Source organism: Micropterus salmoides, unplaced genomic scaffold (assembly GCF_014851395.1).
Source record: "Micropterus salmoides isolate LMB-PRFRI ecotype aquatic unplaced genomic scaffold, ASM1485139v1 Ms_hic_scaffold_2, whole genome shotgun sequence".
Classification (NCBI taxonomy): domain Eukaryota; kingdom Metazoa; phylum Chordata; class Actinopteri; order Centrarchiformes; family Centrarchidae; genus Micropterus; species Micropterus salmoides.
The window spans coordinates 28,662,776-28,805,830 of NW_024041150.1; the positions used below are offsets into that span (position 1 = coordinate 28,662,776).

General features: G+C 40.1%; 5 protein-coding genes, 1 long non-coding RNA gene and 3 other non-coding genes across 10 annotated transcripts; 6 read left to right on the plus strand and 3 right to left on the minus strand.

Annotated features, from left to right (window-relative positions):
* Nucleotides 1-2,106: 2,106 nt before the first annotated feature.
* Nucleotides 2,107-40,583, plus strand: cunh20orf27 (chromosome unknown C20orf27 homolog). The gene is made up of 6 exons (XM_038731635.1): nucleotides 2,107-2,411; nucleotides 7,407-7,510; nucleotides 18,053-18,192; nucleotides 27,483-27,621; nucleotides 29,838-29,963; nucleotides 38,144-40,583. The coding sequence occupies exons 2-6, from the start codon at nucleotides 7,492-7,494 to the stop codon at nucleotides 38,242-38,244; spliced, it is 525 nt and encodes a 174-aa protein (XP_038587563.1). The 5' UTR covers nucleotides 2,107-2,411; nucleotides 7,407-7,491; the 3' UTR covers nucleotides 38,245-40,583.
* trnal-cag lies at nucleotides 13,032-13,114 on the plus strand. The gene has a single exon. It is a non-coding gene; the product is annotated as a tRNA-Leu (tRNA).
* trnag-gcc lies at nucleotides 33,292-33,362 on the minus strand. Its single transcript has one exon. It is a non-coding gene; the product is annotated as a tRNA-Gly (tRNA).
* Nucleotides 37,388-37,458, minus strand: trnag-gcc. The gene has a single exon. It is a non-coding gene; the product is annotated as a tRNA-Gly (tRNA).
* Nucleotides 40,584-45,861: 5,278 nt separating the features above from the next.
* On the plus strand, nucleotides 45,862-71,922 carry vax2 (ventral anterior homeobox 2). The gene is made up of 3 exons (XM_038732409.1): nucleotides 45,862-48,036; nucleotides 52,444-52,631; nucleotides 68,391-71,922. The coding sequence occupies exons 1-3, from the start codon at nucleotides 47,802-47,804 to the stop codon at nucleotides 68,886-68,888; spliced, it is 921 nt and encodes a 306-aa protein (XP_038588337.1). The 5' UTR covers nucleotides 45,862-47,801; the 3' UTR covers nucleotides 68,889-71,922.
* Nucleotides 71,923-102,914: 30,992 nt separating this feature from the next.
* shtn2 (shootin 2) lies at nucleotides 102,915-114,542 on the plus strand. Of its 2 annotated transcripts, XM_038732543.1 has the most exons (18): nucleotides 102,915-103,069; nucleotides 104,527-104,576; nucleotides 105,032-105,092; nucleotides 105,430-105,524; nucleotides 105,792-105,984; nucleotides 106,490-106,587; nucleotides 106,699-106,780; nucleotides 107,344-107,438; nucleotides 109,571-109,705; nucleotides 109,794-109,947; nucleotides 110,622-110,801; nucleotides 111,180-111,312; nucleotides 111,509-111,567; nucleotides 113,089-113,186; nucleotides 113,366-113,386; nucleotides 113,493-113,546; nucleotides 113,648-113,798; nucleotides 114,247-114,542. In XM_038732543.1, exons 1-18 carry the CDS (start codon nucleotides 103,036-103,038, stop codon nucleotides 114,378-114,380), a joined length of 1,827 nt encoding a protein of 608 aa, XP_038588471.1. In that variant the 5' UTR covers nucleotides 102,915-103,035; the 3' UTR covers nucleotides 114,381-114,542. The 2 variants fall into 2 exon arrangements, with proteins under 2 accessions (XP_038588471.1, XP_038588472.1); XM_038732544.1 differs by lacking the exon at nucleotides 110,622-110,801.
* A 3,557-nt stretch (nucleotides 114,543-118,099) lies between these two features.
* On the plus strand, nucleotides 118,100-124,156 carry tex261 (testis expressed 261). Its single transcript, XM_038731536.1, has 6 exons — nucleotides 118,100-118,285; nucleotides 121,060-121,139; nucleotides 121,262-121,415; nucleotides 121,661-121,728; nucleotides 121,844-121,946; nucleotides 122,815-124,156. Exons 1-6 carry the CDS (start codon nucleotides 118,216-118,218, stop codon nucleotides 122,928-122,930), a joined length of 591 nt encoding a protein of 196 aa, XP_038587464.1. The 5' UTR covers nucleotides 118,100-118,215; the 3' UTR covers nucleotides 122,931-124,156.
* ankrd53 (ankyrin repeat domain 53) lies at nucleotides 123,881-128,332 on the minus strand. Its single transcript, XM_038731535.1, has 6 exons — nucleotides 128,130-128,332; nucleotides 127,781-127,872; nucleotides 127,029-127,228; nucleotides 126,556-126,720; nucleotides 126,355-126,475; nucleotides 123,881-125,518 (listed from the first exon to the last, which is right to left on the minus strand). The coding sequence occupies exons 1-6, from the start codon at nucleotides 128,188-128,190 to the stop codon at nucleotides 124,961-124,963; spliced, it is 1,197 nt and encodes a 398-aa protein (XP_038587463.1). The 5' UTR covers nucleotides 128,191-128,332; the 3' UTR covers nucleotides 123,881-124,960.
* On the plus strand, nucleotides 127,494-129,772 carry LOC119912371. Its single transcript, XR_005446142.1, has 4 exons — nucleotides 127,494-127,615; nucleotides 127,805-127,863; nucleotides 128,473-128,585; nucleotides 129,044-129,772. It is a non-coding gene; the product is annotated as an uncharacterized LOC119912371 (long non-coding RNA).
* Nucleotides 129,773-143,055: the final 13,283 nt, after the last annotated feature.

The window sequence follows — 143,055 nt, forward strand, 5'->3', positions numbered from 1 at the left end:
TTTTGTGCGTCTGGACAAGATACACGTACCACAGAAAATTCGTGCACGTAGGTAAAACGTGCGGCGGGGGCTGCTTCGTTAAAATTCACTTCCTGTTGCCAGCAGGTGGCGCTATGACTGGGGTGAATGTCAGCATGTACATGTGTTCAGGGCGGGACTCTCATCCTACATGTACAGTTTGGTCCAGATGTGAGCATGTACACTGAAGTTACGACAACTTCCGTGTCATGGCGAAGAGCTGATCTTTGACGCCACGCCACGGACACGCCCATTGACGAAAACTTGCAAATAGCACAACTTTTCATCTTCAATGCCTTTAGAAGGCACAGCACAAATTTGAGGTCGGTCGGACTAAATCCCTAGGAGGAGTTCGTTAAAGTACGAAGTGTGTAAATCATCCAAAATTTGACGTAAAATTCAAAATGGCCGACTTCCTGTTGGGTTTAGGCTATGGCTCCAAGAGACTTTTTTGTGCGTCTGGACAAGATACACGTACCACAGAAAATTCGTGCACGTAGGTGAAACGTGCGGCGGGGGCTGCTTCGTTAAAGGTCACTTTCTGTTGCCAGCAGGTGGCGCTATGACTGTGGGTGAATGTCGGCATGTACATGTGTTCAGGGCGGGACTCTCATCCTACATGTACAGTTTGGTCCGGATGTGAGCATGTACACTGAAGTTACAACAACTTCCTTTCATTGCGAATCATCGACGCCACGGACACGCCCATTGACGAAAACGCGCAAATAGCACAACTTTTCATCGTCAATGCCTTTAGAAGGCACAGCAGAAATTTGAGGTCGATCCGACTAAATCCCTAGGAGGAGTTCGTTAAAGTACGAAGTATGTAAATCATCCAAAAATGGCCATAAAATTCAAAATGGCCGACTTCCTGTTGACTTTAGGCTATGGGTTCTTGAGGCTTTTTTGTGCGTCTTGATACGATACATGTCCCCAGAAAATTTCGTACATGTAGGTTGAACGTGAACGAGGGGCTAATCATTTCCAATTTTCTAGGTGGCGCTAGCGAGTCATTTTGCCACGCCCATGTGCGAAACTTGTAGAATACGAAATTTTTCACCGGTTCTGACATGTTTGCAAATTTTGGTGAGTTTTCGAGTATGTTTAGGCCATGTCATTTGGGCCTACTTTGCAGAAAAAAAAAAAAAAAAAAAAAAAAAAAAAAAAAAAAAAATAATAATCCGAGCAATTTCAATAGGGACCTCGCACGGTCGTGCTCGGGCCCTAATTATCATGTTGCTGTCATGTGTTTGTAGGAGGTTTAGATTAGATTTGATGAACTTTAGTGTCTCCAAGGAGAACGTTTGATTGGGCCCATTGTGCACATTTCAGCTTCGCGGACAAGAAATACATTCACAGATAAAACCACGCGTCAGCCCAGATAGGTGCTAACCAAAGCAAATACAGCAGTAAATAATACCAGAGAAGAAAATGTGTAACAGTCGACCATGAATGTTAAAAAATTCAATGCTACAAATAAGTAAGATCATGTATAAATACGCACGTTTCCGTTATAAATTAAAACAGCTGTTAACAGTAAGTAAGCTAAAGTATTTTTAAAAACTGCAGTCATCCAAGAGTTAGATAGCGTTGTTGTAGATAGCATCTACTGATCATGTTAATCGACAAATTAACTTCTATGCTGTCAGATAAATGCAGTGGGCTAAAAGTACAATGTTTCCCTCTGAAGTAGCGCACAAGTATAAAGTATCAGAAAGTTACATTGCACCATTTGGGTGTTTTATCACAAAAGGAAGAGAAATTAAATAAGTACAACAGAAAAAAAAAAAAACACAGAGTCAAATGTATGTAGCCTCTGTCTGAAGAAAGTTTGGCCTCATAACCAGGACAGGGTTTAAATACAAACAGTGCTTCGAAGCCTGAGTGATCGATCACAGTCACGATCAGAAATTCTTTATTGATCCCCGAGGGTTTGTAAAATTTCACCCGTCCCATGCGCACATATCACCACTAGATGGCGCCACTGCACCACAGTAAAGCCCCGGTGGCTGCAGATGGACAGAGAGACCAAGTGCTGCACTACACCCAGCGATCATCTCCACCTCTCAGCCAAACACAGAGTGGAGACGATCGGCTCAGATGTCTCGGGTTTCGAGACCCTATTACATTTAACCATCAGTGAAACACCGGCTTGTAAGCAGCACACGAGCCGCCGCGACCAAACCCACGTGATCAAATGCGGAAATTGTCTGCTAGTGTAGCGGAGTAAAGAGGGGATTGGAGGTTTTGGTGTGTGTTTGTATTTTGACCTGCTGGTGCTGGTCGGAGCAGTAGTCGCTGGAGTCCCTGGACCGAGCAACACTTCCACTTGAGGGGACAACGAAGCTCTCGGGTCGCCGTACGAGTTTCCTCCGTCGTGAACAAAAAGCAAGGTAAGATGGAAAACATAACAAAAAGAGATTTAACGTTACGTGTGATAGTTGGTGCTAACGCGAAACTTTTTTACTAACACAGAGCAAAGACGGAGTCATCTGTCAGGACGGCTAGCTAACATGTGGGTTTATGTTTCGGTGACACCAGGTTTAAATGTTTATGTCAGTTAATTGCGCATTATTAATGTTACCACCAAAGTCCCTTTTAGTGTATTTATACCTCAGTCAGAGTGTTGACATGTTGTTATGTGTTGTTTTGTGCTGCGTTAAAGATTCAAACGTGATTTTGAATTCATTGTAACACTGTAATTATTTTATTTCATGCACAATGAACAGCGTCAAAAAGTAGAATTACATGCCTTTTGGAAAGTTTAAATTGATGCAAATTAAATACATTAGCACAAGGAGGCATTATAATATGTAACTAAGTACTAATGATGATATTGATAATGGTGATAGCACACTCACACTGCAAGTCTAGACTGCCTACCCTTACTTATAACCGAGGACAAAATATTAGAAACACATCTCAGTATAAAAAGACACAGTTGTTCAATGTGTCTCTAAATCAGCTTTAACAAAACTTGAAGACTACAGCCTTCATTAGGATTTATTTTAAGATGGTTTTAACTAGCTGTAAGCAGAGGGTCAAACGACGTAAAAAGACATAAAAACTAATGATATACTTTATATATAATGTCATGCAGACTGTATGGTTTTGTGTGGGATTAAAGAAAGATGTTGAGGGTGCCAGTGCATTTTTGTTGCTCAAACAGGATTAAATCATTGATTGATTGATGGAATTGTTCAATTATTATCGCTGAATTGGCTAATTGTTGAAGACCCTGTAACAGAGAGTCCCCAACTTATAGACCGGTTCAATAAAGAACAAAGGTAAAGTGAGGTAAGGTCACAGTGTCTGTTTTGTTTCCTGTCACTCCCAGCCTGCGCCTGTTTCACATGGAGGAGCTCAAATTTCAAAGCAGGAGATGCATACCTGCTCTCTGTGGCATCTGTGATTTAAATTAGTCGATTCTGGCACAGAGCTGAGACAGAGCTGTCTCCGTGACCAAGCTTGGTTGGGCTTTAGAGAAGGTGGTCATGCATGTAAAATTAAGTTCAATGCTCACACCCTTCGAAGGTTCCTGTAGAGTCTGTACAATGCAGCAGTTAACACATGAAGATGTTACCAGTAATGTGTATTAGGTAATTAACAACTATTTTATACAAATATCTGTCTGGTAGAGCATGTCTAAACTCACAAACCTTCACATTTGTTTGTTTTTTGGGTCTGACCTGTCCTGGTAGACATTGCCAATACATCCTGTACATCACAATATGTTTGTTTGTTCACATCAAAATCAAAACAGCCCAGTCGCACCACTCTGCACTGTCTAGTCATTTTAGTCTTCCACATTGCTACCTTCAACAACTCTGTGTTTGAGCTGTCGCTGCTGCAGGGGGAACTTGGAAAGAATCATACAACTGGGCTAATATTTTTGTAGGTTGGACAAAAGTATTCCTATGGATTATGGTAACATTAAACTCACCAAAGCATTGTAGAGATCTGGGGGCACTGCGACAGGGAGGGAACCCTCCTCTATGGCGCTTCATGAAGTTTCCTCCATTTTTTCCCCTGTTAAAAGTTATTTGTTTGTCAAGGGTCTGAGGACAGAGGGGGTATTATGCTGTACAGATTGTAAAGCCCCTTGAGGCAAATTTCTGATATTGGGCTATATAAATAAAACTGACTTGACCTAACTTGACTTGACAATCCATCAGGGGCAAGAAACTCAAGCAGTCAGATTATTTGACAGGTTGTAAACAAGCCAACAGTGAAGCAAATTATGTGTGTATTCAGGGAATTAAATTAGCACCTGCCACCTGCCAAAGACAGGGTAAATGTTGACTGTGGCAGGTAAACATGTCATGTCACCTGCCACTATGCCAGGTAGGGTTTTCTTATATTAATAGACATTCTTTTTAAAAGGCTATTCTTAAATTAGGAATAATCAGGGATTAAGGTTACGTGATTCCACATTTTTCAAGATTTCAGAAGTTGCAGACAAAAAAGTGGCTGGTAGAAATGTTCAGCGACCTGCCTCAATCTTAATTTTAGACCAGGTGCAATCCCTCATTGCACAAGAAAACTATGCACATTTACTGTCCAAGTTGAAACAGGTAGTCGTTGTGATGGGTGTTTAAAACGTTTTTGGTTAATAACTTTACCCTTTGCCTTTGGGTTAGGGTTAGGGGGTTAGGGTTAGGGTTTTCTCTTCCTAGTGAGTTTAGCTAACCTGGGGTTTTGTTTATAACCTGTCTGATTGTCTGACTGTTTCTTGCCCTGTTGGATGTCTTTTTTAATGATGTTTCTGCATTCCCAGTTCTCAGCAATAAACAGCGTGAGTACAATACAAGTGTTACTGAAAGCGAGGGTGGCTACAGTGACTACAAAAATAAGACCCAATATGTAGTAAAAAGGAGTTACCGTTTAGCAAGCTGTTTACAGTGGTAGTGGTCAGAGAAGAACTTTAATTCATATATTTGATGTGACCACAGTACCTAAAGCATTTCTGTAAACATCTTTAAGCTCGTGAATCAGACATATTTACGTGTCACCCTGCTGCTCTCACAGCTGTAGGTGTGTACATTTGAATCTCATCTGTTTTTCTAATCATAGCGACCCATTTAGCGCCCAAAACAGCCCTGATATTTCTGTTGAAAGTGGATCAGCCTCTGATTCCAGACGATTCTCAGTGGACTTGACATTCTAAGTTTTTCTATTCCACGATGTGACACCCTTCCCCTCCCGTGTAGGAGCATGAAAATGAAAGACTCATTCCCATGTTTGCAACATTACAAGAAGGAAGTGCAAACCACAAGGAGTTCTTGGGGTCATTGGTCTCACAGATGTGTGCAGTTCCTGTTAGAAAATGTGTAAAAGCAACAATTAATCGGAAATACCGCTCACTAAAAGGAATCGCAGAATTCAAAGAACAAGGTCAGACTTTGCATGGTTGGTATTTTTGAACAACATTCCCAAGGCTGTTTTTAGGCCATCTGATTTTTGTCCACAGTGGAATGCCTTTATCAAGCCTGGACAAAAAGAAACGTATGTAACGTGGCTGCATACATCTGTCAAACTATCTGCGCTGAGATCAGGTATTATCTTGACACAAAGGGTGAGAGAAAGCATCTCCAGTTGCTGGCTGCTTTGGTTCTGAATTAATAACAAGGCTCAAAAGTCACCACAGTTCAGACACTGTATATTCACCAAACAGCAACTAGCACAGCTGTGTGAGGAGGCCAGTGCAAAAGATTGCCCTCTAGATGTTTGCTTGTTGAGAAAACAAAGACAGTTTTGAACTCTAAGAAGAAAAGCCCTCCAAAGTCAATAAATCTTGACCATGATGTGCAAAGATTTGTGTGTGTGTTTGTGTTTGGGAGTGTGAAGCTGTATGCTGCGTTCCATTTACCTCGGAAGTCGGAGGTCGGAGCTGGGAATGACGTCACACCCGAGTTGACGGTGTTCCAGTTACCAAGTCGGAAAACCTCGCTTGGCCAGCTGTTTGTTTACAACTAGTCAGGTTAGCTATTGATACGACGGTTGATTAAAAAAACGCATTGTGTGGTATTTACTCACACTAAACACTGTAGCAACACGTCCACAGACAGCTGTTGGACAGCACTTTGTGTACGAACATTTATATGAGTCACAAGTACACAGAAGTGCTAAGAAACAGTATAAACTACAGCTTTCACCAACTGTTGATACCCCGACAGCCATCTTGGATCGGGGTAGTGCGCTTCACCCGACTTCCTGAGTTGGAAATCCGACTTCAGGGGGCGTTCCAGTTTAAAGTTCCAACTGGGAACTCTGAAATTCCGACTTCCCATGTCAAATGTAACGCACCATTAGTCTCTCTTATAGGGCTAACAAATCAAATGCGTAGAAGCAATGAAAACACAAAAACAGTGCTAGTTTAGCGGTTGTTTTTTTTTTTTTTTTTTTATCTGGCACTTCCAAAACGTGCATGACAAGTTTTGGTATGTTGGTGTTTACTGGTTAGTGCTGTCCGTGTTGCCTGATAGGCTGAAGAAGCCCTTCAAGATGATTTTCACAAAGCGCTAGTAGGCATGCGTTTGTACTAACAATAGCATTAGCTGCTGCCCCAACCTGTGTGGTGACTGTGTAAGGATTCAGCAAACTATCTTGTTTTTCTCATCCGTCACTACTGCAAACACTACCGCTACATTTACTAGTATTTCACTCATAACATTAGGGGAGCTTGTGTAATGATGTAATGAGTTATTAGTAGTCAGGTTAAACCTTTCACCTGTTTTTTTTATATTATGTAAAATCACAGCTTTGGGGAAACTTGTCATGCTGTTGGTTACCGTTGTATAACAGCAGTAGTGCCTGAAAATAAGGCTGCTCTAGTGAATATTATTGTAGCATTAGATTAAATAGATGTGCCATCTATCTCTTTCACTTATGTGCTGCTGTTACATTGTTATTATGCACTATAGTGTGTCCAAATATACTTTGTTTTTTCTTCATTTCCATATTTATATGAAGCGCCTCCCAGAGATGTAATGAACCTTTTCCATCTGTGCGATGCCCATGAACAGCAGCTTCAGCCCCACGCTAATCCTCTTAGATTGTTTTGTTGTTTTCCTTTAATTGAACTCTCTCTCGGGAGTCTCTGCTACTCCTGGCTTGTCTAGTACACCCCAACTGTGCTCTCGGCTGAAATACAGCCTAACCTGGGGTTTTGGATTTAAAAAGAAGGGAAGAAAAACTGTGGCGATCTGTTATTTCCCCCGTTTTATTTCTCTCTCATGTACAACCTTTAATTTCCTCCTTATCTTCCCTGTGCTCCTCTGCTGATCTAATCACTGCCAATTGTTTTCTGTTTCTTTCTCGCTCCCGCTCTCTATATATTGCTAAATGCTTCTCTCTCATTGTCTTCTCTGTCCTACCTTGTTTTGCAGGGTCGTTCTGAGGTCACACTGTTGAGATGACAAGGCTGTGACAGTGTGTGTCCAATTGTGTCTGTGCTGGACCGATTCCTGTGACATGGCTACTGCTAAGAAGAGTGAGTTTCTATTATTGTATTAATTGCCGGCTCTAATTACTGTGATGTTTGTTAACTTTTCTTATTTAAAGGTACTTCTCCTAAGTCTCTCAGTAGTGCTAAGTCCTGTAGTGATTTTCTACAACTTTGGGAAGCTGTGGAAACCATTAAAAATTATAAATATAAATTATAGGTAGTGCTTTGAGTCAGACAGGGTGAGCAGTAGTTAATATTAAAGATGTAGGCAGCCCAGGCTCACCCGCTGTCTCAGGATCAAGACTTATGGTTTTGTTTTTGTTGAATAAATCAATTGAATGGCAACAGGCTGCAAAAGTAATAGCCTACGTTTATTTAAGGGGATGTGAGGGAGGTCAAAGTCCCAGCCTGCCAAGTTTGGTGACAGAAAGAAAACCAACCTACTCTTCCTAAATCTAGATTTCCCATATGCCTTATTCTGCATTGTTCCATCTCTGCTGTTTGACAGTAGACAGTAGATTTTAATGTCTGAATCTGAATCAATTCACAGTTGTAATTTATTTTGATAACAATGATTAACTAAATGCGTATTGTACAGGAACTCACATCTTTGTTAAAGAGGTGGTATTATGGTTTTTGGCTTTTTCCCTCTCCTTTATTGAGTTTATACCTTTTTTGTGCATGTAATAGGTTTGCAAAGTGAAAAAGCCCAAAGTCCACACCAAAGGGTTTTCCCACAGAAAACTCTGAACTGCCTGAAAACAGCTCGTTTGTAGTCCAGCTGCTTCCCTTTCATCACTGTGATGTCACAGAAAAATGCGCGTCATAATGCTCGCCAAGCGGCTAGTCCGACACTGAAAAACACAGAGCTGCAGCACACACCTCTCCTCTCCCTTCCAAACACCAGCTACCCTCCAGGCAGTCCATGGACATAAAGTTGTTACAGTGATGTAGAGACAGAGCTCAGTTAAAACTGTATGGATGAAAAATACTTTTGTTACAGATTAATAACTCACCACTCTGAAACTCTTGGGCTCCAGCCCATATTGATAAGCTGAACCAAAGCTGTGTTTACCAGCTTCTCACGACCCACCATACTCTGCTTCTGACTGGCTAGTAGTCCTTAACTAGGAACTGTGCATGTGCAACTCCCAACAAAGATCACGTAGAGGCTAGATGCATCACTCCAGAGCTAAAACGAAGCCTTCAACACAGGGTGAAAAGAGGAGCTGCAGCAATGTGCAGTATGGGGGAAAAAAAGAAGGTGTTTTTTGAAAATGAAACCTGTTCTGGTACAACCCCTAAATAAAATGAGCAACCTGAAAATGAGCATAATATGACCTGTTTAAGCGACATTGTAATACCTACACAGGATGGATATATTCCTGGATGTATATTAAGCCCTTTTACTCAGCCAGGAAATTATCATAAAGCTTGAAGCTGTATCCTAATCGGCTGGAGCTGAATTTATTAATCTTTCCCCTGCATTGAAAGTTTTTAACCAACCAGCTGGTTGCAATAAAACCAGATGAAGAAAAAAAACAGGCTGACAGATTCTTCAATATAAGTTATTGTGATTAAAAAATCCCAAATAGATTTTTTCACCAGTGAGACAGCCTGGGGGCATTCCAGGAAGGTTAATCAACTGCATTTAAATTCGCAATTGATTTGTCCTTTCTGTTGGGTTTTTTGGAGAAAAGGGTGTGGTGACACTGTCAAGTCATTGTCAGCAGCTTTACGACATATTTTTGTGAAGGCAAGCAAATTTATTTCCTCAAAAGCAGGAAGGGCTCCAAAAGGAAAAAAAACACTGGATGAGAACAAGACTTGTTAGAGAGCTGTAAATGACTCATCACGTTTTTATTACTACCATGAATATGCTCCATCTCCTCCCCAGTGGAGTATGAGTACTTGCTGTCTTCAAGGACCACTCAGCAGGGCTTTGTTCTCTGATAAGGTCACTGTATGAAGGGCAGTGCAAAAGGAGTCTCTGTATTGACTTTCTGTTGGCGGCATTTTACAAAATGTATTTTTCATGTGTCTGAAATGTCACCGGAAAAGAATTTGTTGCCTTTTTTACAGGTAGAGGAATGTGTTGCCACCTTGGTGAGAGCAAAATTATTTTAAAAATAGGAGCTCTGACGCTTTTGTTGTGTAGTCTTTGGTATTGTTTCCTTTCAACAATAGGCAAGGATCTCTGGCGTACCACGAGTTTATTACCCAAGTGGATAAGTTGAAAAGCTCGTCATTACTTTGAGTGCAAACAGAAATAGAATATTAGAATATATATAAAACACTGATTTTGTTGTCAGCTCCCTATCTCTTTGAACTTTTTCGTATAATTTATTTTTAATTATAATATAGCTGTTGAACAAATGACTGGCTATGAAGAAGCAGTGGCAAGGAGAGATGCAAAACGAGAAGGGTAGACCGAGATGCATTTGTGCAATCTAACTAAGGCTGGCATGCAGTGTACTTAAAACATAATTAAATTTGTGAACTAATGTCCTCACCAGCTGGAAGAGCTTGTGGTTTACAATTGGAGGAGGGCAACTTTTGTTTATCAAAAGCTTTTTGGAAAAACCAATCGCGTGACACGGCTGATCGATTGCAGGCAATGGCTTTTTGGTGAGGAGTAAACAAGTTCAGCTGTCCAGCGTGCAAATGCTGCATTGATCAAAGCCAAATGTGCTTCTCCTCGGTCCTAAATTCAGTTTTTTTCCCTGTACCAACATGATATTTTGAGTTTATTTGGAGCATACTGACACTTTGGTGAAAGAGTTCGGAGAAGAAGGCTTACAGGCCAACAGGGCACTGTAATATTCAGCAGAGCAGAAGCAGATATACTGACAGACAGATTAGTGGAGGGACAGAAGTAGATTAATCTGAAATAAGCCAGTTCGGTGGGACGTGCACGTGTGCATATTAATGTGAGTGTGCACATGCATCTGTGTGTTTATGGGTCTGCTACTACAGAGATGGTAAATGTGGTTGTGTATCACTGGTCTGGCTTTGAATGAGATTATCTGGCCCATCATAAAGGCCAAAGATCTCAGTACTGTGATAATGAGCCAGACACGGGGGGTTGGCCCAGAGCGCTCCCACTGTTTTGATGCTGTTTGTGCAAATACATCAGCCATAAATTAAAAAGACAAAAGTCAGAGTGGAAAGAGGAAAACATTCGGTAATGTAGTAAAATGGTGTGACAGATTGTTTTTCCTACACAATCAAGGTAGCAGCCAGCTGCCCCACAATTTATTTACCATATTGATGACAATGGAGATGAGACCTGTAGTGGCAGGAAGGCTCAAAGTGAGGCAGATGATGTTGCACACAACTTGTTGGCCTTTTGGGAATAAGTATCATTTTCATGCGCCAAAGGGTTGATCACTCAAACATTATGCAGTAGTCCAAAGAAGGTTAAAGTCAAGGGCAACTGGACTATGGTTAAAGATACTAGAAGACGTTTCGTCCCTCATTCAAGAGACTTCTTCAGTTCTGACTATTAGGGATACTCAGCTATTTAAACCAGGTTAATTATTTGGTTCTAACGACCATAACGACTATCGTTACAACAGCCAGGAGCACTAACAAACAAGCGGTATCAATGATCCTGGCAAACGACCCCAAATTAGGTTAAATAGTTTCCCTACTAGTCAGTCAGTACTCTTGTATGAGAGATGAAACGTCTTCTAGTATCTTCTTTGGATGTACAGTGTTCTGGAGGTAAAAGTTTCATCATTTTCTGAAGAAAATGTAAGACGATTGACAGTTGTAGCACTTCAGAGGCTTGGATGGGCTCTTTGGGTTTAATCATCAAAACAAAACATCTCAGAATGTACAAAGGCACAAGCCTGTGTACATAAAACTGAGACAAAAACTCAGTTATTTGTGCCAATAACAATAAGCCTTAGTTGAGGACTGCACATTTTCCAAAACAAATAACACACATAATGTGCAGCTTCTGTTAATTATCTTTTTGATTTTGGTTCAATTTTAGATGATTTTTAAATTTGCTATCTCGCTGATTCATGCCTTGGAAGTGAAGGGGACTGATTGCCCTATATTATTTAGAGTGTTTCTCTCATAGTGTTTCTGTGTTGAGGAGCATTGAGCACATCAGTAACTTTGAAAGGGGGAGTTTACAAATAAATAAACTTGCATCCACAACCAGCTGTTTTGTTTTTTTTTGCAACTCTGAAACAGTATTAATGATATAAAAAGACACAGTAAGCTATTATAAAGGGAATTGCTATAAAACAGGGTCACTACATTCTGCTGCAGCGTTAACACTGCCATACATTTGAAAATAAATAACTAAAAAGGACATTAAAAGTGGAACAGCCAAAACAACTTTGAGGAATCCTTATTAGTAATATTTAGTTAGTATAATAAGAAGGATAATATTAACATTAAGTGATGTTTCCACTGTGAAAGAACATTATAGTTCAATATAGACATACTGCTTTTGAAATAATTTCAGAAAATGAATGTACACTTAATTGTATCAAGGTGTCAAAATAAGAGAATTATTATCAGAAGTCAGCAGACCAGCGACACCCAAAAACATCACGGCTGGTCTGCACAATACATTTAACTATTGTGCGGTTCTATAGTATGCTTTGAGGCGTGTTTGATTGCAGTGCTTGTTCTGTAGATACACACACGTAACATCACTGCCATCTGTCAGTTTATGAGGCCCTTCTCCCTTTTAAGGAAACCCAATATTGAGTCTTACATTCATTCTGATGGTTTTGTCCTAATAGCTCCCATTAAAATGATTTTTAATGCTCGTGACATTTTGAGTGCACCTCTGATAACTTAGCAATAAAAATCCTTTTAACTGGAGCTATTTGATGTGTGGATCTATTTGTTTTCAACTCTGCTAGATTCTATGTTTGATCCAGCACCCATCCTGTTGGGCGCTGGGATGTGCCTGTGTTTTTTTATGGTTTCATATTGCCTTAACTATCACTCTTGAATGGATCATTTCTCACTTTGGAGAGAAAGTTGATTAAAGTCATTGCAAATGAAAGCCCACCCTCTCTTTATACAGGCCAAACTCCAAAAGGTATATCATGAAGTCTGAACTGCTGATAGACTAGCTTACAGTATGAATGCACGCGATTATTAAGCTTAGTGTGTCAATGTAAATCCAGTCAGGGAGCCCTGTTGTATGAACTAATATGCAAAAAGCCTCTTATAGCAGGAGTCAAACCTTAAATAACAGATCCTGTCATGTGATTTGCCGATGAACTTACAGGTTAAGTCTTGGTCTCATGATCAGATATGTCTTTCTTCTCTAGAAAAATACCCCCCCTGCATATTCTTAGTAAACACTTTCATTGGTGTGCGATGGTGAAAGCATGCCAGGAGATGTTCTTTTGGATGATAAATGTTTTAAATTTTTGGTATAGCCACTGTGTCACAGTTTGCCTCAAAGCAAAACCAAAAAGAGATTATAAACACACAACGGGCCACATGTTAAAGAGTAGAAAATAGACAATAGTAGCAGTTTTGACATGAAGTCCAGCTTTATTATCTCTTCCTTGTTGGGCATGTGTATGTCAGGATGGCCGAGCGGTCTAAGGCGCTGCGTTCAGGTCGCAGTCTCCTCTGGAGGCGTGGGTTCGAATCCCACTTCTGACAGAAGCCTTTTTCCTTTTAATAAGCACATACTGTATCTCCCACACTGTTTACGTACGTCATTACAGCCACTACTGTTAAGTACTTCCAATGCTGCTAATATATATATATATATATATATATATATATATGTATAGACTTTAGATATGGGTTGCACTATGCTGCACTATGCACTTTAAAATGCTCCAGTTACACCATGCGCACTCCGTCTTACAGAAATAGATCAGCTCTGTCTCGTCTAGTGTTACTTAGTCACTGTGTTAAGTTGTATTATTGTGACTTTTCTTTTAGCATCTTGGACCATGAGAAATGCCATTTCGTTCAGCATTTTTCAACTTTAAGTATCTTTTGGCAACCAAATTGTTCACCTTGCTGAAATCACAGCATTTCATGGTGTGTGAATTAGAGGCTTTTAAATTTGATCCCTTCATCTTGGAGCTGCTACAGTATTGATTTTTGTGGATGCTGCTTTTATTTTGATCGTGTCATTAATCATATGTGAGGCTCACTGAAGGCATTGGACTTTTCAGAAAATAGTAACATCAGTGGTACTTCTGACTGAGACAACGCTAAGCACTTTCCTTACCTGTGTGGAAAGCACCAAGTCACCTAATGAAAGGGTGCCCAGTCAAAAGTGAGTAGTTCTGTGCTTTTAGATCTGATGTTTCTGAAGTGTAGTGTAAGAGTTGTTGTATAATGTTTGTAATTAGAGCCTTGTCTCACACATACTTAACTTTGGTGGTGCCAAACTGCTGCAAGAAAGATTCCTCTTTGAGCTGTAGCAACGATTTTCCAGCATAGATGACAAAAATGCTTCACACTGTATAACTTGTAATATTTTTACATTTTAGAGCTGTAAATAACAATTATTTTCATTAGCATTTTTTATTTGATCATTTCATTGATAAGTCAATTAATCCTTCAGTCTATAAAATGTCAGAAAATAGTGCAGATAACCCAGAGCTTCAGACTATTTGGTTGGTGCAATGGAGAGTTAAAAATCTAAAGATATAAAACAGAGAAAAGCTATTTGAAATACTTAAACTGAAGAAATTGTTTGGTAGAGTAGTCAACTAATTATTTCACCAAAAGTACATTTCACGATTGTTTGTTGTTAAAACATAATACATAACATAATAATAAACCAACTAAATGAAAGGCATATTAGTTTAACACTATTTAACAGATTACTGCCAACACTACTACTACGATACAGACAGATTTTTAGGCTTTCTTTCATCATTTATGCATTTGGGGAAAACGTTAGCATTTAAACTGTCACCAAATTTATACATTATACAAAGAATAATTAAATGTTAAATACTAAAATACCCCAAACACTACACTACTAAATTTCTGCCATCACATTCATGGGTTTATATACTTGTTTTTATCAGTGTGATCTTACTAGATGTCATTTCTTGAAAATGGTGGAAATCCCATTAATGTTTTTTTTTTTTTACTTTAATATATGAATTTTCCCATGAAGAAGCATAGTCAGATAAGAAAACCCATTTTCAGATATAAGTCTCCCCTGACTCTCGCTTTATCTGGATTTGGGAGAGACTCGGTGATTGCCCTGTGGAGGATCACAGGAATATCTTGGATCAGAAATATGGCATATTGTTAACATTGCGAGGTGTTATGTTTCATTTGTTTATTCTTCATATTTCATCTTTAATATATTTCATCTTGTGAAGATCCAGCTTCAGATATTAAACAAAATTTTGATGTAACACCCCTCCCCGCTCCTCGTTAATACTTTCCATTTCAACACAGAGATCCTGCACATATGGATCATGATGTAACTCCTGAACTCATTATTGTGACCCAGATTTCTTATCTCTGGGTCTGTGTAAAAGGTTAATGGAACTGAGCCCAAGTGGGAAAGTAATGGCCCGTGCTTCATTGTCGTCACACGACTTCAATTAAATGCATCGGATTAATTACACAGCGTAGAAGTGGTATGAACTAAAATACATTTGAAATTTCAGACATTGAGGCATGATCAACTTTGTGTCCCCTCACATCGCATCTGAGTCAGAGTAAGGCAGGATTGTTCAAGCGATGTGTACTTTAATCAAAATGTCCAGCCCTCATGTGCTGGTTTTTTGGAATAAGAAATTAATTATGTTGCTATCGTTTTGATCTTCGGTATAAATGTTGCACTATTACCAGCCTCTGCTCTGTTATCTTAATAATTCATACAGATGGCACCATTTTCACCTGATGTTGGTTTGTCATTGCCTGGCAGAGAAATTATCCTCTTTTGACAAAAAGTTTGATTTAAAGGAACATTTCTGGTCCAATATGAAGGGGAAGAAATGCCTCTATCAATAAATTTTTGTAAAAGAGACGCATATCCCAACTTAAAACTTTTTTTGAAGAAGAAGAAGAGGACATAAAAAATAATTAAATCCCCTCAGCTGTCAGGTTGGCGATGACCTGATTAAAGTTCAAATTGGAAGTCCCTGAAAGTCCCTGAAAACTATGTATGACTGATAAGCAACAATCAAAGTTAGGATTTATATTCAGGAATTTTTTTGAGAAATAAAGCTAACCTCCTTCTTCAGGACTGTGTGGATGTGGTTTGATCAGATTTGATTGGCACTAACTAAGCAAACCGAAGTGCTATATCGTGATTGGTGCATGTGACATCAACTTTTTTCGACTGAGCCCCGCCAACTTCAGTTGATGATTTCAGGGCCTTTAAAGTTTTTGGAGCAACAGGCATTAAGTCACTGTAAATCAAAATTATAAACTGTTATGTCAGTGTACATAAAGTTAAAGTGATAACATCAGTTTTGCATGATAACTTAATAAACCACAATTTAAATGAAAAAAATGTTAAATATATGAATCTTCTATCCGCAGCATGACTGTTCTGCACCGGCCTTGTTTTGAAGCCAGCGTTAATTAAGCTGACATCTAGCTTACTGAATTAATAATGTTGGATCCAGATACTTGTTCAAAGTGGAGGTGAAAAAGCCTCCTGTGTTCTCTGACACCATGTGAGTCTAAATACACCCAAGCCAGAGAAGTAGTACCAACAGACCTTGAAATAAGTAGTGTGTTTTTATTTTTGAAGGTAATTAGTTAAAATCACGGCTAGATACTTATGTCTATGCATTGTTGTCACACAGTGGCAATTGGTAATATTGGCTACAAAACAAAGCTCAAGCATGGTGGTCATGTTGCTGATTGGAACGCCTTTTTGTAGTTTTTGAATTGATCGAGAATAATTGTAAAGATGGTAATAATAGAGCTGGGCAATTAAACCATAGTAATAATTATCGCAATATAATTTTCCTCAATAACAATGTAACAAATGTTTAATAAATGTTCAGTAAATGTTTGATTTAATTTATCTGAATCACGATTGAATTTGCACTTAATTTTTCTATGAAGATATTTATTTTGTTGAGGAAAAGGGAAAAAAGATTTTACTTAATTTTACTCATGCATATTTGTTGAAAAAAAGAGTTAACCATCTGGTTTATTCAACTCAGGAGCAAAAATCTACCTTTAAACTTAAAAGAAATAATGATTTGACATTTATTGTGATAATTATCGATATCAAATGATATTAATATTTTTTTATGGTGACGGTAACGTTTTTGGTCATATCGCCCAGCCCTAGATGGTAATATGGTATACAGGAAGTGCATGTGTTTGTGAAATAAACATGATGATGCCGGATATGGTAATCTCAAAGTCATGCGTCCTGCAGCGGCCACTTTCTGAAGAGTTTCTATGGGAAATGCTATTTAAATTGAAGTGATGGATGAGTCCCAGTGGCTCTTCAAGGACAACCTCCTATTACTAGAATATTTGTTCAAAATTTAAAAGGTTGTTTATATACAGCAGAGAAGGACAGCACACTATTTGTTCTGATTATGTATCACTTGTTGTTTAGCTTCTGTACATGTTTTAGTCTCCTTTGAGGTCTGGGAAAATGGTGCTCTCTGATCAGAACCAAAGCCCTTTTAGCAGAAATTCAGACAAATTGTTTGTTGTCACAGAGAATTATTGTTTTGAGAAGAGGGGGGTTTATTTGGAGAAAAGGTTTCCATAACCATAACCTCACACAGCGAATGAATGCCTGGTCAGGAGAACAATAAATATCAGTGTGTCTCAGTGTAATAGGAGAGCACTAAAACCTAAAGGGAAATAATGTGTTTAGCTTGTAAGCCTAAACTTCTTAAAGTTGTTTACTTTGAGATCCCATGGAGACTGGCATAGAGGACTTTGTAATATGATTTCATTGAAATGGGCAGTTTGATGGTGCATTGTATTTGCTAGCAGTGTAAGATTACCTTAACATCTGAATGATATAAAAGGCCATTTGGGCTTTTTTTTATCTCTAGGGTGCACACTTCATTCACACTGCCAGTAGTCTGTGTTTGGTGCCTAATAAAGTTTTTATAAGCAGTTTCAAAGCAAATTTTTTTTTAAGCAGTTGTGGTCAGTGAATAAAGTTAACTCATACCTTGAAGAAACTCCATCGGCGGCTGAAGACAATTGCTGGCATTTTAATAAAGCCAATATTACCAAAACAAGGCTGTATATGTATCCCTCACCACTGTGATACAGAATCCAATCTGCAAAGGTAGTGCTATGCAATATATTGGTATTATTAATTATTAAAATCAGACTTTTATTTGTACAACTAATTATTACTTTAATTATTGATTATACTGCCAGTTATTATTATTTTCCTGGTTAACTTTCATACATAAAATGTCGAAAACCATTGAAAAAAATGCCCATCACAAATCAAATTACTTGATTTGTCCGACCAACAGTCAAAAACCTAAAGAAATTCAAGGTCCCAAAGGTACCAGAGCAGGTTTAAGTAATTGTCTTTCTAACGAGCTCTGCTGTACTAGTTTGTGTAGATGTCCGACCTTCAGCAGCTCTTTCCTCTTCCCTCTCACTCAGGTTGTGCGAAAGCAGGAGGCGTGCGCTTCTCAGATGTACCCCCCGCTGCAGGAGCCCCATCACATGTTCACTTCGACGAAAAGCTGCACGACTCGGTTGTCATGGTGACCCCGGAGGATGACGGGAACTTCATGGTCAAGGTGTGTTTGACTTTGCTAAACCCTGACACTTGATAGCTACAGTAGGCGAATAAGAATTTTTTTTATTTAAAAAAAAAAAAATTTGCAGAATCCATTATATTCTGCTTGTTCTATGCATTCGTTTTTAAATTCAGGGTCTTGTGAAAGAGACAGCCTCGATCCGCCCTCTTACCATCAGTGTTATCTTCAATCACAGCACAGTCACATATTACAGTCTGTCCACTGTAACGTGCCGAGGGTAAGGAGGACTTAACGTCACTGACGGACAGACAGAAGATGAGATAATTCATTTTCGGCCCTGTTTGTTTTCTGTTCCCGTCAGCTGAGTGATGTGATCACTGATCACACAACAAATAAGATTGTCAACCCAAGGATAATGGTAGCAGTCAGAGATTAAGTTTACAAAATAGGAGACTGAGTGCTGAATTAAAAGGAAGACTCTATCTGAGCCTGTCCACTGATATTTTTAAGAAACATCCCTTAATTTAACCTTTGAGTTAGTATTTGCCTAGTATTTACTACATACTTTATGTCCATCTAATAAATGTACCTTTAATTGGGGGTAACTGTATTTTTCTGCAGTTTTTTTGGCTCATAATCAATTCTTAAAAGGAAAATAATAATCAGATTTATGACACATTTGGTTTTTAAAATACTGGAAATGTTGGGATGCACTTCTTCATAAGATAATGATCTGCTCAGTTATCAGCTGGCATCATCATACGCTCTCTTGGATCAAAAATGGTCTGCAGTAGATTTCAGCCCAGCCTACAGACATTATTCAGTCTCCATTTGCTTCATGGACACCATGTACAGCAGATGAAGTTATCCAAGTCCAAGTTAATTGACCTGTCAAGGTAATAATATTTTTGTGGATCAGATGCACTATTAAAGCATGCATTTAAACGCCTGACAAACTGTATAACATAAGCAAACAGGAGCATGTAGGACAAGACTATAAGCCAACAGCTTGAAGGCCAACACAAAATACAAAGTTCATACTGTACAGGCACAATGTCCTACATCATTTCATCTTCAAATGAATCATTGGGGTGTTACTCAATCTAAATAAAAGCCCAGTCCAAACCAAGCTACAATACTAAAGGTGTAAACAGGTTTATTATTACTAATCAAACAAGCAGATATTACAGTTGCTCAGTTTTTCTTGGTAAAATCAACACTACCTGCTCACAAATTGTTTCTGAACAGCCCTCTGGCACTGAAAGTCTTGTAATTGGTCATAATTAGCGGCTTGATGTCCCTGGGTGCCATGTGGTGGATATAATATCAGAAGGTAACTCTCTAGAGTTTCTCTCTTAGTTTCTTCGAGCATTGATGGGCTTTATCTGCAAAACATCCAGGAGAAGATTAAAGTCTTTCCCCATCACTGTTAATCTCCTCTGTGGGCTATAAAGGCACAGAACACCGATATCAGACTTTTCATCTGTTCTCTGCTGTCAGCTCTTAAACCCTGGAGGTGCTCAAGTCAAGCACCGGCAACAGAAAGAGGCCAAAGGCTCCGAAACGTCAAAAACCATGATAAAAGGAGGCTGTGGAAAAACTCCTGTGTCTTAAATTTGACCAGTAATGACCATGACCTTGTTTTGGCCGTACAGACTTCATTAACGTTGAAGCTGCTGATGATGATGGTGCTAATGAAGGGTTGCATAGATGAAACATGTTCCTTCTAACCTCACAATCAAAACACTGCTCATTTATTATTGAGAGATTGCTGTGTTGTTTTACAGCTCTTTAATCCTACCTTGTCCTAGTAGAAGTTCTTCATGACATTTTCTCTTTGAATTAGTGTTGTTGTGAATAAGCACCATTCACCGTTGAACCATTAGTTGCAGTGAAAATATAGGGAGAGACATGAGGGATACTTTGCAGCAAAGATCCTTGGCTGGTTGTGAGCACAGGACATGAAAGTTACATGTTTTACTCATAAACTGTATAAAAGAAGTGGACTTAGTCATCGTGACATCATCAGTTTGTGGACTGCCGTTTTGAAGCCTCGAGTTTGGCCGATAGGGCACCACCACGTTGAGTCCATATTTGGACGAGACTGTGGAGCTATCGGCTGTGTGCGGAGCTAGCTAGCTTGCTTAGATAGATGCATCTGTAATTCATGTTAACTGTCGGTGTAACAGGGCTGACAATTTTTTCTAGTGAACAAAAGTCTTATAACTAAATGTACTCACCAGAGAAAGTGAACAGCCAACTCCTAATACGCTTTTTCAGCGGCGCTGGTGACACAGTGCCGAGGGTACAAGTCGGCTCTAGCCTGATTGACAGGTCGCCATGGTAACAGCTTGTCAATCATAGATAATCCCACCCTGAAGCATACTCTGCTTTATGGTCTATTTTAAAATAAATGGGACCATAATTTACTAAATGAACATCATGTTGTGTTGAAGAAGACAAAAACCTAGGGCGAAGGAGACAATAAACTCATTAGGAAAGTGTTTACTGAGGTAATAAATTAGCTGAGATTTTACCATTATTTCTAATGGAGCCGGACTTCTTTTTGCAACCAGAAGAGTCGCCCCCTGCTGGCCGTTCAATAGAATACAGGTTTAAGGGACTTCCGCATTGGCTTCATGTCTCAGACCGGAAGCTTTCCGCTTGGTTTTACCATCACAGGCCAGCCTTCTTTTTCAGACTTCAGTTATACCCAAAGAGATTTTAAATTTGTGAAATTGTGCAGTTTTTAGATATGCTAGCAGTGTGCCTCCATGGATCACAATGTCAGTCTCTTGGTCAGTCGGTTATTTCACCGCTTTGGTCCAGACTGAAATATTTTAACAAGGTCTCTCGATGATGAATCCTGATGACATCTCCTGTAACTCCACCATGAGGTTGACATTTTTGATTTTGAGTGAAATTTCTTTTCATCTATTGAATGGATTACAGTGAAATTTAACACATATAAATTTTCACCTCTGGATGAACTGTAATAACTGGTGATTCTCTGACCTTCTGTCTGTGGCAACCATGGTAAACATTATACCAATTAAACATCTACATGTTACTTTAGAGCATGTTACAGTCCTGATGCTATCGTGGCTGCAGAGTCTTGTTTTTAGATGTTGGATGAGGACTAATCTTTATCAACAGTTTCTACATAAGGATGCAGAATCTGTAGGCAATGGTCAAGAGTTTTGTATTGGAAGCATTCTGGTCTCTGTATGTAGTCATAGTTGTATTTCCCTGTAACGTTTGAGCAGGCTTTGGGTGCCGGCAGGTAAGCAGTACTTGTGGAGAGCAAAAAAGGCTGAAATACAATCTCTGAACGCTTCAGCTAGCGTCTGACAACAATTTTGCTTTTCATGAATCTCAGAACCTTAGCATTTTCAAAATCTGTCTGCATTCAAAGAGCAAACAATGACACAGCAAGTAATATAACCAGCGTTAGCTAAGTTGTGGGTTAGCAAACTGTTGCAACAGTTGTTGCTGTGAAGCTAACATGCAGAGAGGACGAGACAGCCCCAGAGCCAGCACACCAGCTCCACATAGGGATACTCACAACTCTCCTGCTACTTACTATAGCTAACATAACAACAACAGCAAATGTTGGTGAAATAGCTAAGCTGAATGTCAGTGGGCAAGTTACCTGACACACAAACCATGGCTAGAATAGTGTTGTGTGGCGGGGTGCGGGCCACTTTGTTTGTTTCCCGTTTTGGAGTCAGGGCTGAGTACAAACAACAGATTGTTTTTCAACGGCACACACAGAACAGACAGCTGCCGGACTGTGAGGAGGTATTCGCTGAATTTGACAAAAAGACATGTATTGGATTAGAATCGCTTACCCCACCTTTAAATGGCTGAGAAAAGACTTGCACGCAGGCAGAGGACCGGCCACATGATTTATCTAACATGTCATGGATTTGTTTCTGTTCGAGTTGCAGGCACACAAAGTCGAGTGTATCTCAAGTAGCTCACGTTTTGAAGTCACTTTCAGTTTCCTGCATGCAGGTAGTCTTGTGAAGGAAATTCTTGCGAGCTGGTCCACTCTTGTTTGATGAAGAAGGTTTCAGAAAACTGAGGATTTCTTATCAGGTTAGCCTTCTTCTTCCACTCTTTCTCATTTACACTCCTAAAGTTTCGGTGTACACGCTCACTGTAACTAAGCCTTTCCGAGCTTTGAGGCAAATTCACAGCCAAATCAATTTGCTCAAAAGGTGTGTGTGCGGGTGTAGATTGGCTGTTCACAGTTACAGGGCAGCCTGTATGTGTGACTCTGTGAGTGTGTGTGTGTTTCGCAAAGCTTTTCAAGTGTGCTTGAGAGTGGGCAGAGATGGCTCATCGTTGAGTTGAGGGGGGATAGTGTTGCTATGGAAATGGCCGGTTGGGGGTTTGCGTTCCTCGCAGACGGACCAAAGATAAGGTGGGAGTGTGTGGGATGGAAGCAGTATGCATATAACAGCTGTATGAATATGAGTATTAGAATTTCTTGAACTATGTCCATGCGGCAGGCGGGGTCATGTAGAAACAACACACAATCTTTTGGAGTATCAATCGTTTCTGAGTGAGAGGGTGAAGTGGGAGATGGAAATGAGCAGCTGTCAGTGCTGCAGAGATCTGCAGAAGAAGTGTTGGTGCAGAGGCCACACATTTTTTTATCTAATTTTTTGTGTGTGACGGGACAGCCAAGCTAATCTTTAGGAGCTTTTTGTGGTAGGTTTACACGGCCGTTAAAACTTTTAATCATTTTACTTTGAATAACCAGATTAAGGGTTAATGACTGCAAGGTGTGGGGTTACCTTCAGGGAACAGTGAAGAGGGAAGGGAAATTGAAAGTTATTTATTTTTAGTTTAAAGCAGCACTAAGATGACTAGATGTTAGATGACGACAGTAAAGAGTATAACAATGAGAACATTGTCCCCTAATGTGAAAGCAATCAAAAGCACTGGTTTGTTATGGTTTAGAAAAGGCAGTGGACCGACCTCATAATTTATCTAACATGTCATGGATTTGTTATCGTTCGAGTGGCAGGCACACAAAATCAAGTGCATTTGAAGTAGCTCACCTTTTCAAAACGGCTTTTGAAAAGATTTCCTGCCTGCAGGAAGAGTATCTGCTAGACTGTCTTTGTTCTCGGTTTCTCTCCATTTACCTGACACTGAAAAAACCTAAATATCACTTTCCCAGGCTGAAGACTTACTTTGACCGTACAATGTTTCCCCTAGGATTTTTTTCAGGAGTGTTGGTAGACCCCCAAAACTACTAATGTTGTGGAGTGTGTGTGTTATGGACACGTGGTGTCTTCATAGATGTGGTGCACGATTTTATGCCTGTTTAGGCTCATCATATTCTCCATTTCTCTTCAACATGTTTACTTCTAATGTTACTATGTCCCGATGGAGCTTGCTGCAGTTATGCCACATTGTTTGTTGAATAGGGCCCTATGAAATCCGTTTTTGTTTTTTTCCAGATTCTGTTAATTTTTTTCCAAAATTATGTGTTTTCTGTTAAAAAAAATCTGTGTTTTACAATTTAAGCAAATTTTTTCATGCAAATATGCATATAGACATATTCAAAGGTATATGCAATTGTTTAGTACACATGTATTGTGAATTGACCTTAAATAGGTTATTACTTGACAGTCTCCGTATGCTCCTGAACACACGGTATAAATGTTTCTGATGGAGGCTCCTCTCACTTGGGCAGCGCTCCTCCTTGTGTACAAAGCCTCTCCGGACGAGTTCGTGTTTTGCATCTGCTGATGGGGTTGCACTTGAGATTTTGTTAAAGTGATGAGCTCTTGCTAGCGCAGTCCTCGATTTGATGTGTGTGTGTGTGTGTGTGTGTGTGTGTGTGTGTGTGTGTGTGTGTGTGTGTGTGTGAGCCCAAGCCCTGCCATTGCTTAAACAGACACAGAGAGGACAGAAGCAGCGCCGGTGTTCTGTCGATTTATGCTAGGGATGCACCGAAATGAAAATTCTTGGCTGAAACCGAATATAATGAAAAAATTTGCAGAACACCGTACAAGTACATTCACAATTTCGCCTTTTGTTTTTTTTACCATTGCGTAAATTTAATAGTCAAAATGTGCTTTTTACTCAGTGTTTCCTACAGGATTTGGAGAGACTATGGTGGGTGGGTTTGAGGCCAAGAGGGTCCGGTAAAATAAATTACATGTGTTCATTTATTTTTAATGTACACATGTAATATGTTTTATACTTTCTGTGAATATAATCCAATTAATCTTATTTCCATCCTGTATAGACACCTTATTTTGAAAACCGGACTTTGTCACATGTGTATCCTCATGCCAAATTTATTAAGTCTGACCCAGTTTGTTAAATAATGTTGTATGTGGTTTTTGTATTGCGTAACATGAAGACTTCATGGCAACATTGTCTTTGTAAAGAGAAAAACTGACGGGATAAAGTGGCTAACCTGCCGGTCAGCTCACTCTGGTCTGTTTCAGTTACCATAAAGGCTTGAATATGTGTGCACTCGAAATTTAGGTGCAGCTTGCTTAATCACCTTCTCAGAAACATAACAGGTGACCGTTTGTTGCCTTTTCTAAAAAGTCAGCCACAGATGGAGTGGATGTGTTAGGAGACAATTCAGCAGAACAGTGTCTGCAAATGGCGTTTGTTGCATGTTTCTCAGACACTTGAAATGTTCACCTGAAATGTGACACGGGACTTCCCATTAGAAATGTTGAAATGCTTCCACACTGTCACCGTAATTGTTTGGTAAAATTTGTTCGGTCTTTTGACGTATTAGGCCAAACACCGCATGTGCTTTTTTTGCTATTTTATTTTGATCACAGCTCACAGTAAGCTCAAGCAGGTGTCCGACTTGAGGGCGCTGTTTTTATTCCCCACCCCTGCACCTGCAGCTCACATTAGACTATCAAGTCGGTGAAAGTCAGCTGCAGTCATCTCGAATGCACCTAATAAAATAATTGTGTTTACAGCTTGTTCCACTTCCCCCAAGTAGCCAAATTTGATTTTGTTCATTTTCTACCATTTGCTGCCAGGTTTGCCAGCTGGAAACATTCTGTTTTGGTGCCCTTTATTATCTTTTGGGCACTGACGGAAACCAGACTGAAACGTTTACGTACCACATTAATTAATTATAATAATTAATTAATTAATAATTAATTAATTGTCCTGGTGTGTCTATCAAGTTCTGCATACCCTGATTATGACTAATTCAAGATAATCTGCTCAAGATTCATGCCAGCAAAAATTACTTAAGTTAGTGTCCGTACGGAGTCACAACAATATTCTAGCATTGCCAACTGCTAGTTTATGCTTACAAATAAATACTGTATGTCAGTGCTTCATTCATTGTCAGTGTAGGATTGTCATTCTTTTCCTCTCCAGTTTCTAGTTGGTATGTTCAAAAATACAGCCTGGTTTGTCTTTGTGAACTGCACATACAAGTTCATTAAATGTGTGGTATTCCCCCTTCAAAACTAAAGAATTGCACCATTGTTTTGGATGAACGAGTCCTTTGTGTCTGGGTGTGTCGACAGTGTGACATATACTGTAGTACATCTTTAGAAATGGCATGTTGCTGTCTTCACTCAGGACATATAACAGACTTGTAAACTACAAATACTTTCAATTACTTTCTCACTGAAATGTTTCAAATTGCTCGTCACTTTTTGGTCTCCATATTTAAAGCATTTCCTCTCTTTTTGTCCAAATCTGCAGCATGAAATTCTAACTCAAATCAATTTTTCAGAGACAGTTCACAGTCTCTGGACATGCGTGGGCCTACGCTTACAGAATGATTATTGTTTTTCTCTGCAGTGTTCCTTCAGTGTCTCCTCTCTCACTTCCCGGTGTTTGCAGCCTCTGTGCTGCACGTTGCTTTCACCAGAGGTTGTGTGGGGCTGATGTTTGCTTTTCTAGCTAGTGGGGCTTTAAGGTTTATCTCTCCTTGCCTGCACTTCCCTGCGGCCTCTCTCCCGCTGTATATGCCTTTTTTTTTTAGCTGTCTCCTCTGTGAGGCTTTCCTCACTCTGTGAAGACTCCCTCATGAATTTTTCTCTTTGCTAAATATTAGTCTGCTACCTCAACATCACTCCCCTCGCTCTACCTTTCTGTTGTATCCAGCAGCAACAGGAGATAAGAGAGATAAGACAGAGTGTTATGTTTGGTTGTGGCAGTTATGTAACACTTTGGAATTTGTTCTTGTATTTTATTTCAAACTATATGAAAATTTGTGTACAGCCTGATGGATGATTTCGTATTGGGCTGCAACTGATTGTTTTCATAATCAGTTAATCTGTTGCAAATTTTTTGGGTTAATCACTTACTCATTTACAGTTTTTTAAAAAGTAAGAAAATAGTGTAAAATGCTTGTCACTAGTTCCCACATCCAAAAGTCTTGAAATTTATTGACCAGCAGTCCCATAAAGTTCATTCTCGACACTGGGACCAGTCGTTGATTAACAAATCTTACCACAAGGTCCAGTTAGTACAGACAGTAACAGACTTTCATTTACATTATTGATTAATCTGTTTTGACTAATCCTTTAGGTGACGTAAACATTTTCATCTTATAAGGAAAGAAAAAATATTCCCAGACTGGGGAAGATAAGATCATAGAATATTTTGAAATTTTTTATTGATTGACTAACTGTTGCAGCTAAAGCTTTGGCTATACTAAAGATCAGCAAAGGTCAGAAATACTCAAATTGTTCGTTGCTACCGCACTGAAAACCCAAACTTTGAATTTTGTACTTCTGTGGTCCATGTTGGCCTCCATATAGAGCTTTTGGAGAGTCTCTACTACAGCATCCAAACTGATGTAGAAGGTGAAACCATGAGTAAGATTTAGCTCTTGAATTACTGACAAATGTATTCACATGGGATAAGTATTATTGGAATATCTTGGAGTTGAATGAAATCAAGAAGGTGATTCAGTTTTATTTCCCGTCAGGCTAAAATTGCGAATCTGGCCGAAGTGAGGGGGATTAGGATCACCAGAGCAGTAACTAATCATTTCAATTACAGGACTCCTTCAAGGAAATTCCAGCCCAGCAGTATAGTGCTTATGAGAATTACTTATCCCTGATAAAAAATAATCCATTATTTATTGAGCTCTAAATGACTTACTATGCAATGTGAGGCCAAGCCAAAGCCTGTTTCCATCTGTATAAATCCCTCTCTTCATCATTCTCTTCTCAACCCACCGCTAACTCCCTGTGTTACAGTCAGATTAGTCCAAAGTGTGTGGTAGAGAGAAAGACGGCCATTGTTTTTATTTACTTAACTCCTTGCCTTTCAACTCTCTCAATATGTGTCTCTCACTGTAGGTTGGCTTCTTAAAGACGCAGCACCGGTATGAAATAGTGTTCACCTTGCCCGAAGTCCCAGCTCTGGGGAAGGATGTGTGTCCAGCGCCAGTACCCAGTCCACACCTCCGGATCACTGATATCACACCGGCACCAGAGGGTAAGATCACGAAAGACTGAGGGAAACAAAACATAAATAAACACAACAGAGCACCAGTTCCCAACGTCTGAGCCATGTACCGACTCTGAGTAGGTCATCAATCCAGAAGGAAGTATGCTTATTATCACGCCCTCGGCTACTTGATCTGTGTGTCTGTGTTCCTGTTGCAACTTAAAATTTAGAGTTGTAATGGTAAACGGCTTAACGTCGGTCATAATATCCAAACACTTGACTTAGCGCTAATCATCAGTTTGGTTGTGATTAGCGGTATATGTTTAATGTGATGGTTGATTACTAATTATCACAATGTTTATCAAGCTTCCCAGAAATGAACTGTTTAATGTGGTAAAATGACTTCACACCATGCTTAGATTCTGTTAAAGCCTAACAAACAGCAGTGAACTGTACTTTGCAGCTTTGTTATACTCCGAGTTGCTAGTCTAGTTTGCTGATCTGATTGTTGTCAAAACAACCTGCTAATGAAGGCAGGTGCTGTGGTCACAGTGCCTCCTGAACATGTGGGTTGGGTTAATAGATGTTAATAGAAACTTCTGGTGGTGGTAATACCTTTTAGTATTTTAATCTCTGTATATAGCAAAATCTGTATACCAGCACCAAGATTTGGTTTCAGAAGTGAGAGGGCATAATGAAGTCAGAGGCTCCTCCACCCACCAACCTGCCAAAAAAATCATATAGCAAATAAAAGATTATGATTAAATTGGATATCATTCTTTCCATAAATATGATAGTATACCAAGGCATTCATGTGTCTTTTTAGGTGAGTTATCTATAAATAAAGGCACAACAAATTGATTTCTACCTGAAAATGCAGAGGAGTTAGGGGAACTTTTAGCAGCCCTGCGCTCCCGTTGACTCTTATTCCTGTGACTACCATCCTGCGGGAATCTCACAGGAATCCTGTGACCCACATGATTCCTGAAAACATCTTTAGTTTCAAGAAACTTACCGTGATACAGATTTGAGGATTACTTTGCAATATAACCTATTTTAGATTTTAGTCCATTAATGGTAATTCTATTTTACATAAGCATACATTAATTGATTGATTGATTGATTACATTTTGTAATTTTGACCATATTATGAAGTGAACTAGACATCTTACTGTCAAAAAAATCCCCTTTTCATCTTCTCTGGTGGACAAACGATGTAATGGAGTCACTGATCGAAATTTGGCATTTCTGATCTGCAATTTCTTTTTAGCCATTGACTGGACATTTACATTGATATGTTGCATTTTGATCTGTTTCCTCTTCAGTGGAAGTTTGTGTCAGATCTCTGCTGTAATTTGTCATCGAACTGGTCTTGTAAGAATGTTGCTTCACTTCCTACACGCTGCAAACAGAGCTCTTAAATGGCATTCATGACTTTAACGTCCTTTAAATAAGTTTTCTTAGTATTAGGCTTTTGCCTTATCAAGTTACCTTCCTAAGCCACATAAAATGAGTGTAACGCACAAATACAAAATCAAGTGTGGTATGTGTCTGTTTTTGTGGCACGTAGAGTTGAGTGAAATACTTTGACGTAATTCTCCACGGCATTGTTTCAGGCTGCATGGAGTAACAGATGGCTGAGGATTACAGCAACAGACAGTTCAGACGGTGTTAGCTCAGCAATCCGTCTCTGAGGAATCATAAAACTGTCAAGCACTTTCCTGCGTTTGTCTTGAATTCCTGCCACGCGTCGTGCTGTCATAGGTGGCAAACCCCAAACACTTGGCACCTGCACGGGCTAACAAGCAAACTTGAATGTGTGTGTGTGTGAGTTTTTACTGGATTCTCTCTCTCCTGCTAATTTGAGCCAAGGGTGATCCTCTAAAGTTTCTGTTACTTGTGCCCACAACATGTCAGTAACTGAAGCAGGTTACTGACCTTTCTTTGAGGTTACTGTCACACCCTTTATAGTACACGCTGGTCTGTGTCTGCACCTGTGTATGTGTATCAGCTGATGTTAACAGTGGCAGGTGTGCTTTTAGGTGTGTTTAATATATTTGTGAAAGTTTACTCATGTGTTCATGTGTTTTTCCATCATGCTGACATTTTGTTCTCTTGACCCCTTTTATTGTATGTTTATCCAAATTGAAAATATCGCCTCACACTGAGCGACAAAGAAACAGCGTGTATGTGTGTGTGGTAAAAAAACGAAAAATGAAATCCTATCTGTCGTCTTCTTTGTCTTTCTCTCTGTGTGTTACCAGGAGGTCTGAAGGTGACGTGCGAATACATGGCCCAGCAGGAGGGAGTTCTGTGTGAGGAGGTGCTGCTGCTGAGCGAGACCAACGAGAACGTCAGCGTTAAAGTCAAAGTTCACGCCAGAGTCATGGGTGAGGTTACTTTACCCATATTAGGGATTGTCAATTTTTTCTGTGACTGTACATACAGTTGCAACATTACTGTTGATTGTAGATGACTTTTTGTCAACTTTTTGACAGTTTAGGAACTAAAAATGTTTCAATCCACCTGTTTTTTTTAAGTGCATTTTCAGATTCTGAGTGAAAACATGAGAAAAAAAGTTGAAATATCTCAAAATAATCAGGCTGGGTGGAAATGTTTGTGCATAGATTAAAAGCATAATGTGACAAAGTGCAATGGAAACAGACTTAGTGAATATATTATGACGAACGTAAAGCAACATGCTAAAGAGATGAAAAATGGCTGCAGATGAAAACATCAAACCTGCAGTGAAGAGACTGTAACCTTCCAGAAATTGAGAAAAATGCCATATTTCTGTCATGTGATCTGCATTGTTTTCCGCTCTTGGAATTAGGCCATCTCCTGCCTCCTCTTCTGCAATGGTTTAATGGCACCTGAATGGATAATTATAGCATCTAACAGTTTTTTCAATGTGGCCAACTCCTCATATTCCCATAACAGTAGTGCAGTGGTTCTCAAACTGGGGGGCGTAGAGCCACTTTAGAGAGGTCGTGGAAGTTGAGCTGACCTAAAGTTGCATGAATATGATTCATGTGGTGACACCAACAAAAGTGCTTTGATGCTAGCGAGGTTATTTTGCTAACCTGAATCTTCACCAATCACCTGTAATGTTAACGATTGATAAAACTTTAATCCACTTTTAATGGGGTGGGGTTCACAAACTTTATTTTGGCTTCTGATGGGGAAGCGTGACAGAAAAAGTTAGCGAACCACTGCTGTAGTAGATGGAAACATGCGTTAATTAAAAAACTTTTCTGCCGATTTTCTTGAAATTCAGTTAAAATTTGCGTTCAATTTGGATGGAAACTTTACTTGAGAAAACTGATGACCTCTCTCACCCTGTCTGAGTTTCTTCACAGGACACAGGACTTCCCGTTTGAAAAATATTTGGGAATTACATTTTAACAAGTGTGAAGCCTGAAGCAACCACAAAATCTTTATAATAGACTATGATAATATAAAGTCATGTTTGTGCCCTAAACTTAAAATTGTACTGCCCCTTTTTATCTTTATGTGAAGGCTGCAAGCGACAGTTGTTTCACCACCAGTTAATCTGATAATGAGTGTCAGAGTTAATTGTTGGGTCAATCAAATGGCAGTTTTCCTAAAGCCCAAAGTGATGTATTTAAATAGCTTGTTTTGTCTGAGCAACAGTCCAAAACCCAAAGATACTTTATTGAAAAATCATTGGCTAATTGATTAATTGACTACTTGTTTTAGCACTACTTTATAGAATTTAAGAAATTAAATTTTGGGATGTTTGTTTTGGTTTTTCTCCAAAAATGGAGTTCGTGTTCAAAGAATTTTAAGTGACCACAGTTTAATGTTAATGTGGATTTTACCAGCAAGTTTTTTTTCCCACAAATCTAAAGTTTTTTCTTTTGAAGCCCAGTAGGTTTACTAAACAATTAATTGACTAATAGTTTTTTTTATTCAGCATTTTGAAGCCCAGTAGGTTTACTTCAGCTGACTCTTAACATCTTTTAGTTTCGAAGTGAGAACTGACAGATAGACTAAAGGTTGAACTTGCAGTAGTTTCATTTGTGTGCTGCCGCCTCCTGCTGGTGACTCTGGGTTGGAGTCACATTAAGAGCACTTACCACTAAATCGCAAGTTACTCACCAACACCCCTTATAAAATAGGAAGGTAAATGTGTTTTACATATGTTTTACAATAAAAACACATGATAAAGGTTTTAAAATCTCTAGAACATTTACTGTACAGAGGATCTTTTCAGTATCAGGCCCTCGGTTTAGTGACGTTTATAAAAACGCAAAGTTCTTTTTCAAGTGTAGACATTAACAAAACTGCTCTCCCAGACTGTAGCATCATTGTACAGTAATGCTCTCTGAGGCAGAGAATAGCCTGAATGCGTTTTCTCCACTTAAATCAGTGTCAGTAAGACTGAATTAGACGCTGGCTTTTGTGCCTGCAGATGGAGAATTAGGTAAAGGGGGCGTATGTGTCTTTCCCTATGGTCTTTCCATTCAGGCTAGTGTAAATATAGTACAACTAGAGTGTGTGCTTTTGTGTGCGTGCTTCTGTGTGTTTGAGGGTGAATGGAGGTTGTGTTGCTGAATGTTTATTTTTACTCACAAAGCCTGGCCTGAACATCTGTCCAGATGTGTGTGAGTAATTGAAGCCTGGATGAAGACCAGATCAAAGGATTAAGCTCTGCCTCTGTTAGACATAACATAGACATCATTATGGCCTGTAGGAAATTGTAAAGGTCATTTACACTATTTATTGACAATTCAAAGGTTAAACAATAAATTCAAAAATAATGGATTAGAATCAGAGTCAGCTTTTGCTGCAGGGAATTCTGGACTGTGTCTGTATTGGATCTGAGGTGGGACAGCACAAGGTGCTCAAAAGACTACATTACCACAGAGGTCAGGGCGATGGGTCAGTAGTCTGTAGTCGTTAAGTCCTGTGGTTTTTTGGGGACGGGGATGCTGGTGGAGGATTTGAAACAGCCTGGCACGTAGCGTGTCTCCAGCGAGGCGTTAAAGATACCTGTGATCTCCTGAAACAGCTGATCGGCACAGCACTTAAAGGTGGATGGAGAGGCAAAGTCTGCCCAACTGCTTTGTAGGGGTTCTGCCTCCTGAATGGCCCAGTGTTGTCGTTGTGGTGGGGAGGGGATAGCTTCTTGGGTGGGCAGTTGTTGAAGGGCCCAGGCCCCTGCTGAGGTGGGGGAGGTGGGCTGGAGCTGATCAGTGGAGTCACATGGAAGAACTGACCCTTTGCTTTCAGATTGACACTAGACCTGGTTCAGTTTGTTGGCCAGTTGTTAAAGGAGTGCGGGGCTTTAGGTTTGTAATTGGTGATTTGTCTGCGCCCCCTCCAGATGGAAGCAGAGTCGCTGAGAAGTCTGGATTTGTCTATTCCACACAATGTCTGGACAGCAAGATGCGCTGTGCGTCCTGCACATTGGTCTGCGATGCATTGTAAACACCGACCAGAGTGAATGAAACAAACTCAGGGGTGGAGAAGAAGGGTTTACAGTTTATCAGTAAACATTATAGACCCCCCCCCCAGTAGCTAAAGTTGGAAAATACATTATAGAATTATAGATTAATTAATGGATACTAAGAATAGTAATTTGTTGTAGCTCTAATGACCATAAGTATGTTTTTAAATTCAATATCAAATGCAGTGTGTCTTTATGGTGATTCCCCTGCTTCTTTCACATGAAATAAGGGGGGAAAAGTGTATTGCATTGGCCGGGAATCGAACCCGGGCCTCCCGCGTGGCAGGCGAGAATTCTACCACTGAACCACCAATGCATTTATGTTTTGTGTTCATACACTTTCAGAATTGAATAGTGAGCACACTGGTGAGTTAAAAGCTAAATAATTGTGGTGTAAACTGCTCTGAGGTGAAAAGTTATGACAGGAGGTTAATAAAATGTTCATTGTTGTGTTACGTGCATGCTGCATGCTTTATTCACCAAAGCTGAAGTTCACAAGTCACTGTGAAAGAAAGCTGAAAAGGTTGATCAGTTCATAACAGAACACAGTGAATCATTTTTACTCCTGCAATTCTGACTTCTGTGATCATTTCTTGCAACATATTCTGCAGGTTTTGGGGCCGGAGACCTCGGAGGTTCCTCTTCCACAGGGGAGGGTCTTCAACTGCCTGGTGCAAGGGGGGGGGGGTTGTCCTAAAATGAGCGCCCCAGTCAGCTCTCTCTCCCACACTGTGTTCACACTGCATGGATTATATTATTGACTGTAAGATTTCATTTGAAAATCAGAGGCCTGTTTTGGTTCAGTCGAGACAGAATCAAATCATTTTTAACCCTCACACATCTTGCAAAACGTGCCGTTCTCTTGATTAGTGTCTCAGCCAAAAGTCACTTGCTCTTCTCCAGCTCATTCAAAATGGTGCCACAGGAAGAGAGGAAGAAAAGGACACATCGTTCCCCTTCTTGCATCCCGATTCTCTGTTTTACTGTAAGGCACTTTGTAATTTACAAAAACGCTAAATGAGCAAAGTTTGTTGTTATTATTAAAAGGTCCTTTCCCCTTTCCATTCAACTTTTTAGGAACTAGGGAACAATAATATTTAATTACAGATTTATTACTTTAATTAGTGTTTATCTCTTAAGAACAAACGCACTAATGTCTGTAGTGTACAATCATTATTCCCTCTGCAGCTAATAATGAGCACTTTGCACCAAATTTATGACATAAATAAATAGTTTAGAGTTCAAGTTCAAACGACTTTACAGTTGCAAAACACACACAAACATCTTCAGCATCCAACCAGGCAGCGCACCCGGAACCTGAATAAATACTGATCAAATACCAGTAGATTATGTAATGTGCAATACAACAGTGCAATATAAATAGTATATGCACATTTGTAACCCCATAAAGGACTATAGTGAGTTTAAGAGTCTGATTGTCGAGGGGATAAACGATTTGGAGTGGCGGTTTGTTTGGCATGCAGGAAGTACATGCAGATGCCCAGATGATAACAGAGAGAATTCAAATGCCAGGAGGAGGCTGACATGGCTGATGTGCAGCCTACTTTTACTTATTACAGGTGATGGTCATATAATTAGAACATCATCAAAAAGTTGATTTATTTCAGTATTTCAATTCAAAAATTGAAACTTGGATATTTATATTCATTCATTACACACAGACTGATATATTTCAAATGTTTATTTCATTTAATTGTGATGATTAAAACTGACAACTAATGAAAATCCCAAATTCAGTATCTCCGAAAATTAGAATATTACTTAAGACCAATAAAAAAAAAGGATTTTTAGAAAAGTTGGCCAACTGAAAAGTATGAACATGAAAAGTATGAGCATGTACAGCACTCAATACTTAGTTAGGGCTCCTTTTACCTGAATTACTGCAGCAATGCAGCGTGGCATGGAGTCGATCAGTCTGTGGCACAGCTCAGGTGTTATGAGAGCCCAGGTTGCTCTGATAGTGGCCTTCAGCTCTTCTGCATTGTTGGGTCTGGTGTATCGCATCTTCCTCTTCACAATACTCCATAGATTTTCTATAGGGTTAAGGTCAGGCGAGTTTGCTGGCCAATTAAGAACAGGGATACCATGGTCCTTAAACCAGGTACTGGGAGCTTTGGCACTGTGTGCAGGTGCCAAGTCCTGTTGGAAAATGAAATCTGCATCTCCATAAAGTTGGTCAGCCGCATGAAGTGCTCTAAAACTTCCTGGTAGATGGCTGCGTTGACCTTGGACCTCAGAAAACACAGTGGACCAACACCAGCAGATGACATGGAACCCCAAACCATCACTGACTGTGGAAACTTTACACTGGACTTCAAGCAACGTGGATTCTGTGCCTCTCCTCTTCCTCCAGACTCTGGGACCTTGATTTCCAAAGGAAATGCAAAATTTACTTTCATCAGAGAACATAACTTTGGACCACTCAGCAGCAGTCCAGTCCTTTTTGTCTTTAGCCCAGGCGAGACGCTTCTGACGCTGTGTCTTGTTCAAGAGTGGCTTGACACAAGGAATGCGACAGCTGAAACCCATGTCTTGCATACGTCTGTGCGTGGTGGTTCTTGAAGCACTGACTCCAGCTGCAGTCCACTCTTTGTGAATCTCCCTCACATTTTTGAATGGGTTTTGTTTCACAATCCTCTCCAGGGTGCTGTTATCCCTATTGCTTGTACACTTTTTTCTACCACATCTTTTCCTTCCCTTCGCCTCTCTATTAATATGCTTGGACACAGAGCTCTGTGAACAGCCAGCCTCTTTAGCAATGACGTTTTGTGTCTTGCCCTCCTTGTGCAAGGTGTCAATGGTCGTCTTTTGGACAGCTATCACGTCAGCAGTCTTCCCCATGATTGTGTAGCCTACAGAACTAGACTGAGAGAAGAATTTAAAGGCTTTTGCATGTGTTTTGAGTTAATTAGCTGATTAGAGTGTGGCACCAGGTGTCTTCAATACTGAACCTTTTCACAATATTCTAATTTTCTGAGATACTGATTTGGGGGTTTTCATTAGTTGTCAGTTATAATCATCAAAATTAAAAGGAATGAACACTTGAAATATATCAGTCTGTGTGGAATGAATGTACACATTATACAAGTTTCACTTTTTGTATGGCATTACTGAAATAAATCAACTTTTTGATGATATTCTAATTATATGACCAGCACCTGTATTTCTGTGTGCAGTAATATTTTCTCTAATTGGTTGTAATCATGTGGTTAGTTTTTAAAGAAGGGAGGCACGCACTTGCTCTTGTAAAGTGCTTTTTTTGTTCTTACATTCTTTTTAATGAACTTTGCCAACACGACAAAAATCACACCACACAATACATTTAGCTGTGAATTGTTTGGTCTATAAAATGTCTCAGAATAGTGAAAGATAAAGCCCAAAATTACGTCTTTAAATTGCTTTTTTGGCCCGGACGTGTCTAAAACCCAAAGATACAAGTAAGAAGCTGGATTGAGAAAATGTTTGGCATTTTGTATATAAAAATAGATTCATAATTAATTGTATGTCAAAATAACTGCCAATACATTTTTTGCCAGTTGACTAAACAATTAATTGACTAATAGTTTAGCAACAGTCCAAAACCCAAAGATACTTTATTGAAAAATCATTGGCTAATTGATTAATTGACTACTTGTTTTAGCACTACTTTATAGAATTTAAGAAATTAAATTTTGGGATGTTTGTTTTGGTTTTTCTCCAAAAAGGAGTTCGTGTTCAAAGATGTTTAAGTGACCACAGTTTAATGTTAATGTGGATTTTACCAGCAAGTTTTTTTCCCACAAATCTAAAGTTTTTTCTTTTGAAGCCCAGTAGGTTTACTAAACAATTAATTGACTAATAGTTTTTTTTATTCAGCATTTTGAAGCCCAGTAGGTTTACTTCAGCTGACTCTTAACATCTTTTAGTTTCGAAGTGAGAACTGACAGATAGACTAAAGAATTAGGTAAAGGGGGCGTATGTGTCTTTCCCTATGGTCTTTCCATTCGTGCCGGTGTAAATATAGTACAACTAGAGTGTGTGCTTTTGTGTGCGTGCCTCTGTGTGTTTGAGGGTGAATGGAGGTTGTGTTGCTGAATGTTTATTTTTACTCACAAAGCCTGGCCTGAACATCTGTCCAGATGTGTGTGAGTAATTGAAGCCTGGATGAAGACCAGATCAAAGGATTAAGCCTCTGCTGTTCCTCTTAGCTTTACTACTACTGCGTTTAGATCAGTGACTTATTGAGTAAAATTTATGGTGACAACTATTTTGATATTCGATTAATCATTCACGTCTTTCATCAAGCAAAAACACTGAAATATTAGCCAGGAAAAAGTGTGTTGCATTGGCCGGGAATCGAACCCGGGCCTCCCGCGTGGCAGGCGAGAATTCTACCACTGAACCACCAATGCATTTATGTTTTGTGTTCATACACTTTCAGAATTGAATAGTTAGAGGAGGTTCCTCTTCCACAGGGGAGGGTCTTGAACTGCCTTGCTCTTGAAAAAGGTTCATTTTAAAATCTATTAATTGACCTTTTCCAATGTGACAAAAATCACATCACACAACAGGTGAAAATTCATAGACAGAATATACCCAATGCACAAAAGAAAGCAGGAGTGTGTGGAAAGAGGTCAAGAAACCTGTGCTTAATAGTTTATGCAAATGTTTGTCCAAAATAGGAGAGGAAGGCTTTGGGACTTTAAAAATATCTACTAGATAAACCCCTTGTGGAGTGTTTCTGTTTTTTCAGATGTGCCATAACACTTTCCACCCATGTAGCAGATTTCCATCTTCCTGTATCTCCTTATTACAGATATTAGAAAACGTTTGGAGGATGCCAGACTAGAATGATTAATAGAGAGAGGCTTCATCTGGGTGACAATGGGTACATGTGGTATCTGGTCTTATCTTACATCTTAGTTTTCTTGTGCTAGTCTGTGTATTTCCTTAGACTGTAATCAGCCATGGCTAATGCATAGGGAGTTAGTTCCAGTGCCAGTGTATTTAGCTCATTACTTACAAAGGTTTGAAAAGTGTAAAATGTTTTCCTTGGATTGGGGAATTTATTTTCTCTCTCTGTCTTTTTGCCACTAGACCGTCACCATGGTACACCCATGCTGCTGGAGGGAGTTCGCTGTATCGGCGTGGAGTTGGAGTACGACTCTGAGCAGAGCGACTGGCAAGGATTTGACTAAAGCTTAAGCTCCTGCTCCCCTTCCATCTGAAGTATACACACATATACACACATAGACACACACACACCTGCCATCACACACCTATGAAATTAAACAGAACAAACCTGCCATGTTCCCTAAATAGAAAAAGTATACACACAAATGATTTAGTGCCACGTGCTGTAGATCCCGTCCCAGCCCCGCTGTTCAGGTTTGGAGTCAGGGGAAGTAGATATTTGCATCCTGAGAACATTTACATCCAAAAAAACAAAAACATTCCTCCGCTGTGACTTTCCCAACATCGACAGCATCTGAAGGGACAGTTCAACTTCTCCAACTCTGCTGTTTTTTTCTTCACCACGTGTTCTGTCATTAACCTGTGTTTTCCTTACTGAACCTCTGGAGGGCAGCAGCGCTCTTTGAATCAGTACAGCCTCAGATCCTTTTCACTGCCTCTTGTGCTCCAGTTCACTCTTCCTGATGTGCAAACTGTACAAACTGAATCCCACGTGGATTAATAGGTGAGGGAGTAACAAGGGCTCTTTTATCAATTAAGTAGCTTGAAAATGACCCATAGAAAGGAATACAAATCTGCACAATTCAGAGAAAAGGAACTGAACTGTTTAGTGACGCTGATAATGTAATTTAACCATTAGGGGGCGCTGCAGAGCACTGCATGCAATGCTTCTCTGGCCTGAAGGCTTTTTCTGGAGGGCTGCAGTGTGGTCACATTTAAAGGAAAAATCCAACTGTGGCACTCTTACACTGTTATATACCTTCAATAAGTGCGGTTCAATGTATTTTATGACTTTTAATTGGCTGTTTCTGTTGTACCTCATTTCCCCACAACCCATCCCGAATACTTACATTCTTCTTTTCTGCATTTCCCACGAAATCTCACAGAGCATGTGTCAAATTATTTCAGTATGTGTGTGAGGAAGGCATTTGCAGCAGAAATAATGGAAAAACAGAGAATAATGCCTCAAAACAAAATAATGTTGTCATCTGTGTCAAATAGTGCAACCAGAAAGAACTGACACCAGAATCTGAGCTTTTGTGTCTGAAGTTTTAGATCTCTGAAACATTTTTCTGCTACTAAATATTTTGACATGTTGTTATGTTTTTGCCACTTTCCACAGAATTTTAAAACCGACCAGATTTAATCACAGATCTAACGTACTGCACAGAGCCAATAGCTGTATTTAAGGTTATTAAATGGAGATTAAATAATTTATTGATTAGTCAATCGACAAAAAAATGTATCTGCAGGTATTCTGTTAACTGATTAGTGATTCAAGACATTTTTCAAGCCGTGATGCCAAACATTCTCCTTCCAGCTTTGCACATGTGAAGATTTAGTAGCATTTCAAGTTTTAAAGCTTTGGACATTTGAAGGGAAACTGTGACAGACATTTTTCTGACATCGCACTGGCCAAACTATTAATCCAATGATCAAGAAAATAATCATTAGATGAATCGACAGTGACAAAAAATCTTGATGGGTGGATTTCTCCTTTAAGAATAACCTACTGCACCCGGTCCAGCAGAGCTCGGAGAAGGATTCGTTCTTTGGTTTGAATTTATGAAGCCTCCAGAACGAATGTACGCAACACAAGTGCCTTTCATTGTAACATCCTGTTTCTCTCTTAACCCCAATGTTGTCTCACCATCATCTGTACATCCTGTCACATAACCGTACCTAGCAGACCAACACATGGGCCGGTTTGAAGAGTGAGAAGTGGGACTGTACGTGATCAAGCAAGGGGAAATAAAAAATCCAGCATAGGAGCAGCCTGTCTGTCGTCTTCCCAGTGTTAAATCCCTCTTCTTCCATTAGCTTGCTTCCAACAGGTGTATCTGACTCTCCCATCGCTCTTTTCACAGTACGAGTGCAGATCAGAGAGAGCTGACAGGCATGATCACTTGTAAATGAAGTAAAATGCCAGCTCTGCTTTAATTCACATTTGTACACAGAGCAAGTGCCATGATCTGGCTGCACTGTTCTCTCCCTAACACACAACCTCTTTTTACAAAATCATGACAGTTCCTCTGTGTGACTCAATACTTTTTGTTTGTTTTTGACCTGATTGAATACATCAGCCTTAAAAGGAAACAAATACTGTGCGTTATTCCTCTACATAGTTGACCAGGAGCTGTTGGTGTAGTGCAGATTAAATAGATTTATTTGATGTTTGCTTGCTTGTAAAATAGGTCAAAGTTTGTTTCTTCTTAGTGTCAAACTGAAGTGCTCAATAGGTTAACTGTTTCAAGAATGTAGCAGTTTATTTGTATCTGCTCCGTTTGTGTGTGTGATTTGTATTTTGTAATGTCAAAAATGAATAAAAATGTGTGTATGTTTATGTTTTGTTATTACTTATTGCGACTTCTGTCAGTTCATCGCAGGGACACTTGGTGGCGGGCTACACCGCTGCGCCGATGTCCTCTGTGTTACACAAAATATATTTTTCATGTGATTCCAGCGGACATTGAAAAACGTTTGGCTGCACGATTTCCTTTTTTAAAATAACGAACAACATTACAGGTGAATGTGAAATAATTTGGGTTTATTTCAAGTGGATTGTGTGTATTTTTTTGCAGGGAAGTTTCACCTCAAGAGGACAAAGTCTGTTCTGTTTAAAGAACAAAAACTGATATGATCTTTTCAAGTTATTGGAAACACTGAGCCTAACTGCCGTGAGACCAAGTTCAGCTCCAGAGGTGTGAGAATAAACCAGTTATATATTCAACAAGTAGTTGTTACACTTTTGTTGCCATTTTACTGAACATACTGTTCAGTCACTGAATCTGACAGAGGTATAAGTAACTTTTTATTTATGTTTCTTTTCAGTATTTATAAGACAGATATTTCACTTAAAGTAGAATATTTGAAATTACACCAATTTTTTAAAAAACTTTTTATTATCAGAGACTGAAATCATTTTTTGGGGATATGTTATCTATATATGCTTTATACTTTTAGAGATTAATTCACATAGAAAACATCACATCCATCAATGTTACTTACTGTTTTACTATTAAAGAAGTAAGTTAAGTTTAAAAATTTTTAAAAAAAAAAAGGTTATGTGTTTAGTATGCATATGGCTGTATTGCTCATTTTCTGACAAGCTGTTTGAAAATGAAGACTTTAGGTTCCCCTCAGAAATTTAAGTTACAAGATGCTTTTTGTTATTATTCAGAAGTCAATAGTACAACTCATTACAGAACAGAATTAAAAGAAACAACCTTTTAATCACTGAAATCTGGGAAGGTTTTGGTGAAACTGGCAGCAACAACGAGCCTGGTGACCAGACAAAAACTGAGGAAGCCAACAACAAACCTTGTCTCAAAGTAACTTTTAGTGTCACTGTTTTTGCTTCCACTAAAATACTTCTAAAGCAACACATAACAAGACTCTTTCTACTACAACAGAGGGCAGCCTAACCAGTGTATGTGTAAGGATGTAGATAATAAAGAGGAAGTTAAGTTTAGTTTTAGCCTTTAAGTCCACATTATAAAGATAGGTATGAATGTTTTGGGACATGGGGCATTAGGAGGCATTGCACAGTGTGGTGAAGACTAAACTTCAACGCTTAATTTAAAACTTTATTTTAACTACTGACAAAGTTGCCTTAACTACAAAAATAAGAGTGCATGATTAAAAGAGAAGGTGAGGATTGTGTGGATTTTCTCTGGCTCATTTCCAGCCATTATATAACCAATGTTAAATAACCATTGCTGCAGAAAATGCAAATTAAACACCACTAAACACTGCAGCACTGGCCGGTTTGTCACAACTGTCCTTTATCAGTAACACTTCTTATTTTTTTATGTTTAAAAGGCCTATATATTTAATATTCAGAGATGATTTTTGGTTGTTTGAGCTGGGTTTGGGAAGACATAATCACTAACTATCTGCTTGTGTTGTGGTGCTGGACGTGTTCAGGAACGCACAAAAGGAAAAGTTGGAAGAAGCAGCGATCCTCTGCTCTCCTGTGGGACAGTTTGTACCCAGAGCTAAACCCGGACACAACAGCACCAAACTAAATGTCAGTGCAGGAGAAACAACCTTTCGACGCCTGAAAGTTTCTTGAAGAGTCTGGTAATGATGCGGAGCTGCGGAGGGATCCGTGTTGTAAGAAAAGAGGAATAAATATTTTTCATTTCGACATTTTTTTCTGCATTACTCTGTTGTTGTACAAATATAAAGTAGGCTACTTGTCTTTCTCTTACTGTATGTGTGTAAAAAAAAATTTTAGAATTGTGATGCAGAAGAAAACATTTTCAGTCTCTTAATTGGGCGACAAAACTAACATTATCGTTAGTATTGGTGGTGTTGGTGTAGGCCTACAGTGTTAGTAGGAAACTAAAAGGGCAACATGCATTAATTATGAGCGTCTGAATTATTCATGTGTTGGTGTGTATTGGTAAAAAATATTGTTAAAATTCTGAGCAGGTTGTTAAAAGAAGGTAAAATATTAATAATAAGACATGCAGTTATTCATTCTTAAAATTTATTTGAAGTTATCTGCAGCTAGTCCCTTTAATGCTCAGAAATCACAAGCCAAAATGTTTTGTTTTCACCTTAAAATGTTACTTGTTAGCCCCAATTACACGTCCAATTGCTTTATTTTATTTAACTGCTTTTTAAATGTATGTATGTATATGATTATCCGTTTTGAAAGTGTCGAATTAAATAATTTTATCAACATTGTGTTTAGTGACATCATGGTTTTCAGTAGACTTAACTGACAGTAAATATTTAATCTCCTAATAGACTTAATAGGCTTATTATAGTCAGATGTAACATGTGCCCGTGGTATTAGCATATATTAAGCATTAATTTTCTACCAATAACAATGCATAGTCTATATATTTCTTAAAGGGCATACATTTCGTTTAAAATGAACTGCAGTTCCCTAAGATGTTCTGAAATACGGGCATTTTTTAGCCATTCAGTTGGACGAAATTATAGATTCTACAGGTTTATTTTATCATTTGTCCCTTGTTAAGTATTTTAATATTCCACATAGGTTGCCTCTGTGTTGTGCAACATCAGTTGTCTCTTGACTACATGGCAAGGAACTGCGAGTAAACATGAGCTGAGTAAAGTTGATGACCTTCTGAGAGCAAGGGGGGACAAACACAGAGATATTTTATTAACCTAAAGAGGCCAAACGCTTAATTCAGTTTGACTGCAGTCACTGAGATTTTATCACGAGGCCAGTCTGTCTGTTAATGTGGATAATAAGATCGAATAAATGTGCGTAAAGCTGAGTGTCCGTCACACCGCTGCCCACATTTTACATTAACCTGCTGCCTCATTTCCTCACCACCTCCTTCCAATGTTTTTTTTCAACAAAGCTCCATGAACTCACCTGCAACCTGGCTCAGGTTTCTTTCCAGTATCCAAAATATAGAAATATCGGCTGTCCACATCTAGTTTCAGCAGCTCCACGGCTTTCATGGCAGAGTGACAAAACGCGTTTTCAACTGCTTGTTTTAATAATCCCAAATGCTTGTCTGTGACGTTACCTGCTCCGTTAACAAAAATAGACACACGAAACAGTTTTTGGGGGCATTTGAAATATTACAGCTTTTTATAAAGGCTTGGGAAATTATAAATCAATGCCTTTGTCTGATAAAACAGAGATCTTGCCAGCAGCTGCAGTTGTATTTAGTGTAAAATAGCACCAGGTCGTTTAAATAATCTGTTTCCGTCTAAATGTTTGAATCTTTGCATAAAATTACAGTTTCCTGTGGCCAAATGTTTGCAATTCCTGCACAGATTTGTCTGGAGCTTGTGTGTGGGATGTGTGAACTCTGAGTGGCCCGGTGCCCTCCCGCTGACCTCTGGGATTACAGTAATCTCTGTTGATTGATCTGATTGATCAGATTCATCTCCACGAGGCCGCAATCCGCACATGGGAGAGGAGATGAGGCAGTCGGTGCGTGGTGCAAATAAACATCTTTTTCTTTTTGGTCTGCGGGCATATTCAGGCAGAGGGTAGATCTATGTTTTTACTCTTGCTACAGGCATCATAGCCTATTAGGAGACACACGCATTTATGTGCAGTAGTGTAGTGTATGTCTGATTCTGAGTATATCAGAAATATGCTTCACATAAAATGGGGCTTTGTTTTGATTATTATCACGATAAAACAGATCAAGGATCTAGTTTCCCCTGATTGCATTCAATCACGTGGTAAAAATAATGAAATCATTCTATAGTAAACATATCCTCAAGCCTCGAGGCAGGAAGATCAGCCATAACCTTTAAAAACTATGGAAGCCTGGTCATTAATGATCCTACTGATGAGTTAATAACAAAGTACATAAAAAAGTGATTAATGAGAACTGTTTATACTGTTGGGGCTTTTAATCTAGCAGTGCATCATTCTTTGTGTAGGTGAAGTATATTAGTTAATTAGTTTTTCTTTAATAAATATAACTAACATATGTATACTAATGGAGCCAGGAGGAGTAGCTACTGCAACAGAATCAATGGATACTGATTAGGATCAACTGTGAACAACAACCAATAGCTAAATGTATTGGATAAAAATGCACAATATTTACCTGAAATGTGGTGGAGTCTATCTATCTATCTATCTATCTATCTATCTATCCCGTTTACTTATTTCATGATATTTTCATCGTTCACTAGAAATATATTAGAAGAGGTGTTTATCAGTGCAGCAAACATCCTGGCATATTTTGCAGCAAAGGCGGCAGCCACAATTGGTTAAATATTATAATCACAGAGTGAGACAAAAAAAACAACCGTTTCCTAATAGGCCTAAAGCTTGAAATCAAAATATGAGCAGTCTTCAGAAAAGTTAAACGTGGTAAAATCTGCTTTTTGGAGGGTTTTAGTTGTGCATCAGTAAAGGCAGAGAAGGTGAAAATACTGGAGGAGGAGGACGAAAAAGTGTGTGCGTGTGCTTGTGTGTGTGCGTGTGTGTGTGTGTGTGTGTGTGTGCCGCAGCACAGCAGCAGCAATCAGTCGCCTCTTGTCTCGCTGCTGAGTGCAGCGTCTGATTGACAGTTTCTATTCATCCTCTGTGAGATTAGGCCAGCTGAAAGGAGTAACGACCCATGGCTGTGAGCAGTAATTACGGCCTCAGATAAGAAAAATAAGAAAAAAACACACACAGCAAAACTATAATTATATAATCCCGTTAAAAAAACCTACTACAGATGTTTCACCTGTAAAGAGGAAATTCCACCCAGTGTTTCAGTCCTTCCTGCAACCGAAATTATCTCACAGTCACAACAAACTACAGGCTGCACCATCAACATCAAGCTGGCAGAAAAGAAAATGGGCTTGAGTTGAATGAAGATGCACAGATACAGTAAATTACTGTGAATGAGGCGTTTTATCTGCAATGGAAAACAAATAGTGGCTTCACCTTACGCTCTTTTAGTGCTTATAAATAGGCGTAAACAGTGAGGTACAGGGTGCCATCAGCATTTCATAAAACAATACTCCAGGCAATTGTGTATAGAGAGGCGGTGGACAAAATAACAACAACACCTGTTGAATGGAAGAACTTTAATTCAGGCCTTGATACAACTTCAGGCTTTAGTTCGTTATGTTATTGTCTCGGACTATGTTTTAATGTGTGTTGAAACCTTCCTGAAAATATTTGCGCTTATTGTAACAGGGTGTCATCATATGCCGATATCTTATTTTTTAGATAAAAATTATACAGGTGATATTTTGTGCAGACATGTTTGACATCAACAGTAATGGTTTAATGGGCTTCGGAAACAGCATTTAGGGTAATAAAAAAAAGTGACAGATCACATCCAAACCCAGAATTTTATGGCTTTAAATACTTTATGGAGAGCCACGCTCCATGTCTAGTGAACAGCAAAGTCAAGTCCCTTTTAACGGCCTAAAAAAAAAAAAAAGACGTTTACCTTTACAGTATGGGACACCTACTATACTTAGAGTAAAGTTAACTCTTTTAATTTTAATAAAGTAAACACTCCCCCAGGTAAAGCTGTTAAGGGTCGCAATCAAGGTTACTGTTGCAAATGCTGCTCTTAACTAATTGCCCCTAGTGGGATTAATAAAGTTGATTGAACCGAGCACTTGAATGTGGCTGTAAAAGACACTAAAAAGACACTTAAATGTGACTGCAGGCTTTCTGTTGACGTAAAAATCTAAATCTGATCAAACTGACTGACAGGAAATAAAATTTTCAATTTAATTTAAAAAAAAATTGGCATGGATTGGTCTCTGCCTATATGGGGCATGCATATGTTTATTAAATTCAGTTTTTAAGATCCTATTGATCGTATTGGGAATTGTGAGGCCCGTGGCTGAGTGAGATCTACAGGTAATACACTGAGATAGGCCTACATTTTAAATGTAGGCTAACTGAAGTTTTACCTCACAGGCTCATAGGTGCCTCTGCTTGTTGGAAACACTATTGAGCACCACTCACACGGTCTTCTGGACCGGGCAGAGCTCAGAGTTCGCTGTAAAACAAAAGAAAGTGTCAGAGTCTGTCGGTGCCGCGGAGAAAGGCCGGCCAGCGCTGCATTTTGGCTGTTTCCAGAGCGGAATATTGCACACAACCATCGTCTCATGTCTCCATGCCTGGTCCCGGTCTGCAGCGCCGCTCATCAGCTTGTCAAAACGTGCCCTTCCAGCGGACCAATCGGCGACGACCCTGCGTGGACAGGAAGTGACGTATGGGGTTCCTGCCTCTGTAAAGTGTACCGTGTCACCACAAATATTATCCACACACCAACGTCTCTCCTCTGTCAGTGTAGGCAGGGTGTTCCAGCCGCCCCGCTCCGACGTGATGTTTCAGCTGCAAAGCAAATTATAAAAGCTGACCAGAGTGCTCCAGACTTTATTTGAGAACAAATGTGACCATTTCCCATTTCCCGACAGTCCCCTCCTGCAGGGTTTTCAACACAGACATCTTTTCTTGTGAGCTCTCCAAAAGCAGAAGACCACCGACTCCCCTTATGTGGCCGTCTCACCACCAGCACCATTCAATCAAGGATCCGCAGAGGCAGTGGATCTGACCGGGGCTGAAGTAACAGGCAGCTGCTTTGAACAAACCAGGAGAAACTTTCCTCCTTGGCTTGTGCACCACGGTGAACTGTGATCGCTGCTGTGTGGGTTTTTTTGTGTGTGTGCCGCCTCTCACTTTATTTCCACGTGGGTGAGCAGTGTGAGCTTGTGTTTGTGGCACCTCCCCGCTCCTCCATAGATCTGGTTGCTCACTAGCACCTTACAGGCTGCACTATGCAATTCTGCTGCACCTCCTGGCTGCTGTAGTTAGAACAGGATCTCGAGATACCTCCACTCCCCCCTTTGCCTTGGTTTGGACTCCGGACCGTGTGTCATGCCGAGACACCTGAAGCGCACCCCGGTCCCTTTGCAGGACCGCATGGTTCCTTTGTAACTGGATCTACTTTTTTGTAGAAAGAGGAGGGCATGTTCCTCTGGTCTCTGGAGAACACTTGCAAAGAGGAGAAGAAAGTAGAAAGACGAGGTTAAGCAGTACTGACAGACGGAGGGAGAGATAGTCTTAGAGAGTGTAACTTACTTGTAGATGTTTGATCAGGCCACGACTATGGGCGATGGGAACCACCGCTGTGGACCCAACCCGCTCTGTCCGGACCGGATGGAAGCAAAGTGCCGCGCCGAGATAGGGAGCCGGTCCCCGGTTCAGAGCTCCACCGACACCCCGGGGACATCAGCGTCCACCCCGACGTCCTCTAGCGAAGACGGACACGACAAACTTTTGGGAGTGGACCCTGACTACTGTCGGAGGATATTAGTAAGGGGTAAGTGGACGAACACAAAACAAAAACTGATTTATTCTGTGCGTAAAACTAATTGGAATCTGTGAGATTTTCCAGGAAATTGGAAGCTATTTTAACTTCACTGTATCCACAATTATCCCAATTATCGAATATACTACAAATATTTTAATAGGCTTCACCCCAGACATACAGTAGCCTACAGCACTGACAGTCCCAGCTATTAAAATAATAAAAAGTAGAAAATATTAAACTTGGGACAAAATCAAATATAAAAAATAACCTGACTGTGGAGTTGCTGGTGCTACTCTCATTAAACAAACAAACAAACAAACAAAAATCAAAATATTACTTTAAAATATAATGGACTGGTACAAGGCAGATATCAGTCAAAAATGTGTCTAAAAGTTGGACTGATGCTCCAGGACAGACTTTAAAAATCACAACAGCTCTGGTGCAGGATGGACTACAAAAAAAGCTCCTGCTGTAGTAACAATGGGGTACTTTCACTTCCGTGGTACCTAAATGATTGTAACACCAGACCACGCCTGTAAACATTAATTTCACATAAAATTATATTGCAATATGAAATTAAATAACTTAGAAAGTAGTTGTTTGGCGCAGGCTTTATCTGCTGTGACAACCCGTTTGTTCATTTGAAAATATAAAAATTGATTGGCCGGATCAATAGTCAAAACAATTACTTAGGCCTATATATAAAATTCCCTAATTATTTTTCTCACATATGTTTTGAAAAAAATCTCTTTTACACGTTTCTGTGTGAATGTTTAAAAGGAGACCTTGGGGGGGGGGGAAACAAAGGAAAACTGTTCAGTATAATCAGGTGAAATTCACCCCTCGAGGCTTAGGCTATTTTGCTTTTATCAACGACAAAGCTGATACAAAAATCATCACGCAGCTCTCCATTAACAACCACTCTAAAGCGGTGTGTGGATTAGGTTACTTGCCAATAGCTGATTGTCTTTGAACGTTATGTTAATAAACATCAGAATATTATTTAATTTATTATTACTCTGAGTGTCCACGCCCTCCTGCAGGAGGCCAGCAGCCTCTGAATGATGCTGAGATTTTTTTTAAATCCAGAAAATTAAGATGAAATCACTACAATCAGCAAACACTAAAACATCTGTTGTCATTATTTTTATCTTATTTTATTTTTATTATAAATTCTATATCCTTAAAGGTAATTTTAGAGTCATATTTAGTCCAAGTAGCGCAAAATAGTTTCCATAAGTTACAAGTTAAATTATGGAAAATTAATCTGTACAGTAAATGTGTGTTATACCCCTGCAGAGAAGCTTAGAGGGCACCACGTTCCAATAATATAAAGAAAGCATGTATGCATCTGTCTAAACCTGTAGGTTATTTGAGGTTATTTGCATTGAGGGCGTGTGTAATTATTATTTCAGCATGTAAACAGAATTTAGAATACATTATTATGTGAGGCATATTTTGAGTCACTGTGAAGTTTCCTGCATGAAGGATGCGTTTTATTCGATGCTTTCCAAGAACAAGTCAGCAGATTGCACGGTTCCCCTCCATTCAGAACCTCGTAAAGAAAAACGCTAAAATTAAATTGCAAGTGGTATTTCTGTGCATAATTTTTTTTGCAGCGGTGTTTAACTGTTTGCTTAGGACAGAATCGATATGTCGGCCTATTAGTTCTCCAATTCTCTGCTATGGGCGAATGCTGTGGATGTTATGCTTGCTGGCTGGTTAGTTTTATCTTTTTATTGACCGTTTAGTCGTGCAGCGTCCTCTTTCCTATAGGCTAAAGAAGCAGCTCGTATAGCGGGAGAATTGTACAATTTATATAGTAACGACCAGTTTTAAATAGTACACGGCACAGAGCACGAGGGAAGGAGAAACACGTGAAAAAATGGCGAAAGAGAGAGAAATTATGGACGTGGGTGCAGATGTATAAATATATATATAAAAGGCCTACATCTAAAACAAGCAGAGCGATCACTTCCAGTAAAAAGTGTTCTGTCATAGTTTATTATTATTTATTATTAGCCTTCTATGCTATATATCTAAGCTTCTAAGCCTTATATAAAATTTCTCTGCTGATCACACGACCCCCCTGATGTTTTCACATGAGCTCTGGCAGGCAGGTGTTCGCATACTCGCTATAAACGCATGTGATTCATCAGCACTGAGTTGGACATACTGCCGTTAATGTGCTGCTTCACTCGCTGGTTAATGGTGTCCATCAGAGGAGGAAGTGGCCTGTAGAAGGACGTTGGTGTGAGCCGGTTTTGGTGGATAACCTGTACAGTTCGCACTAAGGGAACGATGCCTGCAGTGCCAGGATTTGTTTTTGAAGCGGGTCTGAATGCTCGGTTTTTCCGCAGAGCGTCCGGGGTCACCAAGAGGTCAGCCGGTCAGCGTACAGCCGCTGGTTCCCTCCTCTGCTTGCAAATGTTTCCATCACAGTTTGAGCTGTTATTTTCGCTCTGGAGCCCATGTGTAAATGTACGCCACTGTGTGTCTGTATATTAGGAGGGTTTATAGCATATCTGGCACAGAATGTCTCTCGGCTGGCGACACATTATGCAAAGTCATTACGCCTGCGTAAAGATGGAGACCTCTCAGGCAGGTTTCATTACGTTGCTTAGGCCTGCAGGCTGACCAAACACTTAAGAATAACTGCCTGGGACACTTCGATTGAAAAAAAGGTTTAATGCAGTTCAGGGCGTTCATAACTGACTATTGTTCTGAGTTTCATTAACTATTTTAATTCTCCTGTTGTATCTAAAACAGCTAGATTTTACGCACCGATTCTCATTCAACTCGCTGTATTTAATGACCCCAAATGTTTTGTTTCCCTCTTCATCACCACGCTGTTACACTACTTTAATACAAGGGGTGATATCCCTTTTCAGCAAGTCTAATTTGTCTTAATAGCTAAAATAAAATAAAAAATATTTCAACTTTAGTTTAGTTTTCGAGTGTTTTGGTTGCTCTAGCTGGTAGCCTTCCTAAAGAGACATTATAGATGTTCGGTTCAATCAGTTTTGTTTCATATTTAATTCAGGGCACTTCATATTTTATTGGATTGCATATTTTATGACTTAAAAACAGTGGACAAAGAGGACGTGTTGTCTTGCCTGCGCCTCCACTGAATGTGATAAATACAAACAAATAAAGGATTTTACTTTGGGAAGTCCCCCCAAGGATATCTCTCTAATATTTAAATTTACTATATCCTACCGTATGTTTTAAAAAAAATATATTTAAATTAGTTCTGATTTTGCGGACAGGCTTTAGTTGATCAATCAAATCAGCTGAGATTAACAGCAGGCAGCTTGCAAACAGGGTGGAACAAATGACTGAACTTTAAAAAATGCACCAATAACCTGGACAAGCTAAATTAAAAAAAAAAAGGTCAAGTAGCCTATTTCATGAGTTTTGTTTTTTTTCCAGGAACCCACACACACTGTTGTTGTTGTTGTTGTTGTTGTTGGGGATAAATAATGACGCACACCCTAGAGACAGTTGAGACTGAAGCTTTTGATACATACTCTGACTTGTATGGAGTGAATTAAATGTCGTGCAGAGAAATAAAGCAATGCTACCTTTTTGTGCAACACTTGATAGCCCAGTAGTTCTATGGTCAGGACAGATATTCAGAGCTCATAGTCTACCAGACTTATACCCCCGAAACTGGGGCAAAGTGAGCAGAATTAAATTAACATGTATGCGAATTTTCATTGCCATTTGTTTCTGATAAAGTTTCCGATAATGTATTGGATCCGCAATGGCTTTGATTCAAGGATTTTAATTTGACTTTTAGTTCATGAAAACACAAGGCGTGTTCATTTTCACAGAACAGAGTCACGTGGACTAACATTACGCAGGCAGGGCAAGGGTAAATTTAGGCGTTTGAGTTGATACACGTGGAAAATCTCAAGCCTCAACCTTTCCCCAAATATCTGATATATTCACTGAATATGGATTATAGACTGTGTGTGGGCAAACTGTAAGAGTGTGTCATTATTGTGAGCACTCACAAATCGGTCACACATTTAAGCACAATTACAGAAAATAGTTCGTCCTAATTTGTTTGCTGTTCAACACGCCTACAGTAGGGCCTAATGTATATAGATATTAATGACAATTGGGCCCTTCTTCAGGTGTGTCATAAACACTCCAATAACACACATGTAGCTTGTTTTATTCAAAGACGCGACATCCATCCATTTTTCCATTTGTAGCTACATCAGTTTGGGCCTTTGTGTGTTTGTTAGCCTAAAACTTTACCGAAACGGTGATTGCATTTAAATTTTAATGTAAATGCATGAATGGATGAATGGATTAATGAATTTTATGTAAACCATTAGTAGCCTTGGCTGTTGCATCTCTTTCGAAAATATAGCTACTGAGACTTTGTGTTTTTATTCTGGACAGATGCCAAAGGCACCATCCGGGAGATCGTGCTGCCGAAGGGCCTCGACCTGGACCGGCCCAAGCGCACAAGGACCTCCTTCACGGCCGAACAGCTGTACCGGCTGGAGCTCGAGTTCCAGCGGTGCCAGTACGTGGTGGGGCGCGAGCGCACGGAGCTCGCGAGGCAGCTGAATCTCTCCGAAACACAGGTAAGAAGAAATGTTGTCTTCAGCAAGGCTAAATGCTGTAGGGCGAAAAAAAGGCAATAACAAGCCAAGAGAAAAAAACAATAACAACAAACAAAGAACTGATGCTGTAAGTGTCTTTTAATGAAAAAACAATTTACTCAACTAGCTAGTAGCTTAGCCATGTTGCTAGTTAAGGCCTTAGCATAGCCTATGCTATAGCATATTTTATAATAATAATAAAAAACTATTAGGCCTATATTATTTATTGGCCAAAGCCAGCGATGTTCTTTCAAGTTAGCCTAATATTTCAAACGATTTGTCTTAGGTGTATTTGGGGCCTTTAATTGGCTCCTCAGCCAATGAGAGGGGAGGATTAAGAGCCACGCCCCAAACCACTCTTCAGCTGGCTTCTTAAATGGGCACATCCGGGGCCTAAACCAGACTGAACATGTTTACAATCCCACAAGAGAGGCACGAATTTTAATTGAGATGCGTAGCCTACTCCACACAAACAGACAAAAAAGTCCCCCATATATAGGCCTCAGGTGTGTGTGCACGTGCCAATAGAGGCCATAAATGAGCATGAAGCCTAAGGCCTTATAGTAGGCTCAAATTCCATTTGCACAATTAGTCCCTGTAGGCCTTGGCCGGATCATTTCTGTATAGGTCCATCTCAAAATATTGCAATTTTGTCCACATTTACCTACGGAAACATCGGGGCATATTTTAAAACACTGTAGGCCACATGAATGCAACGCCACAGCCTCAAAAATAAATGAGTCCACACCTCTCATGGAACGAAATTCAACATCATCAGTCTCGAAAATGGGCATTTTATAATGCGGCTATTGGATTGAATAGCGTGTGTGACAGATATAGGCTATAGCCTGTTATGCAAATTGGTGGCATCTTTCTTTCCTGATCAGCACATTTCAGTTTACATGGTTGTATTAGAAATAGAAGTAAACGCCACTCAAAAATCTTTATAAAATCTATGTGGTATAAAATTGCCTTTCGTGTGTGTGTTTGTGTAATGTAGTATAAAGACGCTGTCATGTTGCCCAGTAGATCGGCCCCGTCCGTGCATCCGGGCTCTTCTGAACACTGCAGACATTTCATGGCACTCATTCATCGACCCCGCGCGCTTCATTCAAATCTTCCTGCAGCAGCAGGAGCCCATCCCCTCTGTATTTATTATGGGCGTCACCACCTAACACACTGACAGACCATACCAAAGACATTACAACACAACATTTTGTTAAAGCAACTATGATGGAGCTATAGAAGGAGAGATTTATGCATTAATAATGCACAAGACATGAACTTCTTAAGTGTTTTAAGCGGACCTTTAATTTGTTTTTTAAACCTACAATAAAATACAACTTTTATTATTATGGTTCACATAATATTACTGCACAAACCATTAAAGCGCGCGTTTTTCCAATAATGAGGTCTTAAGAAGAAATGGCATTTAGTCAACAGAAGGTTTATAACACAACATGGATGCTTGCTGTTGTGTCCTGTAGGCTACATTTCGGATTTCAGAGGCCATTCTTGCGGAAAGCATACATCTTGCGAATTTAATTGTATCATATTTTACCTAACGTTGAACCCCTAAACTACCTGCGGACACTTGTTACATGCAGTGCACTTACTTTTGGTGCCGTGGTCTGCAAACACAAAAAGTGTCTCTGTGCATTGGAAATGTGCGATCAGCATCGCCTCCTCTCCTCATAAGTAAATAATCCACAAGTCCTCTGTAGACAACACCTAGGGCAGTTAGGGATGCAAGTTGGAGATGGTGACAGTATCACAACGAAAACGTGGGAAATAAACCCACGAAATAAAATAACATGAAATTAAAGTAGGAGTAGGGTTATAATGTCGCCCATTTAATTTAATTGTGTGCAAATAAACACCCGGAGGCTGCAGGTTTCGAAGCCTTAAATCACCTCTTGTGTGAAAACACTTGTTGCAGGAACTTTAGGCATCATCACTGTGGCTGTGGAGTACAGCAACATTAACATCCACCGACAAAAAACGCACTCAAACGTAGAGGTGGTGGAAAGGAGGTGTGTGTGTGCATTTTTGGGAGCACAGAGCAGCCACTGTGCCCCTCATTAGTGCTGACACTAGGGGTGTTAATGGGAGGGCCTCAGCTTCCTGCTGCTGCTGAGGAGACGCTGGGCAGCAGATGATTGGCTGAATGAAGCCGTCTGAAAACTGCCTGACCTTCAAGCGAGAACAAAATGTAAATAATAAAAGTCTCTAACAAAAGTCTCCCGGGTAATGGCGTGAAATATTATACCCATTGCTGTGAAATTTCTTAATGCTATGTGCTATTGAAGCAGCTTTTAAGCACGATCGAAAGGCTTTTAGTTGGCATTAGTGGAGTTATCTTTCTTATTATCTTCATTCTGTTTGTGGCGTTTGCATATTTTTAAGCAAATTTGCCATTCAAGACTAATCATGCAAAACCACAGAAGGAAGATGGAAGCTCTCAAAGTTTAAGGTCCTTTTTAAAAGAGTTGGTTGGTCTTTTTTTTCTGGTTTTCAGGTGGCTTACTGTGTTTGTTGATGTTTTTATTTTCGCCACTCAAGGCTTTCACATGTTTCCAAGGAAGTAACTTGATTTTCATGTCCAAATTAAAGATCGCTGGGTTTAAACGCAGCTCCATTATAGCAAAGAGCGTTTATATGCTTTTTCTTTTTTTAGAAAGAGTATTCAGAGGAGATACTGGGCTACAAAGAAAAGATGCTATCTTCTATCTATCTGTCTGTCTAACATTTCTACAAATACACTCCCATACAGGCCTTCTTTTCCTGTGTTTTTATTTGTAAGGAAGTGACATGCTTTCTGTTGTGAGCTCTAAACCGTTTTCTTCCCTGGCATATCTTGTAAAAGCTTCGTGTTTAGATACAAAGTCGTGCTTTGGGGATTTTTTTTTTAATCACAAAAAGTTCTCTGGGGAATCAATTTCTCCTCAATTTCGATTAGATTCATAACCTGAAATTAATATATTATTATTATTATTATTAGCCTATTATTGAGCTTTTGATTTCAGTAAAAACATAAAACCTGTTGTTTTGACTGTCTCTCACTGGCACTTAATACATCTGTCGCATTTAACTTCGGCTTTTTCTTTCAAATTTCGTTGTGCCAAACTCAACTATTCCACACACTAAATGCAACATGGAGCTTTAGACTGGATTTTAGCAGAAAATCATGTAAAAAGTCACGTAATTGAACAAAAAACACAAACAAGTGAACTTCCCCTGTATTTTAAGAAACATTTCGAGAATTGTATAGCAACCAAAATACGATTAAAGCATTCTTACACACCGTAATTATAAACTTTTGTAAACGTGACACGTCTTTAACTGTGGCTGAAACACAAATAGCTACTAATTACAGTAATATGGGAGGTTGGGTCGTTAAGCGTTTTTTAACGATGTTTTGGGATTTGGTCGTTGACCCATGGGGTAACTCCAATTAGTTTGGTCAGGTAGGCTATTCAACCTGATCACGCAATGAGGCAGCAGACATTGGAAACACAAAACAACACACACACACAGTGGCTAAAATCTTCAGCCAGACTATCACACAATTATAGAAACTTCGAAGGGAAAAAATGGCCAATGTTCAGAAGCCAACTGGAGTAATGCCTGAAAGTAAGATATTGTGTGATTATTAGAAATAAAGAAACGTCTCAAAGTCTCCAAAGTATCTCGCCAAGATGCACAGAGCTTGGATTAAAGATAAAACCTATACAAAATTTAAATTGTGGCTTCCAAATGTATTTATCACGCTAGTTTTATGGTAGTTTTGCTTTAAAATTACAAACAGAGTGACGCAAGTAAACTGAAAGTCTGACCTCTGCGCACAATTTCTTCTCCAGAGCCCTTTTTCTTGATAAAGTTTCAGTCAGCAAACTAAATCCAAGCCACACAGCGTTAAATAAACAGGACAAAAGAAGTAAATATGAGAAAACGGGTTGATTAAAAACGCCTAACTGGGTGGAGCCCATATGCTACTTATCGGGGTGCTGCATGGTCTGGAAGGCAATCGATCTACTGCTTAGGCCTTTTGTTCGCTTCACAACTGACACGGACATTAATAACATTAAATACTGGTCAGTTGCCCTAATTATTTTAATAATAAATATACAATATGCATAAATATTCAGCCTCGTTCTGATATTTGAACCTAAATGCAACCAAAACGCGTGAGAGGAAACCTGGAACTCTTCGTGCATTCAGTGATCACGCAGCTGTAACGATACTGAGTAATCCCTTACCAGCCCAGAGCTCTCCCTTTATCCCGGCAGGTGGCTCCCCGCTACAAGGTAACTCAGCAGGAGGGGGGTGATGTGTGTGTGAGTGTGAGTGTGAGTGAACAACCCCACCCTACACCCCACCCACACAGTTCATTTCTGTTACCTTTATGATCCCATTTGCATGAAGGACTCTGGATGTTCACGGATGCTTCAGCTCTTATTGTGAAGGTATGTTGTGTTGATTCCTGCAGGTGGAGTTGGATCATTTACATTATATCTAATTCATGCTTGATATGACCACAGAGAAACAACCTTAACAACAAAACCTAATATACTTTTTCATCTCAAATTATATTTTGGCTTTGCAGGACTCTTAAGATGTAGGCTATCACTGACTTATTTTATGAACATGTTGGAGACAACTGTTCACATTTAACTAAATTCCACACACCAAAATGTGTCAAACCACTTTCTGCAAGTTTCTTTTGCATGAAGACGACAAAAACTTTACACATTCCTTGAAGTGTCCTGCCTGCTCCGGCTGGTTTGGCAGTGCGACTCCAGGGGGTTTTAGGACACCATGCTGTGTGGTCACTTTAAGCTCTCCCACAGTCCTCCTGAGTTGAGTGCAGCTGACGTACACGCTGCCATTGTATCAGACTATTGTTGTTTGCTGCCCGTCCATGGAGAAGCTATGGATTTAATGCTTTCTGGGCCAAGTTAAACTAGTTTAATCCTGCAACAACTGGGAGACAGCTCAGTGAGAGAATCATGTTTAATCTTGAATGCAAAGATGGCTTAAAAATACACAGATGTGGGCAAGTGTTTGCATTTGTTTTCCTTCTTTTGGTCACAGTTGTTTGAGGACACAATGAAACTGGAAATTTTTTCACTTGTTTCCGCTTTTAAGTGGAAGTCCAGCCAGGATGTAACTTACAGGACTGTTCAAATGTGTTTTTAATATGTCACAATTGCCTTGCACTTAATATTAAGCTGTCACAAATTAAAACATCTTGTTGTGTTTTTAGAGAAGGAAACAGGATTTTCGGAAGTGGTTGTTTAAACATGCCATTGGTCTCACTGACTTTCAGCCTTAGTTGCACAACCGCAACTTTATTAACCAGACCCTAGTGTGTTAGAGATCTGTGTGTGTGTGTGTGTGTGTGTGTGTGTGTGTGTGTGACTGTTTCTCACTTTCATGTTCACACCGAGGCTCAGAAGAGTTGGCACTCACGAGTTGAGCTAACATGGAGGGCTTTAAAACACAGAGAAGTCTCTTAAACTTTTCTCATTTTTATCACAGAAAGCACCAACTTTTTTTTTGGTTAATGGGCTTTTAGATCATTGTAGACATTGTAGATCTACATACAGGAGGATGATCAGAAGTTAAACAGACAAAATCTAGCTGCAGACCCACAAGACGTTAACTTAAAGGATGTACCTGCTGTTAGAATAGAGATATGTACATTTTATAGGAATATATTTGCTCACTAAAGTTTAGACACGTTGCTTCGATTTTACTGGCTCACACGCAAACAGAGAGTACGGAGGCCCGCAGGGACAAATTATGGCAAAAATCAAAGACAAGAAACTTTTTATAAGGTTATTGTGTCAGAAAGTGTTCATTCAGCACTTCATTTACTGATTTAGCAGCGGAGAACACATTTCCAGTGAGTGTACTTAGGTACTTGATATGATTTAAAACCACCACCACCTTAATGTGAAGCAACTGACCTCGGACAGGTGTGCAAGTCATCTGAGATCAGTGTCACACTTCTTCTCATGTTTTGCCTGCTGTCTTTTCTGTCAGACGAACAAAGTCTTGGATACCAAACAGCCTCAAGCACAGTTTAGTGATGCCAGTGAAAACTTCGAAGTGATGCCTCTTATTGCTGTCTTGTATTTTTACCTCGTGGCTTTCCTTACCACTCAGAGGTGAGAGGTCAGGGTTGGCCACAGATCAGTACACTCGAGCTGCTCACACTTCTAGAGTGTTTTTAGTTATCTAGGATCTTTTTTTAACATGTGGTGTAATTCATCTCTGAGTATCTTAAAACAACCCAGAGAGACACGCTTTATAAAAACCCTTTGTATAACTATAAACCTGGTAAATCTGAATTCTTCTGGTACCTGGTAAATCTGATCTGGCCTGCCGATATGAAGAGAACTGAAATAATTCACCTTTTTGTTCCTCTTCGAAGAAAAAAAAAAAAAGACTCAGTTTGGTACCATGTACTGTAGGAAAAATCTCCAAAATACATCTATCTGTGTTTTCCTCTGCAGGCGGAGGCGAGAGGAGACAAGATGACGAGTTGTGTTTATGTGTCTACGTACAGTGAATGTCCTCGCTGTGTGTATTGTTCTCCATGACGGCCCAGACAGACGGTGTCTGGCCACTTGTCTGGAGCATAGAGGACGTGGCCATGACGTAAATCTGTGCAGATGTAGCAGAGAAGCAGCCGCACAGTACGGGGATTGTCCAAGCACTCAGAATAGAGAAAGAGATAGGAAGGGACACAGACAGACAGACAGACACTTGCTGCCATTGTGCTTTCAGTTAAAATGTTTGGGCTTCCTGTTGTAAAGAAGCAAACACTTTCCTCTTAACTCGGCGGTGACCTAAAGCAAGAGTGTCATCTTCAGAACAAGAACCTTTGTCCGACTCGCTGATGGTCAGGAAGAAACCTGTGAGGCTCTGATTATCTAATCAACTGATTAGTCAACTGATTAGATAATCAGAAGAACATAATGGCAATTAAGTCGTATTTGCCTTTGTCCTTAATTACTCTCTCAGATTGAATTGACTTGTTTCATCAGCTTCTGACAGAGTGGGGTGTGTGTGTGTGTGTGTGTGTGTGTGTGTGTGTGTGTGTGTGTGTGTTTGATTGCATGTGAAAAGTGAAAACCTCTTGTATCCCATTTTGCTGATTTACCTGTTTTTACCAGTTAAAGGATTACATGGTCCTCCATATGTTTGGAAAATTACACCATCCTTTGGCGCGCGCGCACACACACACACACACACACACACACACACACACACACACACACACACACGATGCTTTAAATCTGACCTCAAGTTTACAGACCAATCAGCGTGGTCAAAAGTTTTCCAGGTACTCATTTTGTGGTTATAATAAAATGTAATTGCAAAAATTCTTTGTTACAAGAAAAAGTTCTTTCAGCGAAACCTACCTAAAATATCAAAAGTGGAAGTACTGCTTATGCACATTGGAGCGTTATTATATAGGCCTATGTATTATATAATTCAATTGTTGTAAGATGTTGGTATGTAAGCAGCATTTTAATTTTGTAGCTGGGCGAAGTGGAGGTAGATTGCTTTGTATTACTATACTATATTTGTTTTGAGTGTTTGTTTCATCCTAGATATTTTCTTTATTTAGATAGTATTTTCTTTTGCTAGGATTAGGGTTTGTTTGTCTGTTTTATTACCCTCAGTTCAGGTAAGGAAAAATGTTAACAAGGAAAAAAGGAACGAAGGAATGTCAGGAAAAACAACAGAAGAAGGATCCCATTCTAACGGCAAAAAAGAGGAGCAAAGCAATAGATTTTGTGTGTTAAATTGGTGTCATGCATTAAGGAAAATCAAAACGGAGGCAGCTGAATTGTGAGACCATCCTCTGTTTTTAGGCCTCTGTGTCTCGTTTTTACCAGCTGTGACAAAAACATTTTTGCCTGAGGTGATTCGAGTGTCTGCGGGGTGACATGCAAGAAAAGTCATGGACCACATTCAAACCCTGCTGGTTTCTTTGGCAAATGAGTGCAGCACTAGCATTGCAGCATGTGAAAGGAGGAGGTAAACACTGTTAAGGCCGCAAACCTGGTGGGGTTCACCTGGGCGTGGAGGGAGAGAGGGCGTTGAATGGATGGGGAGAGGGGGAGAGAGAGAGAGAGGGAAAAAAAGGTGGGCCTCATAAGTGCTTTTGCGCTAAGGAGGATTAGCCAGCCATATCTACCAGCGATTCTATAAGACGGGGTTAACCCTTGGCTGAACCTGGCAAGACGTGCTGCAGTAATGGAGGACCAGAACGGATTTATTCGAGCAAGGTTAGGTAAGTAAGTTAGGTGATGGGGGGGGGGGTCTAGTGGGTTTCGAGGTTTAGGGGTCAGGTAATATATGGTGGTGGTGATGACATTGACGCAGGTTTGAGGGGGGTAGTGATTTAGTGAGGCAGGTTGAAGGTGTGAGGTTGGGCTGATGAAAAAGAGGATGGGGGCTCTAGGAGAACAGAACCAGGCTGTTGGATCTCCCATGAAACAGCCATCAGAGTGAAGAGGGATGCCAGTGGCTGTCTTTGATCTACGGGTCTACTTTTCCAGAAGTAATTGCTGGAGGGGGGGATTGTACCGTTGTAGATAAACCTTGTAAGACAATACAACACATTAATACATTTTACTATTTAGATATTCTTATTTATTCTACTTGTATGCCTCGTAAAATGAATGTTCCTGAAGGCTGTTTTATTAACCACCAATTAACCTGCATGTCTTTGGACTGTAGGGGAAGCCGGAGCGCCCAACAACAAACCCCCTCAGCCCAAACCAGCTCGAGGTTCAAACCGAAAACCTTCTTGCTGTGAGGCAACAGTGCTAGCCGCTGTACCAGTGTTTTTAATTCCCAAGTTCCAAAAATATCTTTCAACAATGTTAGAGGAAGAGTTTTTTCTGATTGTTTAGTGTTGCACAATATTACACAATTGTTTTAATTGTGACTTGCTAAGGGGCCGCAGTGGGGACATTAGCTTTAAGTTAACACCATGGTGCAGTATGTCAAACGGCAACAAATATGTTAATACTGTACATGGTCTCTTACAAATAAAACGAAACAACTGAAAAATAAATAATTTATATCTCAACACATTGTTTGAGGTTAAAGTGTGAATTGGTCTGTCAAATGGTCCACTAACCTGAAAGTAAAAGTTAAATCTACTAAAAAAAAACAAGCCAATTGTCATTACAATAGACAATCGTTTTAATTAATTGGTATGGATGCCTTTAATATAATCTGTAACAGTATTTATCCATCACACACAGTTGAGTAAGTCGTTGGTCTCTTCAAAAAAGGCGACCACTGGTCCGTCACACTCACTAGAGCTGAATACATATTGGTTGCCATTGGTCCATAACATTACATATAGTTGAGTATCCACTGGTGTGTTACATACAGTTCAATGGCAGCTGGACTGCCTGGTACAATCTCCATGAAAAGATTGTGTGCTGCGGATCATCACATGCCTGGGATCAGGGGGTCTGAACAGGGTCACCGTGGGAGCACCAAGCTGTTGGAGGGGGTCATGGAAAGTGTGAAAGAATGTCACCAAGCGTCCTTTTAAGACTTTAACCGTCACAATCCTGCATTTCACTTTACATTATCGGCATTATACAGCAGCAGAGTGTGTCACTCAGATGTTTTAGCTAATGCTTTCCATCGGTGTAGCTTAGGTCAGTAAAGCTGAGAAGCAAAGTGATTAAAAACATACTGTTAAATCGGGACAAACTATTTGGAAGAAAAGACACAATTATAAACATAATATAAACAATCAAATATCATCTTTATTCCAATTTTCTCCTGTGGCTCCTTGAGTTTAGCACAGTTGCATGCTGGGAACACGGCAGAGCTTAGCTGATTTATTGAACAGACACACATGGATGCCCAGTTGATCTGTACACTGGGTCTTGATCTGGCTTAACCTTTATACCTCTAGCCCAGTTTGCCTGCCGCTCTGTTTGCAGCTGTCTGGATTCACTGCGCAGACCTCTGATTGGCTGAACTCTGCCCGGCTGATCTGTGTATTCATGCATACCGGGCTGATCATCTCTCCCTGACCTTGTATTTAACCCGCCTTGCCTTGCCCCCATCTTTTATAATGTTATCCCCTGCATTGTGTCCCATTGCCCTAGTCCTTTGTCTAGTCCAGTGATGGACTAGTGGTTTTCTCTCTCTGGTTTTGTCCAGTCTTGTCCTCCTCACACTTGCTTTACAGCAGCCGCTTCTTGCAAACAGGATAAAGGGGTGGGACTACATCTATAAACCAATCAGATGAAAGACAGTTACATTTGATTGTAGCTGTGGAAATGTGAGGTTTTTTTAAAACTCAGGCTTACATATAAAACTGTCCCTAAGATTACACAGTTTTTTAAACAAATTAATTATTTTCTAAATGTTTTTGTCCTTTCAGTCAACAGAACAGGAGCCTCAGTGAAGGACATAGTGTTAAGATATCATAAATACTGTATATAATGGAGGGCTTTATTATTAAGTCATCAAAGAGTTTTACATTGAATTCTAAAACAATAGTATATCCGTTTGATTGCTACAAACTCATATCCTAAACCAATTATATTACATACATGGTCTCCTCTTATGAATATACATATCTTTACACCACTTCTTGTGTGACCCTTATGGTTTTCACCTTCCTCTCTATACCCATAATCCTAATGCCATGCTGATACAGTTTCTTTGTTTTGTACTTATTAAAAAACAGACCTACTTCTTTCGAATTCACACAGAGTGGCAGAGACTTGTTTAAACTCACTGTCAGACAGATGTAAAGTGAGAAAGAAAGGGGGGAAAAAATGAAAAGAAAAAAACTTTGTACACATCATTCACCTATAAAATCTCACCCACCTCATCCTGAAAATCTCATCCTGCTGCTTTGCAAATCATAAACATTTAACAATAATACCTTTTTAGATAACAGTATTTTCTGTCAGACGCAAATGAACTAAATCAGCAGCTGTCTTAAATTATAAAGTTAGTGATATTCTGTGTATTTCTCATTATCAAAAAATCTCATACAAAGACCAACAGCGAAATGTATTGTCTGTGTTTCCAAAGCTGGACACATAAATCTTATTCCTCTGTGCCACAGAACTCAATTGTTCACTATCTATTAAAATTGCATCAGTGAGCAACACTGTTGCACTGGGCGACACATTCCTTCATTACAATAACCATGGGCACTAATTACTACTGTTTGAGTAATGCTTTCTAAAAGCTACAGTGCCCAGCAGTTTCAGAACATTCCTTAAATCGACATCTGGTCAATCAACATTTAACAAAATGGCTGTGAAAACGAGACAATCAATCTTCTGTTTCCACTATGTAATGATCTAAAGGATGATTGACCTAAACACACAATGACATGGATATTATAATGGGAATGTGTTTAAATATAACTTCCTGTTGCCCTGTTTTTATCTCACCCATCCTTCCACCAGTCTTGGTTCTGCCACCCTCACCTTAGTCTTACCCTCCTTGCCCAGACTCTTCCTGGCCTTGCCCCGGCCGTGCCCCAGCCTTGCCCCGGCAGGCCAGTGCAGTGGGACAGGGTGCAGAGGGTGAGGCTGGGGCAAATGCAGGTCACGCCACATCCAGATATCCCTTGGTAATCTCTGCCCCAGCTCTGAACCCTGGATCCCATTAAAAAGGATTTACGTCCAATAGTGTAGATGTACCAAAGGCAGCTTTGCTTTCCTCTCTTCTCATCATTTTCCCCCCTCTAATAAAATCCCTGTAAAACACCAGCAAGCTTTTTTTTATTCCTTTTTTTCCCAGCAATGGATAGTAGGACTGAGATGTGAACAGAGGGACTAAGCCACACCCCCAGCATAGGAATGAAGGAGAGGGATTGGTTGGGAGTTTGATCTGTAGTGAAAGCTTTTTATCGGCTGTGGCTGTTGCATGAGTAAAAGGCAGAGGGAGATCTCAGAGAGGCACTGTGTGAGCTAACTAAATATAGCCTGAGAGAAAGGAGAAGCAGCTACACAGAGATCTTTTCTGATGCCCCCCCCCCCCCCCCCCCCCAACTACATCTCCTCTATCCCTCCCTCTGTGCTTCTTTTGGGTGTTTACAGTAAGACTTGCTGGCATCAGTATTTCTTTCTGAGCTCTGGGAACCCCTCCGATCCCATTATTTGTATCATGGTCTGAGCTGAAACGATATCACTTGCCCTAACTGTCTGTTGAGCCCACCTTTTCAGTGCATTACACTGTTGTCAGCACCAGCCGACCTGATTACCTCCACACGATCCACACCTACGACTGGCTTATAATTTATGCCACCCAAATGGGGCGAGCTGCTTGTCACACTGGCTCCGGTGTTTTAGAAGATGAACGAGAACTAGTGCCAAAGGTGCTGTGTGATCACGCTACGCACTGAAAGAGAATATCCTTAGCAAGTATTAAAATGCCCTTGAGCAATTATTTGAGGGAGCTTCAGGGCGAATCTTGGTCTTTAGCTGCTAAATGCTCCATTATGTTCACCATCTAGTTGCTAATTTTGTTTGTTGCTGAGAAGGTAGTGTGCAGTGAGGTTTCAGAAACAGCTGCCTACTGTAACAAAAAACAACACTATCAGAGCGGTGACTGTGAACCAGTAAAATTCTGGGCCGGACAAACAATGAGCTAAAACTCGTTGTAAAGCTCTTTAAATACGAAGAAAGCTGCTGAATTAGGTGATACATCATCTTCACATTGTCATTTGATTTTGTGATTATAAATATATTGGTTGTAGGTGCTTTAAAGGCATTGGAAATAGAAAAAAACGCGTTGTCATTGAATGTGAACTGGGGTACTGCAGAATCTTCAGGTACCAATGTTGTCTGACAAAAGGGTCGCCAAGAACAAACCTTCAGATGTGATTGGTTGGGTCTAGGCATGTTGCCAGGACCGGTTAAAATAAATTGACATACCTCTTGAGAAGTGTCCACGTTGTTATGCAGAGTCCTTACTCCATCAAACAAACAGCTAGTTAGCCTGTCGTCTTATGGAAGCCTTCACACAAGTTCTTTTACAATTTTTTCACAGCCTTAAAGATAGCGGACATTTGTACAGAGGTCTTAAAAGGCAAAACATCAAAGCACAGGATGAAAACGCAAGGCAGGCAGAATGGAGGGGGGACAGTTATGCAAAAAATGTCCCTGGTCAAACGTGATTAAATTGTCACCAGGTTTTCAAGTTAAAAAGTGAAATTCTGTCAAATTTGAACACTTTGAGTTGCAATGAATGAATGTGTGCGCACCAGATTGTAAAGGTTTTCTCAGAACAAGCTTATGCAGCACAACCCATGTTTTTTTGTAGCTGAAAACCTGGATAGAGAGACCATGAAAAGTAGTTTTAAAATACTGAGGAGTGCTGCGCCGGTGTGCTTTGGGGTGTAATGACAGAGCTGGACAATACAGGAAAGACTATGATAAAAATGTAACTACTAGAACAATGATTTAACTGCAAAACACATAATCTGTTGCATGAAAGGGTGCTTCTCCCTAGAAGGCAGTGCTTAGTTGTACTTGTCTAACCCTAACTTATGAGCAGGCTGAGATGAAACTATAAGATCTAATTCACTGTGTGCTTAACGATCCTTTGAAGTTACTTTGAGACTAAATGGAGGTTTAGAGGCTATTTGAAGTGTGTAAAATCAACCATCGGTGAAACTGAAACTTTTTGATATTGACCTTAAGACCGTTGTCTTACACCCTCGTGTTGACGAGGATCTCCACACACGAAGGTCCACTGTCTTACTGATAAACGGGGTCATGTGAGAGGTTCGCTCGCTGCAAGTGTGTGTGTGTGACTGTCTCATGTTTGGTTCACATGTGACCTCTGTGAATGTGTGTGCTCACATAGTCCTGCTGTGTTTGCGTTGTACCTTCATTCATGTGTCATACTTCATTAATTTATTTGCGTGTGTTTTGTTGTCTGGCTTTTGTGCAATCAACAAACAATTATGAAACTTTTTATTTAATGCAGCCACAGACCCTTCACAGGCTTACGCATTTCTGCTGTTACAGGAGTTTCCTTTTTAGTCGTCTGCCTCCAATCCCCACTTATCAGGGATTAGATTACTGTATTTCTACGAAAAATCATGAAGAGGCTGGAAAGTCTGTCGGGTATGTAAAGAATTGTACTTCTGTTGGCTAAACTTGAGGATGAGTGGAAAGAAGAGGAGAGATAAACATGCTTGTTACGTGTTGTAATACACTCATCTGTTGAGCTGATTTTTAATGAAACAAACATACTTTTTGATTTATGACATAAGTCAGATCGAAACCGAGGATTTTAAAATGCAAAATTGACTGGAGTCGACATGTTGCTGTACCACAAATGATGATTTATACTCTGGTCACACATCCAAAGAATCACAAAAAGGCAAACATTTCATTATGTGGTAACATAATTCATTCTTGGGGTGAAAATAAGTTTTTTGTCAGTTTACAAAATCCGAGTAAAAAAAACTACAGCATCAATTTATCATTTAAATTCTCCCCAATGACAACAAGTCAAGACAAGTACCAAAGTATTATCCACCATCCTGCATGCCACACTGGGAAGGGATACTGTAGGAGGTCTGAAACATGAAGAGCAGTGAAAGTCGGTTAGGATTGTATACATTTTTCATGTGTGTGATTCCTCTCAGTAGTGGCTCTCCGTGCTGCGATTTGTGGGACTCCTCCCCCCGTGCCTTCCAATCATCATCCCACCCAGCCCAACTTTTGCACACGCTATACATTAAAGCAGCGGCCTATCAATTAAACATGGTGGACAAGGACAGGCAGAGTTCACCGAGCTTTTCTCAATCTACAGTGGGTGGCGTGACTGCTCATGAGGTGAAACTAAAGTTTGCTGCTCTGAGAGATGACGATGGCGCAGATTTTCCATTTTCACTTTCTTTATCCTCTAGAGCCTGTGCAAACAGCTTTATTTGTGGTGCGTTTGCATACTTTGTCTAATCTGTTCATTTGTCCACTTTCTAGGGCTATAGTGAGATTTTTATTTTTATTTAGCTCATACTCCCACTCTGCTGTACAGCTCTTATATCACTGCACATCCCCATTTGTGCATTTGTAGCCTGTTAGAGCCGTGAAGTGTGAGAGGAGGTAAAGTGCGTGGGACCATGATCAAATGTACAGGGAAAACAACAGAGTTGATCCAATGGCTGTTGCCGAGGGATTACAGCATCTCTGCTTGTTCTGCATGGATTTATGTGCGTATGAGTGGTTTACATTTTTGTTGCGTGCGCTCACTGCTTGCAACATGCTACAGTGTGGATATGCATCAAGCAGAGATCAAGTCGTTCACACGTGTTCAACTTTTGGGCATTTAAGGAGGATGTAGGATATCAGGATGAGATGGACTTACAGCGTGTTGAAACATCAGTGATCTTCACACGTTACAATAATGTAACAAAGAAGACAACAGTGTGGATAGCTCAAGAGTTAGGAAGCACTTCTTGCAGAATAAGCTTTGTGGTATAATATAAACACAAAATAACTAAAATCTGAAGGATTCATTTGTTTCTGTGACAAGAACATATAAAACTGATTTCTTAACATTTTCAGTCAGTGCTCCACGATGACGAGCCTTGGCAACGTTTTCTAGCCCTTTAATTCTGATTTTACTGATTCAACCACTGACAAAGTGTGTGGCTGGGACAACAAATTATAACGTGAAACTTTCTTCATGGTTGTGTTGTTGCAGGTCAAGGTGTGGTTCCAAAACCGGCGGACCAAACAGAAGAAGGACACCACCAAGGATTCCGACAAACGCTCCTCTAACACGAATGAGTCGTTGGCCACCTGCAACATCCTGCGCCTCCTGGAGCAGGGCCGCCTCCTGTCAGGCCCTGTCCCGCCACCTAACTCCCTCCTGGGGCCTCCCCACTCGGCACACAACGGCTCCCTGCTGAGCAGCCCGGGCGGAGGCTCCTCCACCTCTCCAGGGATCAACAGCAGCACTCCTCCCAGCTCCCTACCAGGGGGGACTTTCGGGCTGTCTCTGCCCTCGCTGGGTGGCACCCCGCCATCACCGCGGCTGGGCGTCCCGCCACCGCACTCCCTCTGCTTCTCCATGCCGCTGCTGGGGGGCGCTCATCATGAACTGACATCCGCCTACGGCTGCGGTTCATCAGCGTTTGAGCCGTACATGCGGCTGGACAGGAAGGAGGCCGATATGGGAGGAAAGAAGACAGTTTCTTAGGTAATGTGTCCCTCTTTTAGGACACCAGGGGCCTGGGACTTGTCGGGGTAGGAGTTCTTCTCCTCAGTCGTTCGCCATGCCGCCTGTTTGACACTTGAGCGACAGCAGACACGGGAAAGAAAGCACCCTGGATCATGAGAAATGTGAGAAAAGGAAGAGACCGGGTTGCTTTCCTTGCGGCACCATTTTGTGCCACAGCACTGTCGGGCACACTGACACAAAATGGTGAAAAGGACGCAATGTGACAGAGACTCTGGCACATAAAACAAACAAACAAACTGAATTACTGCAGAAATGCTGTGTGTATGTTGTGTGAACCCTGACAGACAGATGTTTTTATTGCCACTCTCTTCGCAGTGGTTTGTGACTCTTCACTTTTTGTCCAGTGAGTTTGTGTGTGTGGTTTTCTCTCTCTCTATATATACAGGCCTTCATTTACATCAGGAGAAAAAAACATACTTGACATGGATAATTCAGACAGAATCAGTGTCTGAATGGGAAGAGTGGTATTTCAAAGAGAGCAGTTTGTACACATTTCAGTACATATTCCCAGACAAGTGGCCATGTTTGATTTCAGTTAATGTGCTATCACAATATGGAAGAAACACTGAAAAAAAAAAAAAGAATTGTAGCGTTTTAATATCGGTCTGTTTGTGTCCAGCAGTAGTTTTTGTAAATTCTTTATTTGGTTGTATTTGTGTGTGAAATAATACGTGGTAGAATCTGGACAAATAGTGCAAAAATCACATATCTTGATCCGATAGTTTAATATAAAAGAAAATGAGAAGAAAAGAGAGTAGTTTTGTGAGAACGCTGGTTAGACTCTCCCAAAGCATTTATGGATCAAGCTTTGGAGTTGCCACACTCGTGTCCTCCAATCGCAAAAGCAAGTCAAGGTCAAGCAATGACCTTCAAACCCAGTGCAAACTTGAAATTAACTTTTTAGTCTGTGTTTTGCAGTTTCCCTTTGTGGCAGTTAAATAAGACTCAAAGAAAAAGGTTTGAAACACAAGAATTAAACACCTCGCCGAGGTTTTGGACAACTTTTTTATTCACAAAGCCAAATTTGTGTAGGGCGGAAATGTAAGTGTCATTCTGCTCTTCAATGAGTCAGCTATAGTCTCAATCCACAGATCCAGAGATTTCTCTTTTGCATCTCGTTTCTCAGTGTAGTTTGGACTAGAGCTTCAATAATAACTTGATTCATTGATTATCAATAGAATATTAATCTGCAATGCTTTTTTGTAATTTTTGAGAAAAAATACCAAACATTTCCTGCTTCCAGCTTCTAAAACATGACAATTTGCTGTGTGCGGCATTTTTTTCACCTTTTAAAATGTTTTTTTTTTTCTTCACATTTCATAGACCAAGTGATTAAATGATAATGAAAATAATCATTAGTTGCAACCTTAGTTGGTCCTATTGAGTCACAACACCTGTAGAATCTGCTCCTGTTTTACCCTGGTAGATTTTTCTACTTTAGGTTGGCCATTTTATGGTTTGCGACATCATAACTATCAGAAGTACTGTTTCATCAGGTCATATCCTCATCTCTAGAAATCGCAATTTAATGTTACCCAGGAAACGGTTGCAATAAGCTGCAGCATCATGTGTGACTTTTTAATGATATTTTAGTTATTTTTTGGTATTTTGTTTGCCCCATGATTCCCTTTTTGATGTTTAACTCTGACTTTTGGCTCACCCTCCTGTTAGACCATACCACAGCGGATCTTAAATGAAAGAAATTCCTCTGCTTGCCCCTCATTGAAAGCACTTTATTTTGTAGATTTTTATACATACTCCTTTATCTCCTCCTTTCTTGCTTTTGAATCTATTTCATTAACTCCTTGTTGGGAACAGACTAAAAAACCTTCAGCAGCTTTAGTAAGAGTCAGTGTTTGGAGTCGGTTTATGTTTCTCATAAATTGCCAGAAAACTGGATTTCTGCTACACTTCTGATTGATTAATTTTAACCTAAATTGACCTCAAGATCTGAAAACAGCCTGCTTTGATGTGCACATTTATCTGTGATTGTGGATTGAGCAAATATATAATAAATTCATTCAGGACAGGCTGACGTAGGAAGGAAAAATAATCAGCTGTAGTATTTTTCCCTCTCCCCATGATGCCATTTGTCCAAAGAAAATCAAAACTCACCTGCGAGAACCTGCAATTTGCAACAGTTTGCCCTCAATTTGTGCATGTCACATGACTTTTCATATCTTCTTTTTCTCATCTGTTTGCTGCTCCTCATTTTTTCACTTCTTGTTTCCCCGTGTATCTTGTCATTTCTAGGTTTCATCTCTTTGTGAGATTTATTAACGTTTCTCCCCATCCCTTTCTCTCACACTCGCTGAAGGTGACTCGACATCTATTAAAAAGAAGCGGTCACTCTCATGACATCAATTTAAAAAACTGCTCACAAGTAAAGGCCAGGCTACATCTAAAACAGCCGAGCACGTTTCCAACTGCAGATACGTTTCTCGTGGAGTGCATGGAAATGTTCTGACCTCAAACTCCCTGTCTGTCGGCTCACCGGGCCTTTTTACACCTGTGTAGTGCCGGCTGGTAGCAGGTGATTTGTTGTTGTTGTGTTCAGACCCCAGCAGTGCTGCAAAAACCCCTGTTATCCACTCACGGCTCTTTGCAGCTGTGCACCTGTGCTGCTGTTGAACACTGTATTATTTTCTATAAGCACCATCCATAATTCACACACTGTGGCATCAAATATTGAGCAGAGAGATGGAGCTGAGAGGTCAGGAGGCTTGCTTCTCGTGTAAGGCCCTTTCATGAACCCGTTTTTCTTTCTTTACTCACCATGGGGTTGTGTTGCTTCGTTGCTAAGTTGCTTTCCTGCTGTGTCATAAGCAAAACATAGTCTCTGTCCCCCTTTTCTGCTGGAATATTTGATTTTTTTTGTTGCAGATTTTAGAGCTAGGAATTATTGTGGATAAATGAGCTCTCAAAACTCTTAATGGATCTCATTTTCTGTTATATGTCAGTCAATGTGACAGGAAACGAAGATAAGACAAAGGAAAAAAAAAAAAAGCTGATGACGTTGTGACAAAAGAAATCTTCTTACACTCCATATTTCCCTCCACATTCAGAATCAGCGCCACCTCGATGTGCTGTCACTGTAAGGTGGTATATTGTAATGTAAATCTGCAGTTACTGTATTGTACGCTCAGTCACGGTGAGACTACTGAATAGTGGCTACTGGAGGAACGATTCAGCTTGAGGGGAAAAAGTCAAGGAGGTGAGACAACACTTCTCCTCCAGGCAACAGAGCGAAGTTTTGCAACGCCTTGCATCAGTTAAACAAAGCCTTTTGTTTTTATTTTTGCTTCTACCGCTTTTCTGCTTTCTTTAGCTTCTTTTTCAGGCAGCTTCTTCTCATTCCAGCTGAGGGGAAGTGTTGCTTTTTGTTGTGTGCAATCAGTGACATCTTGCACTTGTTTATGTTACCACCATCTCAGAAGCATTAAGGGCCTTCTCGTGGCTCTTGCTACTGCATCATGATTTTTCTGATGGGAAAAGTCCTTTTCAGATTGTGTGGAAATGTTCCTTTACTTTAAAAATGATCAGATTATCCTTGGTTTACCTTTTTCTTTTGCACAGCCAAGGTCCTGCATAGGCCGTAACTTTGTTTCTTTAAGCAGTAAAAGTTACTTAATGTCAAGCTAATGGCACCAGCTACAACTTATGATGAACCAACTCTATGTACATAGATATAAATTTATATATGAGTATATATAAATGGGTCTTTGCACAAGTTCTTCATGTCCGCTCCATGTGATTTTAACAGGAAAAACAAAATGCGAAGGAAGATTCAGAAAAAAAGACTTTATATATGCTTTTCAAATCTTTGTCTCATTAACATTTTGCACTTATTTAAAGAGGCTTACTTCAGTTTCTGGGCTGACAGAGCTGTTTTCACGCTCAGCCAAGAAATTGTACAATATGTATATGTATTTTTATTCATATTCATATAAATATATGTCTATGTAATTTGACTCCTGTGTTCTGTTTCTTCATTTCTCACCGACCTTAAAGCTACAAAAAAACTCAAATCCAAGATGCATATGTGGACCTGTGTTCTTTTAGTCTTATTCAAGAAACCATTTGCTGTGCATTTGTCACAGCACAAAATTGTGATATGAATCACAAAAATATTTGAGAATCAGTTATTATAAACTTAGAGGACTATTCAGCTGAAATACAACTTTCTCAGCAAACATGACTGACATATGCATGTCTGAGCTCTTTCTATTCACATTTGAGGATTTTCTTTTACTGTGACTTCGCTCGCTCAAAGCTTTAAAAACCTCGGCTTCTTTGTCCTTATCGGTGTGACAAAACCATCAAGGCAGTGGACATTTTACTTTTCAGGTCATTTTATGGAGGTTGCCTTTTACTTCGCACCTTTAATCCTGTTTTGGTTTGAATAGTGGATCACAAAGACTGAATTGACCTGCCCATGACACATTCATTGGATGAAAATATGAGAACTTCACAAAATGTGGAATGACTCAGGCCGTTCTGTATTTTCTCTCTATTAGAAATAAATCTGATGTTTTCAAAAAACTTATAGCTTGTATAAAGTGTTCAGAGCAGAGTCATCTGCAGAGAGATGGTTGCCATCTACAGGACCAGGAAAATAACTATGTATTCAATGCTGCTTTTACTCCAGTACATTTATTTGATAATTTGAGTTACTAGTAACTTCAAAGATTCCAATTAATAATAAAAAATATTATCAATTAATATCAATAAATAAATTATGATGTATTATTATAGTTTAAGATGCTTAGCACATAACCAGCAGTATATAAATGTATTAAAATTACCATTACCAGCTGCAACCATACAGCCATATGTTCACATAAATGCATGAACTATAATCCATTAATATAATATACAGTTTTCTGGAATAGGCCATTCTGCACAACTAAACTTTTATTTTTGTTATGTTAAGTATATTTTGATGCTAATATGTTTATGCTTTTACTGTACTTTTAGTAATATTTTGAATGCAATACGTTTACCTGTTACAGGATATTTCTACACTGTGGTACAGCTACTTTTATTTACGTTGGGCGTCCATAGATAAAGGTATGTGTGATGCAGCACCTGTCAAGGTTACATGTTACCTTGACTGATACAGGAAAGATGCAGGCTGTCTGATGCGCTGCGTCATTGCCAAAAGACAAAAGACATTTCTTCTCTCCATTTCAACCCAGCTAAATCACATTTTGATGATTTCTTATCAAAACACAACCACTGACATGTCAAATGAATAAAAATCTACAAAGAAAGAACAAGGCATGTATTAGTTTTACTAAGCTAGAATGGTAGCACAATACATATATCCCCCCTGTTAGCCCAGACTTCAGCAAGGGGCACCTCTCCAAACTGGGACAATTGACCTCCAGGGTGCCAATTATAGTGATTGGCACCTTTATTTGAGCGAGGAAAAGGCGAGAGGGCCAGCACAAAGGAGACCAGATGGGTGGCCTGTTTTAGAGGTGGGGTGGAGAGCAGGGAGGGGACGGACAGGAGGAACTGCCCTGCAGCAGAGGGAGAAACTGTGGTGGTAAACAGCTTCCAGTGAGGAGCAACAGAACTCAACTAATTGGGTTTTTATTGGTGCTTCTAATTGGTGATCTCTCACCTGCGGCATATTAACCAATAAAAATAAGATGCTTTAGCTCTGTGTGTGCAGCAGAGCAGGGACAGAATTACTGAGCAGTAGGTGTATATTTTCCTTAAAATATAAGACAAAACTAAATAATATTAATAATAATAATAATAAATTTTTCAAATTTACATTTGAAGCAGAATGTGTGATCTTGATAACTACATTTTATAGGAAGGTTATTGAATGGAGCAATTTAATTTGGTAAATAGAACCAGTGTTCATTTTGTACATTTCAAATTTATTATTTCCAAATATAGTATAAGTCTTTTAGTCAGTGCACAGCAGGTCATCTAAAAATAAATTCTAAAATGTAAATTGTGTCCACAGGCAAGGATACAATTCAACATTAACGAAGAATAAATGTAATGAAGAGCTATTTTGGTCAAATTCCTTTAGAAATAAAATTCTTAGAAACTCATTACAAGCATCTAAGCTCTAATAACTGATTAAGAACCATCTTTCTAGTTTCCTTTTAATTGGTATAAAATGACTTCTTTCTTTCCTGGAAACTTGCAAAGAAATGATTAACAAAAGATCTGTAAAACAAAGTGCAGAAGTCACTCTGCTACACATGGAACAATTATAAGTAAATAAATAATTAACATTCATCATTCATCCAGGAGTGAAAGTACTTTGTGACTGTTTAAAAATGACAATGAAAAAACTTTTTTCTAGACTAGAGTGCTTTGAAATATTTGTTTTTTTAAATCGAATTAAATAAAAAATGATTTAGTCTGCTTCACAGGAGGAATTTGGATCAAGCTACAAAGTGTTTGAATCAGCTGTCACGATTCAGTACAATGCGTGTTACATTTATGTCATAGTAATTGAACAATTAAACAGTTTGGAAGATAGCAGCAAAAAAGTGTTACTATGTTGATGATACTGTAATTTCTATCTGTAATTTGATCGCTCTTCAGGTCAAGTGCAGTTTTATATGATGGATAAGGTATGTAAATGCCTTAAAGTTGAAGATGTCCTCAAAATATTTTAACGTTTTACAGGAAGAGAAAAGAGGGATTTAAAAACACACAGGCATGACATGTATTTAACATAATTTAACATATTATGAGAGAAAAGGGGAACAATTTATTTTAAGTTTAAGTTTACACTTATAGTTTACTCTTCAGATTAACATTTTATAACACATGATCTGTGTATTAAGTATTTTAAATGCAGGAATTTCACTTGTAATAGAATATTTTCTCATTGTTGTATTGCTGCTTTTACTTCAGTAAAAGATCTTCCACCACAGGTATACATAAATAAAATATATGTACATGAAAAAATGAAAACATAGAGTAAAAAAACAAAAATACACAATCTAATAGTAATCTACCCCAATTCTGAAAGGAAAGGAATAAATGAAAGGATGCATGAAGTTTTCTTTGTCATGTGTGCCTGATGCTTCCCACTTGTTTAAAGTCTTGTCTGTAATGCAAGCACCAGATCAATTCCACATCGGCACTCGAAAGCTGTTTGTTGTGCATCAACAAATGAACTTTCAGCTCAATGTTGGCTCTGTGTCTCTTTTAATAGGCGCCGTATGTGTTTGTGTGTGATTCTGGAGGGCTGACAGACCTTTAGGAATGCATCACTGTCATGCCACCCCCACCTCTCATCCCCCTGCTCTCCTTCTTCCATCCCTCCATCCTCCTCCCCTTTCTCCTATAGAACAGCTCAGCGGCCCATCAGGGGGCCCCTCCACTAATTAGGGTCACTAATTGGGGGTCAGCCGGGGCAGAGACCCCTCCACACCTGCATGGCCATGTGACATTCAAAGAGGTGCGCAGGGTCATGGGTCTCGTAGTCGGGGGGGTGAAAGGAGGTTGCATTAGGTTGACTGAACAGACGAAGAGAGGGGTTAAAGGAGGAAAACTGCTGGCAGCAAGATGACGGAAAGGGTCAAATGGACTTTTAGCTGGATTTTTATGTATGTTAAATTTCTCAGCTATGAACAACCTCAGTGAGCGTGAAGTTTAAAAAGAGTCCATCATGAATCAACAGGTTAACAGATTATTTATTTTCACTGGCAGGAACCTCTGGGTCTGAAAAGTGAAGCCAATGTGAAAGTGCCTTAAACCTGCATTCTTTATAATGGCCAGCAGGGGGTGCAAAAAGGAGTCAGATTGTATAGAAGTCTATAAGAAAATTACCGGAAGTCTATGAGAAAATTACCGGAATTTATTACCTCGGTAAACACTTTTCTAATGAGTTTATGATCTCTATTGCTAGTTTCAAGTCTTCTTCAATACTGCATGATGTTGTGCTTGTAAATTATGGTCCCATTTACAGTGAAATAGACGACAAAACAGGGTATACTTTAGGGCGTGGCTACCTTGCTACCACAGCGAGCTGTCAGGTGTAGCAATCTCTCCCCAGCTCCACCCTCTCTTCCAAAATATGGTCACTTCTGGTTCCAAAAAAAGCACCCAACAAGTTGGCGATGGCCAAAATGCCAAACTCGAGGCTTCAAAACAGTTGTCCACAAACCAATGGGTGTCACGGTGGCTGCGTCTTCTTCTTTATACAGTGTATGTGTTTCGCCCATTTACAGGTTCTGTCAGCTTCACTATCTGTATCTGACGGAGCCTTTAAATAAAGTGTTCAAATAGAAGGAGTGCAGAGAAATGTAGAGGACGTTTAAGATGACCAAGTGAAAGACATGTTGAGAAATTAGGGTGGGGAACTGAATATTTTCAACTCACGCGAAGAAGTAGCATGACGTTGAGTCTTGATAGCCTATCGGTGTTGAGATTGTCCGTACGTCACCAAGGCTTCAGAGCGTTGTGTGGAGAGGGCCAGGCAGAGCGGGCGATTGAAAATCTGCAGGCCGGCTGAGAGCTGCTAAACTTGGGCTAGAGGAGCAGGGAGCAGCGCTGCAACCATTGGAGAAATAAACACCCGTAGTCAGTCGGATTCTGCTCTGACAACTACTCCGTTTACTCACGGGAGGAGCTTGGAGTTAACTGCTTTTATTAAATTAGCTTTTTACTTTAGTGTTTGGGATTTCAACGTTGATTTATCTTCACTGGAGCTTCTCAGCAGCTAGCTTCCGTGCACATCCGGTTCCAGTGTTGTTGTTAGCGTCGTTAGCTCTGTCGGACTACGACTTCATAATTATATAATAACCGGACAAAACTGGACATAACTTGGAGAAAAGAAAGTGAGGAGGTTGAACTACCTGGTGAGTTCAGAAAACATGTGTCTGTATGTAACTTTATTCCAGCTATCATTGTACTTTACTGTGACCAAGTTAGCTTAGCCTAGCCCTGATCGATCCTAACTCCATTCAGAAAACAAACATTTTAGAAGTTGTTACAAAGCATGAATTCATATGTTTAACAAAACTGCATCATGTTGTAGTTATTTCGGCATCAGTTTAATCCGTTTATTGCTATTTAATCACAGCAAAATGTTTACTTTGGGTTCATACAGTTGTAGTAATGACGAGTTGTGTTTATTCACCTTATGGTGTTAAAATCGCTTTCTCACGTTGTGTGTGAACACTTGCAGCGTCGCGAGACGAAAATTTGCGGTTGGTCTGAATGCGGCATAAGCCCTGAACCCTCACAGACTTCACTGACATCACTTGGAAAGTGATTGAGTGAAAGAGGCTGCAATGGCTCAAAATGCTGTAAACAGGAACGGGACAGCACTTTATCACCTTACCTTGAAGATGCTTTGCACACTTTTTATTTTATGTTTTTGCCTTATTTTTAAGTCCTGCAGGCTCTTGTCCTTCAGAGTGGAGGAGAGATAGCCTAAATGTCAATATATATTTGTAATTAATCAATACACCATTGTTGGTCAAATAGCATCATCAAGCAAAAACTAAAATAAATAGTTGAATAAACTAAGTGTGTAATAAGGTTATTAGTTATAGGTTATATGCAGCATCTTAAGTTAAGAAAACTTTAAACAATTTTAACATCACGGCCCTGTTTCAGAATGCAGGCTTAACAAACTCTGAGCGTATCCCTGAGCTCTGGGTTGATTGAGCCTGAGGTGGGACATTTTCCGGTTCCAGAACAGCCGATCATGATAAGTTCAATCACCTCTGAGTATGTTGAGCCTGATGGAAGCGCGTGTGTGGGGATGAAAAAAAGCCATTGTGGTATCCAATATTTGTGCATTTGACTCATAACAGTTCAAAATAGCACTGTAGCAGCAGGGCAGAGGGTCAGTGACCTTCTATGGGGAGAGCAGTGATTGGTGGTTATGTAGGGACTGAACCCTTCTATAGAATTTGACCTCTAACCCCTTGTTTTGTTACCTCAGAATAGTACTGTACCCTTCTATGGGTTTGACTTTTTATTTTGCAGACTCAAACCCTTCTATGGTACCTAACAGATACCTAAACATATCCTATATAAGCTGTGTTTGATGTACAGAGAGACAGAGTGGCCATCGGGCTGGGTCACTCTCCAAGCTGCTGCAGAGCTTGTAATTGATGCTGAACTCCTTGATTTAATAAACTTTTATGATCAAGAACAGTGTCAAGCGGATTTCTTCTCAACACATCATTGCAGCATTATTGTTTGGACACCACACCATCAAAAGAGCTCCGATACTACGATTCATCATGGCAACGGGTAAATAAAGGCAGAGCCTCCATTTTAATCGGGTGGAGCTAGAAATATGAATGCCTGCCAACGCGGCCCATGATAGGCTCTAAAACGCAGGAGTGGAAGAATGATCGATACATTTAAAATATTACATTTTATACAGTGTTGCTAATTCGTCATTTAGCAGACTGGAATTTCCTTAATGAATGATAAAGTGCTGGGATTATCCTACAGCCTGTTATTCATTTTAAATAGGCTACAGGCCTGTTTATTCAGCTGTAACCTGACAGGACTAAATGCTGGTGGCAATAACTGAAGAAAATATTAATCGAACAGATTAGACATAGTTTAGGTTACTCATGGACCTGTGATTGTAAAGTGACAGTCCGACTCAGTGGGCCTATGGCTATTAATGATTTGTTTGCAATTTAAAATGTGTATATAGGTTCAAACTGATTGTGAAGTTTCAGACGTCTGTTACATTAATAAAATCTTGCTCATTTCGTATTTTATGAAATGCTGTCAAAGCACGTTCAGACTATCAGCAGATAATGAAAAACTCACTTTTAAACTACATTTATTTGTTTCAGCTGCACCACAGTCATCCTCACTCAGAAATATTCACATCATATCCAGTTGATAACTATGATAGGAATGTCCAGCACAGAGTTCAAACCATCAAATGAAATATTTCTTCTCCACTTCAGTGATCAGCACCTTGATCTTGCACTTAGTGAAATTTCTCTTTTTCACTTGTTTTGCAGCAGCCGTTGTTATTTGGCCCTTAGAAGGTGACGCTTGTGTATTTCTGTTCATTTGCATAGTAATTTATGGGAGGAGCCAAGGGGGGAGGGGGGGGGGGGGTATGTGGCTCATGCACGTGCGCTCCATTTCACCTTGATTGGGATGTATAAAGGAAAGGTGCGCAGGACCTGGCATATGCCTGGATTTATGCATGTGGATATTTTTGTGCATACGTATACTTTTCAAATTCTGTGAGTACGCCCTCTTTCAGTATGAAAGCTGCGCAGTCTTTTATACAGATATCTAGGTGTTTGTGAGGTGGAAGTTAGAAAGCACAGATTGTTTAAATGCAGCTTGTTCACAAACAAAAGAAGATTCAGAGGGTTTAACAGAATTATATTTTTATAAACAAAGAACTTAGGTAGAAAGGTAAACATTATATATTTTTGATCACATCAGAAAACATACCTGTCGGCTCCTGCTGCTAACAGCCGACTGCCAGAAAGAGTGGGTACAGCCTACCAGGATAGCACGGTTCTGCCAGGTTGGTCTGTCTAATGCTGGACCCAGTTCTGCACACCGATCCAAGAGCATGACTCTAGGGAATCTAAATTGAAGTATTAGCCAGTCATCCTCATGGGCCAGGAAATCTTAATGGAGACTCTCTAATCCTTCCATTGGTGTTGTCCTATACAGAGCCAGAGAGCAGCCCGACAGGTGAACACATTTCTTAATGTCGTTTTTGTTATATTTGGCCTGCATCATGAGGACTGATGATGAGGATGGAGTGTAGCGATTGTGTGAGAGCTGTCCCTGGCTTTATTTCCAGATATGTTTAACTTACACAACCCATAGGCCTATGTGCAGGTGTTGAAGATTTGCAGGATGAGTTGAGGTGAGAATGCAGATGTGTTTGTGCGCCTGACAGCATGGTCTGTTCACTGCAGCGTTTACACACGAAAACTAAATATGCACAGAGGATATGATTTAAAAACTACTGAAGCTGTCTTCTGCAATTCTTTGTTGCCATTTGATGTTATCTTGGGTTTTTATGATGATAATCCCATTGGCCGAGTTCAAAGGATTCAGAAGCTAAATTCACGTCTAATATCGGGGGAAAGGCAGCCTGCATCCTGCCAGCTGACATTATCCTGGCTTTAGGCTGTCAGGTCCACAGCAACAGAGTGTCGGTGGCTACACTCCGGCCCTCTCCTCTGCGCTCCGGAGTGGGTGGTGGAGTATTTAGCGGACATTGCTTTAAAATCTGAGCTATTGATATTAAACCACAACATACATTATCAAACTTATTGTGGATCAACGGACATAATTAGGTTTTTGATTGACTCACTGCTTCATTGACATCTGCACAGTAACTGCAGTGGAAACGTTATTTTGAAACATTTGGTGAGTTTTGGCACATTGAAGTTCACTGACAGAGCCAGACAAAGTTTACGGAAATTCCGCACATTCTCACGGCAGCTCAAGAGTTTGCGCCTCGGCCCGCACAGTCTCAAGTCACGTTCATTTTTATACATCCCACGTGTGCGTGAAAACCATAGACTGTATAGTGAAAACCAGCGTAGGCAGCGTTTATAGGCTACAGGAGGCCCCAGATGATGCTCTATCCTGTAGGCTATGGATTTAAGCTACCACTATTTAAAAATAAAAAAAACACAAAGCAGGTTCCTCCCACATTTTCACTAATCATGTAGCATATTCATAACACTGTGAGGAATCTTGGAGTTATCTTTGATCAGGACATGTCGTTTAAGTCTCACATTAAGCAAATTTCAAGGACCGCCTTATTTCACCTATGTAATATTGCGAAAATCAGGAACATCCTGTCTAAAAATGATGCAGAAAAACTAGTCCATGCATTTGTTACTTCTAGGCTGGATTACTGCAATTCCTTATTATCAGGCTGCTCGAAAAAGTCCATTAAGACTCTTCAGCTGATCCAGAATGCTGCAGCACGTGTTCTGACAGGAACCAGGAAAAGAGATCACATTTCTCCTGTCTTAGCTTCTTTGCATTGGCTTCCAGTAAAATCCAGAATAGAATTTAAAATCATTCTTCTTACCTACAAAGCTCTTAATGGTCAGGCACCATCTTATCTTAAAGAGCTCATAGTACCTTACTACCCCACCAGAGCACTGCGCTCCCAGAATGCAGGGTTACTTGTGGTTCCTAGAGTCTCCAAAAGTAGACTAGGAGCCAGAGCATTCAGCTATCAAGCTCCTCTCCTGTGGAACCAGGTTCCAGTTTGGGCTCAGGAGGCAGACACCATCTCCACATTTAAGAGTAGGCTTAAGACTTTCCTCTTTGATAAAGCTTATAGTTAGTGCTGGCTCAGGTAGTCCTGAACCATCCCTTAGTTATGCTGCTATAGGCCTAGACTGCCGGGGGATTTCCCATGATGCACTGAGCTCCTCTCTCCTCTACTTTCTCTCCCTCTGTATGCAACCTTATCTTTCTGCCTCTTAAAAGGAAGTTTTTCCTTGCCTCTGTCGCCTAGTGCTTGCTCTTGGTGGGAACTATTGGGCTTCTGTAAATATCATCAGAGTACGGTCTAGACCTGCTCTTTTATGAAAAGCGCTGTGAGATAACTGTTGTTGTGATTTGGCGCTATATAAATAAAATTGAATTGAATAACCGTCAATGAGTAGGCCTATGATTTTTATGAAGCATATAAAGTTTTTTAAAGCCACTGTCTGATATCAAAAAAATTCAAGCAAGTGTCTCGACCTTTGAACTAACCTTTCTGTTTTGCACATGCATTTATAAGAAAAGCATTCAGTGCTTTTACAAAACACAAAATGTTGATTAGCGCCACTCTCTCCTGCCCAGTGGATGCATCACTGACAGTAGGCTAGAGTCCGAGTTTCTTTCTACAGGCTAAGTTTCACGTTGCTGTGCTGCTTTAGCAGATGCTTCAATACAAAATTGTTTGCGGTTGAGAGCTTTTTGCTGGTCGCACAAAGTTTACAATGGAAAACAAGTTCTTTGCATCTCTGAGTGTGGCACAGCCAGGCTTAATGGCAGTACTTAAACAACACCTCTCCATCATTCTCCATTCTTCCTTTAGCTTTTTGGCTAGCAGCCCACTTGAACAACTTAAGATCCAGTTTGCTGCATTATTAATATAGGAAATGAAACGCAAACAAACAGATCCAACTCTAAAATGGCAGTTTATTATTGAGTCAACAAGATTTTACAAACAATGTGTAATCTAGTTGATTGCAGTTGTTGACCAGTCTTCTGATTGGCTACCAAAGTACTTTTGCCCCCCTGTTTGCCCGTGCATCCAGTAGTGTTTGTATACAAGAAACCAGTCTATAAATAAATCAGATTTTTGAAGTGAGGAGATGATCGTTAATGATATTAGTAACATCTTTACTTTTCCAAAATGTGCTGTGAAAAAGTCCTATAAGCCACTTTAGATCAGAGATTGAAAGAGGCAGATCAACACCAGCTCAGTAGGCTACCTTCATACAGCGCAGCGAGCCCGCATATTGGTAAAACCCCTTAACCCCGCCGAATATAAGGCAGTGTGAAAGCATCTATAGAGATACTCAAACTAACACAACAACCCTGATTTTATGTCTATATACAACAAATTTGAATATGTTTTGATAAGAATGCGATGTCGCCTGGTGTATACCATACTCTTTGTAATATTATTTATAAAAACCCAACAACACCAACCATGAGCAAGCACTTGTTGACAGTGGCAAGGAAAAAAAACCTCGGACAATAAAAATATCTCTCAACCGGTTGGTTTGACAGAAAGGGGCAGAGAGAGAGAGTAGGAGGAATTAGAACGCACAGTATGCAAGTTCCACATAGAGATGCAAAATAATAGTGCTGGTACATATATACAATATAATATGACATGTATGTAAATTGTTGTTACAGTAGGTTTATGCATCTCAATGCAACAAGTTTTCATGTGTGATTTAAAATAATCCAGTATTTTACACAATTATATGACAGTGTGCTTTCACATTGCTGAGCATTTTTTCTAAACAAATTGTGAAGCTCTGCTGATGCATTGTTGTGCAAAAGCAAACAAGCTAGCAGGAATAACATTTTTCAAAAGCACTTTTTCGATCCCATCTGCAAACACTAGAACCAAGGCCTGTCACAGGTCAGCACATGTGGACAAACAGGCATTTAAACCGAAGAAGTGTAGGCGACCCATCATAGTTGTATTTTGTGTCATTGTGACACACACAAACATTCGCTAATAAACACTCACATACCAACACATCAATGCAGTGTTCCCATTTTCAGTTTCTCAACCTTTCACAGAGTACAATGAATCTTGCTTCTAAAGAAACGCAGCTGAGGACGTAGGAAGTTGAGATTACATGTTGCACTTTGCCCTCATGCACATTAAATTCAAGCAATGGTGCAACAGAAGAGAACGCCACAGTCTCCTTTTGTCACTGATGGCTATGCCACGTCTGTTGTCGCAGGATTCAAGAATGCTTTCCCCTTTCTCTCGTCTGAGCAGGCCATATTTTTGCATCACCTCTTTATCTCTTCTTCTGCATTTCTGTGAGTGTAGCCTGTATTCAGGTAGGCCGGCTGTGATATGTGTTGTATATCATGTATGGCGAGAACATTCCAGCACTGTTTTGCATTGTGCTGTGAATCAGTGGACAGAGCTGCACATAGGACTTTGTAGATTTGGCCTTGGGTTTAAAGCTGCCTTTGTGGAGCAGCCATTGCTGCGCTTATCTTCCTTGATTAGGTCAGTGGATGTTCAGAAAGTGATCACCTCAAGGACACAAGATGGCACCTTCATTTGTCTCGTGGAGCACAATGTACACAGCCTCTAAAGCACTGATCTTTCACCGTTAACCAACACAAACAGTCTTGAAACCTTGGACTTCCCCCTTGAGTCAGAAGAAACTTGATAAAGTCTGCATTAAAATGCTTCTTCTCCTTTCACTGTGTGCAATAGGGGTAATTCAGAGTACTCCCTTTACTAATGAATGCAAGGTGTGCAGAAAGATTTTATCAGATACTTCAAGACTCACTGAACTGCAAAGCATTCATGGCGAACCAACAATAGCTAATTACATTTCACAACGACACTGAGAAGCAATCCGTTATTTAGATTTCCACGGCAGAAGAGAGTGCTTTTGGAAATAAAAGGTGAGGTGATGATGAGTAGAGTGCAGTCTGTGGTGAAAAATATAGCATTTAGTAAGAAGGAAGCAGGAGACTGAAGAAAGTACTTAAGATTTTGTATAAGATAATCTTAATAGAGCGTGTGTACATCTTTGAGTGTCTAAATGTCAGTCACACTTCAGCCTTAAGTATCTCATTGAAAGCTTAAGGGGACTTGTCTTACATGAATCAGGTTTCTGAGGATATGTATCCCTTCACTGTCCCTTTAGTCATATAGCGATGAAGCCTCGCTTCTTTTCTAAAGCATGTTTGTCATCATGATCAGGCATTTCTTCTGATCCCATCTTTGTGCTGTGTTATGTGATTTTAACAATATTTTGAGTCCATGGCATGTAAATGTGTGCTTTGTCTTTTTTATTTTTATTGCTTATTAGTAGCTTGCATATATAACATTCGCAGATCTTTCACTGAAAAACACAACCAAAGGGTTAAATGTATGGTTTTGTTGTTCATGTTTTCCAACAATGTGTTTTTATTCAGAAGAGAAAAAGCTTTCAAAACAAGGAATAACTAATCCGAATAACTGATCCTGGGTAGAGTTGGCGATGGTTTTAAAAATTTCAAATTAAATCCAACAAAGAGCAGGACAGAGCCTCTAATTTTAGCCTGAACTCTAATATAATAGCATCTTGGACCTGCTCCCAAACAGTGGATGTTCCAGTTCTTAATGGGGCTTTTTTGTAACCTGTAAACTGACAAAATAATGTAGTTTGCAAAAGATGCTTCTTGGCTTTGGTAGCAAGACTGTAGGCAGGAGGGGCTCATGCTTATGTCCCCATGGTCCTATGTTCCCAGCATGCACGTGTCCTGATATATACCAACATTGTAAGGGATTGATAAGGGCTGTCTTCACAGTTCAAAATGCACAAGAATGACGGGAGATGCATGTTTCAAAAGCAGTGTGAATGGTAAAAATCTGTTCAGTCCCTGAACTGAGTATAACATCAACAGGCTATAAGCTGTAGGTGGGTGATTTCAATATAAGGACCCAGGCAAAAACATACATACAACATTTGACCCAGGGAACAAACATTGCTGAGAACATAAACACAAAGGCATAGAGATGCTCCCAGTAGGAGTTATCCTTGCATGCTAAGTTTTGCATCTTATTTTAGAGCGCAGTTCAATCCATTGCTCACGCTTTTGCTCATGTTCTTCTCTTTTCTCTTACCATGGTCCACATGTACACTGCTTCAAAATGTGTAGAAATCCAAGGCTTCTCAGGCCTGCTAATTTTATCAAATATGAGTGTGTTTCAGGGTGTAATATGTCAAAGTTGCTGGACTGTCTGTTTAAATTCAAATCGAATGTAATTATTTTATGTGTAATGCTGCATCATCTGCATTCTGATCTTATGTATTGAACCTTTTAATCAAGTCTAATCTTGTCTTTGAACGACACTACAATTTAGTTTTACTTTCATTTTGTGAAAGCATCTGGTGTCTCATTTGAAAATAGTGCATGTCTCATTTTAAATCTTGATTTCAACCCTTCAGTTGGATCATCCCATCAGGCTTGGTTTGACCCTCTGCACCCCTGGGGTCACCGCAGGTTGCCCTCATTAGTAACAGGGGGTCTCCACCTCGACCCAGTCCATCACCCTATTTGTGTCGTCTCTAATAGAGCCAAAAACGACCACACATGAACGGAGGTTCCTACCCAAACTGTAACCTATAACCTATAGTTCTTTGCCTCCATTCATGCTTTACTCACTCAGACTCCAGCAATCCGTTTAGTCAATGAAAAGGGAAAAGACACACATGCACACGAGATCATTTCCTCGGCTCAAACCCAGGACACACACACACACACACACACACACACCCTCGAGTGGTCATGCAGTGTGTTTCCGGGCCGGACCGAAAACAGAGGGAGCTAGAGAGAGAGACGGAGCACAGGCTCAGAATGGGATTGTTGGGGAACAGGAAGGGAGGGGGAGGAGGCCCCCCTCTCTGCTTTGCAACGGATGTGTGAACAAAAGCCTGGTCAAACTGTCAGGCCTGTAGCCTAGGGTGTTTACCGCTCTTGTATCTATAACCAACAAATCAAGAACCACCCCCCTCACCACCACCTCCACCGCTCATCTCCCCCTGCTGCCCCTTTTCCCTTGAGATGCCTGGCTTTATTGGGAACAGCAAATTAAGGAACCATCCATCTGGGTGTGATCACCAATTACGGAGGGAAGCTGTCAGCATGCATTAAGGCCTGCAGGGAAGGCGGGCGTGTTAGGGCGGCTTTTATGAAGAGGGAGGCAAGAGAGAGGGAGTTAAGGAGCGAGAGCTTGATTGGATATGATTTAAAAAATCTCCTAAAAACGAGAACATTTTCTTTGTCGTTTTATTATTTTTTTTTTAAGTCTAAGAAAACCAAAAACTCATCCGGGCCATTCTTGATGAACCATGTGTTTCATGAAGTCCCCTCATTATTTGCTGCTCCAAATAAATTTACATTGTTACCAGAAGCGAGGAAGAGTGAGTGCACTTTTTCAGAGCAACATAAAGTGACCATGTAAGCGATATAAATATGGTAAAAACTCAATGCTGCTTACGGCCGGGCCCCTTTTGTCACTGCTCACTGGCACAGTCCATGATTCCCAGTTACACTTCTCCTTCGGCCAGCTTTCTCACAACACAATAGGGTCGTCATTAACTTTTTGCTCCATCGGAATGCTGAAAGACCCCGTCGACCAAACATCCCCTTCCCCTCCCCTCCGTTCCCCTCGTTCCACCATGCATCCCGCTTTTCTCTCCGCTCCCTGGTTTTCCAGGGCCCTAATTTGCGAAGGCCAGGTGTGCGTGGACCCACAGTTAGGGGGGTGAGGATGGGGTGAGAGCGTGGGGGGGGGAAAGGGGTGGGCGGCACACAAAGGGGTCCCTCAAACCAGAGGGCATCGGTGCAGACTATTTTCAGGCACATTTGCTCAAATATTTTAGTTGTTGGAATGTGTTTTATTGTGAAAATTTAACCACTGAACCTGTGGTTCCAAACCTGGGGGGTCACAGGATAAACCTGAGGGGTCACAAGATGATTAACAAGAGATGAAAGCACGAAAAAAAACTTGTTTAAGGTATACAAATCTATGCCTCTAAAATGATTCACATTAAACAAGTAAAATCTTTGCTTGGTTGAACTGGAAACCACCAGTAGACATTTTTAATGACGAGGGGTTGCAATTGGCTCGGTTTTAAGCAGTTACCATCCAAAAATGTTGGGGAAAAACTAGTGACTTAAACCCGCAATAACAGATTGTTTGGCCAACTAATAAACAGGCAACAGGTAGTAAACACAACACTGACACATTAGCAACTAAGTCAACAAGCCAAAATTGTTTGCTAAAAGTTGAAAGATTTTACACATCCAGCAGATTCGGAGAAACATTAGCATTTCTGGTTGCTTGGTGAATTTAAGTCCAATATTCACATTGTTTGTCTCCATGATCTCCAGAGGGAAATTTATGGATCTTTAGCTGCTTAAGGCTGTTCCTCGTTCACCAGCTGTGCTAACCTTTTCAGCAGGTTTGCTGCATGGCAGCTAGCATACAGGGAGTTTTTTAGAGCTTTCTCGCAAAAGCGTATGTGACAGCAGTGAGAGTGCACAAAAACGGTAAAGTTGGTGGCCAGAAAACCTAAACAATGAGCTAAAAGATGCTAAAACGCTCCACAGACCTGGGAGGAAATGCTGAGTTGATAATTCAATATTTAGCTACTGCTAGTGGCACCCTTCACATTACGTGTAGTCATTTGATAAAAATAATTAATTATAGCTGCTTTAATTTTAGGAGGTTATGTGCAGAAAACTGTGTTTCTATGTGATGTGTCACTTTGAATATGTTCTCTGGTGGTGAATATGAGTATGAATGTGTGAATGAGTCTGTGTGTGTGTGTGTGTGTGTGTGAGTAATTGGAGGATGAAGGGGGGGGGGGGGGAGCTACAAGTAGCTCCAAAGTTGTTCACAAGCCAGCCTGCCAGGTTGAGCGAGTTGCTCAAAGCTTTGCTTTTTTGGAGAGACACAGCGGGTGGGTGAGGAGGGAGGAGGCTGCTGCGGAGGGAAGAGTAAGAGGTGGGGAGGACCAGGACTAATTGCCACTAATTGAATTGGATGTACTGATCAGATGGGAGGCTGTGGAAGTAATCTGAGTTGTCACAGCAGATAACTCTGGGCCATCCCAGAGTGTCCGCTTCTTGTGACAGCCTGTAACATAGCCTGCGAGAGGGCACTGGCCCCATTTGTCAACGCCACAAAAGGGGAGAGAAGCAAAGTTGCCAGTTACAGTGAGAAGCGACAGGGTCAGAGCGGGAGGAGGGAGAGGGAGAGAGCGGAAGAGGAGGAAATGAGGAGGGGAGAGATGACTGAGATGAAAGAGGAAAGCTGAGGAAGGGGAGATGTTCAGTGGATGAAAACGGTGTGAAATGAGATGAAGACTAGTGTGGAAATCTGCAGTCTGCAGGTTTCATTCACAAACAGTAGGAGTGTGTGTGTTGAAGTTTAAGAAAGTTTTAACTGAGATGGACCTCTGGGTCTGGACCCCAGAGACCCTCTTTTGCAAGACCTCATGTGAAACAGCAACAGTAGTGATCTAGTTAATTATCAATATAAAAGAATTACAGAACTTTCTGTACTTGCCAAAAGCTAGCTAAAGGTGGAGCTATTAAAGTTGATCCCCTTTATTTGAATCATCTTACAAATTAGTATGTCAGTAAAAATGAAAGTCTACAGGTATATTTAGGGTGATTAATGTCATAGAATCAGGCAGGTTTGGGTTTAATCAACCCGAGAATCAGATGCAAAGTGAACATCCTCTTTTTGTCACTTTATTATTGGCATTGAACCTCAGCACTGGAACATGGAGCAGAAGTTGTTGTCACTGTACTCTTTTTAGGATGAAGAGCAAAGCTAAATGAAACATTTACAAAATGTAATTGAAATCACAAGTATTTAAACATTACTATAATAATTTATATGCCATAAACCCTTTCTATCCTAATGGAGCGCAGGTCATCCACAACTCCTCGCCTACGCACCTGATACTGACTTTTATAAATCAGCAGAAAATTAATTATGATAAATCACAATATTAGAGACAAAAGAGAACCTTTGTTGATATGTTTCCAGGTTGTATGTGATTTTATATTATCTTTGTTTCATATTGATAAAAAGGCGTAACTATAATATTGTGAAAACTAGATAAGATTTTAAAGCTGAACTGCGTCCTTGATTTTTTTTCTTCTGATCCTGTATGTTTGAAAGGACACACGACTCCCAGGCACACCTGATGTATGAATGCGGCTGAATATAAACACCTATTTCTGATGTTGTAAATGATGGATGATGATCAGTAATTTTCCTCTGAGCTTTTTTTTGCTGTTATGTTTGAGTGGTTTTCGCAAAGCACACCTGCATTCACTGCAGCTCAGCAGTTACACTGTAAAACCTCTGCTGTTGTACATAGAAACACAGGATAATGCGAGCACAGGTGGACGACAGCAACTGACAAAAAATGGGGAGAGAGGGGTGAGGAAAAAGAGAAAGAGAGTGGCTGTGGGTCTTTCCCAAGCCTGCAGCAGTCCAATTAAGCAGGATTTCTCCCGCACCATGTCTGACTCTCTCTCACACACACACACACACACACACACACACACACACACACACACACACACACACACACTTACTTACAACCACAGCAGCTGTGCAGTCAGTCGGTGCTATAGAAGGAGGGGTTAAGTCTTGTCAGCATGATGAAAGCAGGCCGGAGTTGTGTGTGTGTGTGTGTGGTTCTGAGCGTGCTTGCAAATGTGTATGCCCACATTTGTGCATTTTTGTGCCAGTATGTATATATACTCTGTACAGTGTGTGTCTGCTCAGCTCTGCGTGTGTGTGTTGTGTAAAGGGTGAGTTATGCATGCAGTGGGCATCCTGGGGCACGCAGATGTGTGAGTGTGGAGGACTAAGCCCTGGCGAAGCTCGCTGCGAGGGGTCATGACCTTTACAGAATCAGTGCCTCTGCATGTCAGGACTAATGGAAGGGCCCCACCAGCTGCACAGAAAGGAGGAGGAGAAGGAGGAAAAGGGTGAGAGGTAAAAAAAAAAAAAAGGGATGAACAGGAAGATTTGGGAGATGGTGGGAGGAGAAATGGAGAGGAAGAGGAGAAGAAGAAATCAGAGAGAGGAGGGGCTGCAGTGGGAGGGAGGATGGGAATATTTTGGGGAAGAAAGTGTTTTAAAAAGGGAGTTTGAGGGAGAACAATCTGTAAATACTCATCTTTTAGGAAGGGAAGAGATGGGAAGCAGAAATGGAGCAGGATTTTTGTTTGTTTTTTTAAAAGAGAAAATCAAGGAACATTGGACAAAATGGATAGAAAGAGAGAGGAAGAGCAACAGGAAATGCAAGGTAAGGATGAAAAAGAGAGCTTTGATGAGTAAAGAAAACGCAGGCAGTGTAGAGAGATGTTCGGGTAAGAGTGTAACCAAAGAGGGAGGAGTGATGGTATGATGTGATGGACAGATAGTCTGGGAGAAATGGGTGTGGCCTTAGTGATGAATGGGTCCTCTGTCTGGTGTCATCTCTTCTCTGTGTTACGCTTGCGTTGTATTGCAAAGTGTTTCATAACATAATTTCAATGCAAACGCTGTCCTGGCTTTAAAGCTTTGACATGAACTTTGTACAGCGTGAGGAAAACCACCTGTTGCACATAATTGTGTCAGACTCACTGAGTTTGATTGGTGGATACTTGGGAGGGAATTATGAGGACGGACCTGTGGCGGAAAATCTACATTTACTCAATTGCTTAAGTACAGTTCTGAGGTAATTGTACTTTACTTGAATATTTTCCAGTTTCTTTATAATCTATACTACATGTATTTGACAGCTATAGTTAGTAGTTACTTTAGAAATTGTGTATTTTATTGATTACACCACCCAACAATATGTAAAATAGTAATATAAATACAACATAATTAAACTCAAAACAGAAAAAGAGCTACAATCAAATGTTGTTAACCTGCTAATGCATCAGTAATAAGTATCCAATGATATGTACATTTGGGATAATATAACACCCTGAAAGAGCCTCATATTTGCTCTTGTTAGTACATTTTGCAGCTAATACTGAAACTGAATACACATTTTATTGCAGGACTTTTACTTCAAATGGACGTTTTTTTCCCTGAATACTTCTCCTGTACTTGGTATGTACTGCATTGAGAGTGTAACCTTGTGAAAAGAGGCTGCGTAACGCCAACACCAATACACAGTTTGAGGTGAACTGGAGAATGAGAGCAAGTGAGCCTTAAAGGCGAGAGAAAAACCCAGCAAAAGAGAGATGAATGTGAGACGGCTTCATCTCAGCATTAAAAACGAGCAGCAATTTGTGTTTTAATTGTTTACTTGTTCAACAAACACAATAAGACTCTCATTCTAGCCGGCAAATGTGGACAGTCTGGGCTTGACCTTTGCCCTTTGAGGGTCTGCAGCTCCTTGTCTTACACAGAGAAGGATGTTTATATACTATTTACCAATTAAACCTAGAGCCAGGCGTGTTTATGCATATTAACTAAAAATAATAAATCCCAATAATGATCAGATGCTAACTCTCCTCTGAGAAACAGCATAATTAATTGAATATTTTCCATCTTGTAGCTCATTCAAGTGTCCATTTGCAGTAAAAAAAAAAAAAAATCAGCATTTACATTTGAAATAGTTGCCATTTTAGGGGAAATGAGAATGTGTGATTGCATTGCAAAGCCAGTATTTAGGAGAAATAAGAGTGTGCTCAAAGCAATCAGGTAATTGATGTGAAATGGTGTTCCACACTGATAAGAACAAATTGGTTGTGACGTTTATTGAAGAGAAAATAAGCAGCAATCAAGATGAGGCGGCTAAACATACAGCGAGTTATGTTTTAAAAGTGAGAGGTAGAACAATTTTTTTGTAACAAAAAAAGTATGCTAATTTATGCTGTTCAGACAGACGCCTCTCTCCATATCAGTCTGTCAGCTGCAGTGCCAGCCAGGCCAGAGTCTGCTGACTGTTTGTGTGTGTGTGTGTGTGTGTGTAAGTGTGTATTTGAATGCATGTATCTGTGTGAACTTCAGTGCGAGTGTGTTCAGCTGCAGACAGTGCCACTGTGTGCCCACCATGACCAGACACCCTGCTTCCTCTCCTGTCATGAGCCGGAGATGGTGATCAGGCCGTCTGTGCCACTTTGTGCCAGGTTCAGCAGACGGCTTCCCCTCTGACATCATCATTGTGAGACGGTGATGTAGCTGCCGTTACAGGAGACGGGACAAAAGCCAACGATGGAGGACACTGACAGTGCGTCTGGGCGTACAGGGGCTGATGTGTCTTTGTCTCACAGACTTTTAGAGTTTAGTCTGGAGAGCAGAGAGAGGACAATTTTATTCATCAAAAAATCCCTCAGGTGAAGCACAAAACCGGAAATTGTAGAATGGACACACAAGATCTTAGCTCCCACAATAATAACTAAATAAAATATTATTATGGGAGCAAAGAAACAATTTGCACATCCTTTTATCATAAGCAGGAAAACAAGACACAAATTCATGCAATAATGCTATTCACAAACTTGATTGTTTTTCATTTTATACCTTCAGATAAAAGACCAAACATTTTTGGTAGTTTTCACATTATTTTTCATTTCAAATTTTAAATTTCTTTCCCTGCAGTTAGAAAGATTTAGAGCTCGATACAGAAGGAATGACCTGTGGAAGAGATGTGGCCGAGCAACAGGTGGCAGACCAAAGAGTTAGAGCGACACCTACAGAGCTCAGGGTGGAAAAACCCCCAGCTCCAGGGAACACACACACACACACACTCACACACACTCACACAGTGGACGTTAGATTATGATTCATTATATAAACATAACACATATTTCTTAATTTGCTTTAAAATAAAAAAGAGTGTTGTACAGGTGACTGACAAACAAGGAAGATTTATTAAGACTATAGAGTAAAATAAACTATAAAAATAAGTTTATATTGGGTTTAGAGAGATCCGACACAGAGGGGACATGAGTTGGCTTTCTTTAGGACTTTACTGAATCTAATTTGTATTTAATTCTTTTGAAATGAAATCTAATAGAGTTGCACATTTTTCACGTTTTGGTATAAACACTACACATTTGCATTCATTCAAAACTTAGTAGTTAGAAAATGGATACATTAAATTTAAAACTGCAATAAATCTACAATTAAACTACATAAAGTCCACCTGATTACATGCGCCATCTTTTAACAGGAACTGACCTGGATTAAAAATGTTCACACTTATAATATAGTTTGACTTCTGCAGGTAAGAACTTGAACCTGTAAAGTCTGCCGAGTTCGGTGGATTATCAATAGCAACAGCAGCCAGTCCACATTTGTGAATATTTCTTCTCAGCTCAGTGTGTGAATGTGCTCGTGTTTGTGTATAGTGTGCGCTGGAACTAATCACAGGAGAATATTGCCATTTACTCTCTAATAGACTCTGTCATCATCCTCTGGCCTCAACTAATGCAGAGACAAATCCCCCGCAGGGAACTGACTCAGGCTGCTATTCTCAGCCATGACACGTTCAGATTCAAAACTGAACATTTTCACCTGCAGCCTCTAGTAGTTATGTGGCTTCTGCGTCAGCGTAGTAGTGAATCATAAAATACAGTAACATGAATGTACTTCTACAGCTGTGCGTTCCTGGTGATGTAATTTCAAGTGGTAAACGTGGCCCACATAATAAATATCCCATTAAGTGCTTAAAAAAATCCCTGCTGGCTCTTGCCAGATGGTAAAAGGATAGTTTGGGGTCATGAAAAACGATATCCTTCTGTTTTCAGGCGAACACACACACAAAAAAAGTGTTGGTGTTTGTTTGGACAAAATGTAAACGCTTTTACCATAGAGCGGGGGTAACGTGTGAGAGGAAAAGTGGATGGAGCCGCCGGCGGCGGCTGCGGCGGCGGCCCTGTTTGTTTGTGTTTCCAGCGTACAGTGGAGTCACCAGGAGGCCAATAGTGTCTGCAAGGCTCTTCTGTCACAAAGCATCCCGTCTCCCTCCTCCAAACATGCGCCCATCCTTCCTCCCCCGCCTCTCTGGACGATCTCAGCATCCTCCTTCTCTGAATTCCCAGAAACATGGATCCTGTCTAATCTCTGTCACCATTCTGCTTAAAAAAGACACCTGCTCTTAAAATCTGTCTTTCATTCCCCGCCTCTTCTGCTGCCCTGCCCAAGGCCTCGTCTTATGTAAAGGTCAAGACCCTGCTGACCTCTTGTTGACCCCAGCTTGGCCTTTGCAGGTTAGCTCCTCTGTCAGCTGCAGCTGTGGTGCTGCTAAAAGCCTGGATAATCCAATCACACAGTCATTAGTGCTGAGTAGGCCAGAGCCTGAGCAGGTGAGGGTGTGTTTGTGTCACCCTCTCTCTCTCTTTTCTTTTCAATCGCTCTGTTACTCAGACGTTTTTGCTCATTTCACACACAAACCATGTAGATTTTCCCCAGCACATAATCACAACGACCCCTCTTTGTCTCGCGCTCAAAAACACATCAGATCAGTGGTGTTAAAACCCAACAACGGTCTGTCACCTCAGTCCACTTCCTCTGAGTATTAAAACAAACAGATGCTGCTGCTGCAGAGTCATAAACTAAACCAGGCGTTTCAGCTTCATTTGTGTGCACTTGTTGTGTGCATGTGTGGATGCAGATGAGGGGAGAGGTTGCCAGGATTGAGATTTTCAGGATGAAAGGCATGTGTGGCGTCCGTGTTAATCATGGCGGAGTGGCGTAAAGAAGACTGAAGACAAGCTGGGTGTTTTTTTTTTTTTTTAGATGCATGGTCTTTGCTTTTTTGACAGTCCTCCTGAGCTGCAGAAGAGTTTCGGAGGAAATGTTTACGATCTCTGCCTGTATGAATAAAAACGTGACTCTTAATGATTGCAAAGACCAATTAAACATAAATGAAGAAGAATTTTAGTAAAATGGCGCTCACGCCATTTAATCTGGTCTTTCATATTGTTTCATGCTGTCCTGTCTGTTACCATGGTGATGCCTCCCTTTTATCTTAGTGGGACCTACTTAATTACAAATTAAAACAATACTGATTTTAGCAGCTTTTCCCTTGCCCCTTGAACATACCTTTATGGCAGTTGTGTGACACTACAGGAAACAGTGTGAAGAGCTACACAGGAATACGTCCTAAGAGGAGAAAAGGTCATTTAAATGCAGCCTTTGTAAAATACTTTGATTAAATTGTTAAATTAAATTATACAGTTTAATGAGTTTTTGAAAATGAATGATATCAAAAGTAGATTTATTGCCTGATCTGCTGGGGGTTTTTTTGTTAGTGTGATGAGTCAACAGTACTTCCATATGTCAGGGTGGCTGAGTGGTCTAAGGTGCTGCGTTCAGGTTGCAGTCTCCTCTGGATTTGTGGGTTTGACTCCCATTTCTAACATAAACCTTCAGAAGAGCTTAGCATTGAAAACACTTCATAAAACTGATATTAAGCACACGATAATCTGCTGTAACTTGCCTGAAAGATTCTGTTGACACGTTCTGCTTTAAACTCTCTTCTTTAAAGTCTCTTCCTGCTGTTGGCTTATGCATTTTCGTCAAACTGAGAGTTTATTTTTTAAATCTCAGGCTTTTACTTTGAAATAGCTATTAACATATGACTGCCCTCTGCAGTAACTGTTTTTGTTGCAGCTTAAAATAGATATCTTTCCAGCTTAGTCATGGCTTCAACATGCTGAAGCACAGGTGGGGTGATCACAGCTACAAGCAAACACAATTTTTCTACTGTGTGACTGTAGCCTATTATTTCACATCCTGAGCTTGTAATACAAACACACATCCCCAGCGTTACAGAAGCTGAGTTAACTTCTTGCACTATACGATAACAGTGACACATGATTATCCACAAAAAATAATAATACTAATAATAATTGTATCTGACGCTTTTATCCAAAGCAACTTACAATTTCTATTTATGTAAGAGGTCACACGCCTCGGGAGCGATTAGGGGTTAAGTGTCTTGCTCGGGGACACATTGGTGGATGTGTCACAGTGGGGAATTGAACCTGGGTCTCTCACACCCGGGTTCAATTTCCCACTTTATTTTGCCCACAAGGTAAAATAAACAAATAAATACTCAAGTCAATAAGCAACTTAATAAATGCGATCAAATAAAAATAAATAAATCATTTAAAAACAGTCAACAGTCCACCTGCCCCCTTTACTTATAAGATTTATTTTATTTTACCACCAACAAAAGTCTTAAATAATGTAATTTTTCCTAATTAATTTATTCAGTTAAGTGATTGATTATATTGTCTGTAAATGTTATTTCCACATTGTGAAGAAAGAATTTAGTTTCAGATATTTTTATTTTCAGTTCCACTGTCAGGAATACCATTCTTGAGGGGAAATGCTGAAAAAAAAAAATCATATTTCAACATACTGAAAAATATTGCCCTATTTAGCATTCATATGCAGCATACAAACATGTTATAAATGTTTATAACACACTATAATGTAGTTCTAAGTAATTTTTTATGCCTTTTTTTAAATGTACATTATTTGTCTGCAACTTCTCCTATGAAGACATATTTTCTATTATTACTGTATTTTACTACGTTGTCATTCATTATCTGTTTATACACCAGCATCCACCTATAAATGCCCACAGGAGGAGTTATGGTGTTGACAAATGCATTGATTAACTACAATATATTGTGTCATAAACCATTTATTAAATGTTAATAAATGAATAAACTGCTGATAAATGCTAAATTGGTGGGCCTAAAGTAGAAGTCCCAGAAGAGGCCTGTTTTATCCATTTACATTTAATAGAAGAAAATTACTGTGTTATGTGACGATATTGTGGGGATATTAATAAAAAAGCCTGCAAAAGTTTAATTAAAATGAAGAATTACCACATGAAATACAACATTTCTCAATAGGATGCCTTCTTTTCCTCACACGCATACAAACATTTGTTTTTAAAATGGCCAGACACAGGGGCGTAAATTTCATCTAACAGTAGGGGGGGAGCAATTTTGGAAGGGGACACAAATAATACAGCCAAAATTGTACTTGTAAAGGATATGCGTACACAGAGGGAAGTTTTACTACTGTTTTCCTGGCCAACAACACAAAGCAATAGTTGTTTAAATATGACTTGGATTCATAGGTTCACCATGTGGTCATATTAACCTAATTAACTTGTGTTCTCTACATAGTCATTTAGGCTTCTTCTAGCGCAGAGGACTTCCCTTACTTAGGCTAGATATTTAACTGCAGCAGGCCAACTGATCTGCCACTTAACATCATAATGTGCAAAACCCAACTCAATGGCAGATCTACGGTATTAGCCTAATATCGGTTCACACACAGACTTATCGCCTTGCGAGTTGTAGTAGGAGATGCACCGATTAAATTTTTCCTGGCTGATTACAATTACTGATTTTTTAAAGGTCTGACCTGCCGATTCTGATTTTCTTTCTTTTATAAGAACTATAATTGACAGCATATGCAAACATATTTGTAACTTTTTATTGGAAAAATCTATTTTTAGTAGGATCCCCATCAGCACCAGTATTAATGTTGGCTATTCTCCCTTGGGTCCATTCAATTCCATGGTCATAATGAAACAATGACTATAATATAGCATTCGCATTTTCACTGGAAGGAGCTGTTTTACAAATAAAATCCAAGTCTATAAATTAGACCATTTATTCTAGACTGATAGCCTATATTTACTTTAAAATATTTGAAAGAATAGGTTACATTATGATTTTTCTAATCTCACCATATTCTTTATTCTCTTTATTTTTGTTTAATCACAACTACAGTAATCTGCTCACCTTGCTTTTCCAGTCAGACAAACAGGCACACATCTACACCTCTCTCTCTCTCTCTCTCTCTCTGCTCTGACTTTCTTTATCAGCAGTTTTATAAAAAAACAACTCGCGTTTTGTATTTTTTCACCCGCGATTCCGTTTTCACAGCATCAGATGAGTCGCGTGTGGAGGAGCCTTGTTATTAATTACCAATAGAGACCACCGTGGTATGAATGACAACAGCTATGTTCACTGTTACTTTACCTGGCCCCTGCTTTAAAATATCCATCTTTATCTTCTAACGTGACACAAGAACGCGTCTCTTTCTGCGTGTTTCTCTGCAGATATTTAGTGAGCGTTGCGTCTTCTTCTCTCTAGTGAGGAAGTTCCACACACATAAGGCAGGTTTTGGCCTGTGTGTGTGTGGCTGTGACACGAGGTTACTGTCTGTGCACACATGTGTAACACGGCGCAGTACAGCGTGTTTGTAACGTTCAATGTGACCAGCAGAAAACTGGATATTTGACACTGCTCAGCCCCGGTCACTTTTCATGTCTGAGTAAGCGAAAAAAACGGCCTATTTCAGTCCCCAGCTGATCAATCTGCGCATCTCTAGCTGTAGAAGGTGAGTTACAATCCAACAAGCTGTTAAACAAGCTACCAAACAAGCTAGGTAATGTTATAACATAGTGGGGTAATGGAAAAATAATCGGTTATCATAAGTTTTTGTCATGATTAATTTATTAATGACTCAGTATCATCTGTATTAAAGACAAAATAATCAGTTCATCCGATGTTTAAAGTGAAGAAAACAGCCTTGCCAGCATTTAACATTACTGCAGTTCCATAACTACTGAAGGATCCAAACTGGTTTTCTCCCACCGGCCTCCTGTGAGAGGGAAAGCAAGCTGTGGACCAAACCACTGTGAGGCAAGAGAGGGGGGACTCAAAATGTTTCTAAACTTAAAACGCACTTTTATTGCCCTGTTTGCGTTTGTGTTGTTTTATTACTTACACAGTTATTCTAAGTATATATCTTTATATTATTTAATGGTTTTTAGGGAGGGGGGGGGCAACCCTCAGAAAGGGGGGGTCCTGTCCCCCCCGCGATTTCTGCCTATGGGACAGATTAAAAGCAATCAGCACCCATTTCCCAAATGAAACAAAGAGGAGTGTAATAAAGGCCAAACGGCTCACTGAAACCTAAACTCGGCCTTGTTTAGTATTAATGTTATTTAAAAAATAAATTCTGCTGGCTTTGTAATCTGTCCCTACTTAACCAGAATTTAAAAGACTTAGTTTTAATGAGGACAGATTTTTCTGACAATGTCGCCCACTGCAAGAAACACCAGACAACGGCTAATGTTAAGTGACAATTTCACCTTTATTAACATGGTGAAGAATCATTAGAAAAGGTCATGGTGATGGGCTGGAGGAGGTCTTGGTGCATAGGTGGTGCCTGTAAAGAGAGCAACACACTGAGAGAGAAAAGACTCATTAAATAACAAGGATGCCATGAATCACAGCAGCATTTTATCATTCAGCCTTGCAGGCCATCCACGTTGAATGTGATTTAAAAGCAAAAAATGTAGTGAGGAGTTTTTTTAAAATTATTTTAGATTACCTATGTTCACCAGGAACTTTTATTGAGATAACCTAATGCACAGTGTGGACAAAACTGTGGAGCATTATTAGACTTGTCCATTAATTGTAAAAGTAATAATGGTTTATTACAGCCATAAAAACTCTATTTTGGTCCTATATTTTCTAATAGGACATAACTGTAGCTATGCCTCTGCTTGAAATGAGTACTTGCCCACTACCTTTAAGATTTGTTGTATTTCGCTTAGGGCTAATTGTTTTCTATACTTCATGTGTGAAGACATTGTACATTAAGTTTACAGAAACAAAGAGCATTTAATGACAATTTAAAGTTTATGTCTGGCGATATTCTATTTTCAACAAACAAATTCCACCCAACCCAAAACATTAAATCAATCCTAATAACGAGTAGCCTGTTGCCAAAGCCTGATAAATGTTAATCCTCTGTGAGCTCAGTTGTTCAAATATTATTAACCCTTTCATGCAAGAATTATTTGTAGTTATACAAATAGTTTTATGTTTGTTTTTCCTTTTAAAAAAGTGAAAAAATGTGCTTGTAAACTTTTTTTCCCCATATATATTTTATTTTGAGATGTGTCCACTGTGGCATGTACGCCGCCATACAAAGTGACTCAATATAGTTTTTTTTTTTTTAAACATTTACTAAAAGCAAGTGGTATTAATATTATTATTATTATTAAGTTATTCAAGTACAAATGATATCCTCATTTTAAATAAAACATACAATATAAGGTGGAATCTACTCAGAATATACCCTTTGGTGTAGAACATCCACTGGAGTGGACAGATGTATTTTCTTCAAAATGTACAAGAAACACATCATTAAATCTGGATAAATGTATTTCCAACATCTTATTTAGTTGAAAACATTTTTTTTTTACTGGTTTGGTTTTATTAGAATAAAAGAATTTTACAGTTATTGCTGTATTCTTCTGTCCCCTGTAGTGAATTTATGATTCAGTATGTCAAAATGACAGAATTGTAAATATAATAAGTGGAATTGTATTATTGTATTGTATTGATTACATTTTCTATTAACATAATGAGGAGATGTTGTTAATTAGAGCATAAGTCATGTAAATAGAGAATATAGTCAGCAGTGCACAAAACATGACTCATTAATAACATTTAATCAAAACTGATCTTTAACTGCTTTTTTTGCTTAAACCTAACCACCTACGTGAGTCACATACTACGCCTGCTCGCTATCCATCCAGATTACCTCCTTACAATTTCTGTGCGATAGATGAAGTTAGCGCTCTGTTCACTCACAAAACATCTGTGAACATAATCCAGCCAGTGATTACATTCACACAACGTAACTGACGCTAAGCGACACTGTTGGTGACGTGTTCCTTCATATGAATAATTAACACGGTCACTGTTTGTTTTGAGTCAATCCCACACTGTTCTGCTGCTGTAAATACTTACTAGAGCAAATGTGTATTAATACGCAAAATAGTCCCTAATAAATGCACCATTTCCTTCTGTTTGAGTTATACCGGATTAAAACTACAGTGCCCAGGGGTTTTAGGAAATCACTCGGCCTTTTTATTACATGAATGAACCTTTTCTTTTTATATCGTAAGCAGGATCCAATGAGCTTGGGGCTGAGTACTACAGACAGAGTATCAAAGACCGAAAGCCCTGAGAGACAGACTGGTCCTTTAATGGGATTTGCTGACAATGGATTGGATTTGTTAACGCAAGCCTTATTCTTTAAGATACAGTTCTGTCCTCTGACCTCCAGTTTGCCCTGATGAACCAAACCCCACTCACCGGAAGCACCAATCCAGCTAAACTGCTAAGTGTTAAATGCAAGTAGTATGCTACTTATCCCTGACCAAGGCAAGTGGCAGGTGAATAAATAAAACAGGTTTTTGAATTATTCACAGTGGAGGAATGTGTGTCATCAACATCATCACTGCCACCCATCTTCGTCATCTCCTGAATTATCCCTGAGGATTTGGTTCCCATGGCAGGCTTGATGCTTCAGAGGTCATGAACTCACAGCACATATGCTAATAGACTAATAAAGCAGCCTTTCCTTTGCATCTGACTGCCTGAGTGACATTGATCTTGCAGTAGAGAGACAGTGTTGTCCCTTAGAGACCACATGCATGGACACAGGCTGCATGAACAGGGGGGACCTCGTCCTCTGACATACTTGTAACATCAAAAGCAAAATTCAACAAACATAATACATATTTACATAAAAATAAGTAATCGAAAATACATAAAAGTCTCTTATTAGGCTATAAATCCACATTAGACTGTGATGATTAAGATGGCCTTCTGGCCAGTGTAAGGAAAACGTTCCTCTTTTTGAAACCGTGGCAGTGGGGGAGGGTTTTCCCACTTGCTTCCTCCACTATAAGCCGACTGCTGCTGAAACAGAATGCAGGTTTTGTTTGTGCTGGAATTTGCAGCTTAATTTAGTGTACCAAGAAACTAAAAAAACTTGAGAACTGTGCAGAGGATGTGGGTGCAAGCTGAGGACAGTGCAGCGGCAGGTAAGACTTGACATATGTGGATATAAACTGGTGCTGAAACTTTTGCAGTTTCAAAAAGATTTCTCAGTATCTAAATAAGTCATGTTCTTTGTTGTGGACTGTTTTTAATTCTCTAATTGTGTGTATGAAAAGTTCAAGCCATAAAATGCTTCCGTTTAGTACAGTTTCAAAGTGTCATCTTTGTTTGATTATTCCAACAATCTCCTGTATTGCTGACATTTAAATTGCTTTAAGAAATCCAAACTGTGCTTGAATAAAATGTTCACTGGAATTAATCAGTGCTTCATTACCGTTAAGGCAAAAGTTCACCATTTTGGGGAATTTGTAAATTCACTGTCCTGAGGATAGCGAGATGAGAAGGCCGATACAGCTCACACGTATGTCAGGTAAATATGAAGCTATACAGCCAGTTAGCTTAGCCTAGCACAAAGACTTGGGGTTTATGTGCAGGACAATTTCTTAGCTTGGCCATATGAAAGATTCCTACACATAAACCCACATAAAACCTGTTTTTACACTTCAGTTTTTGAACAGGTTAAACAAACAAAATATAATGTGCTAATTAGAGAGGTGCTGGCAGGTTTTCAATATATTCATTTTCTTGGTGATGGTTGGATGAGAAGATTGGTAGCAATCTCATTAAGGGCCTATGCCTGGTAAAAATGAAGAAACAGTGACCAGCCAGTTAGCATGGCTTAGCACAAAGACTGGAAACAAGGGTAACCAGCTAGTTCACAAATCAACACTTTATTTCTTGCTTGTTTAACCTGTTCAAAAACTTCACCCACCTAAGAAATTGTCTTGCTCATAAACCCCGGTCTTAATGCTAGACTAAGCTAAATGGCTGCTGGCTGTAGCTTCATATTTAAAAGAGAGATGCAAGAGCGGTATTGATCTTCTCATCTTACTCCCCTCAGGAAAGTGAATTTGCATATTCCTGTAATGAAGCACTGATCGATTGGCCAACATTGTATTCAAGCACTTTTTTTGGATTTATTCAAGCAATTAGAAAAGCAGAAGTGTAAAAACAACATGATTGGGGTTTTATAGGTGGTTATATGATGGACTATTTCATGGCTGGATATGAGAACGGTATCAATGTTCTCATCAAACTCTCAGCAAGAAAGCAAATTAAGGTGTTTCCCAAAATGTCGAACAATTGAAAAGAACTTAAAGCTCTCAGTTTGTAAGAAACAGTGAAGCCGCAGGAAACTGATGTGAGTCAGAAGTCACAGAAAGTGAAACAATTTTTTCTAGGATCCCTCTGTGATTTCACTTCCTGTATTTCTCTCACCAACCTCCTTCACACAGCCTTACGAAGTTCCTCTTGCAGTCACGCTGACAGGATGAGAGGATCTGTGATTATCTTGCCTCCCAGCTGACCATGGTCTCTGTTTTCTGTTGCCAGTCAGTCCATCTGTTGCATGACGATAAAAAGATTTTCTTTTTCTCCGCAGAGTCTGACGGAGAGAGTGGTTTATCTTCTGAAGATGAGGGAGACATTCAGGTATCACTGTTAGTGACAGGCAGTAAAATAATGGTTAATTAATGCCACTTTGTAATGTGCATTAGAGACAATCAGCATCAGAAAATCAGGAAACACTGAAAATTCTGCTCAAGCAGGAAGTCTAATGACTTTTCTCATGTTATGGTAAAAACAACGGAGATGTTATTGGGTTTGGTTAAAAAATCTTGGATGTTTAATCAGAGAAAAGTCATATTATTTTGTCTTCACAGCTCACATTTTTACAGTAAACAAATACAGAAACAATTTAAAAAAAGAAAGACAATATTTTACAAAATTGCTGAATTAAAAACTTGAAAAAAAGGTGTACAAACATGATTACATTAACAATAACAAATGCAACGTTGGTGCCTCAACCATACGGATAATAGAATAAAATTAAATACATTAATCTCTTTCTCCTGCTTTGTTGTTGCTCATTGATGTTTGATTTTTAGTGTGAGATCCTGGAAATGCAGAGGGATGAAGCCAATCAGAGACTGGCTGAATTGGAGGAAGGTGAGAAGAAACACACACTTCATTTTCTTTGCCTGCTTCTCCCCATCCAGGACCATACGTGGGGTGGAGACTATCCCAGTATGCATGATTGGGCAGACAGACTCAAATTGACATATATCACATCTATAATATACAGTCTACAGTGCGTGGACGAAAATAAGGAAGGAAGGATTACAGTGAACAAATGTACACAAAAACAGCTTAAAATAATCTTACTTGGTTGAAGTTTCACATTAATTCTGTGCAATTTAATTCAACTCTCTCCTCAAGTCTCCTCTCTTATATTTCTATGAGATGACCATGAGATGACTATTAACTGCCCTCTTTTCATTTCCAGTCTCCAATCAGCTCTTGAAAGAGATGAATGTACTGGAGATCCAGTTCCAGATTGAACGCTCCTGCAGGGAGAGTGCTGAGGCACTGGCTGTTAAAGTACGTCCTTTTTACCACTGTAGTGTTGCTCCTTTCCTTTTCATTCCTCTCCTTTCCTTTATTTGCCAGCCCTTTTCTTTGCTATGATCTTTTTGTTACTTTCCTTTGTCTTTTCCTTTCCGCTCCTGACATGTCAAGAGACTGACGTAAAAATGCACTGTACATCCGATGATATACTCTAACCTCACCTTACCTTTTTCATACTGACATATTAGAATAAAACAAACAGCGACCTCCGGACTCACCACGGTCTCCTCTCTTACCTAGGTGACCAAAGACAACAAAGTCTTGAAGAGGAAGAGCCAGATGCTGATGCCGCTCATCCCCGAGCATCATGAGAACTTGCCAACTGTGACCTTTGACCTAGAGCCTGACCCCGCCTTTAACTGTGACGTGGTTGATCTTGGTGATGACAGCAAGGAGGAGACGCTGCTGCTGGAGAGTCAAGTCAAGATCGCAGGTTTGACAAATCTGCTCATGATGTGAATTCACATGATTCTCAATTAAAGGTCTAACTGGCAGTGACCAAAAGCATTTTTGTCTGCCTGATGAATCATGTTGAAAATGGAAAAGGCACCACAGCTACTGTCACACCTGATGTCCCAAAATAATAATCATGATATATATATATAAAATAAAATATTGCCGAGAATAAGTGCTTTAAAATATTTTATCTTTCCGGGCAGCCAGTAGATTTCTATGTGAGCACAAAAATCACTTTGAAGGTATTAAAATAACATTTGATTTTCACCCTACCGCTGTGGGACCGAGTCATGGAGCGGAGAGATCACATATTATAGCAGCTTCAAAGCGTTTTTCTTCAACATTTTCCCTTAATAAGCTGTTTCAAAATCATACGTACTCAGATCATCATCACAGACAAATTGGACTTGGATTTGGGAAGTGGATTATTCGTTGGTGTCAAAGTCTATAACTCGTCATGAACCTCTTTCTGTGTGTGTCAGAGCTGCAGGCGTCAGTGGATGGTCTGCTGGCTGAGAAGCTGCAGCTGCAGCAACAAGTGGAGGATCTGACCAAAGAGCAGGCCCAACTCAGAGAGCAGGTACATTGTGTGTGTGTGTGTGTGTGTGTGTGTGTGTGTGTGTGTGTGTGTGTGTGTGTGTGTGTGTGTGTTTGTGGGTGTGTATAATTTATCACAGACCTTTTGTCTCAGCTAGCACTGGAGATTGAGGAAAAAGAGGCCATACTGAGAAAAATGAGCAAACAGAGCAAGACCATGAATAAAATCAAACGAGGTGAGTGCTCATTACATTTGGACTGCAGCTTATAATTATTTTCATTATTGATGAATCTATCAAGTATTTTTCTCTAATATTTGATCTAGAAAATGGCAGGATATATTGAAAACTAGCCTTTACAAGTTCCCAGTCCCAAAGTCTTTCCTTTTTTCCATTTCTTGTTTCATTCGGCCAAACCCTAAACCTAAAGGTATTTAAAGAGGCATTTCACCAAAATTACAAAAACACCACATTTTCGTCTGATATCTAGCCACTCAAGAGGTTTTGAGATGTCTGCCTCTGAGATTTCTTCTGCCATGCCAACACAAGTCATGTATGTGTTGTTACTGTAATGTAGAAAAAGCAGCAAATCCTCATATTTTAAAGACTTGAATGGGCATTTTTGCTTTATAAATGACTTCACACAAATCATCTGCAGATTGACTAATTTATTAAGCAACGAATCATTTCAGTGCTACATTTATTTGTTATTTATTTATTTTCAGATCGTCAGTCAAAATCTTCATGAATGCTGCTTAATTTTATGTGTGTGTCTTCTGTGTGTGTGTGTACATGCACAGTCTCCCAGCTTGTCACAGAGGAGTTTGCAGAAATGTCTCAGAAACTGGAGCTGGAGCAGGGCCTCCGGCAGCACGCTGAAGTCTTCGCCCACCAGGTGTGAGCACATTGCGTGTTCGCGTGTACGTGTGTGTGCGTGTGTGTGTGTACATGTGTGTTTTTCTGCACAGCACTGAACATTTTGTCATACATTCACACCTATAGATACTGAGGGTGACAGGTCGTGCCACAGGAGCAGGAGCAGGGGTGTTGGCGCTGACCTTCGGGCAGCTACGGCGAACACACTTGGACAGGAGGGGGATGGGGGGGGCGCACACACACTCACACACACACACTTCTGGTGTCAGAGTGCAGCTGATGTGGCGGGACAGGAGAAGGGGTCTCCATTCTCTGTTTTCACACCGATGACACTTTGGTCAAATCTGGGCTCTCTGTGTGAGGCGAAGCGTTCACACACACAAGACAAAGGCAGACACACACTCTTACACATGCGGGAAAAAACACCAATTCTCTTAAAATCCACATACCCAAACACACGTACACACAGCACAATTTTGCTACCCCAGCTGCTCCTATAATGAAGGCCCTTTCTTTCAAAAAACATCTCTCTGTTCCATTCCCTTCCCATTTAGCCCCTCCCTTCCCCATAATTAGTGCTCATCACTGCTGCTGAAGGAGAATAGCTGCCTTTAAGCACAACCTGTCTTTGCCTGACACCTTTATGTTTTGCCGAGCATATAGCAATTGTCGCCTTTGTCCACAGTGTCCTCCATTTACCGGACAGGCGCACAATGGGCTGCCTCGCAGGGGTCCTTACCTGTGAAAAGGACCCCCAACTGTTCACACAATTCAGCCCCTTTACTCTCAATTCATGGTAAAAGACCCCCCTGCGCTGAATGCCTGTTGTATGCACTACTATTTGTCTGTTTTCATGTGTTTTGAAAACACTAACCATTCACACCTCTTCTCTGTGATGCATGGTGGTATAATGATGCAGGGCCTCAAACAGGAAACAATTTGGAGGTTTTTTTTTGTGTGTGTCTTTGTCTCTTTGTGTAGCTGTGTGTGGTTGGGCCGTGTGTTTGTATGTATGAAATAATTGTGCTAATTGCTGTGTGAAAATTGCTCTCTGCTTAAGGGAGACCAGAGATTAGGGCGGTGTCATTTGCAGCACGGAGCCTTGTGCTGCATGCGCGGATACAGAAACCTGATACACCAAACCTGCTGCCTCACGTTTGCTCGTACAGTAAAAACACAGAAATGAAAACCATTTGTTCTCACACTTCCTGTTCTCTGATCAGTACCTGCTCTTCCCAAAGTGTGCGTACAATCTGTCAGAGTATGACCAAAATACGCCCGAGCTCATCATTTGTTTTGTTTCTGTGAACAAAGGGGGGTTTAACAACTACAATTACACATAAATTACACATGATAACATGAAGTTTTTAAAGGTGACTGATATTTTTGGGGAATCGGTATAGTCAGAAATCTGTTTCTGGCAATATAAAGAAAGAGAAATTCAATAATTTTTTGACCAATTGTGTTAAATACTAGATGGGCTCCTGAGCTCTATTTATGTCCTTTTTCGAACTTGTGTTTGTTTCTTGCCAGTCTGTCGTTCAAATGTTACCTGCTGTGACCTACTCTGGATGGGAGGCCAAACTAGTTCTCCTTTGTGGATTAATAAGCTATTTAATCTAACGGATCAATACCCACATTTTACCTGTATATACAATATTAAACATCACACAAGCTCATTCAAATGAACAAAAGGTTTGTTTATAACACTCTTAACTATAGCTGGTGTATTTATTTGCCCCACCATAGAAGAAAAAATCACATTTTCCCAGTAACTCAAGGCAAAGCTTGACATTTTTCATTTTTCCTCACAAGCCACATATCATAATGTTGGAAAAGGGATGCTTTGTCTCGCAGCGAAATTGTCCTGTTTTCATTGTTACTCTTCTTCAATGAAGCCGATGAGTAATTCTAATAAGGCTTCCAAGTCATTGTTCAGTCAAACACTGGTTTGAAAACATTTTCTCTGCATTGTGACAACCTCCTGGGGGATAAAATGAACAACCAGCCATTCAGATCTCACTGGATTTTTTCTCTAATTGCTGTTCATTGTCACTGATGGATTTCTCTTCCATTTTCGTAGCAGCAGATAATCATAAAGATGTGCTCAACAAGTCAAAAGGTGAAGCTAGATTTGATTTGTCTTGTCAGATGATGGCGCAGCAGACGGCAGCCAACACTCAGAGCATGAGCGCAGAGACTGGCCTGCAGCTGCAGCAGACGCTGGAACAAATCACCACCATCAGCACAGCCCTGTGTGATATACAACGCTACTACCAGGACCAGGTGTGTGTACATTTGATGAAAAAAGTGTCATTATACTACTATTAATGGTCTTCATCATGTCCCCTACTTCTTTCATCCCTGTGTTCAGGTAAAACAGAGTCAGAGTGTTGTGGAAGAAAGCAATGTCCTCTCTGAGCTGCAGAGCCTGAGAGAACAGCTGGAGAAGAGTGAGGAGGAGAGGAAGACCTTAGAAAATCAACTGTGTGAGGCCAACGGCACTGTCACACAGCTCCAGGAGGAGGGTAGGTGCTGGTGGAGAAAGAAAACACCTCTCTGAAATATTTCTTAGCAAACATGCCTAAAGGTTACAGCAGAAAAGGGTCAAAAACAGTGGCTGAATGAAGACAAAGTGTAAGTGCGGTATGATGCATGCTCCTCTACTGGCTTCTAGATATTGGCTCTAAAAAACATCTCGCAAAACACCTAAAAACACCAGTGTAGGGTTTTAGTAACTAATGTCAATTCTTCTGTGTAGTGGGGATGATTAAAAAAAATATTGTTCAATTAAGAAGCTTAGGAAAAGCTTGTTTAACTTGATTTATAGGTGGTGGATGCCGCTTGCCTACCCCACCTCAGCTCTATCAAATTTATGCTTCAAAATGTCCTTATTTAAACCTACGGATGACGTCCCAGACACTGTTTTTTACAAGCTGCGATCAAAATTTCAACTCAAATGCTTCTTAGCTGATTCCTCAAATTCATCTTGTCATTGTCTATTAGACGTGTTTTCCTGTCACTGTACTTTCTGCTAAATCCTTTTCTCAGAGTTATAAAGTTCCTCTCAAGCTTGTGTCTTTCTCTGAATGAGCAGGTGTTTCCAAAAAACATTTGTTATGGAATTACTTTTGCATTTCCAGGGCGAATAGTTTATGATACTAATGTTTAAAGGAAACACATTTTATTATCTTATTTGTAGTGAAACAGTTACAAGATACACTGAAGAGGGAGGATAAAACTGAAGAACCAGGGGACAGCAGCGTCCTTTCTGAGCTGCAGAGCCTGAGAGAACAACTGGAGAAGAGTGAGGAGGAGAGGAAGGCCTTAGAAACTCAGCTGTGTGAGGCTAACGGCACTGTCACGCAGCTCCAGGAGGAGGGTAAGTGCTGGTAGAGAAAGACAACACCTCTCTGAAATATTTCTTAGCAAACATGCCCAATGGTTACAGCAGAAAAGGGTCAAAAGCAGTGGCTGAATGTTGAAGCCAGACGTGTAAGTGCGGTATGATGCATGTTCCTCAACTAGCTTCTAGATGTTTGCTCCAAAAAACGTCTTGCAAAACCCCTAAAAACACCAATGTAGGGTTTTAGTAACTAATGTCACTTCTTGTGTCTTCCTCTGAATGAGCAGGTGTTTCCAACATTTGTTTTAACATTTCGTATGAATTAATTAATAAAATTGCATTTCCTGGGTAAATTTGCTTTTAGTTTATGATACTGATGATCAAAGGAAACATGTTTAATTATCTTCTTTGTAGTGAAACAGTTACAAGTTACACTGAACAAGGAGGATAAAACTGACGAACTGCAGGAGAAATCCACTGCTGCTCCACCTCCACCTCCACCTCCGCCACCTCCTCCACCTCCTCTGCCCCTCACTACTGTCACCAGGTATGCTTAACCAAAGCTAGAGTTTCCCTTCAACATTAAAAACAAGGAGACTTGGGGGACTGTCTTACATTATATAATTACATAATTTAAATACTTTCAGAGGCTTTTCACACCCTGACAACAAAAACTTATTCTTCACCAAGTTTGACAACTTGACCTGTGTGACCTCTCTGTCTCTCTCTCTCTCTGTGCTAAGTTCAATTGATTTCATGAGAAGCAGGAGAAAAGATAAAACCAGTAAAGTTGAACTAAATGGTGAGTCTCACATTTACCACTTTACATAAAACACATTTTTCACCCTGTAGCAGAAGTTTATCCTGAAGGTCAAAACAAGGGATTGTTGGACATTTTCTTTTTGGTTTCTCTAAACACAAAACTTCATCTTTGACTTAATTTTGATCGTGTGTTTGGTCGTGTATGTGTGCTTGTATGCATCTGTCCGCAGCTCATCTAGTATACCACCGGATCCATCAACCTAATATTTTTTTGTGCCAGGCATATCTAGTCTGCTGCACGCCTGCAGATTAATTCCATACCCGGTATGTTATGATTATAGACTGTATGAAAGAAGTGGACATAGCCACTGTGATGTCACCCACTGGTTTGCAGACTACTGTTTTGAAGACTTGAGTTTGATGTTTTGGTTATTGCGATCTTGGCTTGAACCAGATGTGACCATATTTGGACAAGAGAGTGGTGCGAGCCAGCCCGGTTAGCAAGGTGCATCTGGAATTCACATTAACTGTGATATTAACTAGGATGGTAAATTTGTGAAAAACAGGCTTAAAACAAATGTACTTACCGGAAACATTAACAGCCGACTCCTAATAAGCTTTTCAACAGCGCTGGTCAAATTGACACTGAGCAGTGGATACGAGTGACCTCTATCCTGATTGACAGGTGGCATGTTGCGACTTGTCAATCACAAGAAAGTGGAAGGAAAGGAAAGTGTTTGCTGAGGTGATAAATCAGGTGAGAAGTAGGGTAATTTTTTCATAGACTTCTTTCATACAAGTGGACTTCTTTTTGCAACCAGTGGAGTCACCCCCAGCTGGCCATTAGAAAGAATGCAGGTTTAAGGCACTTCCCCATTGGCTTCACTTTTCAGGGCTGGAGGTTCCCGCTTGGTTATGATCCACTAAAGCAAGGCACGATACGAGATGATTAAATCACCATTTTTGTTATCTTTGCCGCCATCTCGACTGGGGACAATTGAGTGAGAGCTCTTGTTTGTTTGAGAGGGACGCATATAGCCAAGACCCGTCGCCGTCAGTTTGCAACGCACTGGGCATCCCCATAGCGTCATAGTTCAACGCAGTGGGGACCCTAGCATCACTTTTGAACGGTAAAGTTAGGTGAAGGTTATTTAACAGAAAAGCCAGAGTAGGTGGTTGGGGTGCACAGGTGGGCCAGAAACTGGACTTTCATCAAAGAGACTGGTGTTTGTTTCCCTGTGTAAAACAAAAAGTCAACATTAAATATTTTTATTTAAGTTACATAGGTTACGTAAAATGCGTAAGTTACACAAGTAACTTTACTTAACTTACATGTGATCTGATGTACGTAGTTATTTTAACCCAAACCACGATCTTTCCTAACACTAACCAAGTACTTTTGTTGCCTAAACCTAACCAAATTGTAACGTTTCACAACTTTAACAAGGGTCAATATGTGATGAGTTGGGAGTGAGAAGGTGTTGGACTTTACAGAACAAGATGGTTTAAAACAGTTATATATTATATTAAATAAATATTTTATCCATTTATTATCTTTAAGAACCAGCACCCTTGTTGGACATGAAGGCGAAAGCGGTGGATGAAATGATGGAGAGAATAAAGAAAGGCATCATCCTGAGGCCCATCAAGAGAATGCAGGTGCACAGATTGTATTTGCAAAGACTTTCACATTTGTTTGTTTGTCTATATTTCCCATTGAATGTAACATGTATGTGCAATTTTGCATTTATATGGTGATCTTGTCCAGATGAACTTGTATAAGGACAAAAGCCAAATAATAAACTGTGTTAACTAACATCTGATTTCCCTGCTCACAGGAAGATGACAGCTCATGGAAGGTCGGTTATCCTCATACCTTTTTGTTTCTTTTTGTTGTTATTATAAAGCAGCTGTGACACAGTTCCAAAATATTTCAAATCTTCAAATCCCCAAATCGTCTTACAGGACCAGAGGAGTGAAAACAGAAAATCCGCTATCGTGGAGTTGAAAGGAATGCTGGTAATGTACTTAAACTCCAGATTCGCCAAAACTTGACCAAAACATTTTAATTATAAAAGACCCCTGTGTCTTAAAACTTCTTTAACCATTCTACACACCAGGACAACATAAAACGGCAGCCCCTCCGCAGAGTGCCATCCAGAAGGGGAATTGGCAGAAATGTTGGGGAAGCAGAGCTCTTGCAGGTTCTGCAGAGGAGGAGGAGAGCGATGGGAGAGACCCAGGACCTGGTCCCCTCAACACAAACAAAGGGTACACTTTCCTGTCACTCCTTTAAGCTCATGATGATGCTGCCGCGTGTGGTGTCTCTACAGTATATCTTTTATTTTGTCTTTTAGTAAATGTTTTTTTCTTAATATTGCTATTCTTGTTTACAGTATGTCTAACATGCTTTCATAACCGTCTTTTATTACCAGTTTTGTTTACATTAATACCTACTTATGCTATTTACATTTAAACCTGTAGTATTTCCCTATAGTGATGTACCTTAACATTTAACTTTTAAAAAGAGTTATGTAAGTATAATTTAATGTATTAAAAAATAGAAGAGTAAAAATTTGATCTATATAAAAGTAACAATTTTGGTCCTGTAATATTTATGAACAGAACAAAGGTTGTGATCATATCACTGCTGTTAGCCATCCGTTAGTTGTCATTTGGATTTGTGCCTAACCTGAGGATGTGGTAATGTCTTGGTCAGAGCCCAAGCCAGGTGATGTTCCCTGGGCAGGTGAGAGCGGCTGCGCCCCTGTGCTCCGGAGGCTGAAACAGAACAGAGAGAAGAGAGACTCTCGCATCAGAGCATCCGCACTGATCATCGGCCAGGGAAACTGAGAGCCCGAATATCGAAGAGGAACTCATTACATTACATTACTTATCATCGCTGGATATGTGTTGATTTAATATATAACTGAATTGATTTTGTGACCCTGCCTATTGATTTTGGTCAAAGTTAAAACAAAGACTCAAATAAAGCTCAAATAATGTCAGAAAACAGTTTTTAATGTTTGTTTATCGACTTGGGCGTACAAGATGGGAGCTGCACTTTGCACACTACCATCACATCCCACATTCAGGGATGAAGAAAAACAAAGTAAAGCTTTTTTTTTCAAATGCCATTTAACCCAGATACACTTCAAATAGCCCGTACTTGTTGCGTGTCAAAGGGAATGAAACTCATTCAGCCATGTTTAATGTCCATCATCATTCTTTTGGGTTTCTGGGTTTCATCTGATCTAAGTGCAAGTTACAGGACTTTTTTATGCACGTAGAATATAGATGTAAAATAACCCGAGCCATAAAAAACACTTAGGTTAAATAAATATCACCTATACTTCGCTCCCAAGGTGTCTGTCTCTTAAAGCTCGATCCAGCAGAAGGATGGAGGCTGCCATTTATTTAGGCACATTAAGGCGCTCACACCCAGAGCCCAAAGGTGTTGTTTAGATAAGAGCCTCAGGTGATCTGTGCGCCTCCTCCTGAAAGTATCCTTAAATGCGGCAGGTCGCCTTTTGTTTTCTCACCTCCACACAGATACTGTGCATATGTGGGCCCGTGCATGCATGAATGAACACATGCACAACACCCTCACACCACACTATCTATCTATCTGCGTATGTGCCTTTGTTAAAAGCATTTGAAAAGGGGATGAAATTACTCTCACCTTTGACTCTGACACCATTTTAGTGTCTTCACACAGTTTCACATTATATATTTACTTTATTTAGCTCTTTTTACTTGAGGGTCTGGGCCCCTTTCACTCTCCAGCATACATTTTTTTATTGTTTTCCTCCTCAGTCTCAAAGGTGTTAGCTTTTTCGCTGCAGTAATGTATTCTGTCCCCTCCATGTTATTGAATCAATGCACATGAAAGCCAATGCGTGTGTGTGTGTGAGAGAGAGAGAGAGAGAGAGAGAGAGACATACAGATAATGAAAGAGAGATAGGAGGTTCTGAAACAGATACTCTATATTTGAGGATGCTGATACAAACAGAAAGGACATGTTAACGATTAGCCAGCTCCCACCATTGCTGCCAATTGGATAGTCCATTTCTTGGTCAATTTATTCAACCATGGGGTTTCCTAACTGTTTCCTGTGTTTGCATCCAAGGCCTTTACAAAAGGCACAATTCCTGAAATAGATGTGATCATATTGACGGCCCAGATAAAGTTATAGATTAAGACAGAGACTTGGCAAATTCACGAACGACAACATGCTTGAACTAACTTTGATTTATTATTAAAATCCCAAGAGTTAGTGCTGGGTATGACTTGGATTACACAAATATTATGGGAGCTCAGAAAAAGTGTAAAATGCAGACAGACCACATGGTTGCCCTCAGCAACATCCATCAGGTTATTCAATGAGAGCTTTGAGCGATGAGGCAACTAAGTAGTGGTTTAACAATATTCTAATGAAAATGAATGAAATGCAAGTGGAAACCTCGGATTTGGAAAAATACCTGGAATGTTTTTGTGCGGTACAATGCTTGGAAGCTTTTTCACACTGTGAGTGCAAATTATTTCACTGAGCGCTCCCACTTAATGAGCTAAAGTGGCAAAGCCTGGCAAAGCCTGCAGCCAAGTTAGGCTGTGGTGATGGTACAGCTATTTTAACACATATTATGTACGTAAAATGTTTGTTTAACTGAAAATTAAAGTTTCTAATAATTGTATGTATTAATGTTTTGACTTACTGTGATTATAGGAGCTCCCACAATCAAACTCTCAAACAGTACATTTCATGAATCAGGACACAAGCTCTCTTATTTGTCTCGGCTGTGGTTTGGGAGGTAGAGCGGGTCGTCTAATCACAGGGTGGGTCTGTCTACATGTTGAAATGTCCTTGGGCAAGACAATAAACACCAAATTGCTCCTGATGCTCCACAACAGCACCTTGCCTTGAATGGTAGCTCTCTGTCATTGGTGTGTGTGTGTGAGTGTGTGTGTGTGTGTGTGTGTGAATGGGGTATAATTGCATTTACAATTTCTTTACCAGGACAGATATTTAAAATATCTGTTGATGTATAGAGTGATGATTTGATTCATTGTTTATGGAAGCAGCTTCTATAGTGAATAAAAAACTGGATATACTTCAAGCTAAAGCCCTGCGAATGTCTAGTGGGGCATTTTGCACTACTCCAATACCTGCCCTGTTGATAGAAATGCTAATTATGCCCTCAATTATTAGAATATATAAACTTGGGAATGAAATACTTGATGAAAATAAAAGGAATAAAATGCCTGCAAGAAAGATCTAAATAAACATTGGAAATAAGCTCAACTCTAAAGGAAAGTGGTATTATTAATGTCAATGTCTGCCCTCCATTCTGTTTGTTAGTTGTCATGGCTAATCCCAGAACCCGAAGTTGATCTATTAACACCGAACAATAACAAAAGTAAGAAATAAGGGGATATGTAATCAAGGAAGTTATGACCCAGCTGCAACAAGAATGGCGATTGGGTTAACAGATTTATACAGATGGACCCAGAGGCATTCGGAGCATCCACCCCTTAAGTATTAAAAATGGACATAGATTTTCAGATAATAAAAGAACAGAAGTAGCTTTAACTACAAAAAGAGGAATCAAATCCAAGTCCAGACCTGATATACTGACAGGGATTTAACAAACATTATACAGAATTTACAAAGCAGGAGGGTTTTATATGGGTTCCAGTACATGGGGGTGTAGAGTGAAATGAGGAAGCAGATTACTTGACAAAGACTGCTGCTCATAAGGATAGAATAGAAAGTGTCCTACAATATAGATGGTCAGAATACACTGTAAAAGTCGGTAAAAGAAATGTGTGTGTGTGTGTAAATAGAAACTATATTTTTACAACTAGAAAACAAATTACCAAAAATAAAACAGTGCAAGAGACAATATGCATGTTGGCGTGCTTATCCTGGAGACTTTAAAACAGATAAAAACAAATTCCAATATTAAACAATGCAAAGTGACATTGTGTAGATTTTCCCTCAGTCTCTGAGTTGTGGTTACTGCTTACGCTTAACAGTGCTGATTACAAAGTCTCACGGCTGCAGGATGAAGAGATCTCCTGAATCTCTCCGTCACACAGCATGGATGTATCAGCCTGCCACTGATGGAGCTGCTCAGTGATGTTAGTGTCTCATGAAGGGGGTGGGACGAGGCCTCCAACGTGGATGAGAGCTTTTGCCTATAAGGAAAGATTCAGTTGTCATAATAACAGCGTTAAGGCTTGCGGGCTTAGGAGTGGGCTGGCTGTGAGTGGTGTGTGTGGAGGATCAGTGACAGTAAAGACGCATCCTTGTCCAGAGTCACTCACTTCAAAAGAGAAGGCTGTTTAAACAAGCTGGGAGCAGCTGGGGAAAGCTGTTTCTGCTCTGCGCAGTTTACTCAGCCTGGATAACTGGACTTAAATGAAGACACTGATGGCGTATCTGCACAGTATTGGACTTAATATGACATTAAGAGATATCTGTCACACTACTGCACTTCTCCTCCAACCACAGACGGCGCTACAACCAAATCAAGCCTTTCCTCCATGGAGACCAGGCCCTTCCTTTCTGCTCTCCTCAGTACTGAAAACACAGGGGGAGGAACTTTGACCGGTGCTCCAGCGCTAGTTAGCAGCCAGCTAGCTGTATTATTTTCATATTTATGTGTGTTGTTTCATATGCAGAGAGATGTGGTTTATTTATTTACTCAGCTGGCTGTCGTTAGTGATCCAGATATCCTTCGTCACTCTAGCAATAGGTGAGTCCATGCGGGGAGTCCCTGCAGGTGCTAACGTACTAGCTGCTATTTGCTTGCTAATGCTAGCGGAGCAGGTCTTAGCAGGTATCGCACCATTTAACGGTAAAGTGGCTCCGTTTCACAAATTGGCGGCCGTGTTAGCTCTGAGCAATGTGTTAATGGTGACATACAAATACAAACAGCAACCCTGCCTAAAGAGTAAACAAGTTACGAGTATGTTAGTTCACTGAAGTACTGACGGCTACCTAGCTGTTTAGCTTGCTAGCATATTTTACTAAAACGATAACGTTACATATTTTTTAAAATGTGTACCATTAAGTAATAGTACACTAATGTCATGTGGTTATAGTTTTGTGTCATTTCTTTTTTATATAGTGTTGGTAAACACACTTGCTTTAATGTAATGTTTGCAGATAGTTAGCTAAGTTAGCATTTAGCTTTCTGTCTCTCTCTTCAGCCCTCTTGGGATTTTCAAACTAATCAATGAGTCGATGCCTCAGCAAACAAAGTTAGTATGGTCACAATGTCTGATATGCAGAAAAGACAAGGTAAAGTAGGGTCCAGCAGCAGAGTTTTGGAGGCTAAAATAAACTAGCCAATGTTGCTTTAAATTTAACTAACATTAGCTTACAGGTAAATTTCGTTTGTTTGTATTCGACAGCACTGTAGATTAGTTGACAAGCAGCAGTACTAAAAGTATGCTGAGCTTGCTAGTGGAAGAGCCTGTCCTCCACGTTGCAGGTTAAGTTACCTGGCCACGTAACACCTGGTGCAGCTGTCAGGTCTGCTGGCTGTCAGACTCTGGTAATGTCAATCACACTCTGTGTACTTTCATTTAGCTGTTTACTCTCTGCTTCAGCGTGGCAGCTGCAGAAACAAGACCAGACACTGGATCAAGGAACAAAGATTTCACATTTCAATGTTTGCTGATCTGGCTGAAAAGACGAACCTCATTAAATGATCTCACCACTTTCTAATAAGACAACCTCTGTTGGAGGGATGATACATTAAATTTAGGGAAGAGAGGGACACCCCTGCTCTGATGGCATGTGGTAGCTCGTTCCACCATCGTGCTGTTGCGGATTAGAACAGCCGGGACTGAGGTTGCTTTGTGTGTAGGGATGGCAGAGCCAGGTGGCATTCGTTGGAGGAGCGCAGTGGCCACTATCACTTACGGCTTCATCAGTGTTTTATAAAACATATTATATGCCTTTTGTAACATGACTTATTGACATTTATTACTATAACCTCCCCTCGTGTAGTAGCTGTCCTTCCTGCTGTTTATTGCCACTCATAAGATGCTTTGTAACGTTGCAACTTTGTGACAGTGTAATCAAAGCTAGGTGAAAGAGCATGTTTAACCTTCACCCCAACTTTCTAAAGTCAGCATCAGTATGCAGTATCTTCCCTCCTCTTCTCCAGGAACTGAAACTCTTGACGAAAACCAAAACTGTGTCAGAGTATCTAAACCTGTCAAACACTAGATAAGATTAGCATCACATGCTTCATCAGATTCTTAGTTTGCATGCTTTTTCAGATTCAATATTGCCTAAATTTATACATTTACATTTATACTGTATTTCAGGCAGTGTTGTCAGTAGGTTCCTCCAGTAAATCCAGCAAATAGCAGTGCTTTCAGAAAAAGGCCCAATTTGTTGTTCATATTTTATTTATTGTGGCGAACTGTACAGTGCCGAGAGGAGGAACAAAGGTTAGGGCGGAATGTCAGTCTGCTAGCAGACAAATATGGACTTCAAAAGAGCAAGGCAATTTGCTGTCGCTGTTCTTCTGTCTTTTTCTTTTGACTCTGTCTTTTGGAAGGTGCAGATTGCTTTTGTGTGATGAAGCTCTCTGACTCTCCTAAGAGCCTCTGCTGGCAAACCTGTTTGGACTAGTTTGATAAACTGCCTGCCTCTTTTTGGCCTTCATTCCACATGGGCTCAGTGACTGTGGGACACGTCTGTGTTGCTGGTGTGTTTGTGCCTGAACTGATATTACTTGGTTCGCAATACCTTTTGGGTACCGACTGAAGTTTGTATTTAGGACAGAACAGAAATCTGTCACGTGCTGAAATTTTGAGTATCTGGTCAGATTTATTGTCTTGTTTATTATTGTCGTTACACATGGCTGTTAAGACGTATGGGTTCCAAACCAGAAACAAAACCAGTCTCATGAAACTGATGGCCATTGATCTTAGAAAAATGGAGAGAGCTCCTCAGAAATGTGTTTCAAGCGGTCAAACTCTTACCAGCAGTGTATTCTGACGTGTCCCCACTATTGTATCAAAATTAAGAAATCACCCTTAGTTTTTTGGAGCCCTAAATATTAGTTGATTTCCACCAAATTTAGTTAATAAAGTTGGCAATGTATTTATATTTTAACCTGTCGTTTCTGTTTGTTTCCAGCAGAGATGACAAAGAGTTCTGGCTTGTTGTTGTTGTCTGTTTGCTTGCTTATTAGGGCTGAACGATTTAGATTTTTTTTTACATCATTGTCATTTTCCATGAAAAACATTAAAATAATTATGGTGTGTTTTTTTTTTTTGTTTTTTTTTGAGGGAATAAGTAACAAGATGTTTTCTTAACTCTGTAGAATATGATGTGTAAGACCGAACCTCTCTGCAGCTCTAAAATATTTAATTTAAAATGGTATTTTTACACACTTTTCACCGTTAACGATATGAAAATTGAAGTGGGCCATATTGCTGTTTCGGTAAACATTTTGATTAATCATTCAGCCCTATAGCTTATCACCCTTTCTTTGTGTTTACCCAGCCGCTGGCCTGTACTACTTGGCAGAACTAATTGAAGAATACACAGTAGCCACCAGTCGAATAATAAAGTACATGATAATGGTGAGTAAGTGGATACAAAGTGATGTAATTTTCCTTGTGCACCTGCTTTTATGAATACACTGCAGTGAAATATGTAGCTAACAACGCCTACGTCCAACTTATGTTTGTGTGAATGTGTCCAGTTCTCGACAGGTGTGCTGGCAGGTCTCTATGTTTTTGAAGGCTTCCCAGTGTTGATGGTGGGAGTCGGCCTCTTCACCAACCTGGTGTACTTCGGCCTCTTGCAGACTTTCCCCTACATCTTGCTGAGCTCCCCAAACTTCATCCTCTCCTGTGGTAAGCATGACAGACAGTGGTTTTGGATTCTTTATTTCTTGAAACAGAGCAACTGGTTCCAGCAACCCTAAAAAAATTACAAGTAATGAGTGATGCACTCTGGTATTTATGTGAAACTAAAAAGACAGCTTCCTTTCTTTCCGTAAGCAAAAAGGATCTTGTGTGGAGCCAACATACATTAAATGAACATGAATATCATTTTCTTTTTCCAACCTTGTTTCTTTTCCTCTGCCTTCACTCTCCAGTTTTGGTGGTGGTGAACCATTATATGGCCTTCCAGTTCTTTGCACAGGAGTATTATCCATTCTCAGAGGTAATTTCACCCCAGTTTTATGATATCTATTTTTTATAAATTGGAGGAGGACTTTCTGCCGTTGTTTCTCCTGTACTGTCTGATAATCCTTCATTTGTTACTGACTGGCATGAAGGTGCTGGCGTACTTCACCATCTGCCTGTGGGTGATCCCCTTCGCATTCTTTGTGTCACTGTCAGCGGGGGAAAATGTACTTCCGTCCACCATGCAACAAGGAGGTGAGCTTTTTATTCTCCTCAGCTGTGTGCTTAGCGTTTGTAGCAGTAAAGGGTTCAGCAAAAATACCTAAAAAGCCAGGAATTTTTTTTGCCCCTTCAAACAAATCAACCACCTGTGGGCCTCTTTGTTTTATTGGATTCTCTCTATCTTAAGAGTATTTTAGGAATTTCTTTGATCCCCTATGCTTTAAAAAAATTTTTTTTTCACAGTATATTTCATAATGTCAGAAATTGTAATCAGGTAAAATCCTTGCACTCTAGCCTAGGGTGTAAGAGCAGCCCGACTAGCTCGGTCGGTAGAGCATGAGACTCTTAATCTCAGGGTCGTGGGTTTGAGCCCCACGTTGAACATTAAATTTAAAGGCTGGTTTTTGCTCCTGAGTGAAAGTTTAAGAAACCATACAGTTAATTGTGTTTTTAAACAATTTTTTATGATCAGAACAAACACTTGATGCCAAACAGTCGATTACTTCACAAATCAAAGGCAGAACATTCAAAACAATTATGATCTTTTTATGATTATGGTCCCTTTTTTTTTCCTCAACAAAATAAATATTTTAATAGAAAAGTTAAGTGCTGATTCGTTTGTGATTCAAATTCTAATTATATTGAACCTTTTATTAGATTTATTTTGAGGAAAATTAAATCTCAATAATTATTCTGCCCTAGATCAGTAGAGTTTATTTTATCTTTATCTTAAGCACACATTACATCTATTTTACATTACTGCCAGCCAACATAGGATACTTTTCCTACCTTACATAAAAATCCTTCAGCTCCCCTGTAACCCTGCACAGGATACGTGAGTATGGCTAAAGGATGGATGGTATCATAAACATTTGCCTTTTGTCTTATTTTATGTTTTTAGATGATGTGGTGTCTAATTACTTCACCAAGGGCAAAAGGGGGAAGAGGTCTGGGATCCTCCTCGTGTTCTCTTTCCTCAAGGAGGCAGTGCTGCCCAGCCGACAGAAAATGTACTGAGGACCTCAGACTCGGGATGCAGCCTCGGGGACAGGGGTGTGTGAGTGTGTCCATGTTTTGGAGATTAAGGGGAAGCAGGAACGAAGGATTATAAGAATTTGTTTCTGGATGGGACTAAAACTAGTGGCCAAAGTGGGAGAAGAGCACACGAAGAGGACGGACCAATGAACAGAACAAAGCTTCCTGCTGGACGAGCCCACAAGTTTACACAGGCCACGTTCTTCTCTCTCTCTGTTTTTCTTTCTGTCTGTACTGACTGCCAGTAACATCTACTAGACACCTCACTGAGGGGATCTTGTCCGTAGTGCAATGCTTTCTTAAAGTCTCGTTGGACTCCTCCATTTTTTTAAGCTTTGGTATTAAAATATGTAAGTGCAGGGTCTGAAATTAACAACCACCAAATACCTGTAAATGTTGACTTTGGCAGATAAATCATAACCAATCATCTACTTGAGATGACATCCGCTGTTATTTGTGTGTTGTAGGTCTTGATTCAATACACTAAGTAGCATTGAAGAGAGATTAGGAGACAGAACACTACTAGTAAAAGCTTTTTGTTTCCTCAGATGACAGAGGTGGGTTGAAGATAAATAAGACAGCTTTAAGGTGCTTTCCGGCTAAAACTTGACGTCCAGGCTTGGATTTTGGTGTGAAGTGATCCTAGAAAGCATGAAAGTGTTAAAGGGGAGGAGAAGGAGCAACAGGTCACCACAGAAGTGCTTATTAAGATTACTTTAAATTAAGAAAAGGCAGTCTGAAGTGAAGTTTAAGGAGTCATCTTCTGATCTATGGAGACGTCCTGTGACATGGTATAAATACTCTCTGCCCTCCCACTCTGGATCATTTCCACGTGGCCACAAAAACAATGCACTTTTTAAATTTTATTTTTATTTTTTTCCCTTGTCTTGCATCTACACATTCATTAATCATCAGTGCTGTAGTCTGCAACATTTTTTTTTTGGACTGTTTTTAAAAATTCACAGTAATTACACACTGATTTTTGTACATTGATCGTTGAGTTAAGCCGATATCAAAGACAAATGAAAACACTGAAACCTGCGCAGTGACTTATGTAAGCTTTCGGGTGTCGGGGACAAAAGCTGCTCAAAAAATTGTTGATGAAAGTACTATTAGAGCGGCCGAAATTCTTTTTACCAATTACTGAGTGCGGTTCATTGTAGGCTGATATGCGCCCAACTGTATAGTACAATAAAGAGAGATTTGAAATAACACAGATTAAATGGTTCTTTTCACAGGTTGCTCAAGGACATAAAGGCAAAAATAGATGTACTGATCCTCAGCATTCCTAATTAAATCCAGTTAATTCACCCTTTCAGTTTAAAATCTTATTTTCAGTACAATGCATTTTCCCAACTGTTCTCACACCCTGAACGCCACTCTTTCAAGATGATATTTATATATATGTGTGTGCGCGCGCGCCAGTCGGTCTATCTGGATGGCATTATGTTACCCAGTGTCCCATGTGGCTCGGTCACAGTGTGTGCACCAGGTTGAGACTAGAGTGCACTTTGACCCCCACTGAGGTGTGAAGTGCTTCATGAAGTAAAGGGAAAAGACAAAACAGCCACACACACACACACACACACACCTTTAGCTGTCAGGCCACGGCTCACAGTTACACACAGGCTGTTGACAAGCCCTCACCTGGATCCCGAGTCAGTTCCCTGGGGGGGATCAGTGAAAGTGCAGGGATACATCTGTGACAGGTGACCCAGTTCACTGAGGTTTTCTCACCTTTCACTCACCCGTCCGTTCACCCCACTTTCTGAGGCGTAGCGTCTGGAGTGTGTGGCATTTTTAATTTTGTCACTTTGAGTTGTGGGGTGGCAGGATATGTTGTTAGGGAAGGTCTGCTAATATTTTTGATGTGAGACTGAACAGAGGACACTGCCAGACGTCTATACTTAGATGAAACATTTCATATATTTTGATGAGTTTTAATACATCTATTTAAACCCATCTACTAATCGCAGGTGTAGTTGGTGCTCTTCCAGTACAGAGAACGATGATCAGTAGTGCCCGGGCTCCAGTACCTCAGCCAGGTGCATGGCCACTTCTGTCCAGGGGGAGGTTCTCCGCCCCTGGGGGTATCCTCGGCGCTGGACCTCCTCAATGTTCTGTGGCTCAAAGTACCGAGGGGACGCGATCCTGGAAGGGAAGGCTCTGGGGAACAACACCCTCTCAAGGACATCCAGGGGTAGGTCAGGAGTGGGATGAGGTCTGCTGTCCCACTTAGTGGTGTAGTGAGGCTTTGTGCTGCTGCTGTCCCTCCACACTGTGATGCTGTCCCGGAGGTCTGGTTCTTTGGGGGGCTTCTCAGGCTGGAGGCCCATGAAAATGGTCCAGGGCCTGGAGGACGAGGCATGAGGTTGCTTAGTGTAGGTGCTCCTGTCCTCCTGAGGGCCTCCTGGCTGGTGCTTCAATGGGTGCTTGGCATGTTTTGTGTTCTGATCTGACGAGAGGCACTGGGTGTGGTACCGGCTGACCAGGACACGTGGGGAGAAATCCTTTAGGAGGGGCAAGCTTTTCCTGTTGGCCCACTCTGCCGTCTTCATATCATTAAGTGTCTGAAAGTGGACATGGAAAATGTGCTTTTAGTTGTTAGAAATACGCTGCTAATGTCATTATAGCATGACAAGAACCAAAGATACTGACCGAGCTTGCACTGATAAGAAACTTAAAATTTAAATCTTAAATTTCTCGGGGACGTGTCGAGATTCAGATTCTTACCACTACAATGAAAAATGTTATCTGAACATTGTTCATGTTGTTCAAGAAAACATTTTATAGTTGTTGTTTTTTTTGCCTTGCTATTTTTATTTTTAATAATCAAATCAGTGACATCACACAGAATGCACAAACAATTTCAACAACTGAAACATAATTTTGCTTAATTCAGACAGTCCTGAAAAGCAGTTTCTCCAGGCTTCTTCCAGTTCTTGAGGATAATCCGTCGTGCAGTGATGATAGCTGTCAGCGTCCATCATTTCAGTGGTTGGGGAAAGGTAGACAACACTTTACAGCCTCCTAATATAAACTTCTTGGGACAAAACACATACTGCCACTTCATGATATTGACAGTATAACAGTGAATCTTCCTACAATACTGATTACTCTTAGGGCATGACCATTACACATGTATCAGTGTCCCTTCATCCACCACACTTCCAGCAAGTAGCTGAATCCTTTAAGCCCAATCTGTGGAGTCTACTCTCGTTCCAAGAAAACCGTGGAGAATTTTAAATTGAATACGCCTCACCCTCAGGTCATTGTAATGTTTATTAAGTAAGTAAGAAGTATTACATTTTCTTATTAAACCAGTGTTTTGATATGTGAATGTTTCTCAGATTCTACCCCCCCACCAAATGTTGGATGAATGGATTTCCACAACATACAAACTAACCTTTTTATTGAGCTCATTAAGCTTGGCCCTGTCCACGAGATCTCTGTATAAAGCTTGAACCAACCTCCTCTTCTGCATTTCTTTCTTCTTATCTTGCTGCCATACGCAGCTTTTCAGATACCTACACAAAAACACAAGAAGTCTGTCAACGGTTAATAAAGCTGATTGAATGTGGTGTGAGTTGTTCTGTTGCCTCGTTACCTTGCTACCTTCCTGCGGCAACAGATGCGTGCCAAGTCCAGAGCAGTGTGTCCCATGCTGTCCTTGGCCAGCACATCTGCTCCAGCCTGCACAAGGATCTCTGTGCAGTCCAGCAGGCCTTCAGAGGCAGCCAGGTGCAGCGGGGTCGACCCTGAATCTGTGGCACTGGTTATAACAGAAAAATTATTTAAATCTTCTCAGCTTCATTATCATCTTCAGTGTCATCATAATCATCATAGTCATTGCCATCATTATCCCTTGCAGCAGCAGTTATAAACTTTCACCATCATCTCATTGTAATCATAATGTTACTTTTGCACTCTGTAATGGTATTTACGCTTTCTAAAGCTTCTCTTTCAAAACTCTTTACTTTGGTAAATAAGTAAATTGGTAATAAGAGCTTTAAGAAGCATGCTATAGCTGAGTGCCGCTGTATCCAGCTGACAGAATTATTAAACTCACAGGGCCCTTACACATTGACGTTGGCCCCGTGCTCCAGGAGGTATCTGAGGCACGAGGAGGTGTTGGGTGAGCTCCGGGAGGACAAGACCATGTGAACAGGCTGGCGTCCCTGGTGATCGCTGCTGTGAATCCACACTAGCCCGGACTCCACCAGGAGCTGAACAGTAGACAGCTGGCCATAAAGGCAGGCCATGTGGAGGGCTGACAGACCCTGGAGGACACAAAGACAAGCACAAAGTGTACTCCCCAATATTTATTTCTACTATAACTCTTTTATAACCTGTCCCTCAACCTACAAGACCTGAGCTCACACTGAGTCCCAAGTGCCATGGCAGTACTGACCATTAGGCCTTTTTCACAGTAGACATTTTGACTCATAGCAGGGAAAGCACAGGTGTAACTAATTATATTAGCAATGGCTGCATTTAATTTACATGTAGGTGTTAAAGGCCCTGCAGTTTCACTGGCATGGCTTACTGGGACATCATTAATGTTATGTCTGACGCCCTTGTGATTCCTGCTGTGGCAAGTCACACGTGCCAGGACTGTGTGGAAGTTCAGTACATTTAGTAAGGCACTGTTCAGGTACATCTTTAAGGTAAAGCAATATATTTGAATTTGTATTTATTTATGTAGTGGCATTTGTTCTTAAGTAATTGGCTGGAATGGTCTTCTTTCTTCAATCACTACTTCTGCACTATAGTCCCAGCCAACATACTGTATATCGACCAGTCTCACCATACTGTAATAATAATGAGCCTACCTCTGTGTTCACACTGACTTCCAGCTTCCCATGGATCCCAACAGCAACAGCTGGACACGTGTCCTCCCGGGGGAGCCCTGTTGGTAACTTTCCTGCAAAAATAAAGCCATATAGAAAAGATATTAGCTAACTTGACCCACATTTGAAAAAGCATTGCCATTATTTGTAGGAAGGATCGTTTTGCCTATAGCCATGTTAGTCACAAGGAAGTCAACTTTTATGAACGGTGATTTTCGGCGAGCGAATGCAAACGCTCCAAACAGCTGGCTTGACTAATTTATAAAAGTTTAAATTTAGGGCACGCACGGAAAAAATACCCATGAGCTGAAATTATCTTAATATTATTTACCGGTTTTTTCAATCCCACGTCTCCGTCTCATGGGTTTGTTGACGTGTTTCATGGTCTTCATGGAAACGCTGTAACCAGGAAACTAACCCTAATTTATGCAAATTCAGTCACAAGCAAACGAGACTGTTGATGTTGGAGTAAAACTGTTAAATCTATCTATCTATCTTAATTTCACATTCGCTTAACTTATCTTAAGATATATGTATGTATGTGTGTGTGTGTGTGTGTGTGTATATATATGTATATATATGTATATGTATGTATGTATATGTGTATGTGTGTGTGTGTGTGTGTGTGTGTGTGTGTATGTATTCGTCACACATCCCTGGTGTTGTATTGATAGTGCATCAGGATTGGCATCTCGCACATGGGCTGAGTAAAGCAGATCAATCCTGCCAACGCTGGAGACCTCAGAGGGCCCGATGTTTCTGCTGCACCCCGGACCTGCTGCCCCACGTGAGGCCAATATGAATTGAAATAGTTATATTCTCCATGTCTCTGTGGGGCTGAGGGGTCGATGGGCTCATTGGGCAGCAAGCCGCTCTGATCACTGCTATTGACCACTTGACCCCAGGCTGAACTGAATATGGGCAAATGTGCATTGTGGAGAACAATGTGTGTCATGGCAGAGATACTGTAGTTTGGGTTTACAATATTTATTTTTCAAGCAAATTAGTCAAGTCAAATTAATAATTTAAGGGATTCAAAAGATTCAGAATCAATTAAATAGACTGTATTGTGGCATTGTCTAATAAATTGTAAAACTGTTTAAATTTGCCATTTGGAAACTAATGTATATGACCCAGCTACGTTTACCCACAAATAACATTAGTCAATAAACTTGCTGTATATTTTCTTTCCGATCTTTAATTTGTGACCTTCCTTTCTGTTCATTCATTCTTTGTCTCTCAAAGCTGTCCAGCGGTGGGTCAAGGACGGACCACGGACCCCTGTCTTTCTGCTCCAAGCTCCAACCCCCCAGAGCCATCGCCTGCATCACAACACAGCCATTCAGACACTTTGGTGACACATGCATGTGCACACACGCAGTGAGTATGAGTAAACCAAGTGTGTTTGTATGTGCACATGAATGTGTTTACCATGTGTGTACACGCGAGTGTATATGTTAAAGAGAACAGCACGGCCTCAGTGGCTTCCTTTGACCACGGTCACGCGTCATGGAGGTTGCACAGAACCTTCGTTGTAGAGCTCTTTCGTGTTTTCAGCATAAGTCTCTGGAGAACAACCCAAAACATGACCTCTTTCTTCTGACAGTTGAGTGTGTGTCTGTGTTTGATTGATTGTCCATGTTCTTTATGAGAGTGAATGCTCCTTTAAAGCAGCAAAACCCTAAAAGCTTTCTGTCATATGATGTCTGTATATCAGTTTGCAAGAAATGTAGATTAGAGAAACTGCTTATGTAAGTATTTTGATTCTGAGTTCAAAGATGTGGCTTCTTACTCCAACGCTCATTTCTTTTGAATCAGGTCTTGCCGCTGCATCTAAAATCTTCATAGTCAATCAAAGTCTTCATCCTACATAGAATCCTTTTAAATTCTGTCTTTTTATATTGCTTTGTGTTCCTTTCATATCGTTTCTTGCTTTTATTATGCAGAGCCCTTTGAATTGCCTTGCTGTTCAAATGCGCTACACAAATAAATCTGCCTTGCCTTCAAAATCATTCTCTCACACATTGAAATGCTCATTGCATTCAGAAAATACAGTGAAACATGTTCATGTGTGTGCCTGCAGCGAGTGTGCATGCATTAGCTACAGCACATCCAGTTGGTGCAGAGCAGATTATCAACGGGCTGATAAGAGCTGTCTAAACCTGCTTAGGGCGAGGATGAAAATGAGATCATGTCCCAGCAGCCTCGCGGCGGGGCCCTGTCATTGGTCTGTTATGCCATCCAATCACATCTCATCACTTTGTATCGGTGCCGCAATAGAAGCTTCTGCTTGGCTAGTGTCAGCTGACCAGTTGGTGTCAGAGTATATGGGATGGAAATGTATTCCCATGATGTGTGAGCTATAAATATGATTTGGTTATGTATGAAATCCTTCTTTCTATCCTTCTATTTTGGGTTGAATTTTATTTACCCTTTATAATAGTATACACAGACTAGAATCATGGGGAGATACAGTAGTAAAGGGGTGACAACAAAATAAGAGGCATGCAACAAAGATCGTTGGTCAGATTCAAACCATTGGCTACCAACACACTGTCGGTCTGTTTGTATTTCTGTAAGGGTTTAGCTTCGCTTTAAGGGCTCTTTGCAGCTCTGTGTGTTCGGATAAAATCTTTGAACGCTTGGTCTAATGAAGCACTATCAAAATAATTTGACTTTGTTTGTTTGTCTAGAAATCTAGAGATAAGAAAACTGTTGTATAACACAATTTTATAAATAATTAGAAATATTAGAGTTTTTAAGGTTATCATTGAGTGAGAGTTTCACGAAGAGACGGAAGTGATGACTTTGGAAAAGAGATAGAGAAACAGAGAGATGATTAGGAGTAGATTCTAGAGCAAACGCACAACCTTGATATGCCTTCATATTTAATGATGAACCTTACAAGGACCCTGTGCCCCTGGGGCTTCTGGACGCTGCTTGTGTAAGTGCAACGATGCCCTCACTTTCCTCCTTCTCCCTCTCTCCTCGAATGCTCCTTTCCCCTCCTTCTTCCTCTGGTCCTCCTCCCCCTTTTGCTTCCTCATCTTTTTGCCTTGTACTCCATCCCTTGGCTCCTCCTTCTATCTTTTTACCTCCTCCTCCTCCTCCTCTCTCTGTGCCTCATGCTCAGCCAGGCGGCAGCGCGCTAATGCACCATGGCACATTCTGCAGCTCAGAGTCACAATGCAACCAGGCTTTGCGCAGTGACCGCACGGCGACCTCCCTCTGTATCGCCGCACACAGGCGCGGGGCTGTACCAGGGCCTGTGTAGGGCAAGGATGGAGGCAGTGGTTGGGTGGGGGGTGGAGGGGTAGGGGAGCAGATGGAGGAGAGGAAAGGAGAAGAAGCAGGGTTCTGCCGCTGACAGGTATCGAATGACAGTGAGATAAATTAATTGCGAGTAGAGAAAGACTGAAGCACCCTGCGATCCCCATTGAAAAGACGTATTTGTGCCACGTGTGAATTATCAGTCTCAAACCAGAGGTGGGATGTGCTTATGTGTGCTGTTGTAGCACGTTGAGCACCCGTGACCAAATTATTCTGTGAGTCATGAAGTTTCTTATATGGCAGAAAGCAAATGTTTCTGCTGCTGGATGTCTTGATTCTCTCAATGATTATTAAAGGTATCCAAGGTGGGTTAAAATCAAGGGTAACTTGGTCGAAGATACTTAAAGAAATTTCGCCTTTCATGCAGGAGGCTTCTTCAGACTGACTGGCAGGGAGCTATTTAACTTCACCTGTTAAGGTGATGGATACTGCTCGGTTCATTAGTGCTCCTGGCTGTTGTAACCAGCACTAAGCACATCACCTCAATAACATGATGACTGAGAATCTTCAAAGATTATTAAAGGTGTTAATCTTTCAATAATCCTTGACAGAGGAGGAAGACTGTATTTCTTGTTACTGTTTTTTTTTTATATATCTCTATGCTTCTATCCCTATGTAAGGCCATGCTCTTTCATCCTTGAGGTCCCGACAGACATCTCGCCGTCACACCTTCTTATGATCCCGAGCTTTTTTTCCCACACCCTTCAGACACGTTTTTCTCAATCCTCACAGTTCAGCACAAATGACCAGAGGGAAGAAGAGAGAGATAAAAGGACTGAGATAGTGAGAAAAAGAAAAGAGGGAGACCTTTAAGGTCAATTCTACATAATGTTTGTATATCATTTGTCTGTGAATGGAATGGACCATAGGAGTGGTCTACTCGATGAACAAAAGACCTAAAAAGACAAAGCTGGAAAAGGATAAACACCTGTCACAGAGATGTTTTACCCAAAGTTTGTTCTTATTATTCTTAATGACTTATAACTGATCTATGAGGCATCACTAAAGGATTTGCTGACATTAGAGTCATTAGTTGTATACAACCTTAATTAAAAAAGTGGTATCCAGGTTTTAAAATAAGATGCCCCAAACTCTTGTTGGATTTGCTAGTTTGGAGAAAAAACTAGTAAGATTATTAGGACACTTTCCTAAACAAAAGTCTGTAATGAAGTTAGATTTGGGGGCAGTAAAATCAAATGGTAGCTGAAAGTCATCATGTCATACCCATACCTTTACGTTTAGTTTCTGGGCATTTTTGCCTTTATTCGGATACAGGCCCACATGAACCTTCTACACTTGGCCGTGACCTCAGAGTTTAATCGTTCAGCTGCTGTGTGAACTCACACTCTGCTTGTGTGTAAAGCTGCAAAGACCAACCGCTCAGCAACACCATTAACAAGGTCAAATTTACACGTACTTTATCCAGTCCTTTTCTGTCACCTGAAACGCAACCACCATGACGCACGCTACAGCCAGTGTGTTCTGTATGTGCTAATTCTGCATGTGCGTGCAGTTGTGTGTGTGTGTGTGTGTGTGTGTGTGTGTGTGTGTGTGATTGCTTTCTCTTACTCTCCTGTGTGTGTTGCCACTGACACTGTGACCCTCTCCCTCCTCTTCTATCCAGGTCACAGGTCTTTACTGGTTCATCAGCAGGGCAACACTCCACAAAACCATTGTTCCTGTGACACGCATCCTGATTATATTCATAAAATGTGGCGTTGGTAGAGATAACATGATGTAAAAATGCAAATGCCACTAGTACAGCGATACCACAACAGCTTCAGGACAGTCAGCCACTTTAAAATGTTTACACACTCTGCTTAGACAAACATGATACGAAGGGAAGTGAAAGACACACACAAACACACACACACACACAGGCCTGCACACAGTCTAAATGGTATTTTTTGCCTGAGGTTTTTTCCATCTATTCAATTAAAGCGCTTGTATATTGCTGATTTTATGAACTGGAATTAGGCCAAAATAAACACAATACGTAGAGTGTAGGGGGGTTTGTTTTCAAACAGATGGATGGGAAGACAGATGATCTGATGATCTTTCTCCTAAAAAACTAACAGCATCCTGATAGTTTCTTCTCTCTCCAGTGACATACAGCAGCCACAATCACCTAATTACCACCTTAAATAATTCAGCAGCATGGCAGCTACATGCAGAAACACTGAAATCCATTTGGAGCGACAGGACTAAAAGGGTGTAGCCTCATACCCTGTGTACGACATGTTGATCGCTGTATTATTGATGCTGAGTGTTTTATCAAGCTCAACTGAAAGTGAAATAGACCTAAACCTAACCCCAAAGACTTTACTTTTCATAATTCACATGTAAATCAGAACACACAAGACATTGTTTAAATAATAGGGATAATTAATTGCTATTTATTGTTTTTAATGGGCTTCACAGCTCTCAAAAGTGGTATTTTGAACACATTCATATACTTTACATATATTACATATGTAAAGTATATGATACATATATTTTTTTGTGAATTCTACTTGAAATATCAGTTCATATAAATGTCATCAATAATCAGTAAAGTGTGTGGTTGTTGGGGTTAAAATGAGTAAAAAACACTATACTCAAGTAAATTTCTTGGTTTGTCTATAAGATGATGAGTCCTGGTGTAAAACTAATTTGGTAAAAGAAAATAAGCAACTTTATGTTCAGAGTATGTAAAAAATTACTTTATTCAAAAAATTGTTGATGCCATGTTATCAAAATGTTATATGGAGGAAGAATGTAATCGTGTTTTTCCCCCCGACAGCGGGTGTTTTTGACATTATCAAGTTGATTATGAAAAGGGTTCATAAGTTCAAGAGGTTGGAGAAGAATTCCCCTCTCAGGAGAAAATCCCAGACATTGGAGTTAAAATGCTGTTAAACTTTCAGGCTGCAAAACAGGGACACAAAGTTCAAACAAAGTTCGCCCATTTAAAAGGAAAACTCCAGTCTAAGTCAAATGGTATACCTAAAGAGTGTAAAGCCTGAGAACATTCAAATGATTAATACAATCTGGCAACACCCCAAACCTTCAATAGAGCACCAAATATATTCCTGCAATCAATCTCCACTGTAGCTGTTTGTCAGTGTGATGCCACAGTGTCTCAGTTTTGTCACCTGAATAAGACAAATTCCCCTGCAAACGACTTCAAATGTTAGTTTTATACAGACCCATAGTGCAACACCTCAGCCAAAATATACTTAAAGTTGCATTGTTTTGACGCTTCACTTTGTTCACCAGCTATTTGCTAATTCTGTCTGGCTGCCATTTGGTGCAAGGCAGTGTAGCGGATTTTAGAGCATGTCTGCTGTAAACAGCTGCTTGCTGCTACTGGAAACAAGGTTAATGACAGTGAAGAAACAACAGAAAAGCTGTGGGCCATAAAACCAAAACAATTAGCTTAAATTAGCTAAAGGCCTTGTTGGAGCTGAGGGGAGCTGCTGAGTCTGATGATTATTATCTAAGGGTTTGTCACTACGAGCGACACCTTTCACATTTTTCATCTGACCTATTGTTAATATAAAATATTGATCGGAGCAGCTTTAAGTAAAAGTAAAATTACTATCTCAGTTGTGAAAAAGAGCAATGCCATACTTTCTCAGACGCAGTAAGGAGAACCACTCTCGCGTTATTTCCGCCCTCATACATACTATAAGTCTGTTAGTGTCTGTCGGCTTTGTGTGTGATCCTCACCTCCCCTGGCATCACCCACAGTGCCAACACTAAGGTCAGCCACCCTTTCTAGCCAACTCTTCTTACCCGGGGTCCTGACGTTGGCACGGCATAGTGCGGCGGATTCTGATCCCGTCTGGCATGTTTGGGCTCTCTCTGCATTTTCAAGTCTGCATGCAGACACCTACTGTGCTGTGTGTATTAAGTTCTTACAGTTTGTGTGTGCGTGTGTGAGTATTTGTATCTGTGACAACGCCCGATGTGTTTTTTTTAAACACATCCACACAGCTCCATGTGTTTTCCTGTTGTCGCACACATATACTGTATATACAGTAACATCAGTCGCAACATGTGCTGTTAGGCCATAAGGCTCAGATACTCTGTCGGAAGTGCTGTTTATCACTAGATGTGTCTGTGTAAATGTGTGCGTGTTAATATATACACTCCCTTATATGATCTTATTTAATCTAATTTGAAAATGTGTGGATGCAATACATGTGTGCCCTTGTGCGCTCACATCTGTCTGTCTTCATCAAGTGTTGATGCTTGAGTGTGTAGGCCTTCATGTGTTTTATTATGTGTTTGTACGCCCTCAGGGAGGGAAGTATGACCCATAAAGCCAGGCCTTGAGCATGCTCAGTGTTGCATCTCCGAGTTGGGTGAGAGTATCTTCAGATGCTTGACCCGGCGTCGCCTTCGCAATTGATCGAAGTGTGAAAAGAAGTCTGGGCATGATAAATCAGGATTAAGTCACACCCCTGGACCACTGTCTGGCTCCTCTGGTTCTCAGGTGTCCTCTCACCTCAGATAATGCTAATGTGCAGAGAGGACCCTGAGAGGCTGTTTCCATAAACGTAAAGGACATAGAGAAGGTGTTAAAGAGCACCATTGTACTCTCTTTTCTCTATCATCTCAAACACCAGTGGTTCAGAGTTTTAAAAACTATGTAAAATTCCCCTGGAGACATTCAGAGGCACAGTAGGGTGTGTACTGTACAGCAGTATACACAGATGAGTTTAGTGTAGGAGTGTAAGTTATGGAGGATTATGCAGTTTCCTTCAGGTGAAGAAAAAGGACATATGTTGTTAGTTTCTGGTCATTCTCCAATGCACATATTATATTTATCTTACTCCATTATATTTGGGTGTAAGCGCTGAAAAGGCTAAAAGTTACATAAGTTACAGAAGTATGTGCTCTGCTAACAATTATGTCACAGTGTACTGGTACACTTTTATGTCACTGCAGTAAGGTGAGACATGAGGTGTTACTTAAACAAAAGACCACAATAACTAAAAAGACAAGAGTCTAATCTATTGATACATACAATACATGTTTGTATTTGTGTAACTCAATAGTACTAGCGGTCCTTGAAAGTGATAGTGCTGACGTCCTGCAGGTTCAAGAGTGGGTGGTAAAAGGTTGAACCCAATCACTGGAAACTACTTTCTGCCAAAGTACACCTGCCAAGTGTCTATATCATTTGGAAAGATTTCTGAGGTACATTTCTTTGTAGCTTTGAGCACCACAAACTGAATTAATAATAATTAAATTATTGAATTTATTGTGGGAAATACAGCTGTCATCTTCAGACCTCTGCAAATCATAACTAGCCTGTTCAGACTGTCAGATCACATTCTGGGTAATTGTGGGTAAAAATGGGTTAATACGACCCATATTTACCTTTATTTTGGCAGTGACCTCTAGTGTCTTATGACAGTAGCAAAGGAGGAAGTCGGGTGACCGATTATAAATATCGAGAAAGTCTGTAAGAAAGTGGATGAATGGATGGGTGAAACCCAGGACTTTCGAAACAGGAAAACGGCGTTTGAGTCCCATGTGGAACCAAACAAATGGGGAGTTACTTTAAGTTTTAAGTAAAATAGTGTTACTGACTTCCGTCATGTGATTATCGTGAGTTCCATAACATGTATGTAGTCACTTGTGTAATGTACTTATTTTAACCCAAACCACAATGTTTTCCTAAAACCAAACCAAATACTTTGGCTGCCTAAACCTAACCAAACCATGACTGTTTCACAACATTAACCATGTGTTTAATGTCATGTGACCTGCATAACATAGTTAAGGTTCGGTCGCACATATCAGCGTTTGGTGCAGGAAACACTCATATGACAACCTATTTTGTCGCTTAGGTTGGAGGACTTGTTGGCATATTCAACCAGTGACGAAGCGGTACAAGTAAATATTGTTTCCTTTTAGGGGTCACAGGAAAAAAAGGTTAGGAAACACGAATCTTTAGTGCTAAAGCTATTATTATTAAATGAAAACACATAGTTCATGAACATATTTGCTTTAGAACATGTATTTTAAATATTGTTACTGCTATAAACTTTTTTGCACACATTTGGATAATCTGTTTGTACATTCTTCATCCTCCTCATCGTCTACATGCTCCCCTTCAGTCCGTCGACCCTTCAGCAGCTGCTGAGGAACTGCACGCTTTTATATCACTGCGATGGTGCTCTCAGGCAGTGAGAGGAAATGACATCTCACTTCACTCACACAGCCAATAACACGGGCTTTTAAAAACCTTCCAGGTCCTTCTCCCAGCCGTGTCCTCGCCAATATTACACCGCCAGCCTAAGAGCCACGCTCCTTGCTCTGCTTTGACCTAATGGACTGTGAAGCAGTGTCGGGGGGGGCTGATTATGTCTCACCCCATCTGTATTGTTCGCTGTAAAAAGGGTTATATAGTTAAGTTCTGTATATTATATATATATATTATATATATTTTGTGCCCTGACATGAACATAGTTTTAACTTTTTACTTACTTACTTTGCAAATTCCATTTTGGAAACAGTGTTTTGTCGCAACTTTTTTGTGTATTGATTACAATAGTTAGCAGCTCTGCCATGTTGATTCCTCATTTCCCAGCACTGGCATCTGACCTAAACCAGTCCAGTCTGGAGCTCTTTGATGGACTGTCAGTCAGAAACAGAAGCTTTGCTATGACAGCTGTACATCACTGTCATGGGTTTGAGGAGCTGACCTTCCTCAAGCCTTTTATTGGCCTTAAAATCAAACTGCATTCATAGAAGGCAGCCTCTCCCCTCTGTGTTTACAGCTGGCTGGGCAGAGTGGCAAAGATAGCATCATTAGACTACTCTGCTCAGCCAAAGACATCACGAAAGAGATCTCATGATGGACGATAGTGGGACTGAAAGCTAGGGACGTTTGCCTGCAGGACACAAAACAGCAGCACCTCAGGAGCTGGTCCAGCACCGTGGTCAGGGTTCGAGGACGATGCCCGGCCGAAGGAGCCCTCTCACTACGGCCTGTTCTGTGAGACATCTGCAGGCTAAAATGACCTGACAGCGCTTGATGCATTTGCTGCCTGGCACATAAGCGATCTGAAAACTCAGAGCTATTTTTGCTGATGTTAATTTGCTCCGTGTTAGGGCCCCGGTTCACAGCTCGGTCAGCCTTCCCTGATACTATATTCCCGTTTGTTTCAGTAAAGGTTCTCCCGTCACATCGCATTTAGGTCGAGATGCCTGTGAACTGTGAATGCACCGCGCACAGGGACTCCGCCATGCTGAGGCTTCTGGGTCCTAGAGTCTGTCGTTTTACAGTAGGATCTCCCTATGTTGAGGACATTTTCTTAAGTTTTTCTGTATGATGAGAGTAGCGGAATGAAGAGTAGAAATAATGAACATAATTTTTTATTTTTTTTGTCACTCTTTCTTGGGCGCATATGAAGGGAAATTTAAAGAATTATGTTTGAAATCCCACTTGTCCAAAAAGCCTAAAAAGGTTGAATTTTTAAGGCAATTAATAAAACATTAACAAATGGTAGCATGCAATGACATTATATGACTGTTTTGTACAATTAGGGGAGATATTCTTTCAAAGCAAATGGGTGAAATTAGTATTTGTACAAATATGTTATTTATAAAAATGGCATTTTCTAAAATAAAGATGCATAAAAATGTAATAATAGCCCTATAGATGATCATATATGTGAAAAAATAGGATGCTTTAAAAAATGTTATTAACATAATGTATGCAAAATTGTAATAGAAGCAGTATAAATTCCTATAACTGTAAGAGTAAAAAGTACCTGATTTGTGCTGTTGTATCCACCAAGTAGCAGCAGACTGACTGTGTGTCTTCTCAGAAAAGGCAGCAGTGTCTCCTGTCTTTATACCAATCCCTCCTCGGTGGCTAAGCTGATCCCATAATTCTCCTTCTTGTTAACTCTGATTTCATGAATAATTCATCACACAATCAGAGCCACAAATGAGCATACTAATTGGTGCCTTTTTTATTATCATCATCATCATTATTATTCCCATCCTTGGTGCGTAAGATTAAACATGAAATTAAATTAATGTGATGGTGAAAAAAATATTTTTCTAATAGCCCTCCGTCAACCCTCAACAGATTTAGGGGAATTAATTTTAAATTTGAATGCAGTTTGTGAGGGGAAGAAAAAAAGACTGCAAATGCAGCTAATTTAAGTATTAATTTGTGTAATAGCTCAATTTGTTTGCCAGTGGAGTCATGCTAATATTTCCTTTCAAAGTAGTCGAGAGGAGAAGAGATTTAACAGAGGTAAAAATAAAACATTAATAAAACTAAATTCTGATCAACATCATGATGTTAATGTTACTGCTCTGTTTAGAGCTCTGTGTGTGTACCCCTTTAAAACAGCCAGAAGGTGAGTGTGTGCCTTACAGTGAAGCGGTTAAACGGAGGTCAACACGTGTTGAAGCAGAATACAAACATAATTAGGTCGCATTAAGTTCATGACTGACTAAATATTTTTCCTAAATGTATTTTTGCCCTCCTTTTAGATTTTGCAGATGTCATTGTTGTGCAAGATTTGTATCGAGGTTAAGGTTGTTAAAATAGAAAATACACTTTGAAGTCACATTTAAAATTGATGTAACAACTACACTTCATGCTAAAGGCCCACTTGTTTACTACTTTTTCCCAGTGCATGTGCAGGTAAGCTTCACACTGGCTACATGAATCCCTTAGTATGTTTCAGGTATGCTATGAGTTTCTTATGTTTCATTAATGCTGCCTCTTTTTTGTACAATTAATAAATAAATGGCCCTGTACTGTACAACAGCTAAATACACATTCAGAAATTATTAGATGTCAAACAGACCTCAGAACTCGCCTATTGAACAATTGTATTATGGAGGATTACATGAATGACAAATTAATACAAACAACAGAGAGCACTATTTAAAACTGTACATAAACAGAAGAACAAAATTGTCCAAAATTCCAGTTCCAGCATCCATTTCTAAACCACACTGAGAGAATCAAGGTATGTTGGTTTAAATTTGCATGGTTAGGGTTAGGCCCACAAAATCCTGGAGGGACTGTTTAATGTATAGTTAAATGAATCCTGGTACAAAAAACTTCAAATTGGGAATGGTTTGTGGGCCACCAGGTGGTCTGTTGGAAATCATGAGGGAGTTTTGAGAACCCTAAGAGGGAAATGATTAAAAAACTCACAATGTCATTAAAATATTATAAAGTACAATTGACCCTTCGCTAAGCCACACCTCGAATACGCAGCTGGCCAATCACAGCGCAGTATGGGCTCGCTCTAACTGAGGTCCAACACTTTCATGGCTGCACTCCATTGACTCTAATGTCGTTTTCTAGCTTTTTGCTGTATTTTTCCAAGATATGGTCAAAGCTGTTCCTGGTGCACTTGTAATATTCACTGCATCTACCCTGAGAGGCTGAAAGGAGAAGTACGATGTGTTCCCTTTCCCAAACCTAAAACAAATCCAGGAAAATGTAGGCTTTGGATTGTTTCTAATGTAATGTTAGTTAGGTAACGCTAGCTAAATTACTACTTTATGAATTGTTATTAAGCCCTACTGTTCTGCTTTTTAATGATTGTAATAGTGAATAGAGACCTAACCAGCTGTACAGGAACAGTGTTGATCCTTAATATCGTTGTCCTCTTTCACAATTGTCAGGTGTTGAAGTGGTTCACTTTTACTGATTGGTAGGCTTTAGCTTCTGTCTTTATTTTTTTTTACGTCAGTTTGACAGCGTGAATTCAACCTTCAAATGCACGATGCAACTGCAAAACTGTCTGCTTCTTTCTGGGATTGCTTTATCCAAAAATTTGACAGTATTTCTCCAGGGAGTGAATTTATAGACTGTGGCAGCGCCGTGATAAAAGTCCGACAGGTTCGCCAGTTTGTGTGTTTATTTGCATGATCAGCTTAGTTCAGTTATTAGCCTACAGGTTCTGGCGCCTTCCTGTTTCCTGGTCTTAGGTCTTAGTCCTGTGTCTTAGTTCATGTCTTGGTGTTTAGTCCTGGTTCTGTGTTTTAGTTCTTAATTCTGAGTCTTGGTTCTTAGATCTGTTCTCCAGTCCATTGTTTCCCGTTTATATCTATTCTGTGTTCTGTTTCTTTCTTCCTGGTCTGCTTCTTGGTCTGTCTGTGTCCTCATCTGTTTCTGTATTTTGCCTATCGTTGTGAAATTACGGTTTTGTCAGTTTTTTCTGTTCACTCCGTGTGTCAGTGTCTTGCTTTGTTTCCTGTTTCAGTCTGGAGTTGTCTGTGTTTGCTGTCAGTGTCTAGTTCTGCTTCCTATTCTGTTTTATTATCTTGATGTGATCCACCTTAGTATTTAATGCCTGTGTTCTTTTCAGTCTGTCCTGGATCATTGTGGTGTCATGCCCTGTCAACCTTGTGTGTTACCTGTTCCCATCCCTGCCTGATCTTTACCTGTACCGCTGCTTGTTTGTTGCTCGTCAGGGTTTTTGTGGGTTTAGAGCCATCCCTGCCTGGATTGTTGTTGGCTCTCTTTTTTGGACCTGGACTTTACGTTTGCTTTTGGATTTCTGTTTGTTGAACTGTTAATTTTGGATTCCTTGGATCTGCATTTCCACAGTAAGCTGTACGCTTTATGTTTATGTCTCAAATAAATTATAAAAGACTAGACTTGCTGAGTTAATATTTGCTTCTGGGCCCACAACCTATTTCTGCCTGAATGCATAGCCTGAATTGTGACAATTGTATAGAGTAATCTACAATGCACTATAAAAAATTCATTAAATACATTACTTGAGCTTTGGTAATTACAACTACTCTGAATCTGTTAGTCTACATTGCTGTGTTTTTTTGACGTACAGTGCAGCTCAGAGTCACAGTGGCCAGCTCTGGACACCTCTTTCCCTCAGGAACAGGTGGATAAGATGTGTTCCGATGTGTTGGAAAAACACTTGTAACAGTCCAGGTCTGTGAGAGGATTGAGGTCCGAGACCTGCAATGCTCCTGAAAAGCAGGCGTCACTGCTTTTCAGTTTGCGTCAAAACAAATTAAAACCTGCACCCGCAGCAATAAAAAAAAGCCTGCACTCTCTCTCTCTTTCTCTCTCTCTCTCTCTGGCTCTCACTCTTCTTTCCGTCTCTCTGTATCTCTCAGGCAGCAGCGGCAACCTGTTGCCATGGCAACAGCAGCAGATGTTGACGGTTTTCTCCTGTGTGATGGGATGCAAACTATTGACCTCTGCCTTTAAAAAAAAAAAAAGAAGAGAAATGGCAGTAATGGATATGGATTTATGAGTGTATAGCTACATTGCCTCTAAAGCAGCTTGGCACACCATATGCCACTGTATGCATTTTTTATGATGTGGGCCCGGGGTTGAACGATTTACTTCTCTCACAGGCTCTGGGGCTTTGCTGCAGTACACCCTCTGTATATAGCCTATGTAATAACATAGGCAGTTGAGCATCTTTTGTCAGACAATAGCTGATAGAAGAAAATAAAGTATATTGAAAAGAATATGCTGCAGCCCAGTCTAACATATAATAAAACGGCCTCAACTTCTACATGTGACTCACACACACAGCTGCACTAACTCTAGACTTTGTTCGACAGACTATTATGCATATATGCATTAATGGCTTCGGGTACAAAGTGAGTCATAGCAATTCTACAGTCACCACAAGGTCCTTATTCTGCACACTTTCCACAGCACTACAACAAGCAGGCTGCAGGCTTTGACATTGTAAAGGCATACTTGACCCACTGTTCTTGCGCAACTGTCTGTTTTCGTTTACTACAGCATGTATGTCACTGCTTTTGCAGCAGACCAACATTGATTCTGTCATGTAGCACTTGGGGGACCTTGTATTGTTGACTGGCTTCAGGCTGGACTGTAGGAATAAACAACTGATTTTAAGAAAACTTAATTTTTTAGATTTAATTTACTTAAACCAGGACAGCCT

Coding starts and splice junctions, on each gene's coding strand:
- tex261 (XM_038731536.1), top strand. CDS start 118,216: ATGTGGTTTATTTATTTACTCAGCTGGCTGTCGTTAGTGATCCAGATA. Junction 121,140..121,261: donor TAATAAAGTACATGATAATG/GTGAGTAAGTGG, acceptor GAATGTGTCCAG/TTCTCGACAGGTGTGCTGGC. Junction 121,729..121,843: donor AGTATTATCCATTCTCAGAG/GTAATTTCACCC, acceptor ACTGGCATGAAG/GTGCTGGCGTACTTCACCAT.
- ankrd53 (XM_038731535.1), bottom strand. CDS start 128,190: ATGAAGACCATGAAACACGTCAACAAACCCATGAGACGGAGACGTGGG. Junction 127,229..127,780: donor AAGTCAGTGTGAACACAGAG/GTAGGCTCATTA, acceptor TGTGTCCTCCAG/GGTCTGTCAGCCCTCCACAT. Junction 125,519..126,354: donor TTAATGAGCTCAATAAAAAG/GTTAGTTTGTAT, acceptor GTCCACTTTCAG/ACACTTAATGATATGAAGAC.
- shtn2 (XM_038732543.1), top strand. CDS start 103,036: ATGTGGGTGCAAGCTGAGGACAGTGCAGCGGCAG. Junction 106,781..107,343: donor CATGAATAAAATCAAACGAG/GTGAGTGCTCAT, acceptor GTACATGCACAG/TCTCCCAGCTTGTCACAGAG. Junction 110,802..111,179: donor CACGCAGCTCCAGGAGGAGG/GTAAGTGCTGGT, acceptor TCTTCTTTGTAG/TGAAACAGTTACAAGTTACA.
- vax2 (XM_038732409.1), top strand. CDS start 47,802: ATGTTTGATCAGGCCACGACTATGGGCGATGGGAACCACCGCTGTGGA. Junction 48,037..52,443: donor TCGGAGGATATTAGTAAGGG/GTAAGTGGACGA, acceptor TATTCTGGACAG/ATGCCAAAGGCACCATCCGG. Junction 52,632..68,390: donor TGAATCTCTCCGAAACACAG/GTAAGAAGAAAT, acceptor GTGTTGTTGCAG/GTCAAGGTGTGGTTCCAAAA.
- cunh20orf27 (XM_038731635.1), top strand. Junction 27,622..29,837: donor TATCACACCGGCACCAGAGG/GTAAGATCACGA, acceptor GTGTGTTACCAG/GAGGTCTGAAGGTGACGTGC. Junction 29,964..38,143: donor AGTTCACGCCAGAGTCATGG/GTGAGGTTACTT, acceptor TTTTGCCACTAG/ACCGTCACCATGGTACACCC.